The following is a 144,179-nucleotide window of genomic DNA, read 5'->3' as shown; positions in this document are numbered from 1 at the left end:
GAAGTGTCACTTTCAAACAAGTAAACAAACATCAACCCACCAAACACACAGAAAAACCTCCATCCCCAAACAACTCCCTCCCTTCCCTCTCTAAATTGCTGGTTTACTTCTGCAGTGTTCTTCAGCTCAGTGCCATGCCCTTGCTGCTCCCCACATGTGAGCAAGCTTGTGGATGGTCTCAGACCTAGGTGTGTCTGTGTTGCTGCCCTATCCTGCCACATTCTGCCCTGTCCTCAGCAGGGAACAGGGCAAACTCCCCCCCAGGTGCACCTTGCTCCCACAGGCAAGACAGAAATGGATGAGAAGACAATTTAAAGGTTTTTGGGTGCTGACCCACCTACCATACTTTAAGGCAACATGCTTGGCTTAGTGAGTTAATAAATAGCTATACACCCATCTGGGATCCTGTTCTGGTTTTGAAACAAAACAAATTTGACTATTCAGCTGGGCTTTCCCCATGCCAGACCAGGCTTCCCTGTGATCCATGTCACAGAATTCACAGATTCACAGAATCTCTAGTTTGGAAGAGACCTTAAAGATCACAGAGTCCAACCCATGCCCCACCACCTCAACTAAACCATGGCACAGAGTGCCACATCCAGTCTTTTGTTAAACACATCCAGGGATGGTGACTCCACCACCTCCCTGGGCAGACCACTCCAGAACTTTATCACTCTTTCTGTAAAAAACTTTTTCCTAATATCCAACATATATTTCCCTTGACACAGCTTGAGACTCTGTCCTCTGCTTCTGTAAGTGCTGCCTGGAGAAAGAGACCAACCCCACCTGACTACAGGCACCTCTCAGGGAGTTGTCCTACTTATCCATCACATTTAGCTTTGTGTTTAGTGTGTAACATTCCTTGCTGAAGCTATGTAGTGTCACGTGTCTCAGCATGGCAAAATAGTGGAAAATGAAATTACTGTTGTTGGATTTTTTAAAATTTAATGCTTATAGCTGAGAAATCTGAGGTAAATGTTGTGTTACCACTAGGCTACAAGTCACCCTCTTTCCAGCAAACTGCTGTTTGCAATGTGATATGGACCATTGTTCAGCTCTTGGGACAGACAGGCAGCTTAAAGATGAAGTTGTCATCCCCCTTCTGTCCCCTAATGCAATGTGTTAAAAAAATGCATGGGCAAGGTTTCTCACCATGAACAAGAGAAAGAATATTTCAATGGAATTGGAGTTCATCAAATCTGAAAAAACTGCATAGACCCCTAGAACTAAAGTGAGTGCAGCTGTATTCTCTGCATTTGACTTTATGTTGTATTTCATGGATACACATAACAATGGGTAACAAAGTTTGTTTTAGTTATACTGGTAACACTCAGTGTGTGAGAATTAATAACATGGTGATGAGTGAATCTCAAAATATCCAGAGGTTTGTTCTAGTTTGGATAGCTGTAAAAAGTGCAGATGATGATCTGAATCTATTGGATCTCTTAAAACAAACAGGGGACCCCAATACAGAAAAATTTTGGCCACTATGAGAATTAATTTGGAGCTGAATGGAGCAGTGCCCAAGGCAGCTGAAACCAAATGGTAGCAATCAGTGGCAAAGACAGTGAGAGAAAAATGCAAAAACTACACAAGGTACGTAGCCAGTTTCATTTCTGTTTAACTCTGGCAGGTTTTTTTCTTCTTGGCTCTGCAATCTCTTGGCATATAGATGAAGATATCCAAGCAGTTTAGGCAGAGATTTACTCTTCATCTCTTTGAAAATGGTTTATGCCTGCAGTTAGGGAAGTTCAGTAGAAGCCTGCATCTTCAAAGTGAATCCAATGTCAAAGTTTAGTCTGTCCCATCCATACTACTTCCACTAGAGCAGCCTGGCTCCAGACATCAAGCTCCCTTCAATGTTTGGAGGCACCAAAGGAGAGTAATCTGCTGTCCAGTGTGGAAGCCAGAAGCTGGGGTAGAGAGATGGCATCAAGAGTTTGAAACTCAGCAGAGTTACAGGATGAAACATAAGGAGCTTAACTACAGATTTCCAGATTTTTTGACATGTAAGAGATGTGTATTTTAAATAACAATATAGTCTTAATTTTAATTGTTTTACCTGAGTATTCTTGTTAAGAAATTACTTTATTTTTATTAAAATTCTACTTTGACACTGAATTGGCAAAAATGACTGAAAAGTTTGCAATTCTAGATGTAGTGAGACCTTAATTGCATCAGAAATTCACATGAGGTTGACAGCTCTCTAAGAAGGCTATCAATAACCTACAAGTTCAGTGAGGATGTTTCATGCCTTACTAGTGAGGGTTTTAATTTATTGTCAAAACCTGGACTTAAAATAAAACTAAAATATATTTCATCTGGGATACATAAACCAACCATTCATTTAAAAAAAACCCTTTTTGGTTCTGTGATAGTCAAGGATTTTAAATGGGGTTTTTAAATGTGGTAGTTTCTCTATAATGAAAATTAGGACTAAAAGTTCATTAGAAATCTGATTTGCCAGTATTTACCTTGTATATCTCTGCTAGCAAAATTCTTTGGCCTAAAAATTCTGCCATTAATCCCTGTATCAGATGTATTTTTAAGTGTCAAATAAATTGATCAACCCCTCTTTTTTTTTAATTTTTATTACAGAGCTCTGTAAAACTTGCCAGTTTTATAGATGCTGCTGATGAGAGGTGGTTTATGAGGATGCTTATCAATGGCCCAAGGTAGCATAGAAGTACAAGGTCAAGTAGGTTGTTTTTTGAATGTGCAATGTGTTTTTTTGTGTTTCACATTTATTTTAAGAGGGATAATGGCCTGTGTGAGGGCATTTTAAGTCCCCAGCTTTTTCTCCTGATAGTTTTGGGTTATTGTCTTTAAATAAAATTGGTTTGTTAGGTTGGTTTTTTTTTGGCTTTGTTTATTTTATTTTGTTTGGGATAATGAGCAATGATTGTCTGAAACTTGTCCTTTGTGTGTATGGGTACAAAACCTTTTGATCACACCCACTGCTCAATAATTACTAAACATGTGGTAACTGTCCTGCAAGTTCGTCAAAAAACTATAGAACTTGGGCTAATTTCTTAGACTTCATTCAGTATGTTTGCCTTTGGTCACTTGAATCATCTGTGGTTCTTAGGGGAAATAGAAAAAAATCAGTGACAGGTTTACAAGCTGAGATGCTGGTTAAATGATATAATTTGCTTCCATAATGAAAAGTTAACAACAATATGAAAATTTTTCATAAGGCATGGCAAAGACTGTAATTCTCACCACTTGAGTCAGGGAAGCTCTTGAACTCTGTGCCAATCATTTCACATATATCCAAATCATTAATTTTCTTTGGAAATAACACTTTGTGCCCATTGAGGGCTCATTTGCATAGGAATTTTTAATCTCTGAATTCTTTAGCTTTTGAATAGGAAAGAGAAGAGAAAAATAAGAAAGAGAGTATAACTTTGAAACAGCATCCCCACAATTTGAATCTTTCAGATTTTTCAGTGTCCTAGAGTTAAAAAATTGTTTTTCTGCTTGTTTTGTGATAAATATCATCCTCTGGGTGCAGTCTAGACAAGAGATATTTTAAATGGAAAGGCGCCTTTCCTTCCGTCTATTATGGGAATGTAACAATCCAGTGTTGGGGTTGTGGTTTAAAGGAAGCCCTTATCTTTTGACTATAGAATTATTGGCATGGCCTCCTAATAAAGGGTTGGAAGAGGGTTTTACAATTCTTACATCCAGGAATTTTTCTGGTCCCTCCACTCTAGGGGAGGAAGTGAGGTTGCTCAGGGAACTTGGTGACTGCATTGGAGGAGTGGGTGGAGAAAGCCCTCATCCAGTTGTTCTGGCACATCCATCAGCAGAAAAGGATGCAAAAGAGACATTCCAAGAATAAGTGATAAATTTGGCAGCACTCATGTGGCTAGTCTCAATGAAGGGCCGCAGACATCAGATAAGCAGAGCAATTTTATTTTGTCATTACTTAATAGTAATCTTCTAGTTCCATTAATTTAAATGTAATAAAAAAATTAATATGATGTTTCTTGTATATGTACCCTTTAGCAGTGTAAAGCCACCATCTACATTTTAGCTACTCAATCAGTTTATATATTTGAGTGATATTATATAGAAAAATTAATCTATGTTAGGTTAAAAGGGAGAAAATTGTTCCTTACCTCATCTTTTTTGGTGCAAGCTGACATAATTTAATGAGGGCAAAGGAAGTTATCCAAGGAATTCAATTTGGCTCTACACACAAAAACCAGAGAGGCAGGTCTGTAGCATGAATTTCAAAGCTGTGCTTCAGAATATCATTTATATGCACCTGCCTGTACAAGAATTTTTATTTTCAAGTGGCTGATTTTGTCTACTAACTGCACATAGTGTTTGTCACCTGTGTACTCCTCTTGGGAGGTGGCACAAAATTTCCAGTGAAGCTGTTGGTTACTTCCAGAAAATTGATCTGAAATTATGAGATGATGTCAAAGTTGGAGGAACATGCATTTTTTAGTGGAGTAAAGTAAAAGATACCATATCTTGCTTAGGAAATGGCACTGTTGGGTTTTTTCTTTCTCTTTTTATATAGTTGTGGTTTATTGATTTGCCTTTATTACAATGTGGCTGTGCTTTGCCTAGGTCCATTATATCCAAATATCATCTTAAATTAAAGCTGAATATAGTATTTTTTTTGCCTGAGCTTTGATGTTTTTCACTTCGCTCAGGATTTGAAAAGTGGGGCAAATGCTATTTTATGACAATCTATGGTCTCAGGTCGAAAACCAGAATCATCTCTAGAATGCAGACTGACAGCACATTTTTTTCTTTTTAAATTCTGTCAGCTATATAATAATTTCAAATTAAAAGTGGATTCAAATCCACGTCACTGAAAATAAGCAGCTAATATTTTACTAAAAACGGTCCTGTAGAAATTTACTGTACTTTGTTCTGACCACTTTAAACAATTTGTGGTTGCTAGAGTCAAAGGAGGAACCATATATATCTCTAAGCAAATGAGTGGCACCATTAATTAATAAATATCTTATTAGAGAGATGGAGAAAGAATGTTTATTTTACCACATTCAACTGAACTATACAGATGGATATGTGATTCCTACTGAAGTATGATCCTCATGTGAGCTGAGTTTTAGGATTGTGTGTTTATCATGTGACAGTATTCCAGAGCTCAGTTAGTTCACAGATAACTAAAGCAGTAGTAGTAGTAGTAGTAGTAGTAGTAGGTGCAGCATCCTGTCAAAGGATTGTTAGGTGTTCAAGAATAAAAATACTGAAATCATATGAGATTCAATTATTTGTATGTTCCAATGCCAGCACTGTAAAACTTCTGCTTTTGTTGCATCTTGCCTTCACTGAAACTTCACTAAAGGATGATTTAATAGAAATATATTAAAACTGCATTTTTATTATCTGAAATCACTGGGCAAAGTTCTGTTAGTTTGAGATGGTAATTTGAGACCATACAAACAGTATGAACGTGTGGACATTTATTGACAACAGGAGATAAAATTGGAGCACTTACTTGTCACATACCCTCTTTTAACATTTTTAGGAGAGAAATATGCACAGCTGTAGCTTTTGAAGATGAAGAAAAAGGCTGATACTAAAATTTGAGTTTGTCCAGTAAACCTGTCTGTGATCTGAAGGAAAGGTAGGTCTTGTAACAAGCAGCTGTCCTAACTGTATTTTAACAGGCTTTTGATAAAAATCCCATAAATCTTCATTGTATTAATTGGCAATTCTACTTTGTCTTGTATGACCCTGAGGCCTTTACGTACCTGAGATTAGGGAAATGGGATTTCTGTCCCACATTATTCTTGGACACTGCAACCTGCTGTGTACTGCTGCAAAAATATAGCCTAAAGAGGAATCCCCTAAAGTTTTGGTTAATCCATTTAATAAGTCATGTAAAAAGGAAAAAAAATAATCCCCTAAGCCAAAGGGAAGTGATGGGGAGTGTGTGGGTTCATCTGGTCAGAGTCATGTAAAGCAGTGTTTACTCTTCATTTTACATATGCTCTCTGTGTTGATATGACATCATTCCCTATAAAGTAAGGAATACAGTGCATACATAACCACAAGTTTGTATGAGATGCAGTGAATGTCCCATGAGAGAGGGAACATGACATAATTTAAAGTTGGAACCTGGAGTGATTTATGAAAGTCATTGTCTTACTGATTTAGATACTTTCCATATGTTGTTGTAAAAACTCAGTTTTGTATTGTATGTGTAAAATGTGTAGCAGATTAGTTTCAATACAACTTTCTTCCCCCAAAATGTTTTGGTTTTAAAATGTTGATGTGGTTTTTTATCTCTAGTCTGTTATATACCACTGTATTTTTATAGAAAGAACACTGTAAAGTAAAAGATTTTGAGGTGACTTTGCTAAAGTTTGGAGTGGTGGACAATAAGTGCTGCAAGAGGTTTTGATGCTAGAGCAACCTATTGCACTGGATTTATGGCTTGACTTCTGTGCCATGCTTAGCTGATATGGAGTATGCCCTGTGTCATGCTTGAAGCCCTGAAGGTACTGTCCTACTATAGAAGGAAGAGAAGAATTTTTCTCTTACCAAGTGTAGCCCATTATAATTCTATCTCATTTTATTTTGCCCATTATAATTCTATCTCATTTTATTTTGGAAATTATTTAAAGATGGATCTAGTTACATTAAAATTATGTGTTGGTAACATTACCAAAAAGACATTACTGCCTGAGGCATTAAAAGACTCAATTTAATTTACCATATTATATAAAATAATTTTATTGCAGGGAGACTTTATTGCAGTGGTTGCTTAGTAAGTGAACAGACATTTATTAATCAAATAAATCAACACCACCCATGGCAACCTGCCCCAGAAATACCTGCTGAGGAGAGATGGATGAACAAAGCATGAGGAAAAAATTATCTGGTTTGTACTGTATGTTTCTGCTTGCAATTTTCCAGAATGTATTCACTGTTCAGCATTATTCACCAAACTGTGTCTGCAGAGTAGTTTGCCTTGTAGCTTGTTCAGAAGCAATTTGTAGCGAGTATTCAACATATACTTCAAACAGAGATTAATTGTCATTAATATGGGGGTCAGGTTTATTTCTTTGTGTATCATTCCTTACCGTAAAACAGTTTGTTGACGACAAATGAGGTTCCTAAGTATTACTGTGATACAAATTAATAATAGCATTAATTATGATATCCCTTTAGCTTTGTTTTAGACCCTTCATAGTGATCTCCATAGACTTCAGTGGTATTCAGACCAAGCTCTAAAGTACTTTTTCAGCACTGACATTTGGGGCAGACACTTGAAAATACATTAGGCAAACTTTCTGTACTCCCTTTTTATCAATCTTTGTTTTGTGGCTTTGTCTGTCATTCAAGTTTTTACTAAGATATCCCTGGAAAGTGAATTGCAAAGAAAACATTAATCCACCTCAAAGAAACAACTCAAATACCATTAGAAATTGTGAACTTTCTTTGCCTGCAAATGCAAACCAGGGTATATGTTTTAAGACCTTCTCCCACCTACCTGTCTTGTAAGGCTTTTAAATGTGAAGTTGTGTGAAGTAGCATAAACCAGACTCATCCATACCGAGAGCTCACTTTGCAATTGTTTAAAATGCATTTTCAGAAACATAAAACACCATCAGTGCTGAGACCAGCAATTCAGTCCCTGGGTGGATGCATCACAAAGAAGCGTGCAGCTGGAGCACCAACTGCGTTTCTCTGCTTTGATTCTTGCCTTGCTGCCGAGCCGGGGCGGGCTCAGCCTGCCGGGGTGGCACAGTAGCAATCCCTTGGACATCCTTTATTGTCTCCTCGGCACTGCTCATGTGTCGGTCCCCCACGGCTCTCCAGACCCCCACGCTGCGTGAGCTTGCTGCTGGGAGGGCAGAACAAAGGTGGCTGTAAAGTTTAACATCTGCAATAGCCACGAGTGGTTTGCTGGATGAGCTCCCCAGCAGGTAGGACAGCCTGTTCCTCAGCTCTGGTGTCATTAACCACAGCCACCGCTGCTCGCCCCCTGAGGACTGCTAGTGGATCTTTTGGGGCTCGGAAAGAGCTAGCCAGACAAACAAGTATTCCCCTCAGATCCCGAAGAGCAGGACAAACAACTCCTGCTGAGGCAGCTGTGGAAGCTGCTGCTCCGTGCCTAGGGATACAAGGCATATGTGCTTGGCAGAACAAAATTTATCCACCCGCAGGGGACTGGAACAAGGCATGTGGGATTCCTCTACCCTCAGGAGATGATCTGAAGTGTAAACATGAAGTGAGGGGACAGAATGCTGACTCTCTGAGTAGGATGCAGTGATGCAGTGCATGTTCTCAAGCCTGTTTACCAGAAATTAAAGTGTTATGAGCATGTCAGACAAATCAAGCATGTCAGCTAAATCAAAATGAGTCTATGGTTGCTTCTTCCATCTTTATCTGGGTGCTTAAAACAGTTTATCATCAGCTGCTTTCTTCTGCCTGTAGGAGCACTGGAAATCCCATTCCAGTCTACCTCAAATTCTAATGTCAATCAGTTTCATTTTTCTCTCCATGGGGGATGTGTCTAACTAGAGAAATGGGAACTACACACGACAACCCTGGGAGACCGGCTAAGTGGAGTCCCCCCGAGGCAAGGACTGCACTTCTTGGGGTCGCTAGTTTGAATTTACCTTCTGATCGATATTTCTCTGTTTAAACGAGTTCTCTGTTGCTCCTCTCTTTTTCATTGGGGCACAAAAGCATTACTTTTTCTGACACTGTAATGAGTCTTTTCAGTGGCTTCATTCAGGTCCTCAGGTGAAATGAAGGTGGGATCCAAATGCATCCACAGCATGGAATAACTTCAGCACTTCAGCTGAGGAAATTGCTAGTTGTTTTTTTTTTTTTCTTGAACGTGTTCTATTCATTCCTGAACCCGGTGGTCATTTTTGGAATACCTTTGCTTTGACGCTTTGTCCCTGGAAGGAACAAACCAAGCTAAAGTTGTGCGGGTTATTTAATAACCTTCTCCCGGCCCCAGGGCGCGCCTAGCCCCGCGCCGCAGCAGGTGGCGCCCGAGTCCCTGGAATTCGCCCTTTTCCCAAGCGGATTTGCACCACGGGCTCTGCCCTGGCCGGGGAACGTGCCCGGGTACCGCCAGTGTCCTCACGCAGCGGGAGAGATGGGGAATAAATAGCGAGAAGGAAGGAAGTCTTGGCATCAGTGAAGTTAGATTGGGTATAGATTGGTTATTCACTTAGAATGTCTGTGATCCAGGAAAGGATGTGATTACTATTCCTAATGTCCTGCTCTTAGCAGGAAGCCCTTTCCAGTATAGGGAACTGCATACCTAAGAAATACATTCAATTATAACGAAAAAGATTACACGGAGTGATGGAAATGCACACAAGAAAATGACTAAGCTATAGATGAGCAGTAATAGTTGTAGCTTTTTACACAAAAGCCAATGGCATTACTGAATTACAGTGTGCTTTTCTGATGCTCTTTATCTTTGCTTTTTTTTTTTTTAGGAGAGGTGATCAGTTATCCTGTGCCAAGCAGAAAAGGCTTTCAGGAACATGCTTCTCACTTTTCAGTTCATTCTAGCAACAGCATGACTTCATTTTACCCTGTTTATCAGAACACAAGGAATTTGGCAGTGCTTTTGTACTGACTGCCTCATCTAGTGACTAAAACAGGGCTAGGCAGCTCAGATATTTAGGGCCCTAGTGAATGATTTGCAGCATTAATAATGCAGATCTGGTAGGCTTTGGCACTCTGTGCAGTTAATGGAGAAAGTAGATGCAATTCCACAGGCACAGGATGCTGTGCACCATGAATGCACATTTCACAAGCATCATTTTGGCAGTAGTTTTCTGTTCTTTGAATTAGCACTCACTGTCTCCTAGTGCTTGATAATCCCCTCCCATCTTTTTAATGAAGATGTTCTGAAATAACTGGTGGGAAGAAGTAAACGCTAATAGAGAAGCTGTAAGAGAATGAAATTAGACATCTCTGTGAAAAAAGGGTGAAGAGAGAAGATGATCTGTCTTTCTGGGTCTAAAAAAATAATTTGCAAGCAGGGTCAATGACAAAAGCACTGACAAGAATGTCCATCAAGTGTCCATCCTGGTGCTGTCCCAAGCAGTTACAAAGCCCCAAGGGGAAGTCATGCTTCACCTCCATGGCCTTGGAAAAGAAGGAAATTGAGCCAACTGTAAGTGCTGTAAAGATACAAAAAATGAAGTGACTCCTATGACATTAACCATAATAACAAAGAGGATTCCAGCTATAAAATAATAGTGCATTGCAGGATTATTCTTGCAAATCAAGATATTAAAAGAGTAAGAAAGAAGTATGTTTAACCATGTTTTGTGTGAGGATGAAAGGGGTTTTTTTTTTGTATGTCAAAGAGATTTCCACCTGGGGTTTACATTTCATTTCTGTCAAAAGTACTGGTTTCTAGTCCTATAATCAAGTCACCAGAAAAAAGAGAAATGTGTAATAGAAACATACAGAGCAGTAAGAGAGTTTCTACTGATGGGTGACAGAGCTGAATTCAGTCAGGAATCTGACTTCCAGACAACATCTCTGCAAGAATATTTCTTCTTTTCAATTAGTGCTGTGTAATTACTTCCTGAGAATCACTTAAGGTCATTACACAGTCATCATCATAAAGTCTGATTCTTTCCCAGAAAGATATCAGATATCTGGTGGATGATCAAATATGTTTTACAATATGATTAGTTATCAAATTGATAACTAATTAGTCTGGTACTTCTGATCTGTGTACTTTTGGACTGGAGACACACAATACTTTTTTGTATCTAACTTTGTCATACTTACTGCTGTGTCCTCTCTCATGACTTGGAATGGAGGCAGCCTGGTCTCAAGACATTGGACACTCTACCCAAAGGGACATGATCTGAACCCAAATTTTCTGGCTGCATTGTTGGCAAATATATGCTAATGACCTTGTCAGTCCATTGAAAACAAATTATAACTTATCATTTTCCTTTTAGAGGAAATGGAATTAATAACTTTTGCATTTCCTTTTCTATATTTTAGAGAATGGGCTCAATACCTTTTCCTGGCCTTCTTCATTGGTGAGTATCAGGCTTGCTCCTCCCCTGCTTTCCATTCTGTATGGATATTGCCTTTGTCCTGAGAAGCTGCTATATATTACCATGTCACAAGAGTGACACTTAAAATCTGTTTGTCAAAAAAATAAATAATGGATGACTCTAGTAACTTTGCCCAAAGCTCCTGTTCAAAAAGCACTTCACCCAGAGCTATAGTATTAATGGTGTAAAATCAATTACACAATATACAACCCTCAAAACTAAACTCGAACAAATAAATGGCATTGTACATGTTCTACTGCTAAAACGATATAGAATTAAAAAAACCACCCAGACCCCAAAATCTGTGCCTGTTTTTTGTTATCAGTGCACATTGTCAGTCAAGAAAGGCTTCAGCATACAGAATATTCTAAGTGTTAATTATTAAGTCTTTTCTAAGGAAAAAAATAGTATTCTATGGTGTACAGTTGAAACTTTGAGCCTACCACAAATCCCAGAAACTCACATTCCCAAAACAAATGCTCTCCAGCAAATACCAAACAAAAATAACTTTTCAACAGAAGATGTCTCTGGAGTGTAGAAAAATACCAGCTCTCTTAGGACAGTCATGCAGGAGAAAGTTAGTAAATAGTCATCATAAACTCCAGCTTCTTCTGTGAGCTCAGCCAATAACCATCATGCCTGGGTGGTGGCAAGAAGAACAAGATTATTTTCATTTTCTCTATGTGACAAATTCCTCTGTTCTCCAGATTAAATGAAATAAAGCCTTCCACTGCATCTGGTGTAATAAAATTATTCTACTACCCCCTTCTAGTCCAGATGAGGTAATCAGAAATGAACACTTTTCCCTTACAGCTGCTGCTGCTGCTTCTTTTGATCAAAATTGCTCTGTGTTCTCAGTGACTGTAAATCTGAAAGAGGAAGTGTTTTTAGGAGACAGAATAGACGTGCATCACCCTCTTTGGTAAGCATTCAAGGCTTTCTGTACTCTGGGGATTGCAAAAAAATCTCCCTGCATATTTCAAGGTCTCAGATGTTGTTCTTTATTAATGGGATTTTCCACATCAAAATCTCCAAGCATATCGTGGATATTATTCAGCCCAAATGAATTCATAATTAAGAGTTCAAACAATGCAAAATCCAGGAATTTTTTTTATAGATCTCACATTACTAGGCTGTTACCAGCCCAATCCAGAAAGGAATGAATAATGCTTAAACCATTAAGCCATTAGGGTTTTTGAGGAAATGGAAAGTATCCACCCTATCTAAGAAATCAATTCCACATAAATTGTTCCATTGTCAAACCCACTGGGAAAGCAAGACCATTATTTTGTTGTGGTTTTTTAAAGTTAGCAGGGTTTCATCAAGACAGCTTCTTTTTTTAACTGTGCAGTATTATGTACAATGTTTCAACATAAGCTGAAAAATAGGATGCATTCATATCAGGTGCTGTCACATGGGCTGCATTCCCAAATGAGACCATTCTTACAAACAATTGGTGACCATGAATTCTCACTACCTGCAGCAATAACACCTCAAGCTGTTTATCTGGCTCTCTGCCCTCTCAGAGTATCCAGCAAGGATACTGTGTGCATGCTGTGTGTGAATGGAGGTAGGGCCACAAGATGAAAGGAGCCTGGGAAGAGGAAGATGAGGAGACATTGCAGCCTCATGGGTTCATAGTGAGTAGATTGGACTTCATGAAATCCCAGCCTAGAAGGAATTTTTAAAATATTGTGCCTTATCTGTGGTTTATCACAGGAGGTACACTTCACTCAAATATCCCTTTTCAAGTCCAACCACTTTGTATAAAGAACTTCAGACCAAGCACGAGATTAATTCAAGGTAGAAAGAAAGCACTACTTGAGGCTTCTGTAGTGAGAGAAACCCAAGTGAGCACTATATTCCTCAGTGATCTGTGGGGCAGAAGAACTTTTCCAACAGTCTTTCACAGTCCAGTCTGGGGGGAGAATAATTTTATGACATCAAACTTAGTGGTTACCCTGATCCCCAGAATTCAATTTATATAAGTTTCCATTTAAGTCTGTAAGATCAAGTGTGCTTTACATCTTTGCCATGTGCTCATAGACTTTCTTAGCTAATGCTGGCCACTAGAAAATTCTTTTTGTGCACATGATTCTTGGGATACCAGGTCAAAAATCAGACAGTACAGATGCTGTTTGGTTAGAGCCTACTAGCTTTTGGACAGCTTAGGATGATGTGGAGGGGAGATGAACACTTGGTAATAGGTCCAAATTCACCCAGTTTCACACCTGCCATACCACTGGCTGAAGAATAAGCAGCTGGGTTTGTTATTATCCTTATTATCTTTAACTCAAACTCTGATGAAGTAATATCAAACAGAATATTTGAAAGAGACAATACCTGTGAAGACTATTTAAAAATGTAGGTTGAGGAATGTAAGAAATTCTCAAGTATTTTTTACCAACATAAAATTTGAAAAGCATCTCTTTCATTTGAAGAAATTGATGTAGGTAGTCAGAAATTCTCTCATCTCAGAAAAGAGCCCTTTCTAATGGAATTCATAGCCAATAATTTTTCTGAAAGTGATTTAGAAGCATCATGCACATTCAGTCTCCTCTCAATTCTCTCACAGCAAGGAAATCATCTCTAACTTACTCAGGAAGCAGTTTAGGAATTCCTCCCATTAAAGGCAGACCCAGTTTTTGGAGGTGTGAGTGCTTTGTCAGGGTCTACATCTTCTGTGCATGACTGGCCTGCATAACATTCTCCAGCTATGATTTTCCTTTTGCTTCTCTGAAATGTTTTCATCTAGGTGCAATGTTATAATCAGACAGCTAAATACTGAGGGCTTTGGGAAGAGCAGCACCCAGTATTTTTTTCTGAAACAGAAAGTGAGACTGGAGATGTAAGCAAGAAAATTCCCTGTTCCCCTCAGGGAATCAGATTTACCTGACCCAGTGTCTCATCTCTGGCAGTATTCCACATCTGGTGCTTTTGATGAGGATGGAAAAAAACCTCTATGCTATGGAATATTTGACCAAATACACATATTTATATCACTGTGTAGCTTAGGACAGTGAAGTTACAAACTCATTGAAGGAGGTGGGAAGAAGGCTGAGTGGTGTTCCCCAGGGATGGGAGTTTAGAGAGTCAGAAAGTGAGACAGAGGTTTCTGGAAAACTCTGGGTTTTGAGAAGCATCAGACTTGCAAGGAAGACACAGAACTTGGTCTAATGCCTCTCAGTGATTGTCCTGTCTCACCTCCTGCAATCTTTTTTACCTCAGAGACAGTACTTTTCATCTTTTAATAGAATTTTTAAGGCAGTTAGGTGAAATAATTGGTAATCTTATTCATTACTATAAGCATTTCAAGTATTATCTTCATTACAGTATTATTTGGAACCTCCAGACCTTGAACCTGCATGTTTCAGATGGGAACAGGATTTCTAATTCTAAGGTCAAAAATACCAGTAAATTTCCTTAAGATTTTCCATGTTAAAGGTTTAAGGCTTGAGATTCCAACAATTATGAAAAGACAATTTCCTTCCAAATTGCACTCCTTTTGAAGTGCATGTCAATACTTCTGAATTTTTCTATTAAAAAACACCCAGCTAACTATTTCTGATTGGATCTGTTCCATTTTCACTGTCAAAAAATACCCATATTCCATAATTTGTGTCTTGTAGTCTATAAAAACCGACCTGCCTTCCAAGCAACAAAACCTCTTAAGAATTGTTTAGCTGTGGATTTTGTTTTAATACCTCATCTATCTCATGCTGTCCATTTGAAAATCATGCTGTTGGTTTTTTACCCCTATGGTTTTACAGTCAACCTCTAGTGATTGGATCTATTTCATAATCATTCTTACGTCTAGAATACCAAGGAGTTTCCTCCCTTTTCTGTGTCAAGGAGTGATTTATACCTGTGTTTTCCAGGGAGCAGTGTGAAGGCTATACCTTCCTTTTCCCGCTGCTCCAGAAACCAGGAAATTTCAACTTGTTTCTAGTCCAACATTGTTCAGGGTTAGATACTGTTAAAAACATGTATGATGGAAGAGTTCACAAATTACAGGATAGTTTTATGGATAGTCATATCACAAAAAGGAGGTATTTAACCATACTCAGTTTTCACTGATGCTTGTTAGGATCTTCTTTAGAGCAGAAGAGAAAAACCACTGTGGAAAATGATGGTGTGATTACAAGAATGAAAAGTTGATCTGAAAACTTGTGGCAGTGTCCTGAATTCAGCTAGGGTAGAGTTGATTTCCTTTCAGTAGCTGTTCAGTACATGTTTAGGATTTGGAATGAGAATGTTGTTGATAACACTGATGTTTTGGGGTTTTGCTAAGCCATGTTTATCCTGAGTTAAGGACATTTTCCCTTGGCTCATGCTCTGCCAGTGAGGAGGTTCACAGGAGAAGCTGGGAGGGAGCAGAGCTGGGAGAGGTGACCCAAACTGAGCAGTGGATGTTCCACACCACGTCATGGGCAGCACCAGCTGGGGGAGTTACCTGGAAGGGAGGCCAGCCGGGGTCTGGGACGGGGCCTGGCATTGCCCAGTGGCTGGTGAGCAATTGCACTGTGCATCACTGGTTTTCCCATTTCATTACCAATGTTATTATCATTTACCATTATTACTGTTTTTTGCTTGATTGTCAATTATGCCACTAATCTCAACGTACAAGTTTTACTTTGATTCTTCTTCCCAATCCACTGAGGTGGGGGGAAGAGAGGGAGGTTGAGTGAGTGGCTGCATGGTGCTTCATTTCCAACTAGGCTTAAACCACAACAGGAAGATAGGCCAGGAACTAAATTTATCTTGTTCAAAGCATTTACTAGATTTTAGGATTATGGTGACTGTCAATTCTGACTTATGAATATGGTAAACTGGGTACAAATTGAGGAGTGTATATTTGCATTGCTGCATCTTATTAGAATGAGTGTTAGTATTTATGGAGATGTGTACAGATTATGGAGAAAAAGAATAATACAGATGTCATCCTGTATGAGATGTGAACTTTGGACATTGAAGGAATGAGACAAAAATGATTTAGTTGTCTATATGTTACATGGATTTGAGTATAAGATGGAGTCTCTGTATTGGAAAAAGACTGGCATGTCTAGCTGAGAAAGCTTTACATTTGCTATGTTATTTGCAGAGAGTGTTAAATAAATGGCTTGAACAATTCGGATTAAATTAAGAGGAAAAAGTCAAAATCCCCAAAGGAAGTATTTTTCATTATAATCAACACAACCAAGATTTCAGGAAAAAGTATGTACAACTGGCTTGCAACTTCAATTTATAAAAGAATAAAATATCCTGCAAAATGTCTATTATGAGACAGCACATTATGTAAATGCTACTTATTTTTATCCTCAAAATAGAAGAGGAGAGAATATAAAATGCTTCTTTGTCTGGTTCAGGCATAATGTCATTGAGAAGATGGAAAGCCCAAAGAAAGCTCAGCTCAGCTCAAATTTTATGCACTTATGTGGTGTCCTATGTTAATAATAATGATGTGTAGTTAAATAATTTTGCAGTGTTGTAAACTGTGCTAGGAGAATGCTTATTATTAATGGTCATGTCTGCACAAAAATGGTTTTAGGGAAGCCATTAAGGATGATAAATGACATTGGAAACAAAGAAGGAAGATAATGACTCCTTTCTCAGTGAGCAGTTGCATCTCTATAAGAACCTAGCTTGTCCTTACTGCTCAGTATGAGAGTACTGCTCAAACATTTGTGTGTTTGGGAAAAAAATTTGTCATTTTGCAGAAATGACACTTGAAGAAGAATGTGCCCTGTTTTACTGTTACAGTGCTTTAAACCAAAGGAATTTTCAATTTCAGTGTGATCCAGAAGGCAGACACTTTCAGTGTTTGTGGAGACTCAACAAATCTAATTTTTATGTCAGAAGATCCTTCAGGTTAAGGGGATGTTTATTGGTTGTAAATGACCATAGAAAACTGACTATGTAAGCTGGTACAGGAAACTTTAGTCTGTGGCAAAAGGGAAGAGTTTCTCCACTCTAGGTGAAGTTACAGTGGTCTAATCTGAGCATTATTACTGCACAGGGAGGAAGAATGGACCTCTTTCAAATGTCTCTAGTTTTCATTTACTCCTTTCTTTTTGCATTTATTTGTATTTCTGCAAATCTTTTTAATAATATTTTCCTTTTTTTGAGACCATCAGTTGAGTCCTGGAGATGCTTCTGCAGTCAGAGACCTCCATCAGGGATATGTTTCCCCCTCTGATTTTACTGTTAAATGTGAGGCAGCAAACGATGAGGTAGCCATTGGTTTATGTGAGGACAATGCTGCTGAAGGCAGCAGATGGAGGCAAAGTGCAATAAAAATCCTCTTATGTTGTACCTTAGTCTCCATTCTGGGGTATTCCTGACTATTTGCTGTAGGCAACTTCTGAATGCCTCATGGAATAAAGCTGCAGCTTGTCCCAGTGGCCAGAGATAAATGGAAGGCTGGAATTGAAGAATTTTTCTTGGCTAAGCCAAAAGGATACCCTCTGAATTGGCTGGAGGTGCCTGCTACCTACACATACCTCTCAGAAGTACATACAGAGAATTTGCTGAAAGCAAGAGATGGCTGGGGGAGTGCCTTCTTCCTGTGACTTGACTGTGGAAGGACAAGCTGGATGCCCCACATGTGGAAGGATTTCAGGAGCACTGGCTGTTATTGGGAACATTGCTGGAGCACACAGTACCAAACATGAAAATGAGGAAAGTATAGGCTAATCTGTGCAATATTTGTATTTAGAGGATACCATATATGACAAAACATATATATTTGAAAATGCCTTATAAATACCTTTGTTGACTTTAGATTTTGCCCAGATATTGCAGGTGAAAGAAAAGAGCATTGGAGAAATTAAAATATACTTTTTTTCCCCATTATTATTTTGGTCAGAACTCCAAAGAGCAAAGGAAACAGAGGTTTCTCAGACTAGCCAGAGGAAGAAGGGTTGTCATCATTCTCCTTTTGCCAAATAGCTCACAGGGTAAGGAATGCTTTGAAGATGCTGTCTCCTGCAAATGTGATGTAACCATCAAGCTGAAGTAGGCTGACCATTTTACAAACATCTCCAAGAAGCTGTCAGGCTTCCTGAAGTGTAGGAGTGGTGTGACACCTCCTACCAGATAATTCTAAGAGAGAACCATCCTGCACTGACCTCCTTAAACCCTCCTGCTCAATCTTCTCCCTCTCTTGGGAGCTCCTAGGATGAGTAGTCTTGGGTTAGGAGGGTGAGGGAAGGGGGGAGAATACCCAAATCTGAACACAGAAAGATTCTCTAAAATGTTCACAAGACAGCAGCCGGGTGTCCTTGCAGTCAGGCTGGATGGGGTTCAGCTGGGGAGGGGTGTTTCCCATCTTCTGTCAGGACTCCCAGGTGCAGCAGTGCTGTGCAGTGTGGGAAGTTCAGCTGTGAGGAGGAGAGGCTTCCCCCCTGTGCTGGGTGGGGTCTGTTGGCTTCCAGTGTTGCTTTTGTTTAATTCCCCTGGGATTCCTGTGGGGTGGTGGAAAGGTGGCTCTTTCTCTTTGTGCCACTGAACTGAGTTAAGCAGCTGTCCTTAAGACCTGCTCCAGCAGGACAGCACAAAGAGGGGCTGAAATCTGGCCTAAACCTGGATTTTGCTACGCATTTCTGAGGCTCAGATTTTGTCCTCTTGCATATGTGTAAGTTATTTGGGCCTTTTCAGTGTTTGGATATGACACAGAGGGGAAGTTAGCTAGACATTACACTTTATTTCCATTCTCACCTATCTTTTGACATTTTTAAAGTGATTGACTGGAAGGAGTATAAAGAGGATGCATTAATGTTTAACTATGCTGCAACAAATAATTGATGTTTTTAAAGTTTTCTTTCATTCAGACTGGTCTGGAGCTCTCTAGCCTAGTTTATTTTTTATTATAGAAATTCATTTCACTTAAATCATTCTATTATCAGCAGGATCTTCCCACATTTGGTTAGACTAAATAACTCTAGAAACCACAGTGTTTTTTCCAATTGCTTTGAATCAAAGTTGCATTAACAAAAAAAAAAAAACACTTTTGCTGAGGTTGCCCTGGATCTTATTAATGCAGAAAAGTCATGTTAAGGGGTCTTTAATGTGTATGTGTGATGCTTTGCTAATCACAGCTTTATCTTAGTTTTGAGAAAAGTCTACTGAAAATCTCTAGTTTTTCTACTTGATGTGTTGCTCATGCTCATGACTTGAAAGCTTCTACTGTTCTTTTGCCACTCTCTTGATCAGCAGCATCCTTTAGTCCCTTTGGTGCTTTACAAACTCTTATCTTCTGGCAGGTAAAGCTTACAGGTCAGAAATGAGAAAAATGTGTCTTATTTTTTCAATCAGCTGCATTTATGTTGTTGATACATCTGCTTTTACTGAATGGCTTCATACTGCTATGTAAGACATGTAACATTCATTTTATGAATCCTTCATGGATCTTGTCTGATCTGGTAATTGTATATGCCATCAAACATTGAGGGGGTCTTGAGGAGAAGGGGGAGGTTGCTGGGTTGTAAAGTTGGGGTGGTCTTCAGGTTTTTTGATGTTGTAATATTCTTTTGTGAATTACTCTAACCTTTCAGAAAGGCTGAAATCAACAAGTTGATTTTGAGGTTGTTTTCTGTACAGCTCTTCAAGACAGAATTGGTAAAATACCTTAGAGCCAGTGAGAGAAGGACCTCTGAGTGGCACTTAATGGGTTTTAAATCTGTGCATAACACTACGGTCCTGTACATGATGCCAATATGGGAAAAGGTGATAAAAACATTCTATAGATTTACAAGGCTATTTTTCAACACTGGGTCATGTTCTGAATGCCTCTGCTCCTGCCTGTGGTTGTATTTGAGTATTGTGATGGATTTACAGAACTGCATCTTCTCTCTCAAGAGCAACAACCAGATGTCATAAGTCAGAGAATCCCCATGGTTGTGTCTATTTATTTATTAGTGTATTGTCTTCTGAAGTGTTTTTTTTTTTGTTCTTGGTAAATAAGAGTATTGTCTGTGGTCTGATCTTCGCAAATTTCCCCTGTTCTCTTTGTGTATCTGGTTAGTTCTGTATGGGAATGCATTAATATATTAGTTGCTCCTAACTTGCATGCCATGTGTTTATCCTGTTGGTGGTCCTAAGTTTGGAAATGCAGAAAGTTTTTTACTGCTTTGTGGCAGATGAAGATCATATCTTGTATCTATTGAAATTACTCCTCCTCCTCTTTTTGCACAGTTGTTCCTGCTTTAATTGGTTGAAGTACTGAATTAACACACTCTAACAATTTTTAAAATTTATTCCAGGTGAGATGTAAATGACATTTAATCTCTTTGAGACTGCATCTGTAGTGTATTAATAGATTGAATTCAGGATCCTGTCATTCAAAAAATTATTTATAAAGTACTTTAAGTTATCTTTATGGATTTCTGCTTCAGCATAAATAACCCTTGACACAGTGCTGAATGTCTGAGATTGGTGCTCAGAGAGAGGGCCATATTACATGTAAAGTACCTAAAATAACTTGCTTTAAAAATATGTTGTATTGTATATTGCTAAATACAGTCCTCTTATCTATGGTTATTACTTTTAATGTAAGCTTCAGGTTGGGAAAGCAAATAAGAATCACCATACACTGTATTTCATGTTGAAATGTCATGTTCTACAGGCAGTGGCTCTGTCTTAGGCCACCAGTGCAATGTGGCCTACCATCCTGGGGTTAAACTCTGCCCACTTGCAAAACTGTCCTGTATCATGCTGGCAAATGTATTGTTGCAAAAAAAATACACGAAGTGCAGTTTTCTCTGTGGTAATCTTAACATTTTGTGATCAATTTAGATGTGGGAAGCAGAAATCCCTGTGTTAAAGGAAATGAACTGGGATATGGGAATGTTTCTTGTGCCTCCCATCATGTAAAGGATGTGTTGTAGTTTTATTGGGAACTGAGTGAAACAGCAGCTTTTCACAAGTGAACTGGATCTGAGTCTAAATGGACAGCTGTAGGAGAACTCACACAGCACCAGCAGGGCACAGCTGCACAGTTTGCTCTTTTGTCATAAAGATCAAAATGGCCAATCCTTAGTTTTAATGTGAATATTCCTGTATCTTCTTGTTGGCATAAAGTTCTTGTTAGTTTCAGAACCTCTCTCCATATTGGTGCTACATATTAGAACTATGAATCCATCTGTTTCTTGCACCCACTTTCCCATATGAAGCATCTGGAACCAGATTTGGATTTGTTACATGGCAATTTCAGGGAGGGAGAAGAAGTCAGCCTTGGAAAAAATGGAACCATAACTGGGGAAAGTGGAACTGAAAAATTCTAGCCAAAACGTTTTAGCTCTAAAAAATGTGTTTGGAAGAAATCTTGTGTGACTGAGGATATGTTGACCTGAGTTCCAACCTTGCTCTGCAACTTTATATTTAGAAAATCACCAATTAAAATAAATAATAATAACAGTTAAATTATTACCTAATTTGTAGATTTTTAAGTGTTCCAGATTGGGCTGATTGGTCCAGTTGTTCAGTGTTGCTTGCCATCGTTCTCACCCTAAATATGTACTTATATATACATATAACAACTTTGCAACCCTAATTCCTGACAGTTCACCAACTGTACATGTTCAATGGTTAAAAGTGCCTTATTTATGGCACAGTTAATTAGCTGTGTTAATTTTCAGGATATTAGCCCCAGTGCTTGAGCTAGGAACACTCCTTTAATATCTCCTTTAATGTTATTGGGAAAGATGAGCATAACTCCTGCTGTACACTATTAATAACACTCTTATGTAGTCTCTACAGAGGACTTTTGTTTTGACTCTCAGACATGGCTTTTCTGAAGAACTCTGCACCTCACATGTATTAATTATCTAGATGTTGAAGTGAGAAAATGTTCCTGCATTTTAACAAGAACCCTTTTTCCATAAAAAAAATGTTGCCTGGTTAAACATCAGTTGTATGATCTTTCTGAAGATTTGGTTCAGAAAAACAAAAGAAAAAATAGCAGCTGTCATGGCAATAATAAGATTGACTTTTATAGTAAGGAAAAAACAGTTTCTGTGTCCACATTCTGTGGGCTGTGTTTTTCTTTTTCCTCTCTCAGTTATGACTCTCATGCTACATGCTGTAAGCAGTCCAACCTCACTAACAAACCACATTTTGGGATTGATCTAGGAGTTTCTTCTTCACTGTCATTTACAATAGGAACAGGGGAATAAAGCACACTAATCTCCAGATGAATTTGGCATCTCTTCCTCAAAAATCCTTTTATTTTCCTTTGGACCCCCTTAAAAGTCAAGTTTATAAAATAATGAACTCCAGGAAGGAGCTGGAGCTCATTTACTATTTGAATAGTACAAAACCTTTCATAATAGGTTGACATTATTCAGTATACAGAGAAACAGAACTGGTATAAAACTGCCTTTTATTTTTTTTTTCATAAATACTTCAGTTGTTTGTTACCATGAGAAGAGATTAATTTACAAATTGTTCATCTTTCCTATTCACAATTCCAGCATTTTTATTCCACTTGTCTCTAGCTACTGTGTGCAATTACTGTGCAGGCTGCCAGGAAGAGAGACATAATGAAACAGAGTGTCCTTCAATTAACAGTGGCAGGTTGAATGGAAAGTATTACCAAGAAAACATTTCCCAGCCATCCTTCTGCAGGGCACAAGAGTGTGATTAGGGACTGGCACATCCATTCTGCTTCCTGCTGCAGGGCCTAGTTATTTGAAACAACCTGCTTAGGGTGAGAAATAATCCTTTTCAAAATGTAGCCCACTTATGAAACGCAAAGCATCCAGCCTGGAACTCCTGGATTTACCATGCCCTAATAACTGACACACAGCATATTCTAATAAATTCTTACCAGACTATTGTCTTCTGCAGTTTGATTAAATAACTTATCCTTTGTTTAAAAAATACATAATTTCATAAAACAAGAAGATTCCATTTGTATTTTTCAAGAAACTGTAATAATCTGCAGTACAGAAGATTTACTTTCAGTAACAAAAGTAATCTGTACATAATGTTCCCTCTTTAAGAATCCTTGCATCAAAAAACCTAAATTATTGAAGATCCACAACAACCTTAAATTATTTTTTGGTTCTTTTGGATTAACTGTTAACTGGATTAACAGTTTGTTTGAATAACGCCTCAAATGTGTGGAAATGGCAACATTCCAGTTTCTTCACAACCATTCCTCAAATGCCTTTATTGTTTTATAACAAGCAGCTTACACAAGGGAAACACCTTAGGTCTCTCTTAAGATGTTTGGTCCCTGATGAACAGCTATAGGTCCATTTCACTGTTCAACCTACCTAATTACCAGTCACTGAAAAAAATTAAAACTACTAATGATTTATCAAATTGTTTTAGCAAAATCAAGGCAATGCAACAGCTTAAGTGCAAAGGTTTTCATTGTCCTTGAAACTGTTGTTTCTACTCTATTTCCTTTTTTTCAAAGAATATGGTATCTGCAAAGATGGCAGTTCAGGAAGATTCAGGAGGCAGTGAAACCTCACTTACTAAGAAATCTCTGCTTTTCCATTAATAAATTGCATACTGTCTTCAGAAAAAAATCTGCTTGGATGTGTACACATCAGAAGATATGAGTAATGAAAAGCCGAGGACAGATGTGGTTGCTTCCCTGAGTGAAGAGAATGAGTCTAACACACTTACTGATGTTTTCTTTGTCTTTATCTCTTGAGAGCTGAACATTATTGTTCTCAAATCTGTGTTCCTCTCTTTGGTTATTGCAACAGTTATTGTTCAGCAACTGAACTGGGGATTGCTTATGTTGTGCATGGCTTTGGGGGTTTTACTTTGCTTTTGGAGACCCTTCCTGGATTTGATGCTAGTTTAAGGGAAATGCATGCAACAAATAATTTGTTAGAGATGAATCTGAAAACCAAAATCTCTTATATAATCCTAAGTGCTAGAGCTGATATTTGGCTTCTACTGTTTAAGACCACATCTGGTCAAATGCATTGGAAAAAATTCTTGTAAAACTAACTTTTATGATTTGTTCAGATTTATGTTCTGAAATAAATGGCTTAATTTTAGTCAGTTCCAGGTCTGTAACAGTAATGTTTTCTTGAAAAAGGACCTGCTTAGTGTCCAGTAATGAGGAGCAACAGGGGAAGAAATAAGTAAGAAACTTGTTGGGATTGGGGAGCAGAAACAAGTCATGGCACAAGAAGCTGAAGTCACAGGGCACCACAGACCTGATTGGATGAGCTCTAGGAAAGAGAAGAAAATGGAGACTTTACTGATTATTTAGTATTTATGGTACAGTAATAAAATGGAGCACAGAAACAAAGGGCTGGCAGTATATTTTGTAACCAAACCTGTTGTCTTGCCTGCTTATGGCTTTAGAGTAGTCCAAATTGTAGTTGAATAGCTCAGGTAAATTAGAACATGGTCTTATATCTTCTTTAGACATTCATCTGAGTGCATTATCTTCAGCTTACCTTGGGCACTTCGCACCTTTTTTTCTTACATTGATATTTTTCAGTAGATTGATTTATTAATTTGTGTTCCACTTATCTGCAGGTCCAATGACTTACCATTTCACAAGGAAAATAACACAAGTAGAATCTGGCTTTAGCAATCTACCAAAGTAATGTGCTTCTAAAAGTTTTCACTGTTCATCTAATTCTGGACTGGAATCCATAGCAGCACGTGTGGTGTTCTGAAGGGTAGCTGCTTGAGGTTTTTGTTCTACTAAGTTGATTGCATTTTTGGATCTGTAAATTCCACTAGTTGACTGAATAATTTTCTTTTACCCATCTTTCCCATAGATGTTCACAAATCTTCTGGTAGGACAGGGATATGTCAGGCACTTCACCCTTCACAGAGAGTTTAGAAAGTTCTCATGTATGATGGTTGTTTTAAATGTAAGAATTTGGAGGCACTGACTTGTCTTGATTATGGGATAGTTGCAGAAATCAGTTGCAAGCAAAGTATTTTTTTCTGGTTTTGAGAGCATGCTAAAACAGTATGCATGGTTACAAGAGTGATGCCTAAAGGCTCCATGCAGTTTTTACTCCAGCTAGAATTGGTACATCCTCTGTTAAAGCTCTGGCTCCTGGCAACGTGGATTTTGTGAAAAGTGCCATTAGCAGCTGAAATCAGATATTAAAAATCCCTGACCTTCTTCTAAGCCTTTCCTCAAACTTTTACAAAGCCAGCTGTTGCAATAATGCACACAGTTATTTCCCAGTTAAGTCCAGAACTCTCCACCTATGAATGTAGTTCATAGGAGTTGTTCTCCACCTATGAATGTATCAGGGAGGGCAAGTTAGGCTTCATTTTGCTCTTTGTACAAAACATTTATTGCATGGTGCTCCAGGACTCTGAAGGGCAGCCTTGGCAATAATTCCCTCTGTTTCATCTTTTCTGAACTCGAGAAATATGTTATACTTCCTTGTATGCCCTTCTCCAAAGATTTTTGTTGGTTAATAGCAGCTGAGGAACAAGTGGGTCTTCCCTCTTTGTAGTGGATTTCATGTCATTCACCATTTTCCATTGAATGTTTGTGTTTTCCCCATATCTTTGAACATGCAATTTCAGCTGAATATGCTTTACATAATTTATTAGCCTGATTCTTTGTTTAGCTGCCCTGTGGAAAAGGGTCAGCAAACACAATTGTAATGGCTCCTGAGGAATTTCTTTGACGATTGAATAGCTCCAGAGTGGCACAAACCATTCTTTCATCCCCTGAGTCCTCCTGCTCTGTGTGTTTCCAGTGTACAAGGAATACAGTTCCATTGCTTCTGGGATTCAGCTATTCTCTTTTCTGTATTCTGTAGCAGACTTCTGCTTTTAATTAAGCATTTGCAGCCTACACATAAGGAGGGATTAATTGACTGTCCTTCCCTCTCCATTTGCACTTCCTAATGGATGTATATTCAGCTTGACAAGCTGACACTATGTTTTTTCAATTGAATTCTATGACAGAGACCAACAGGCAAAGTGTGGTTGTACCATAGAGTGGTAAAATTCAATTTCTGAGGAGATGAAGAAAAACAAAACAAGCAAGAAATATAGGCATGAACGGATTAATTAATGCATCTGATCAAATGCTGAATATTTCCCAGAGAGTTATAACAAGGTGTAGCTGCATTCAATACATATATTAATAGCTTGTGTTATTTGGTTTAGGGACATCAAGATCTCACTGTAGGCAGTTTAGTGTGCAGCTGTGTTTTAAAATGTAAGTTATATGGTAAAATGTATAAGGGTGAAGTATCATATGGAAAATATTAAAGGCCTTTATAGAAACATATGATGCTGTATCATTTAGAATAATTCTTTGAGCTAGTTATCTTGTGGAAAAAATTACTCATGCAAGTAAAAGAAATTAAAATGGAAAGGCTAGAATTGCTTCCTTAGACGAGAGGGGAAAAGCTGCCATAAAACTGTAAAAAAAAAAAGGTTTCAGAGAGAGTAGTGCAACAAGGGCACATTCATGACAATTCAAGGAAGCAAATTCAAAACTGATGAAAAGAAATAGCAACAGAATGTGTGGTTAGACTGGAAACTCCACCATAATAAGTCAAGGAAAGCAAGAATTGAGTGAGAGTCAAAAAAGGAATGGAATGTTTTATATAGATGAAAAATTAATTTTCTGAACTGGTTTTAGTAACTGAAAAAGTTCTGTTTGTTCTGTTCCATGTTCCAGAGATTATTTGCAATTTTGTATGAAAGAGTAAATGGATGGAAAGATCCTGGGAGCATGAACCTTGACCGGGACACGGCAGAGCCATCTGTATGCCCAGTTATTGTTTTTGCTTTTTGCCTGTCAACGTTCTGGACGTGTTCTTTACTAAACTGAGGTCCAGATTGAAAGGGTGCCTAGATGGCACTTTTTTCCCCTTATTAACTCCTAATTTAAGTGTTTTGACACTTTGCTGGGTGATGGGAAGTGTAAGTTTGAATCTCCCCAGTCTAATGAGTGGATTTAAGAAAGGTTTCCCTATAGTTTTGGTAATTTCTCTAACTTCTTTTCTATTTCATAGTAGGCAGTAAGCATTCCTCTTCTCTAGAAAATATTTTAAATCTGTTAAATCCATCTTCAGCAGGAGTGGACTTCAGGTTTTGTGAATGAAAGGCCTCTCTTCTTTTGGTTCAAATATCTGAGACAAAGAAAGAAACAAGAGATAATGAATGAGAGACAAAGAAAGACATCAGAGGGTAAACATTTCCTAAGTTTAGATTCTGTCTTAGGGCATAGACAGAGGAGCAGATGCTGCAGATACCACCTGTGGGTGTCCAGAGCTGTTATCTGTTACCTGCCCATCTCCTGGGCACACACTTATCCCATACAGACTTTACTCGAGATTTTGGACCAACCTGTTCTGTGAGGTGCTGGTGACTGTAAATGTTGGGATACAGATCTACTGGATTTTGGGTCCAATCCTCCATTTCAAAGTCACCTACTAAGTATATACTGCAATAAAACTGAATGTAGCATTTTGTTCTTCATGTACTATGTCACTAAAACCACATACAAAACCAAAGTCATGAATCAATTGTTTCCTCTAAATCAAAATAAGGTGAAGTCCTTGGTATGGGATCCCATCCAACCTGCAATATACATACTGACTGGCTTTAATCTATTTCAGAGACTGTTGCACACCTAAGGATACAGTAGTAAGAGAAAAATTGCACTAACATTTTTCAAATTAAAAATAAATAAAAATCCATAGTTCAACATTTTTTTAATTTCATGGTAACTAAAGTGATTATAGAGTTGAATGATTTCAATAGATGCTTACTTGTTAGGCTTTGTGCAGCACAAACAAGGCAGCAATGAAAAGAATAGAATCTCAACTCACTGTAACTTATTGACTTTTCCAAGAACATTTATTATTTTAAAAAGCTAGCTTTAAACTATGAATATTATAGCTCCTAGATATTAAATGCCTTCAATCAAACACTTTGGTTTAAAACAGTGATGTCATTTATGTAATCACCTTCCTCCCTGAGCTAATTGTTTTCTCATGTAAGGAATATTAATTCCTTAATGGCTGGGAATTTGTACTTCAAGCACAAATAAAAATACTGGACAAAAATGAAAATACTGGAGAGAAAAAAAAGGGAACCAAACATCAAATTAATCAAAAAGCAATGTGAATAAAATAAAAGCTCCATTTGGGAGTTTGCACGTTTCTGCAGCCTCAGGGCTGCAGTATACATTTCTGTCAATACTGTTAATGTGAAAAATAGAATTGGCATAATGTAATTGGTACAGTAATGTAGCACACACTTGTGTATGATCACTTAAGATATAAAATGGAAAGTTTAAGATATTTTATTTGGACAGTCCTGGTGTGTATGATACACCATTTTTTTCATACAGACTTGGGTGTGATCACCCAAACTTACCAGGATGATGTGAGCCTCTGTCTGGGGAGGAGCACATTGCAGGTGTGTGACCAAACATTTGCAGTCAAATTTCAGGGATTCTAAATGTTCATCAGCTCAGCAGAAAACCAAGTAGGGAAAAAAAAGCCCATGCCAGAATTTTACTCTTTGGTACAGAATATGCATAAAGTAATGCTGTCTTTATGATGAGCTTATTATCCAGTTAATCTTGGATCTCTGTTTTTAAATTTAATGTTAGTGAAGAAAGTGGTGTGTTCACAGATGAGAAATGTTGAGCAAAATTTTTTTTTCAATTTTATTTTTATTTAATCATCTGACTAACAACCCTCCTTTTTTTTATATCCCCTAAAAAAACAAATGTTCTTCACTTTGCCCCCTGTATTCCTGTAGGTATTTCTTCATCTGGTTGGTTTTGGAGGTTTTCTTTGTTTGTTCTGTTTGGTTGTTGGTTTTTTGGAGGGTTGACTTTTTATTTTTCTTGTTTCCTTTTAACTAGCACTTTATATCACCATATAGAATGTGGTATAAAACTTGGCACAAAAACAATGTAGAGAAAACAATCTCTTTTCAAAAAGAGGTATGTAGCAAATTATTCTTATTGGTTTTGCATTTTTTAAGCAACTAGTTGCAACTGGCACCTAAACAGCATGACTTGGAGCTTGAAAAACTCAAAGAGTAAACTCTGCATCTCAATTGGTGCTCATCTCTCACTCTTCTCATTTATTTTTAATCCTACTTCATACTGTGGATTAGGAGGTGTAGTTTACCACTTCAATGACATGATTCCCAGTCTTTCCTTCTTCAAATAGTCTCTCAGCACCAAAAGAACTGGTGGTGAGCTGTATTGTCTTTATCATTCAAAGTGTCTTCCTTTGTCTGCCTTAGGTCCCTTATAACACATTTGTTTTGCACCTCCATCTCCACTCCTTCATTAGTCTTTATAAAAGTTGGCTCTGCCCCAAATAGATTTACTGTTCCAGGAAAGAAAAAGAAGAAACCCCCATTTTTTTTTTCCACTGGGGTTGTCTTTTTCTCCCATAAGAGTGAAAAATAATAATATCATATTTCTGAAGTTTTGTATTTTTAGGGGAGTTTTTGAAAAGTACAGAACTTTTGCTTTCAGAGTCTCTTTTTCCTCAAATTTATCCCCTGCCATTACTGAAGCACTCCAGAGATATTAAGAATACATGTATGTAGTCATACTTTTTGACAATTACATTGACAATATTGAGTACCCATGTAATTCTTAGCTGGCAAAAAGAGGCATATGTGCTACTCCATTTTTTTCATGGTATCACATCTATTCACCTCCTTAGAATTATCTACATACCGCTATTTTTGGTCCAGTTCTGTTCCACTAATTGCAATCATTACTTGGCCAGCTGTAGAGGGATTAGGGAGCCAGTTAAGAATGTTTGTCAGCTATGTTTTATTTTTGCCTATAGGAAGCACATGTGTCATTCAGCATTGTCAATACATTACTCATCTTATTTAAAAACGGCAGGCTCGTTATATTTACAATAGATTGTAAATACTGGAAATATGTTTTTAATACACAACAGTAATATATTACATTAGAAATTCATATTTCTTTCCAATGCATCCTTGAGGAGCTGAATGGACACTCCATACATCAGGATTCATCTCCATCCACATTCCAGTGTCCCAGGCAGGCATATGTGCCTGATTTGGCTGTTTCCTGTGATGCTGAAGCTGAGTGAGGTGCACATGTATCCAGCTAGATGTCACACTGGCATGAACACAGGTGTGTGCCTACAGGCATGTATCACTTTCTGCTTGGATGGATGTTGTGCACTCTACCTTAAAAACATTCTTTGTGTATTTTTCTCCATGCAGACAGTCTGGTTTTTCTTCCTTCCATAGTTTTCTTTGCTTAAAGCATATTAAAAACCACTCCCTGTTCCATAAGGAAGAAGCTGGAAAGGCATAATAGTTAACTTTATCCTAAGTCTTTCAAGAGTTTCATCAGGAGAAGGGTGGTCCATTTGTTGTAAAAAATATGCAAATGTTGCCTTTTTTTCCATTTTGCAGTCTATTTAAGTGCAAGGCATGGATTTTTATGCATTTTTTCCTTGGTTTGCAATTGCTGAGAGAACGTTTCTAGCAAAAGATTTGGGCTTATAAGTTGTTCTCAAATAATTTATTTAAATTGTCTTTCACTATTCATTATTTATGAATTCGTGTTAATTCATGTCCACATGGGTAAAGCTTTCAAAAGCGTTGGGAGGGAAATCAATGGCATTTCTCAAGGGTGTGCAACCATTTTTGGGCTGAACTTTCTCACATATGGGTATTTATGATTTTGGTAACTTTGCAGAATCTGTGTGTATCTAGTGTGTTCTGGTTGACTTCAAGGAGTTATAAGACTTTAATTTTTTAAAAATCTCTTTTGATTGTGTTTCTGATGCTGCTGACCAGGGCTTAACCACATTCGCTGCAGAATACCTTGTAGAAGTCAGTTGTTAAGATGGAAATAACTTGTGACAATGGGCTAAGAAAGCCAAGGCTTTTTTGCTTTCTATCTGCAGGCAGGAGTTTTGAAGTAGTGGAAAATTAATAAAGGCAGAACAAAGAAGCCAGATGTTGTAAGAGGGACTAGAGGAGATTCAAAAAATACTTGCAGCAGAATGAGAGAAGATTTAGGCATGCTTACAGGATGGGAGGTGGTTTTGTTGACCAAGGTCAAAGACAGTGAGCTACAGTGGGCTGAACTCTCTCATTTTGAGAACTAATTTTAAATATTTGGGGTGGTTTCACATCATTGGTGAACTTTCTCAAACATGTTGAAACATAGTGAGTTAAGAAAAATGGTGTTTTAATCTTGTGTGGAGCCAGTTGGGATATCTGTTTGGATATCTGACTGTCTGTGTGTGCTGTGCCCTCCAAAAAAGTAAGTGGGACAGAGGAGAATAACTCAGATTCTTCCTCAGGCACAGAGTTATAGAAAAGCGTTCGCTTAAATTATGAAGCTGCCTCAAGGACGTTCCTCAGGAGAGAATCTATGCCCCAGAAATATTTATCATTTCGTAAGTACCAGAGTTTGGTGAGCTGTGTGCATCATGGTGACCGACCTAACATCACAGAGGTTGTAGCATTGTCAGTTCTACATCACCTTTATCCAAAAGCATTTAAACACAGCAAGGGACCAGCACAGTATGACTGAGATCTTCCACCTCTAGCCCAAGCTGACAACAAGTTTAGAACTGTGGAAAATACTCTTTTTAAACTATTGTCTGCTTGAGCCAGACAATTTAAGCTGTTTCATCCCTGAACAGAGTATAAATTTTATATAATTCTTTAGGGAAGACAATGCAGTTTTGGAACTGTAAGCCAATAACATCTATTATAGGTGCCATGGATCTTGAAAGACCTTTTACTCTGACATATTAAACTATTACTGTCAAAGTAATCCATGTCTATTGGCTAAACCTTTTCATTAGGTGAAAAGCATTTGCTTGTATAATTAACTTGTGCCTCAGTAATTTGTTTTTCTCAAAATTATCAAAATAAGATAGCTTTGGGAATGTCTGAGATTAACCCAGTAAAGGTTTGTGAATGAACAGCAGCTGAGAGACTGATAAATGAAGATAAAAAGACCAATGCAATGGCATGACTTTACCATCTTTCAGGCATAATCTCTGGTGTATTTAGCAAGTAAATAAATCTGGACTAAATCATTCCCTGATAAAGCAGTAGTTTCTGTGGGACTCCTGTGTATTTATACAGATTGTAACATGAAAAGAATTTTTGCCAGCTGAAGTTAATGTATTGAATTGTGGGAATTAATTAATGTCTTGAAGTCTGTGAATGCTGCACTTTTTTACATGTGTTTTAAGTAAATGTATTGTTTTCTCATGCACCTTGCAGAAGATGGAAATGCTTCTTTCAGGTATTTATTTTGGCTTTGATATGAAAAGGAAGAGTTTTCAAACAACTATTCATCTTTTTATGTAATTTGCTCTATTTACCATGTGATATATTTCTTTAGTGTCAGGATGTTGTTTATTATATTCTGAACTGTTTAATACTCTAACCACTTCAAAAAACCTGTCTCTTTAAAGAAACTTGGGAAAATAACTGAGTTTGACAATAATAATTTGAAATCTCCTTTTTCCTACAAAAGTAATTTCTTGATGTAGAGAACAACTTTTCCCTTAACTTCTCCTGTTATATCACCTTTTTCTTTCCTAAAAAGCAGTGCATTTCTATTTTTTATGACCAACAGTGCTGAACGCAAGGGTGAATGCACAGTAGAAACAGGTGAATCCATTTAAACAGCTGGGAAAGCCAGATTTCTTAGAAAAACATTATTTCTTTCCTCCCTTTTAAGCAAGTCTTGAATAGTGTGGGTGTTTTTAAAACATCAGGGGACTTTGCATCCTTAAGAAGAACTTAAAATCCATATAGTTTGTCTATTTTATTGTTATTTGTTAGTAGCATCAGCTTTCCAGAGACCAAGCTCTCACTTTTTGGTCTCCTGTCCCTTCCAGGCCCCTGGTAACACACTGCCTACTGTACTTTGTATCATGGGGTCAGATGCAGAATGTTTCCACAACATGCCATAAAGTTGTGAATTGTTTAAAGTACTAACTGCTAATCTCTTATGAATGGTGTGAGGAGAAACCCAAAGGTTAGTATTTTGTGCTTTTCCAAAATTGTTACAAGCAAGAGGGCTGCAGTTCAAACAGCGCTCGGTAGACTTGGAACGTAACCTCGAGATGTTTCAAAGCCGATTCTGTTGCTTATTCAGAAAAATTGCTCTTTTAAACATACAGTTATTGTCTTGTTTTTTTTTCTCTAGGGAGCTAGACAACAAACTGAGAATAGAGACTGAGTTTGTGATACACAAGGATTTTGTGTTTAGAAATTACTGTGGAGCTAGGGAGAGGGTCCTTGAGTCTTTCTCTGCAGCATTCAGCAACCACCACATCTTCCAGCTTCCTCTGGATTGTTGAGCTGTGAGAAGCACAGAAATCATTTAGGCTCCAGCTCCTTTCAAATACTCATCTTCTGACTGTAGAGTTCCTCATGTAGCAAAGTTGAAAAAAAAACAAAAACTGTGAAACTTGGCAGTGAGGGATAGGGACACCATATTCTTAAAGCAATAAAAACAGAAATGTGAAACATTTACACAACGAACATAAACAGTAGCAATTGTATTAACAAGAATAAAATATGTAAGGAATTGTAAAGTTTTGCTTTGTGACATGGGATAAAGGCAGCAACAGCGCTGTGTGAGCTCAGGATTTACCAGTGTAGCAGTCTGAGATGTATCTCAAATTGTTGCCTGGCTTGTTGGTTGGGAATAACACTCTGCTCCTGACTCTGCAGCTGTAAGAACAGATGGCTTGTACATGGAATGGAGTCTGATCTCCAATGCAGTATGAATTTCCTCTCAGCCCATTTCATCTAGGTCTTTGGGTCCCCAGCCATGCACAAGGAAGGTAACCTTGATTCTGAGTGTCATGTCACTCTTAACCACAGCTCTGAGTGACAAGGGGGGGCTTGTTCTAGATGGAAAGGGCTGTGTACACTGAGCTCCAGCCAATCTCCTAAGCCATTCAAAAACTAATAGCATTAATGAAAGACTCCTGGAAATTATTGCTAATTTTGGGAAGCTAATAGGAGATAGAGCTGCTCACATGTGACTTTATAAAATGAACAATGTTAGAGGACTTCTTTCCTATTAACCCCATCTTGTCTGCAGTTAATTGCTTCTGGACCACTATTCCAGCAATGGAAAATCACATCTACCTTTCCTGTTGGGCTAATGACAGATATACCAGTTTATGCTTTTTAAAGAATCCATCACTATGATAGTGTTGTGTTAACAATATTATTTTAGTGTGTATTTATTAACCAGTATACAAGACATAAGCTCACAGCAGAACTGTTATTATGTTTTACTGAGGATAACAGAATCTCCTAGATAGGAGAAATTTATGGCAATGGTTTCATAATTTTTTGTTTATACTAAAACTGGTGTATGTGGAATACAGAAAATCTCTTTCTTTCTGTTCCATGAAAAATAATTAATATTATAAGAAAATCTGCTGCTTAGAGCTTGTAATAAGTACATTCATTTTCCTATCTTACTTGATAATTCTTGGATCAATGAAATTATGGTGAAATCATATTTCTCACTCTTTTCCTACTAGCCAAGAATTTGGGAAAAATGTTTCCTAAAAATACCAGCCTACTTTTAAAAACACTTTTATGTGAAGTGTTGATCTCTTGGTTTGGGGTCTGTAACTGATAGGTTCTATATTGAACTGACAACTTCAACTGATCCTTGCTAGAAAATTCTGGAAAGAAACTGACTTAAGTCAGTGCCCTCAACTCGTATAAAAATGGTATGAATTCAGATACACTCTCTGTATTTTTGTTTATATTCACCTTTAAATCATGTTTGAATATGTGATAAAAGAAAGGAAATGAGAGGAGAAGAGGGAAACAAACCATCACTTCTCTAATTCTCTGGGCTCATAAGTCTTAGGTAAAAGTGAAAAGGAAAGATATTCATAACAGAGAATCTGATTAAAAGGTCTGGTTTAGATTGCAGTGTAAGCAGGAAATGATGAATCTTGGCAGAGTCTCAACTGTGAAACAAAGCAGTGAAGAAAGCTGATGCTGATGCTTTGGATAGACAGGAGAAAAAGAGGACTCAGAAAATAGGAAATTACAGACATATTTCATTTTGGCAGAGCTAGAGAAATTGGTTATTATTACCACCATTGTATGAACAGTTACTTATTATCTGTCCTGAAGAAAAACAGGGGCACGTTAATTCTCTAACCAATAGTCTGAAAATAAAACCAGCGACTTGGGGATTGAGTGCTAGCATAAAATATAGCCAGGCTGCTTTTTCTCTTTCTGGAGAAACATAATTTTGAGAGGAAAATCATGGACTTTAATTAGCAGTAGAAAATTCAGCATGGGCATTGGGGTCACAGTAGAGAAGTTCAGCAGCTGATATGCCTAATCCTAGTCAATCCTCATCCTTAACATCAAAGTGACACTCAGTGAAATATATGCTTTAAGATTTATTAATTGTTAATTAATTTATTTTTTTCTCTCTCTGCTTTTAAGAAAAAAAAAAAGAGGTAGTGTGCTGATTAAATAGTATTCCAGTAGAGTAAGGAAATTCTAGACTTTCTCAAAAGAGAGAAAAATCAGTGACTCCCTATGTCTTCAGGCCAGCTCCACTGCTTGCTGGAATCCAAAGGAAGAACTGCAAATGGTTGGAAATGACAGTTGTAAAGAGTATTTCTGTTCTTTTGTTATCACACAGGAAGATTTGAACTGTTTATATCAAAATTACCTGATGAAAAATGTTGGGAACCTGGTTTTAAAACAGCAAACTCCTTGCCCAGTGATCTGATGCAAAATGAGGTACACTTGAAATTCACCTGAAAATATAACTATATAATATTTATTCCTCATCTTGATGTTTCCTACTGATAAGGGCTCTCTTTGTTTCTGAATGTGATCTTCTCTGAAGTTCTTTTAATATTTACTGAATGAATTTGGCTTAGTAATATTGGTCATTTACACCATTTGGGCAGCAATTTTGGTGCTCCTTGACATACATTTGAACTAAAATTGCCTTACTTTATGTAGGAGAGAGTATTTTCAGCAAAACACTTTATGTCCAGGAGCTATGATTTCCTTCCCACTTGCCAGAGATGACATTTGTTGACATCTTCACTTTGTGGAAACCACAATCTTTCATCTTTCTGTGAAATATGAGGATGAATGGTTCTACTGCATTGTGCAGCAGTGCTGGATTGGGATAAATCTCTGAAATGTATGGAACTCCCGTTTTCATTTTCCTGATGAACTGTGTTTTTGGCTTTATATTAGCAGTGTATTAAATAGCTCCTGCAGTCTTGGAAAATGCAGGTATAATAAGCAAGATTTCAAAGGAATTATAAATGTGACAGAAAGCAGTATTGTTCCTGACTGCCATGTAGGAATTTTCCTAGTAATCCATAAGCATTGTGTGTGTGTGCACTGGAAAAGAAGCTTAAAATATGTGCTGGACATTTTAAAGCAGAGAAATTGGGATTTTTGATGCATGTGGAATGATGTTGGTTAAGTCCCATGTTCATCAGTAATCTCTCAAATATTAAATACTAATCTGTTACCCTAGGTGCAAGGTGCCCTGTAGATCTGCAGAACAGGCCTGAGCTGTACTTCCTGGAGCATCTTCCGTTGTGTCAGCACCACAAACGGCCAAAATATTTTCAGCAACAGAGTTTTCAATTTTTCATTTCTCCTTGTTTATACTTGATGAAGAATTTCCTGTTGAAAACTGAGAAAATTTCTGCTTATGTATTGGCCTTTTCTTCCATCTCTGCACTGGCCAGTGGGACTCCCCTAAAGGGAAAAGTTACCTCTGTCTAGTCCAAAGAGCTCTTTGTGGCTGACCAACCACCTTTTATATCTCTCTGTCCCCACCCAATATTCATACATATCAGGGATGTTTCTTGTAGTTGCAAAATAAGTCTGGTAAGATTTAAGGGGGTACTAAACTTTTTTCTTCTTCTGAAATATTTCTGCCTGTTTCTGAGCAGATAATATACAGATAATCCATTTGCTAGAACTTGGGTAGTTTATAATCCTTGGGAAGTTTTCTGCTCTGGTTGGTTGAAATCTTTGGATTGGTGCAATCATAACAGGAGTTTTAGAGGGCCTACCCTTGAACATGGTGAAACTTGGGAGCAATTGATCACTGTATTCCCACTATTAATGATGTTGTCTTGAGCTCTGTTGCAACAGTATCTGACTGGCTCTTTAAAAAAAAGGTCTCAAATTCAAATGAAACCATGCCAGCTCTTTATGAGTCTCTCTGAGGGTTTATGGCTTTATGTAGAACCCTTAAACTATGTGTTTGAGAAGCAGCTGCATTTGCCACACTTAGAAATCATTGCTAATAATTTCCCTACTTATGCCAAGCTAAAATAAAACACCTCTGGTTCTCCCTCTGAAACTTTCCACTCCGGATAAGGCCAATGAGTATTTTTGGAAATGTTTCTTAGAAAGGTTGGTATAATTAGGCTTGCTTTCTTTTTCCCTGTCTATTTATATGGCAAAAGACACCTTTTTTTTGCACTGATCCGAAAGGGCAATATTCCATCTGGCCTCAGACTCAGCATTCACCCCTTTCCTCAGTCTAGGCATGGGAAACTGTCTCGTAATGTATGTGAAAATTTAACCTAATTAATCTCTCTGCTTATAAACAGCTACTTTTAAAGTACTGGTTTGTAGTGCATGTACTTGCATAGGCAGTTGCCTGCTTAAGAAACAGATTCATTACCAACCCTCCTTTTACAAACTCCTATTGTTTGTGATAATGTTATATATTATTGATCTAAATGGCTGATGGCAGATCTCTCTTTCCCCCAAAACTGGGTGAAAAAATAGAGAAATTGATGATCAGACATTGTTTACTCTTAGTGCTCTTGGTCTTCTGCATGCCTGGCAGTATTCTGTGCTCTGTACATTTTTGCTCAGCATTTGTAATTTGCACTGTTCTATCAAACTCCATCATTTTCTTCCACAAAGCTTTTTGATAGGAGAGACTAAATTATTGGAATAGTGAGCAATATAGTGTTACAAAAATGTTGCTGAAATGGTGGATTGGAGCTTGATAGAAGTCAGTGCATTTCTCATGTAGCTTTGATTACTCTGGACAATCAATTGTTTTCTCCATACCCAGACAAAGAAAAGGAAAGCTAATGAGAAAAGTCGAGGCAGAACAGTAGAGGAAATAATAATGAAGTAGTAAAGGACTCTGAACCAAACTTAAAAGTCGCCTAAACTCAAGGTTCTAGGCAAAAGGATATCTTGAAATGGTATTTTGGATAGTAAACAAGAAATACTTCCCATATTTCAGTTTTCCTGGAAAAATTTATGGAAAGAGGCAGCTGACCATATTTTGGATCCAAGTAACTGCTTTTCCACATATGTTTAATCCCAGCAATTTGGAATAATTGCACTTGGTAGGAGATGCAAGGGAAATCCAGACCTTTGATTTGATGCCTTCATATCAGTAGAAGTTTCTAATGTTGCACAGGTCTGAGTAGTTTGGATAAGGGGTCTAATTTGTGACATCTGAGATTGAATCCCATATTTTTGGCAGACGTTGGAAAATTCTCCAACTAAAAACCTAGGTGTATTTGATCTGCCCCAAGCAATGCAGAGCCACATCAGACTCTAATTTTTCTGTCCCTTTCTGCAACTGTAAGAATTTCTCACTGTCATTTTCTCCCCCTTTTTATCTGCTCCATTTCGTCCTCTCCTCCCTTTCCCTACCTTCTCATCAGGCTCACCAGGATGCACTGCAATGTGAGCAGGAGGTGTGAGGCTGACCAGTTCAGCAGCAGTGGAGAGTAGAAACAGCTGGCAGGACTTGATAGATCTGTTGCCTTCTCTTTGCAGAATGAAGCATTACTATAATGAATAGTGCAAGTATTTGGGTTTGTTTTACTGAAATCTCACTGCCTCTGCTGAGCAGTAGGTTCTTAAAAAGCTGAATTCCACTTCTATTATTCCAGGTCTGTCTTTACTTATCTTATATGGCAACATTTCCTTCTTACACATTACTATTACCTGGTTTATGCAGAGAGAGAATTAATAATACCGTGGCTTACCTGTATTCTTTGAAGTGGCAAAACTAAAAAGAAAATAATTAAACAACCAATGACTGATTTTTGTTAGCATTTAGGATTGAAGTCATGCTCAAGATCTGTAAATCTTACTGAGCTAAGTGTCTTTGACTTATTTACCTTTGTAGTTGTGGCTTTGTTCTCTTCTTTGGTGAGCTATTTTCCACATTGTGCACTTCCTCGTCTTGGCACATGCTTCCATTTGGAGAAGATTCTCTCTGTTATGATTACAGCAGCTGCACTGCAGATACCTGTTTGTCCTGGCCAAAGCAAAATCACCAGTCATGAGTGAGCAGCTTCAATTCTGGTTGTTTTATGGACAACATGAAAATCTTTCACATTCATTGGTCATACAAATGATTGATAGACCTCATTATTTTAAAAGAACTATTGTACTGTAATGTTTCCAGATGTTTTCCAATAGAAGCTGTGTTATTACTATAGGGAAGTATCAATCAGTAAATAACCCATGTCACTCGTTGCCCTTCTATGCAATCACAGGGTTCTGATCTTGTGGTTTGGCTTCATTTACAAAGGACTCATCAATTCAAATGGATTATTGTTCTGTGTGTTGCACTCAGAGGGACAGCCTGAGTGCAGGATATGATCAACCTACTATGAACTAAGTGCAATCAACTGTGATCAATACTCAAGTGTAAAGTCAACAAGCAAAGCTGAAATGCTGCAAAAATATTATTTTAAATGAACTGGTAGAGGAATTTGGCCATCTGTTATTCAACCTTTGCTCCACTGTTGTGCTAGAAGGCACTCTGCTCTTCTTTTCATGAAATGACTGTGATGCTTGCAACTAGAAAATGTGAATTTGTTTGCAGCAGTCTGTCTTATTTACAAACACTGCCTTCAAAACTATGACAGTAATTGTAATGTAAGAGCCAGACATTTTCTGATGTCAGTCAGGAAAAGGCATAGATGCTTTGATTCTCACTGTGAGAACTAGAGGATTGGAGGGGTTTTACTCTCTGGCCCTCCCAAATTAATACAGACTTCAAAGTTGCAATTAACTGAAATAAAATTAATAATGGAAATTTTTTTCAAGAGCATGTGAAAATCTGTAAAACTTAATCTGTAAGCACTATAATATCAAACCTAAATGAGTTTGTCCAAATTTGTTGAAAACAAGGATTAGGAACCCTTGCAATTTTGATGCTAAATTTTATGACTTTTAGTAATACTGGTTCTTAACTCTCAGTCTTTAGAGCTGTTTTTTTAAAAAAACACAAGTCAAGATATGTTGAAGGAAAGGTTCTGTCTCTGGCACAAATGAAAATTGGTATTTGCAGTTTCTAGTTATCTTGAGGTTCAGATCTGAAGAAGAAAAGAAATTAAATGGGCTATGGTAAAAAAATCAGATTCATTTTTAGCAGTCACACCATTCAGAAGGACCTGGCCCAAGAATTTGCAGCACTTGGAATGTTCTGCTCATAGAAATTGCTTGCAGGAGGGAGATCTGCAAGGCCTCACAAAAGGTTACTTATGGAGCTGTTCCCAGGTTTCCTCTGTTCTGATGGTTCTGTGCCAGTTCCAATAGTTCCCACCCTCTACAAGCAGCAGTGAGGCTGAGCAACCATTGCTGGTAATATCTGTATTTTCTGTCATGGGCTTTGCAGTCTTCATTCACCACCTGACTGTGTTGGTGATTTGCTCAAACTTCAGTTACCCTCCCTTAGAAGGAGAGAGGATAGAGGGTAAAACAAGGCTGTCCATTCAGTAGCTCTTGATTCATCATGTAAGAAGCAAATATTGATTTGTCATGAGGCAAAGTGCCTTGATGGAAACTTTGGATGTGTTCTGCATCTGGATTGTGGGTTGCAGTGCTTTAGCACCAATGCATCCCTAATGGAGAAGGACCTCCCCCCAAAAAATAGTATTTGATAACTAATAATACCTGTTGTAAAAGAGATTTTTTAACTGTATAGATTTTAATGTTGCTACTGAGGTCTCTAACCCAAGGAATCTATTGCTGCAATTGCTGACTTAGTGCTGGTACCAGTTGCAGGTTCCTGCATGTGCTAAGTCCCCATGACTGATGTTCCCTTGATTCACTCAGTGACAAAATGATTCTTCTGTCTTGTCTGTCCTTGACCAATCTTTGTCAGCCTGTCCTTGCACTTGCGTATCAAATTCAGCATTTTTTACACAATGTTTTCACAGAGGTATATGAAATTTTGTTGCATGCTGGGGATGGTGAGTTTATGTGTGAGTACGTGGTTATTTAGACTATATAAAATATTAATGTGTGAAATTTGAGATCTTCTTCATTGCTTTTTACTATTTACCTGGAAGGTGCTCAACTTGTGTGTAGGGAAATGACTGGGAGAAGAGCAATGAAGCTCACAACATACAGAACTGAAATTGATGAGGTGATCTTACCTGTAAGATGTCTGTCTGCATCATAAAAACATCTGGAATGCTTGTTTTTCTGGATGTGACTAACTTTAAGAAAATTGAAAAATGTTATGAAGGCTGAACTCCATAAGAAGAATTTTTATTAACAGTAATCCCTGAAAAAATATTTGTATATGGACACAAACTACTTGAAACTCCATATAAACATTCATTTTCATTAGACTTTTCCCTTCCATATTTCCTTTGAACTTTCTTAATAAGTTTAGAATTTTGTTTCCTCTGAGCCAACTGGGGCCAAATGCTGATTTCATTTACACTGCTTTACTAATATTACTTTCAAAAGACTGATGCCTTACGTTTCTTTTGCAAGAAGCATTTTCCTAGGGTGCTTCACTACTTCCAAAGTGGCTGAATACACACACACCAGCAGCCCAATTAACTATTCAAATATGCCAAAACCTGATGTTTTAGCTTCACAAAAAAAGTCTGGGATATTTCTCAGAAAAAATATTGATTTTCAAGGTGCTTTTATTTTACCTAAGCCGCTTTGTATTTCTGCAAGGAATCTCTTTGCTCAAGCCTTGCAGTGAGTTATCAGACTTCATTTGCCTCTTGGGAAGGCTTTTTCTGTTTTTTGAATATGCTCCATGATTCTTTTTTTGAAAAGCAAAGAATTTTAACTGTCCTGCCACTGGAACCTCTATGGTTCTGTCCCTGGTTTTCTATATTAACTTTTGTATTCCCATCTTGTAACAATCTCTTTGGTCCTTGACAGTGGCGATATCTTTTCTTTCAGGCAGGCTGACCTTTCTTGCTGCCTTTGAAGCACTTAAGATCACATCCAAGAGCTGCATTCCAGCTGTGGCGCCTTCTGAGGTACTGAATATATTAAGATAAAAAGAAATAAGCTCAGCTATATTAATAAGAAGCTGAAATGTTTATGCAGGCATGAGCTTTGAGAAATTAGATACTCAAAAATAAGACTTTAATAGGAAGGATGAAGTAACTAAACTGGAAGTATGAAGAGAGATGCTCCTTTTGCAACATGTTCTGGTCCAGTCAGTACTCATAAAGCATTTATTACTACTGTAACTATTTAATACCTAAGTGAAAAATACTTTTCTTAGAGAGCATAACATGAAAAATTTGCAAATTCTCTAGAAGTCCTTTGACTTGTTTTTAAGTTTAGTGAGGCAGTAGTAACTAGCCTCTGTTTTCATATCTCTATGTTTCATAAGAATAGATAACCCACGTGGGCATAATTTACATAATCATAAAACAAATTCAAGAGGATTTCTTTTTCCAATTTGAGCATTGCAAAGTCTGTACTCTGCTCAGAATCATATCTGACTTCAAAGCTGATAGGTGTAGGAGATCAAGAAGAAATAAAAATGAGGAATGGTTAAACAAGATGGCAAATCCAATTTTAGGGTCCCCAGTATAGGCTCAAATATGTTGTTGGTAGGCATTATAATGGATCAAACTGACCCAGAATAGTTCTACTCGTTGAAATGTGCTTGGAGAGGGTAACTTTGCCCTTGTGGGTTTAATTTCCTGGCAGCATAGGAGAGATCACAGGTTCTTTGGGCCTGTTATTGCTGACTTGTGTGTTCAAAGAGAGCTCAGGACTGAAAACTGCCTGTGGCTCCATTTTTTTCTGTGACATCCTGGATGGCTAACAGGAGGCTCACACACTTCCTCCAGACCATGGTAGCACTGAGAACCCTTTTCCTCAAGCTGCATACAAAGCAGGGATTTCTGTCTCCAGCACAGATAAACTCATTAAACAATGAGAGATGCTGCTGTGCCAGGACTGGCTGCCTTCTTTGGCCAACTCAGAAGGTACCACCCTTAAGCACATATTTCCTGCATCTTATTAAATTGAAGTCAAGGAAGGTGTTTTTCTGACTCACATCAGAGGAAACTTATATATACCTGAAATTCCAGTTTGGGAATAGTTCTGTTTTAAACCAATGCAATCAAATCCTGTCTTTAAAGTTATGCACATGTCTAAGTGCTTCAGTGCACTGAAAACTTTCAGCATTTCTAAAAACATTTAGTTGGAACAGTTTTTAAATTGCTGTGTTTAGTTTCTGTTCTTAAAATTGGAACAGTTGTATTTTCATCATGGCAGGAATGAACAGAAACCAGAAATAATGACTCCTCTGAAATTAGTTCAGGGGTGATATACAGAGCAGTGGGACTTGCCAAAGTCATATTCTGACTCTACTTTACTTGAGGGAAAGACAGTTTTCACTGTTGATACTCAGGAAAAGAAAAACACATCTGATACAGATGGCTAATTAGATTTTATTTTTCCCAAAACAATTTTTCCAGGAGGTCAAGGAGTTAGTGTTGTTAAGACTTTCTTCTAAGGAAGGATCATAAATATACAAACAGGTGAAAATCCTATTGTGTATGGGTCAGTATAGACCTGTGTGTCATGTCAGCTTCAGGTTCTGAGGATGTGAGCAATGCAAATGGCCTGACCATTATTGTGACTTTTCCCATAAATGGAACATTAGCAAACAGATGAGGAAAGCAAGTAGAGAACAGTAAACTTAATGAGAAATAGGTTTGCATATCACAAAACAAGTTTATAGGGTTATTGTCTGAGGGATGTACAAGAAACGTCTCTGCTTTTTTAAAGTTTCCTTTTGACCACAAAGGATTTGTTTGGTGTGCTATGCAAGAATGAAGACCTTAGACTTCAGATGTTGCCTTCTTTATTTCATTAATGTTAATACAGGAAATCAAAAAAGATCACAAAAACACTATGTCTCATTATCAGGATGTTTCTTTTGATTCTGAACATGCCAGCAAAGCATGCTTGATCCAGCAACATCAAAAGATGAAGCCATTTGTGCTTCGTTGGTTTGCCTCAGATATTTTTTTCTTCAAGGCAGAAGGTTTAACTTTTTTACTTAAACCCCAAGCCATGAGACTGCAAGTGTACATCTCTTATTGCATCTGTATTTTATGGGAATATCTTACTTGAAGCACAACAGATGGACTCATTTTAGCCAAGACTCAGAACCTTCAAATGTTACAGCATTGATATGTGGATACATAGGGCCATACTTTTATTACTGAGGGGCAGAGATTGTTGATTTTAGTGCTTCCATACCACAGAAAAATAGCCAACAAAAGAAAGCTTGCAGCTATACTTTTGTTTTTAATAACAAAAATGATTGCATGAAGAATTGTTGCTGAATCAATTGTTTGCTATTTTTATATGGCTACTGCATTACAAATTTTATCTAACTGACCATGCAGATCACTTAAAGTTGTTTTGGTGATTCTAGCTGTTCAGGAGTTGTCAAAAATTCCGCGCTGGGTTTCTGCCAATGCACACTCTACTCCATTACAACACAGATTAATATCATAAATAACACCTATTAAACTTAGAAACATATTCTAATTAGCACTTTTTAAATTACAGCAATGCCTGTATTTTACTTCAGACCATGAGCCAATGGCTGTGTTTCAAGTATTCAGAGAACAGTCTTGATCATATTGCAGCTGAAATAAAGCAGATTTTTGCATAGGTAGTATAAATAGAACTTCCATTGGGTAGACTTCAGTGAGCTGGTACAATTTGCTACATTTAACCATCCACACTGTACTGAAAGATGCACTGTAGGCTAAGTGGATGGCATACACACTGCTAAGATCCATGCTTTATCACAGTGTGATAAAATATATTATCTGCAACTGTAATAATATCAAAATTACTGGAATTTTTTGTTGAATGGTTTTGACCCTTGATGAAGGTTCTGACAGGATCACTGTTGCTAGCTGCAAGTCAGTAAAAATGGAGTAGGGAGACACCTGAGAGTTAGTTAAACATGATGAAGTGATGCCTTGCTTATTTTGCCAGTTTGGAAGGTATCTATTTCACCTCTTGACAATTTTTCCATAATATTCCACATTTGACGACAAATCCAAGGTGACAGTTGGAAGACTCTTTCTATTGTTTCATGCTTACCAGTATGCTTGAAGTGGATCAAGGTTGTAATGAATTCCAGAAAGCCAAGAGAGTTTCCATCATGCACAATATCAAAATGTGGATCTATACTCAACAAGAAATGCAATAATGGAACAGCCCGTGGGGCTGGGGAGCATGGGGGATTCATAAAGGGAAATGTACCCTCTTGTTCACCTTTCAAAATCCAGACCAGGTGAGCAGCAGCTAATAGATTTTCCTGTTAGCTCCTGGGTGGCCTCTGTGAGGAGAGAGGTGCACTGAGCAAAGAGGCAGGTTGAGGGATGGAGGATGCAGGAGATCCCAGGGACGCACTGGGCGCTCCTCTGTGGGGGCACCAGGAGGGACACAGGGGGTTCTGCAGGAACTGGGACTGCTCTCCTGCACCCACCTTTGCCAGAAGCTCTGTGTGAGAAGCAGCCAACCTTTTAGTCTCCCATACAGCAGCTGCAGGCTCCAGGTGCAGACAGAGCAAGCAGAGGGATGATTCCCAGCAACACCAGTGAGTCTTATTTGTCAGGACCATCCCATGGAAATCCGGTGTGTGAAGCCAAATAATGAAGGGGGCAGCTAGAAATAAGGGCATGGAGGGAGCAGCCCTTTCTTGATTTGCCATTCTCAGCTGTCCAAATTGTCTTTCTCCCAAATTCCCCCCTTGTCTTGACTGTTCCTTCTTTAGTGTTTCTCATACTGATAATTTGCACTACATCTAATTAAATACTTCACTGAAGCAAGATGCCTTTCAGGCTCTGAAATGTATCACCTGTCTCAGTTAAGTTGCCAGCTGAGAGGTGACTGGACAGACATTTAAATACAACTGTACTCTAGAGTTATATTCAAGCATTTTCATTTATTCAAATAGCTGGTAGTTTTAAAAATTTGTGCCACCATTTTTACAGGTCAGGCACATGCATTAGTTTTCCCAATTCTTTGGTGAAGTAGCTGAGTATTTTCCCTTCAGTACATGGTTCATATTCCTGAGGATGTGCATTTGCCTCCTTTCTTTTCAGGGAGGGACAAAAACACTTTTCAGGCCATTTTTCTTCCCCTGATTACAGGGGCCATTTTCTTCCCCTGTGATCTGTACACAGAAACTGTGTGAAATACTCAAATCAAAGTCTGAAATGCTAATGCTTTAACACGTGCTATAATCTGAAAACGGGTAAACTTGTCTGCACTGGAAATTTGAAGCATGAGGCTGACTCCAGGAGGACAATATAAACAAATGCTACCAACAAAATATCTTATTTAAGGACTTATTAAGGACATGGGATCTTAAACCAACATAGTATTGTTACAATACTTTGTTGATATGTTTTAGTTGTCAGTAGAAGTTCTTTTTTTTCAATGGTTGCCTTGCTCTGACTTAGATGTACTTTACTGAAGCCAACTCTGTCACAGGAAACTTGGGAAAATTTGCACAGTGTTTTTGTGGGGACACCCTGAACTAAATAAACCTCAAACATTTTAGTTTGTGGTTTTTTAAGTGATCTTGGATTACTCTTTGATTCTACATGAAATTATACTAAGTTTACATGATTAGGTGGCTGGAACATTCAACTACACAAGATCTGATGTCTTGGCATTTTGAATATATCAGGGTTAAACTGTGAATGAAAACTTTGCGGGGGGGGGAAAGGGGGGGCTGAGGAAGGTTTGCATGTGTGGGAAGTAATAAAATCACTTCTGCAAAGAAGTGACCAAAGGAAATATTTGCCTGAGTCCACAGGCTGTCTCGCATAGCTCTGATAAAAACTGAGCAGATCTCAGGATCTTTTATGGTACAAACTAACCAATTAAATTTTTCTGTTTATACATTGTACTTTTTCTACTCTGTTTTCATCTGAAATGTCTTGATAAGAAGCAGTAAATGTAAGTTGGGGTCACAAACTCGTAATATTTTGGCAGTAGATAGCAGTGTGAGAGCAAATTTGAAAGAAAGTGTTAAGCTTTAAAGGTCTGCAGTTTGACAGGCTGTTATCTTTTATCCTTCCAGCACAAATCTTTATGCTGACTTCTCTTGTATCCCTTCATTCCCAGAGGGAGCTCGAGTTCGTTCACATGTTGCTGGACAAGAGACAAAGAAGATCTGTTCTGCACATGCAGAACAGATGCTCAGGGGAGGAGGGGGAATTTTCCAGTGCAGTTTCTGCAATATCCATTGCTGCTGTCTTGCTCCCTGTGTGAGCACTGCTGGCCTCTTCAGAGCTGGTCTTGGGGATTTTCCCATCTTGGAGACAGCCCACCCAAGTCAGCTGCTCCTGAAGACAATTGCCTATCAAAAATACTCTCAAAGAGTGTCACCTGCTCCCATACTTCCTTTTCAAGAAGGAAGAATAAAATAGATGGAACCACTGAATATTTGTTTCTCAAAGGTAAGCAAGATACAGGGTGAGGAGAGAACACAGAGTGCTGCTGGTGCTCACTCACAGCAGTGGTGCTCAGCTTTGGCTTCCCTTTTTTATGTTGTGGGGTTGAACAAGCTGTGGACGTGTTCCAGCAGGAGGTGAGGAGGTGTTATGACTCCTGTGCTCATCTGAGGCACGCAGGCACATGACACAGAAGGCACACAGTGTGGGCAGATGAAGCTAGAGCTGTGGCCATTTAAGAGTACATTAACTTCTTCAGCAAGGACTTGATCCTGTGGGACAGGGAAAGGCACTGTTATTGATGGGAAAAGAGATGAAAGGCAAATGGTCTTTGCAATTTTCTAGCACCTTTTGCGAAGACCTTTAAAGGAGTTTTGTGCCAGGGTGGTCAAACCTGAATTGGTTGTGGTGACTTAAGTCCTTGGAATAACAGCACTGAAGATGCTGATAGCATAGAGAAATTGAAATTGTTAGCATAGAGGTGCTGAAGGCATAGAGAAATTACTTTTAGGTGTGAACCCTCAGTCAATTATGCTTAATTTTTTCCTGTTGTTTCCAACAGCACATGGAAACACATAAAAAATGGATGCAGAAAATAATTTGCTCTTTTAAATCAGTATCTCTAATGTTGGAGTCCAGCCCAGCCTAGCTAAAACAGCAAATACACATTCTGCTTCAGCTCACCAGAGGATCAAAAATTAATTAGAAGTAAAAACAGAGCCTACTGATATACATCACTTTTCTCCAGGCTCTGCCATTGCATCTGACCAACAGAATGAAGAGTCACACTTAAAACCAGCCCTAAACAAGGCTGCTATGGCATTGTATGACTACTGAATGGCTTTATCACAGTGCAATAAGGCTCCATTATCACTTGCACAAACCAAACATTGGGACCCCTGATTAGAACAGGGACTTAGGGACTTGAAAAATGCCTTTTCACACAGGACAAATATTTTAGGTAGGAAAAAATTTGCACAAGTTCCTAGGAAAGAGAGGTGTTTCCCCAAACATTGACAATAAATGAAAAAAGAAAAGACATCTGGCCTTGACAGAAAACAGAAATGTCCTTGTGACACATGGAAACCTGGCTAAAGTAGGGAGTGTAAAGACTTACCACCCAGCCTGGGACATGGTCCAGGCTGCTTCCTCTGTCTCTGAGGAAAGCTGTGCAGAGCTGCAAACAGATACAATAGTTCAATGAGTTTATTTTGTTCTCATGGGCTGGTGGAATGTGTTCTGGCTCCTCTAGACCATTTGGGTTCCTGAGTGCTCTGGGACAATTGAGACAGGCTAAGGCAGATGGAGCATTGCCTGGAATTGATGAGTTGCAGTATATGATTTTATTCAGATGATTGAGACTGGAAAAACCCCAACATTCAGAGAAAGTGCCTACTTTCTGGGTAGGCCCTGCCTTCCCATTTGGAGAATATCTCAGCTGGCCTGAAGGAATTGCTTGTGTTTCCTCCCTCAGTAGTCCTGGTCTTTTGCAATATTTTCCTGTGTGATGTTGACTAAGGGGAATAAATGGCATGTGTTCAATGGTTGTATTTGTTTCTCTCTGAGACATCCCAGAAGACAATGCTGGACTCCTCTTTCCTCTCTTCTTATTTTGTTACCTGGTTCTGTCTTGTTACAAGCAGGCTGACTACAGTAGGTGATGAACTGTGCAAAGTATCTGGTTATCTTTGTTGAGATATGCTGGTGCTGGAGTAATTTTTGCAGCTTCCTAACTGATGTACTTCTCAGTTCAGAATGGAAATTGGAGCAGGATGTTCTCAGATCTCAGGTTAAATTGTAGCTGTGCTATGCAGTTTTTTACTTTTTTTTTTTCTTCTGGAAATAAAGATAACACAACCAGTGAGGACACAGACATTTGGTGTTATCAACAACATCTTGAAACAAAGTTGCAAGAAATACAATATATTCTGGTGGTTTTATTTATTTCTTTTTTGTTCAAATGGCTGAGGGCTTTAAACACATGATGCTGAATGAGACTTCAGAGTATTTACTTATTTGATATGGAATCTTTTTAAATTGTTAGGCTCAGGACAGTGAGCTGTAGCTTGAGACTATGATGAAACTCATAAATGTGAGCTCCCTTTACACAAATAGGATAATCAAATAACAAACCAGAATGTGCTTTGAGTGATAAGAGTCTTTAGTGATCTTCAATTTTCATTCACTTTAGGTGGAATTATTTACTTTCTTGATTACTGAATCAGCTAGTAGTTAAATTTATGACCTTTCCTAAATAGTTTTCAAAAATTTATTGCAAATGGAGCTGATAACAATCAAAAAACCTCAACAGCCTGTATCAAGAAAAAAAAAAACCTGTAGTGTAACAATTATTACAAATAAAATAAAATGCAAAAATAAAATGGTGAGAAACTCAAATTTTACAGAACATAAAGGGATCTCTATGCCATGGAAATGTGTATAGGTTTGAGGTGTGGATTTTCTGGAACACATTTTCATAAAACCAATAACATGGTCAAGTGGTTTTACTCTTATGGTTTCCTGGGGCTACTTCTAGTTTATAGAGATTGGGTCAGGGAATATTCCAAGTTTTTTATTTTTATTATTCACACTTTACACTGTGCTTTAGATTAAACTACCCCTTGCCAGTTTTGGAAGACATTTTCTTTACTTTCTTGATGCTTCCTCATATTATTATTCTATTAGATACCGTGGTGAGTTCAATACCGTGGTGAGAATAATAACCTGCAAACACAGCATTTTCTTTTTCTTAGTCTGGCCTCCTGTTTAAATGAACATTCAGTAGCTTTTTACTCTTTTTTTTTTTTAGCATAGTTGAATCATAGTGCTTATTAATTGTGGCTTCTGATTTCAAAGTAAAAGCTCTTTAGCTACAGAGGCTACCTTTGAATCCTTGAACTGGCAAGCACAGCACTTGCCCAGTTTTAATCACAACAGCTGGATTTCAGCCAAATCTCTTTGAGCTTAGAGTTCCTGTGTTTAAGCATCTAAGTTGTGATTCCAGGATCAACTTCATATGGTCCAGAATATTCTTGCATTTAAGTACCTTCTAGTTCTGGTTGAAAGGGATCATTTGGACCTTCTGTCACTTCAGCTGGTTGTCTGAGAGTATGAGGCTCCTGGCTCTGCTAATGCAATGAAAATAGGCACGTTGCACAGCTGTGGTTCATATAGAAGGATGCTGCATTGCCAATACTTTTACAGGATGTTTTTTGAACTTCTTGTTAGTCTAAGCTTCTCTCTCTTTTCCTGTGCTCCTGCGGTTGGATATTAATATATATTAAAATTTAGGATTACTCTAAAAGTTATTTTTGAATGCAATGTGAATAAATATTGCTTAGAGGAGACTTGGTATTCTCATGCCTTTGGTATTACTACTTTATCTATCTTGACTTGAAAAAAAAAATAAGGGGGAAGGAAGAAAGGTTCCTCTGACCCTGAAATTCCAGATGCCTGAGATTAAAAGAAAGAACTGGGTTATCCCATAATCTATGCTGGCACTATAGCTGCTAAGTAATTTAATGTGAATGCTGTGGAAATGATGATGTATGCCATCAATTGCTGTGAACACAGCTGTGTTTCATCAATCTCTGTTTCCCATGAGACAAAGAACTATCAATGACTTTTACACACTTGATGTCAGCATTGGGTAGGTCTGAAGTTCAATTACTTTATGGAGTTTTGTGTTAGCTGTTCTTTGGTCCCCACACCTCTTATGATTTTTATTCAGTAGCAAGTGAGCTATAGCTAACAAAGAGAAATCTCATAAAAAGCCCAACTGCTTTCTTCATAGAAACTGAGATAGAAAGTGACAATATCCCACTTTTTTGAGCAACTGCTTTTCTGTCATTCATCAAATGACAGTCAGATCAGTTCTCTTCCTGACTGACAAGGTTTCCCAAGCCTGGGGTGTTCAGCCATTGCACCATTCTAGACTAAGTTTTGCTTGGCTATGGGCTGCCACTTGTCTAATTTTTTTCCTCTCACTGCTTCTTTCTTCTTCTTCTTCTTTCTTATCCTAAGAGGTGTTTCTTTATCTCCATCTCTTTTTATCTTGACACCATATTAAATTAATTTCCAGTAATTTTCTTTTCCCCAGAGAAAATTCTCCTAATCCTCACCTCAAACTGTGGGGAGAAGTCCCCTCATGCTGCAGCTCATTGACAGCCAATAGCCCCTGTGACAAAGTTCTGATAGTGCTGCTCTAAATGGACAGAAAAACCCTAAAGGAGGTGGTTCTGAGGTTGCTACATTTTGTGTTTGTTACAGACCCAAAAAAGGAATTTTGATTTACTGTGATTGAATTCAGTCATGAAATGGGGCAAAAAGCTTGATTCCAATTGTTGGAAGGCCCTGGATGCAATTCTACCTCCCTGCCACATTTCAGGTTTTATGCAGGAGCTGCTGCCAGGTTATGCTAACACACAATGTCCTATGGAGTGTTCCAGTGGAACCCTGGTTATCTAGATCAGGCAGGGATTTATCCTTGCTGGATGATTTAAAGCATTTAATATATTGTATATATTGCTTTATTGTGCACCAGCTCTGTTTATCAGCTTCTCATACACAAAGAAATAAAACTCTCACGCACTTCTCATAACACCTTTGCAATGCACATCAGGAATATAACATAATTTTAATTCAACTCAAACCTGGCCTTCCAGTGTTTTATTTACATCTACCTATTGGAGCCAAAGTAAGGTATGTTCATTTACACCTCATCATATTTTGGCTTCGTATTAGACTGCATAAAAAATGTGAAATCTCCACAGGTAAGAGAAAAGGAGAAAACTCTGCAGGTTAGGCGTTTTCCCCCAGTTTTAATGCTGAAGATTTTTACTTGCAGATGTTTATTCAGGAAAAAAAAAATATAATACTTTGACAATATTGAGACATTTTTAACATTAGTGCAAGTGGAAAAAAATCTCAGTTCAGCTATCTTGGTAAAAATTTCTAATATTAATACTCCTGTTTATAGCAGAATGACATTTTTTCAGCCTTGTTTTTTTGATCACTTCTGCCTTAATGTCTCTCCCCCTCTTAGTCCAGAAGTGCCTCATTTTGCCTACTGTTTAGGTGAAGAGTGCTCTTTATTTATAAGCACGCTGGATATTGGGCTGCATTGTTAGAATGTTAGAATGTTCTGGTGCAAACCTGATACACAGTACTGGTGGGATGATGCAAACTGATGGGATGATGTGTGCAAACACTGACAATCCATTACTAGATTCAAAACTGAGCTAAGTAAGTGTTGTCACGTAGGTGACTCCACAAAGCACATCTTACTTGACAGTTGCGATGCTTTGGCACATTTGGTGAAATGTGTGAGGTTAGAGGTGGATTTTTTAGTTCCCACATCACATTTTGCAGCAGGAATTAGACTTGGAAAAAGGTAGAAAAGGCAGTAAATAATATCTCGGGTTCCATTTTTAAGTATTGCTGGGCCTTGGTCCAAATACTAGGTATAACTTAACCAAGGTCTTTTTTAATATGTCCCTCAAAAATAATTTCTACTGCATGTCTTTTGCTAGAGCAGAGATACATGTCTCCCCAAGTAAGCTCAGAAAGAGACATAGAAATCTCTATAATATACTAGGATTTGACTTGCAAGGAGAAGTGAGTTATTAAAAGAAATAGAAGAAAAATGAAAGAAAACCTATGCCTTTAATGAACAGAATAAAGGAGAAAGAGAAGGTTGATTTAATCTATTGATTTGCTGTGAAGTACAAGAACAGATGTTTTCTGTTAGGTCCCTGGATAAAATTCAGTAGGCGCCACTAATACTTAGGGACTGGTGACTCCTGATAAGATTGAAAATTGATGTCTGCTCTATTGTAACCAAATGGAGATGGCAGGTTAGGCTGCTTTAGGTGACTCATTTCAGAGTACTTGAATACAAAAAAAAAAAATCTCATTTTCCTAGGCTGAGACACAGATGAGAAATGTTTTGCCAAGAGTTTCCAGCTCCAAAGATGTCAGCCATGAAGAGTTTAATCCTTACAGTAGGCAGTGGAGCACATAAAGCTCCTTTGTTGTAGGTCTGAATCCCCTTGGTTGAAAAAGCTACAAAAATGGTAGATTATCTTTATTTGCCTGATTTCTGTTTGTCAATCACCTCTTTGAATGTCTAATCCAATAATTATCTACAGAGGTGCTCAGGGAGATGTGATTACACTGTAGAGGTGTTGGAAGCAAGTCCATTTCAACATTGGCCCAGTTTATCTGACTGCCTCTCCTTCGACAGATCCAAACATTAAACAGATCACATTTAATGGAAGTTCAAAGGCTTTCCCAAAAGGTTCAGAATTCTCTGTGATCAAGGAAAGAAAAAAAAAAAAGTTTCTCGTTTGCCTTCTTGGAAACCACTCAAAGCAATGTAATTCTGGAATTTAGATTGTCCCATAGTGCCTTTTGAGAGACCTGTGCAAAGATTGCTGAGGTCAGTGTGTAGATGTTCCCAGGTGTCTGGTCAGCTTTCAGGCAAGGAGAGCAGAAAATCCATGCAGAACAGCCCGTGAACGCAAAAAAAGTGCACATGTGGTGTGTGTGTGTTACATACGTGTGTGTATATATGTCAGGCAAAGGATTTGAATTCTTGCTTTCAGTATGAAATCCACCTCAGAAACTGCAGTACTAGGCAGGATCTTTCTGCAAAGGGACTGGAATCTATTCTTCACACTTCTCTTACAAGGAAGACTACAAGGCCTTCCTCCTCAGCCTTCCTGAGATTTTTGGGCTTTTATGTATTTAAATACATTCACATGCACACCCCCTCATATTTGCTCTCATGCATTGCTGCTTTTTCTTAAAGGTATTGTAAGCTGCATAGAGAAGTATTTAAAATAACAGAAATACAGGTTTGAAGTCTGTGTTTTCCTGATGAAGTGACTTCTAAGAATGTGCTTGGACTTTTTTAGTTTTGCTGTTTAGTTGTTTTGCAGTAGCAGATGCCCTGAAATGGCAGACAATTTAGATTTTGGTATCACACACAGAAAGTGGCTGTGGCCACTGTGGGACTACCCTGCAAGATGTGGGGTGTAAAACATAGTACTTGGACTCCACCTGGGGCAGATTAGTTCCTACTTGTGGGTGAAATTTGTAGAGAAGACAGAAAACTTATAAAGAGCTCTAAGGCCCTTAATGAGAGACTTATGTAGCATAAAATGACGTACGCTTTAAAAGACTTGAAGAAAACAAGGAAGAATTTGAGAAAAAGCATGGCATAGCTTTGATGTGATGTCTTAGGTATGAGCTAGTCAATACTGTTTATAAATCTCCCCCTTTTAATGCATCAGGTCAAAAATTATATTGACCTCTAAACATTGCTAACTAGTTGAAATGAGTCTCAAATATAATCCAGCTGATGTGTAATAGGCATTACAGGCTTGGAATAAAGTCAGATGAATAGAAACATAATTTAACTTTCCAAGTTTCTTTTATTTTTAAAGTATTATAAATGTCTGATTATAATAGATCCTGTACAGAGTGGCTTACTTTCAGCTGTTAGGCAGATCCACATCTCTAAAGAGGGTTTCCTGAGAGTCATCGAGAGCTGGGCAATGTTCCCTGTTCTTCTTGAGACAGCTATAGGAGTTTTAGCTGCTGTATGATCAACTTTACTTAGAGAATGACATCTGTAACCTCCTACAATTCTAACAGTGGTCTTGTGTCAGTATAAGACATAATCCCATGCTCAAATTCAAGCCATTCAGTTCTCCTGTTGAAGTCAATAAAATTAGTAAAGAAAAAAGGAATTGTTCACATGCTCAGTACTAAAATACAAAGTATTTTTAAATTGTGAAGGACAAAAAGGTTAAAATCATCTAGTCAAGTTGTTTGCACAATTCAGCTTGCAGATCGTTAATCTGTGTTTTGTATGGTTCTTCAGGATCTGTGTGGGATCATAGAAAATGTATTTTTGAAGAATATCCAATGCTGAATTGAAGGCTTCAAGTGACAGTCAGTGATTGTGTATTGGCTGGCTAAATGGTTTACCTTCACTCAGAAAAAATACACTTCTGAGTTCTAACCTGAATTTTTACAGTTTCAGCTGCTGAATCTTGTATTTTATCTGGTTCCAATAGCCCTTATCCTCTTCTGCTCAAATAGACATGCAAGAACATCAACGTATTCCTCTCTAACCTTCCTTTTGAAGAAAGTAAGTGAGCTGAATTGTGAAACCTTGAATAATTGTTGTACTTCTTTTGTTAGCCTGTTCCAATTTTGTTCTGTTTCAAATGTGTTTGGTAACTCTTATAAATTGAGAGCAATGTGCCTTGTCTGGAGGGAGAACTTTGTGATGAGCAGCAATGCCTGAAGCAATGCTCAGAAGCGTGAGCAGCTTGGTTCAGATAAGGACATAGAACTGCAGGCTGGTAAACAAACCTCGTTCCAAATTCCTCATGCTAATTCAAATATGTGCTATCTGTCTAGACTCTGCACGAGAACAGCTCCCTGATGTTGCAGCAGAGATGCAGGAGAAGATATGGAAATGGGGAACAAAAACAGGTGGGAATGACAGCAGTTGTGCCCACAAGTCTTGTGCTTCTTCCTAACAAGGAGAGTTGGTCCTTTTGTGCAGGGCTTGAGTCCTTTTGACGCCCATGTTCAGCATCAGCGTGTGAGACCACATCACGTCTCGCAAGGCTGGGTGCTCTGCTGGCAGCGAGCTGAAACAGAAACAGAGCTCTTCTAAGCACTAGCTGGAAACTCACTGAAAAGGCACATCCTGATCTGCGAGCATTCCCGTACAGCCGAAATCTGTGTCAACAACATAGCTTTATACTGGTGATACAGAATCAGTCACACCACTTGTCTTTGGTCTAAGACTAATCTAGGACAAACTGCAGCATTATCGAGCTTCTGGCGTCCAGTTTCACATACGCAGAAGCTCTGCCCACCTGTTCTATCTTTAATGTTTGTCCCCTGGAGTTCAGGCCAACCATCCACATCAGATTTGCTCTAGGAACTTGCTGAACTGACTCAAGTTTCTCGCCGGGAATAACAGATACATTATCGCGAGCGTCTTGGAAGGATCGATTCAATGGCCAGAACCGGAGGCTTGCCCAGCTTCCCGCTGGGTATCCATTCCCGCTGCTGCCGCTCCCTCTGAAGGAATCCCGGCGTTCCCGGTGTTCCCGGTGTTCCCGGCGTTCCCGGCGCTCCCGGGGCCGTGAGGCGGCGCTGCCATTCCCGCGGCCGCCAGCAGGTGGCGCTGCTCACTGCGCGCTGTGGCGGCCCCGGGCCGGCCGAGCCTTCCCGGCCTGCGCTCCCGCCGAGACCAGCCGGGATGTGCGGGACCCACAGCCGTGACCTCCCTCTGCCCTAAAAGCAAAGCTGGAGAGCTACGTTCTTGTCAGATGGAATCAGGGCGAGCCGCCGGTGTTGTCAGGGTCCCCAGGGGTGTGGGGACAATCAGGGAAGGTGTCCATGCTGATTCCTTGGATATGGGCAATCAAGGTAATCTCGCTGGTGGCCGGCGGCAGGACCCGAGGGAATGGCCTGAAGTTGTGTCAGGGGCAGTTCATGCTGGATGTCAGGACAAGGTTCTTCTCGCAGAGATGTTTGGGCGCTGGAGCAGCTCCGCAGGGAAGGGTCCGCAGCACGGCCTGACAGGGCCCCAGCAGTTCCAGGCGATGCTCGCAGGCACGGGCGGTGACTCGGCCGTGTGCTGTGCAGGGCCAGGAGCTGAGTTCGGTGATCCTTGTGGGTCCCCTCCAGCTCACCTTGTTCTGTAATCCCGACCCAGTGAGGGACATGGAAGAGCTGCAAGGAAGCCTCGCAGTCCTGGAAGTGCCAAAGCTCAAACAAAACTCCCGTATAGTCCCATATAATCCATTCCTATTTAAAGAACTAAAACCTAACAAAATAAAATAAAACGTCATAGATTATTGGGAATTTGATTTGATGTTAGGAAAAGACTCTTCATCCAGAGGTTTGTTAGGCACTGGTATAGGCTTCCCAGGGCTGTGGTCCCAGCAGCAAGGCTGGCAGAGCTCAGGAGGTGTTTGAACAAAGCTCTCAGGCACGGGGTGTGCCTCTTGGGGTGTCCTGTGCTGGACCAGGGGTTGGGCTCGATGACCCTTGTAGTTCTCTTCCAGCACAGGTTATTCTATGATTCTATGAGTGAAGAATGAGGAAATTAGGGATTATATCCTCATAAGATTGAGGTGTTGCTTTCTTTGAGCGATGTAAAATTGTAAATAAGTGTTTATAGGGAAAAAGAAATATAAGTGTAGCAACCGTGAATTACTTTTAGCATATTCACTTGGAAGTTATGTGTGTACGTGTGGTTCTGCTGCCTCAGGTATGGCAACACAGACATAGAATTTTAATTTGTGATATAGAGTTAACAGGCAAACTTTGGACTTTTACATTTCCTTTATTTCTTGGTTGAAAAATTATTTGTATACAGTGTACAAAAAATCATAGGATTGTTTCAGCAAAATCTTTGCTCTTGCAATCTTTTTATTAATAAAATGTAATTTGTGATGACTTGTATGTCTAATCAAGAAAGAGTGACTTAGCCATGGAGATGGTTAGCTTACTATTTGTTTTATAAAAATACATTACTATATGGTTTTCTTTGGGATGTAGCAGAAACCTATTTCTATTGAGAAGAAAAATACATTTTACATTTGAATTATAGTAACCTGTGGGCACTCATTTTTCTTGAAGGTTTTAATCCATTATTTTAACTCTTGTTCCATTTCCCTGTATTTTGGGAGACATCTTCCATGCAAACTTAGATACAAAATTGTACAGCTTCTTTGCAAATAAGCCTCAGGCCTCGAAAAAGCCCCAAACCAACAAAAAACCAAAAACCCAAAACAAAACCAAAAAATTCAACAAAACAAAGAAAACCCACCCCAAACAATAACCAGTGTCTTTTTGACTAATGTTCCTGGAATATATTTTGGTAATGTTACTGGAAGTAACACAGATTAAAAAAATTGGGGTATAGTCACATTGTTGCAGCATGAAACCAACAAAGAAGGGATTTTCTTTTTCCTTATTCTCCCTGTAGGCTAATAGTATGAAATGTGCAAAGTCCCAGCTCAGGCTAGGTGCCTCTGCAACAAGTTACTCTCATCAGCTGGGGTGAAAAAGTAAAATTACAAAGCAGTGGCTGCAGCCATATGGGAGCGTTATCAAGCAGGAATTTCGCACAGGTGCTCTCTCTCTTGCTGTCCTTCAGAACAGGTGTCCACAGGGCCAAGCTTTCAAGGTCAGCTTGAAATTCCTATTCATTGATTTAGAGGTCTGGCTGAAGGGCATATTGAATATTTGTCTTACAGTCTCTTTTGAGGGCAAAATGGACAGACACAGTTTCAAAAGGCATAAATACTTTTCAAGTTACAAATCAACTGTAATTATCCAGAGACTCTTATGCAAGGAGCATCCTTAGATATGATTTGAGTTTTCTAATATGAACAAACACAATATTTTCTTTAAGATGCTTAATCCATTTAGTGAAATTTAATTAGAAAAAAGGGAGGCCCAATTATTCTGATACATTTTTTTTTTATCACTGATTGTGATGGATTAAAACTGGGAATTATTGGCTATCTCAGAAGTCATTTATTTGCATTACTGCTCTCAGTAAACAAGATGGTACATTTCCTTTGAATGTGTACTTTAAATTAGTTTCAGCTCCTACTTGGAAGAGGAATATTTTTAACTGACCTTTCTTGTTTGCTTATTTCTCTTACTGATTTGTGAGGCTTTGATTGAAGACTTCCATCTCTTGCTTTTTGCTTTAGCAATGGTTATTCACGTTTGTATGTGATGAATTCAGCGGTCACTCCACAGGAGGGTATTAAGTAAAATACTTAGTGACTTTCCCAGAGACCAGGTTCTCTGCAGGGAAAAGCACCATGAGAACAAGAATTAGAATGAATTTTGGTCCTGGTGGAGATTTGTAAAAGATGCCTTCTGCAGGCAGTCTGGCCACTGGGAAGGGGCTCTCCATGCAAGGCTGCAGGCAGCTACAGGGGTCGGTCTCTGATCCGTGCTGGCTGATGACTGCCTTCGTCATCCTGAGCTGAGGCTGCTGAGCAAAGTTTATGTTTTTATTCTCTTTGGTAGCTACTGCACAGAGCTTTGAAGTATCACAGCTTGAAACACCACAGAGCTTTTCTCTGCCAGCCCAGATTACTTATGGGAAAGGGATCAAATAAAACCGATTTAGATACTGCAGTTAGCAATGCTGACATCATCAGCAGTGCCCTTTCAATTCCTCCATCAGCTTTGACTCTCTTTTGCTTTACTATTTGGAAATGGCATTAAATGCTGATGAGGCAGTGTATATTTCAGGTTTCCAAAGTCCTTTGAGTCACTTTTAGACAATCAAATCTTTTTTGGAGTACAGGTACCTGACATTACCTGCTCATTATATGGTGCCTGATCACATCCAGGAAGCTATTTCAGTACTGCTGCATTCCTGCTCTGGTTGGACAAAATGCAGTTTATCTTTTATTTCCTGCCCATAATGGGATTGTTAAGTGAGTTTTTAGAGCTTTAGGAGACTTTGTGCATCTGAACAGAATCTTAATTGTTGGTGTGTTCTTCTTCAAAGTGAAGAGTGTCATGGCTTTAAGATTCTGAATCTAAATCTCATGGAAGCTGAGGTAATTGAGGTTCAGTGATTTGGGTCCCCTTTCAGGTTCTCACCTCTAGTTTGTTCTTAATCAAAGTTGTGTTTCTTGCACAGGAGAGAAGTGGCTGATGATTACAGAAAGTTTACAGAAAAAGACTGAGGAGGGAGACAAATATAATTCATGACTCTTTATCCATAGTTAGGGTGCAGGTGTCTGTTAGTGTGCATTGTCTGCTAAATCCATTCCATTTCCTAATCTTGTGCCACCATGCACAAGTTTGCAGTGGAGTTAGTGTGCAGCAATGCTGAGACTATCTGCTCAAAAACCATTTATCACCCTGCCTCTCACAGATGCCTCTGCTTTCACTTGAAACATATTTTGAGCTGCACAAGCCCTGGATTTTTTTAAGATCTGAGATGAAAATGGATGAAAACACATTAGCATGAAACAGATTATCTAGCCCTTTTGTCAATTTTTTTATCAAGTGTCAGCTATCAATTTAAGAAATTATGGGGCTTGAATGTAAAATTATGTCTTTGGATTATTTCTGCCTAATTTTCTGAAAGAGTAGCACTATTTCTTGGAAATTAACAGAAGGATAAATGATCATTGTATTTCTTAGATCATACCACATCTGATTGGCTGCTCTAAGCGCATCACTGGAAGACTGTAGGAGAATAAGTTTAGTCCAGATTCATTCACATTGTATCTTCTATTCAGTTTAGGACTTCAAGGTTTTGTTTAGCTTGCTCCTCCTCAGCCATACTTTTGATTGTGAAGAATATTTTTCTTTGCATCTATAAAACTGACTTTGGTTGGTGATTTCTCTAAGGACTGTTACACTACCGCCTATGGCAGTGTCTTAGTAGAAAGAGAACTTCAATTAAAATATGCTATTTAAATGCCTTTGTTAAGATAATAAGACAACTTTATTAAAAATTATTTGTCATCTGAGGATGACTATAATCAAGATGACAAACAGCATGAAAAAAGAAGAATTTTTTTGGAACTAAATGCAAATTTTATCTGCAACTAGTTTTGAATACTTTGGGAATATGTTGCTTCAGAAATCACCTCATTCTTTTGGTGGAGTGACTGTGCTTTTTAGGTATGCCTGAAAAGACCAAAAGCCATTCTGGATGTAGAGAGCGGGAGTGCAGAGATCATCACACCCATCAGCACCAGGTTCTTCTTGTTTTATGTTACAGCTATGTAATGTTTAAATAAAAATGAATTAAGTGTTAAGTAGAAAGCCTTCCTGCCCTAGTGTGAATAACAACATACTCCTGGCATGACAATATAGCAGTCGTTAGCTCTGTGCTGGAGATGATCTCATAGTTGGTTTACTCAAAAATCTAATCTATGCTGTTGAGAGGGCCATAGCTTGGGAAATTCAATCTTTTATTGTTTTGCCAAGAACTTTCCTTGGTGTCCTTTGGGTCACATTGGAAGGCTCATTTTGTTGTGCTGGGGTTTTCTGAGTGAGAAATCACACAGCGTTTTTGTTGTGGGGCCTCAGAAGGCTTTTCTCACACAGGCTGGGATGCATTAGGGAAATGAGTAAACTAGGGTCATATCATACATGCCTAGTCTATCCACTGCTGTCTGTGTGTTTTGATAGATGAGATGAAAATTGTATTTATTTGCATTGAATACTATTAGTTTTCTCTAAAGAGTTAAAAAATCCTCATTAGATTTTTTTTTAAATAATGGTAAACCACTTAGGAATCTACAAAGTCAAAAGCTTGCTTGTAAAATTTTCTAGTTCCTTAACTCGAGTGCTTGTAAGTTGCAAATGCTGTTGTTTTCAGAACAACTGCTGTTAATGAGCAGGCTTTTCCAATCAGTTTTGAATGAAATATTGAAACATGAAAGATAAACTGTAGTTACATCGGTTTTAATTTTCTGTTCCCTGAATTTTTTAAGAGGCAGATTATTTTCTGTTAGGAAAAGGCTGTTACTGCAGTCTAGAAGAAACTCCTTTTAGATGAGAAGGGAAAGATGCCTGAGGTGTTTGATGTGGGAGCCTCTGTGATACTGTGTTACCTGGAAATAAGGATGGAAAATCACTGAGATTCACCTGAGAGGCAGGAAAGGAAGAATCCTGACCACTGCCAGATGCAGTCTTGGGTGTCATAGAAAACCCCCTCATTTGAATCCAAATCCTGTTTGCATTGTGTTCAATAGCAAAATTCCAGCATAACAACAGATTTGGAAGGGGCCTTATCAGAGCCTTATTCCATAGCCTGTGATAATGAATCATCTTCCTTAAACCAGCTTTCATGCATTTCTGTATGATCTCAAACCTTCTCATATAACTACGAAACAGCAAAGAGATATTTATTGTGCAAAGGCTAATGTAAGGCAACTGTAAAAGTAATCTGCCTGAAATGTTTTATTTTGCTGGGCTGTGCAGTTCAGTTTGGTGTTTCAGGAGTCACACAGCAATCCTGCAGATTCTTGGCTTCCCTGAGGAGTGTGATGGCAAATCCTTGCACTGCTCTGCTCTCATTGCAGTGGCTGGGCCTGTGTCCAATACTTGATAAGCAAGTTATCCCACAGAGTGATACAAAACTCCTTTTGATTTAACGCAAGAGGACATTTTTCTGTCAGTCAGTAGAAGTTAAAGGTCCACAGGTTCTGGATCCAAGCAGGCACTTAGGGGTTCTTTTATCTCTGAGCATGCAGCCTGGGCAAGTCACAGACTCTCACAGCCCCATTGATATCACTGGGATTCAGCACTGGTGCATATCTCCAAGGTTTATTGGTGCTTTCAGGAGGTGTAAATTAAAACCAGCCGTTCAAACAAGATATTCTCAATTCCACTTTCATGAGCCACACCTTGTCTTTATCCCCTGTGAGTGTTTCTTCCTATGTGTTGCCTGTATCTCCTGATATGATGAACTGTAATTCACTTTGAGAGACTTGGGAGTATAATTTCTTCTCTTGGGCATACTATTTCCCCTGAATGCCATGCTAGGAATTATTAATATCTCTTTTATATGCCAGAGGAATGTGGAATATGCATCCTGGCAGTGTGTTTGGAGCCCAAGGGAGGGCAAGTGAGGAGAGAGGCTGGGCTGATGGAAACGCTGTTCCCTGCAGGAGGTAGGAATAGTGGAATTTGCTGTGCCACGCTTTCATACTGAGCCTCTTCTCTGTTTTGCCAGTGGCATCCCCACACAATGTTATATCAGCTGTTCCCAGCCCTTCACCAACACCACCCTCTTTTGTGTGACCTTGGGTCACCCCTGGGCTAAATACAAGGAACTGGGTGATGCAGTTTCTTTCTGAGCTTACAGGACATAATAACAAGTGTGAAAACAAGGAGGCAAGAAGGACTGGTTCAGATCTGGTTCATGCCTCTTTCTTTCTTTAATTTTAGCTGTCATTTATGCATTCACGTTTGTGTTGCTCTGGTATTGCTTGAAGCCCCATGGGTTGTTACAAGTTGTCACTAATTAAGGCGATGATATATTTTCCTGGCAATTTTTTTAAGCTCCTTGCCTTGTGTGTCTGACTGAGGGTAGACTTTATCAGCTGTATGCTCTTTCATGTGCTTTCTATTTCTGCTAAATAAAAAAGCACCTTTTCCACTCTTTAGTCACAACCCTGGATGGATGTTGTTTTGGTTTTTTTTTAACAGGAGTATTTCTCAACATTATCAGCATTGTTATGAAAACTAGTTGTTGTCTTCATTGTTCTTGTAGCCCTTTTCCACTCAGAGCACTTATTTTGTTGTCTTCATTGTCCTTGTAGCCCTTTTCCACTCAGAGCACTTATTTAGTTCACTTAATAAAGTTATAAATCAAGCCATTAAGCCATTAGTAAAAATACTGAAAATATCAAACTGAGGACAGGTTCCTTGGCTGCATCTACACACACATACACACACACACACACACACACACACACATAATGTTTGTGCATATTTCTAGTGAGTGATCCACCAACAAGAGCTCCTTGAATAAAGTGCTTCCTCTAGTCTGTCTCCCCTGGTGGCTTATGAAAATGTCAAGGAAGATAGTATTGAAAGACTTGCTCTGCTAAAACTCTATGGCATCTACTGCATCTCCACTGGGCATGTATCCTGTTACAGGAGAGAAGATTGGTTTATGTGACATGGATTCATGTCTGATAAATCTATATCTGTAAAATACTAGCATTTACATTTAGTAGGATTGCACCCTTCCTTTTTCAAGCTTAAGCCTTCTGCTTCAGACTTCTGTCTCATAGCAGTTCTTTTAGGTCTGAGTGCTAGCTTTTCATTCCTGTTCAAGTATTGTGATGAGGTAATATTCTACCTTTCATGTTTCTGGGTTGTGATGTTTGTTTGTTTGTTAATTTGTTTTGGTAGGAATTGAATTTATCATGTTAAATTTAAAGCTACACTTGTGATACTTAAACTTGCTGGAGAGTATCCCTGTGATTTTTTGAGTGCTTTTATCAGTAATAATCAGTAATAATTCAGAGGCTGAATCCTGTGATAACAAAGGCATAATCCCTCTGGGGTCCTTGGGAATTTTCTCTTCAAAAATGACCATGCAATTACTGCCAGGATTTCTGTCTTCAGACAGTAGCTGAATGGGCTTTTGGACAGAGTACTATTCTGGTTGCCAATCCCAAGTTTCCCTCCCCACCCAAGTCAGAGAACTGTGTGCAATTACTGCTCCATAAAGGGCTTAGCCAGCTGTGGGATCCTGAAAACTCAAAAATCCCATTAATTTGAGAGGGAATTGTTGATCTTGCCCTTTCTCTGGATGAGGCTGTATATGTTTCTAACTAGATTGCTCCAGAGACCTGGCAGTGAGTCTGGAGGGCATTTTCCTAGGCTGTTACTCAAATATCTGCTTGCAAATATTCAAAATATTCCCAAAGGACAAAATGTTGTTGGTAACATGACACACCCTCCCACCACCCCAGAGAATAATGTCTATTAAATCCTTTTTAATTACTTGTGGTATTATAGATCCTGAGCAGTGCATATTCACTAAACAGTTGTGAAGCCACTGTCCTGTCCCATTTCTCCCTAAGAGGCCTTTGTTGCTCTTGGTCCTATTCCGTGGCTCACCAGTGCTATTCAAGTCATTATTTAGGCTTTTCAAAACCTGCCCTCAGGCCCTCAGCTTCTTTGAACATGCCTCAGCTTTTCCAGCCTCTGAGTCCTTTCTTCATACTCTGTACCATGGAAGACTGTTGTGAAACACATTTTCTGCATTCTTACCCCTTCAAGGGCTTCCATATTGAAATGTTCTCCAGACCACTGTATTTGAGGATAAAGCTCCAAAGTTCTGAAAGCTCTGATTTTATAGACTTGAGGGGAAAACCGAATAGGACCTTAAAGGGGATAATCTGTAGAGTTTTTTGAACAGCAGCCTTTTGGAATGGTTTTGTAAAAAATAAGGTTTTCAGTTCAATATTTGTTTTAAGTGAAGAGTAGTCCTCTTGCAACAATTGCAATAACTCAGTGACAAATAGTCAGTTTCCATTGTCATCTTATTTTGGGCTGTTAGAAAAATACATTGAAGATATTTTTTCTGGAAAACTGACATTCTGAGCAGCTTCTGCTTACTTGATTAGCCCTAGTATTGAGGTGTTGGGAAGAGTGAGAAGAGGAGAGTGGCATTTTAGCCAAGAAAAAGGTTGGATAGCTGAAACTTTAAAAAATTTTAGTGGGAAAGGAGTTGAGGCAATGGATGGTTAGAAGGAAGAGCTTGCAATTTGACTTTTGTCAGCCACAGGAGGTTGAAATGTGTGGGGGCTATCTTCAGCTGGAATGCTTGTGAGAAAGACAAGGATTTAGCTTAATTTGAACAAAGAATTGGGGACTGAGTTAGCTCTTCAGTAGTAAAATTAAAGTACATTTCATGTTTATACGTAGTGTTTATTTTCTTCTTGACATTTCCCTCCCTTCACAAAACAAAATTAAATACACTGGATGAAAGCAGAATTTACCTTAAAATTTGATTTGATGGATTTTTCTGAATGTAAAGCATGTAGGTTGCTGCTCCCTTCCTCTATATATGTAGCAGTACAGGATGCATGAGTATAAATGTCAGGCAGCTGGGAGCTGTTTGTTTTTGGAGAACTGGAAGCTCTTTGAAAACTGCAGGAGGAGATATGTTTCTGAAGTTTTATTTCATTGTTTAGCTTTCTGTCATCCAGAAGTGCAGTGTTTACTTAAACGTTATACAAGCTCAGTGTTGTAAATTAACAAGTACTGTTGTAAATTAGGAGTCTTGGCTTTAAACTGCTGGACTCAATGTTATAATTGAAAACATCTCTACAAACACTCAGCTGTTGAGTCCAACTTTATCGAAATACCTTGATTTCAGAATATGACATTCACAAGCAGGTCTGGAATGTTACGCTGAACTAAACCTGAGGTGTACTTGAGGTGTACATTTGAATTTTTTATCAAATGACATCTGCCATTCAAATCTGAGAAACTCATGCAATCTAGGGTTTGATTCTCTCTTCCTGTGGCAGAACTCCTGTATGGCTCCTACGTATGTTATTGATAAACACAGCCCCTAGCATTAGATTTTAATTTATATGGTTTAAAGACTGTCTTTTCTTTCTGAAGGAAAGTTTGTCACATTGACATTCATGTTTCATGTAAATTTCTTCGTCATGCTGCATGTAAACACAGTCACATTGAGAGATGGAAGCTCAGAGCAAGACAGAGGAAAATGTTGGAGGTAAGGTAGCTCTAACCCTAAATAAGAGTTAACCAGTCCCAGAGAGGTGTGTTTTGCAGTAGAAATGTGATGGAACAGAAGGAGTACAAACAAGTCAGGACATTAACACTGTTTCAGAGAGGACAACTGGAGGAAGAATCAAATAGGTAAGAAAAGACAAAGCAAAGCTGGGAATGTCTTAAGTAGAAAAAACTTCAGTGTGCATTCTTCATACTGTGATCTCTGTTCTGACTTCCCTTTAAAAAAGAATGTATATATTTTATCCATATATGGTGGAACTATTTATTTAAGAGGGTAGCAGAGTGTGAACAATGGGAGTGGAAATGATTGAGCAGTGACAGGATAAACATTTACCATACAGAGATTTTACTTCCAAATAGGCTGTGTGCTTTCTGTTAAAGAAAAAAAAAAAGAGAGATTTCACACAATTGCAGAATTGTTACGAAGGGATCTCCGGGTATCATCTAGTCTAACCCCTGCCAAGGCACCTAGAGCAGGTGACACGGGAACATGACCAGGTGAGTTTTGAATGTCTCCAGAGAGAGATTCAACCTCCCTGGGCAGCCTGTTCCAGTGCTCTGGCATCCTGAATGTAAAGGAGCTTGTCTCACATTGAGGTGAAATTCCTTGCATTTTGGTTTATGGCCACTTAGCTTTGTCCTTTCACTGTGAACCACTGAAAAGAATGTGGCACTATAACACCATCCTCTTGGCTTCTGCCTTTGATGAGGCAGATTGATGAGATCCCCTTTCAGTCTTCTCTTCTGCAGATCCCAAGTCTGGGTCCCAAAAAAGCCCCAGCTCCCACAGTCTCTCCTCATAAGAGAGATGTTTCAGACCCCACATCCCTTTGTGGCTCTCTGCTGGATTCGCTCCAGGATCTCCCTGCCTCTCTTGTACCCAGGCGCCCAGAGCTGGACACAGCAGTCCAGATGTGCCTCGCCAGGGCTGAGTAAAGGGAAGGATCACTTCCCCTGACTTGCTGGCCACACTCTTCCTGATGCACCCCAGGATACCATCAGCCCTCCTGGCCACAACGGCACTGCTGGCTCATTTCAAGTGAGATATGTGAGAGGTTTCTTTAAGTGAAGCTGCTTCAGTGATGGTTTTCCTTTTCTCAGGTATTAAACATGAGGCATCACGTGAAACCTAGGATGTTTCAGAGAGTAAAAACCAGTCTTACTTGTTTCCCTCCCCATGATGGTAGAGTGTGGTGCTTTCAGGTTACTGAGTTTTGGGGAGTGATTGTAGCAAGGGAACATGTCATGTGTTGCTTTGTTTGGTTAAAATGATGGCTCAGGCATTTTACCTCAAATTCCTCAAGGGATGAGCTCCCACAGCTGCGTACATCCCTACATAAGCTCTGGGCAAAATTGCTGGTATTTCAAGTGTTGCAATTTCTCAAATCATGAGACAAATACTCACTTTTAGTTGCTTTCCTGATATTTGAAATAACAGAGGCAGCTGCTGCCCTGTTTTTCTTTTTGTGTGTTAAAACCCCTCCAGTTTACCTACATGCAGGCTGGACCATGCCATGTGGTGTCCCTGCTGGTATTGTTCCTTGCTGTGAGAAAAGATGGTTTGTTCTCCAGCTGTCTCCTGCTTCCCTCACTACAGCAGCACTCAGCTTCCATCCTATACCTTGGAGCAGGATGTGGCTGAGGCCAAAACCACCAAGGGTGATTTTGCAGCTTGGAATTTCCCCATGGCTGTTGTGTCCATCTTCTAAGTATAGCAGCAGAAAAACATTCAATTCAGCAATTGCTTTTGTTAAGAGCTGATTTTAAATGCTGAACATTGCTGCTGTAACTCAGCTTTGTGTCATTGCAATGATGTACCATGATTTGGTGGAGCACCAGGCCCGTCAGAGCTCACAAAGAATTTGGACAAGAAATGTCAAAATTTTTAGAAACATGTCGTGACTTTTGGGGCTGTGCTGTGCAGTGTTGGATTCTATGATTGTGAGTCCATCTCTGATTCTATGATAACTGCTCACTTTGTTGGCTTTTGCTGAGAGGTTTTTAGGGTTTTTGTGTCTCATGTATCTTCAGGAGACTAAAACACTCTGTGTGAGTTGCCATGCACAATTTTTTGGTTTTTCATGGCAAATAAAATGCTTGCTAGACCTTAAGTGCCTCTGTTAGGATGAAGTTACATGGGAAGTTACAAGGCATTATTTACATGACTTCCTCATGTGAATGAATGTATTGGTAACTTTATTCCAATAACAAATAAAGTCAAGACCTCTCAAGTGTTAGCCATAAACATAAAACCAGACTCTTTTATATGAGGTTGCAGAGGTGTCAGAATTAAATTCTTGCAATTCAAAAGGGAAAACATTTTAAACCATAGTAGAAGAAACCTACACCATTTTTTCAAGCCTCTGTTTAAGTATGCTTCTTACTAAAAGAGGTTATATAATTCTTGGCCTCATTAGAAGTCTAGTAAGCAATTTTAATTTAGCAGCCAAGTGAAAAAAACGAATTAGTGGGCTTTCTGTTGGCAAACTGTAGCACTCAGGTATGGTCAGTTCTGGCACACCAGTCTAACACACCTTAAGAAATGCATTTAAGCCTTTTTTTTTTTTTTTTTTGTCTGTACATCCAGCTATAGGTGGCAGCGGACATAGCAAAGCATGTACTCAGGTGGAGTCAAAATTGCTGCCAGGGTGAGGAACCATGATCTCTCAAAGCTAGAGCTACAAATTTTCATCTTGAGTTTTTCCTTAGCAGTGATAAACATCTTCACAGCACTCCCAGCTCTGCTTTCAGTGGTATTCATGGGATTTGATTTATCAATGGTAACAAGCATTAGTGTGGTTGAGAGCCTGTGATCACAGCCAGCCTTCCCTGTACCACCATTGCTTGGCCTTCTGACTGCAGCAGTTTCTTCTGCTCCCATGCTGGCCCCCAGTGCTGCTGATGCTGCTGTCATGTGGCAGAGAAAGTGACATTATTGGCCAGCCCTGGCCTAAAATAGTCCTTTTTCTGCTTTAATTTGTGTAAGATTAATTTTGTAAACATTTTTTTTTTGTGTAAAATTGTTTTCTTTTCCTGATTTTTCTCATGCTCCTGTGGAAAACTGAACCAGCTCAGCTGAAAGATGGCATGGGAAGAAGGGAGTATGAGGAAGGAGTTGCCTTAACTGGCCCTGAGCTAAAAATCAAAAATCTGGGACTGGAGCTTCAGTGTGTAGGTCTATAGCATGGTGGCTTAACTGACAAAGCCAATTTCCTTGTTCCTGCTGTGCCCCACCAGCATTCTGAGACTCACCCTATCTCACGTGCCACCTGAGCTATTTTCCTGGAGTTAGTCATTACTAACCTTGCTGCTGTGCTTGTGGACTTCAATACAGAGCATCCATGAAATTGGTCTGCATTCCTTTGAGTCTTTATGTGTGAATTCTTTGTCTTCAATGAGAATTTTCTAAATACTGGTATTGAAGGGGAGAAGTACTAGAGCTCTCTGGATGTTATGTGTCTGGTGATCATCCTTCTAGCTTTGATTGTTTTACATATCATTGATTTTATGTAAGAAACTACCAACCAAATGCATGCTTTGTGTGCACTGAAGAGAGCAGCAGACTGGGCCTCAGCCATTGCTGCATGGAGCCCTCTGGGAATTAATTTACCCTGTAATGCAAATTTGCACTCTTTTGCCTGCAGCCTGTGCCTTGCTTGTAATTCAGGACTAAATATTGACCTTCTTAATTTCCTCTCTTTGTCACACTTTGTTTATGGCTCAGAAGCAGCACATGGGGGGTGGAGAAGCATGCATTTTTGCCTGCATGTATTAGCCATTGGGTCTAGATCAAGAAATATGTGATCAACGTTTATTGAACATGATCAATTGCAGGCAAGTAAGTTCACATCACTTCCACTAACATTTTTCCATTTAAGCTCTTAATTCTCCCTCTTGTGACCTCAAAATGGGAATTTATCACAATCTGCTAGCATTTGGACATTTCTGATGTTACAGACAGAGATTTGTGGGTGTCCAGGGCCTAGAGGATCTCAAGCCAGACCGGCAGATTGCAGATCTGCTAATGTAAACTTTGGGGACTGTTTTTACAAAAAGAAACACTGATTTCAATGAAAGCTGACTCTACTTTCAGGGTTACAGGTGCTTGGACTGAGCTGTGTAACAAGCAGAGCATGTGGAAACTCCCATTGAATAAGCCAGAGTAAAGGACCAGGGAGACCTCTGCTCCAGTGCCTTGATTGTTTTTTAAGAACCTGAATCATATTATGCCTGGTGATTTGTTAAATTTGCATTCAAATTTGAGTTCAAAGCTGAAACTGTGGCCAGCCTAAAGTCACCTGAAGTTTTGCCTTTGACTTCAAAGGGCCACACTTTTTATCCAGTTCTACAGTTGCTGAGTATTTGAAGGAATTCTTTTACAGCTCCTCTGCACTGACAGGTCTATTTGATGTACAGCTCTCCACCATGGCAGCAAAATCTTTTCTCTATGAGGTTTCTGTGCTCCTCTCACTTATTCCTTCTCCTGAAGTTATAAATCTCTGTTTAGGGCAGCGAAATCCTTCTCTGCAACAGCTGGTACTGATTTCAAGGATGCTTCAGGTAAAGAAAAAACATCAGCAGAGCAATATAATTCCTGTTGGCAGGCATCTTCCCCTAGATATTAAAAAAAGAGAAATTGATCTTTTCTCTCTGTCATGCTTGTTTGTTAGAAGAAAAAGCATGCAAGAAATATCACCTGCATCCCCAAAGCAGTGACGAAAGACACTTGCCATCATCCTCCATCCTGTCCCTCTGAGAAATGTAGGACAGGTAGGAGAACTGCAGAAAATGGTGGTGTGAAGGGATGCAGGACTTCCCTAGGGAGTCATAGGGTAGGTCTCTTTTCATGTGGGTTTTAAAAGTTACCTAAAGTATCTTGGAACAATGCTGTCCCACTGCAGTTCTCATGGCTGAAATACTGAACTATGCAAATAGGCAGGATACTTAATAATTTTCCTTCTTCCTTCCTCCCCTCCCCAGAACTGTTACGGAGGCCCTGGCTGTTCTCTTAGCTCAAATAATGTTTGACAGTTCAGAAACAAGACAAAAGACAACCTTCTTTCTTTTTTTTTTTCTTTTTTTTATTTTTTTTGCTTTGTTTTTTTTTAATCCAGATAATTTAATACAATAAAGGAGCAAAGACATCAAAGCAAGGAAACTGTATACATTGTACAAAGCATTGGGAATCTGTTCTCTTTTCAAAATTTTGACATGTGCTACGTACTGCGGTTACAGCTATTAAGAAAATACAGACATCTTTCCATGCAGTCCTCTTGCCATTTAAAACAATAATGTGAAATCTGTTTTGATGCTGCCCAGAGACACACACAGAGCTTTATTGCTGGCTTTAGTGAAGGTGGGTACAATAGGTTGGCCTTGTACTTCATTAGAGCAAGAGCGTGGCAGTTCATGAGAGGAATGAGAGACATGCATGAGATTTATGACCCAGTGCAAGTTCTGTGTATGCAGACTGCTTTCTTGTTCCGTCTTCAGAGCCCTGCTTAACTTCTTTTGAAGTTTCATTATGCTTTATTGCCTGGGAGGGTGTTTTCAGAGATTTTCCTGTCCTACACCATAGGACTTAGGCGGGAATGCTGTTGGGATGTAACAAGGAAATGTACAGGATCTGCTCTTGTGATCTCTCCTATCTAGAGGGCACCATGTAAGCCTGTGCCAGCATCATCTCTAATCAGCTCAACAGTTCCTGAAACACTTGGTGGAGGCGAGAAATGTTCTAACGTTCCTCACAATTTTTCAGAAAATATCTCTTTTATGGACCAGGTGATGTCCACAAGACCGCCAAGCTTCTCTTTACCTTCAAGCAGTTAAATTATATACACACTTGAACACAGGGAGTAACATAATTTAGTCCTCTTGGGAGGAGAGGATGAGCTGTAATACATGTCTTCTTCTGAGATTCCAAATACAACTGCCTGGCTGGTTCATTTTAGAAGTTGAGACTGAGTTATCTCAGTTACCAAATTGATTATGCTTAATAGGCTCAGGTTGTTTTAATTATCATCCCCATAAGTGTTTTACAACTGTGGGGAGATGGTTCTAGAAGATAACTAAATATTGAAATAATGAGAAGGGCTGGGATACAAGGTTTCAGATGGGGAGGGATGAATGGTAGTTGTTGGGCTGTATTATTTAGCAGTTTATAAATTAATTATTTTGCCATATTATGTTGCCTGTCTGCAGGTTTAGGTGAAATTTTAAGTGTGAAAATAACATTTTCACAGAAATTTAATAGGCAGGCAGTATCAAATTCCAAAATCCTGCTTCTTGCTTAGGTAAGGAAGGTGAGACAATAAAACTCATATTAAAAATAAAAATATATTTGTGAAAATTATGTGTGAAACCACCAGGTCAGGGCTCTCTTGAGCAGATTTCCAGGTCCCTGGGTTACCTCAGGATCATGAACTTTGTAGTTTAGTAGGGATATATGGTAGATAGGAAAATTTAATAGACCATTTTTAATACAGGGGAGAAGCTTTTCTTTCCTATCAGGTGTAAGAGTAGTTGTACCTTCCCTGAATTCATTCTGATCTCTGCTTCTGGGTGAAAGCTTTGGAAATAAACACTCATCTCTTCTGAAGGCTTCTAATGTGAAGAGTAAAACTTTGTGGGTTTTTATCCCTTTGGTTATGAACCGTGGTGGGCTACAAAAAGAAAGTAGACCATATTTGGTAAGGATCAGACTTTGTTGCTAGCAAATTTTATTCCTATAAATAATGTGTCTTATTGCTATAAAGTATTGGCTCAAGAGACAGGCTAGACATTGACTAAAGAGATAGGCATCCATCAAGAACAAAACTGTGAACCAGACCAAGGGAATATAAGCAAAGGAATGGTGTTGTTTTCATCTTGAATCTTGAGATGGATTCCTGAGATTATTTAGTGCTCTTTTAGTTGCTTAAGTTCCCATTGAACTTGGATTTGTCTTGATCTAGTCCATTCCAGACATTGTTACTTAATCTTTTACATATCCCAAGATGTCACTTGGATTACTAACCAGACTTTTTTATGCTGTCAGCCATAATTTCCCTTGGAATAAGTGCCTTGCTGCATCCAGATAAACATCTTCATATGAAGAACATTTATTGTTGCCCAATATGGAGAAATTCCAGCTCCTACTCCAGTTGGGATGACAAGATTTTCAGACAGAAGTAGTAACTTCCAAGTAAACTCTTACAGAAAGGATATAGACTCTCATTAAAATCATATTTATAATCTGCAGATATTCCCTATGGAAAGGGGATTTTAGGACTGATGCATCTCTTTGGGTTGGTGAGCCCATAATGTCAGGCTGAAATACATTTGAGCCACCTGCTAAGTGCACAGCTGAACCTAACACAGCTGAAGGAGGACTTGGGGTAAATGTATGGGTCACAAGTTAACAGCTGGAAAATATACCAAAGTCTAACAACTGGAAAGGGCATTTGTTATACTGCTTTTTGGTGTGAAGCTGGTAAAATGGCAAAGGAGGGAGTGAGAGTTACTTGTGTTGTGTAACTGGATACAACAGTTCTTCATTTGTCACATGAAAAATTAAATTAACATTTCAAAAAGGCATTTTATACTTTTCAGATGAGACTGGAATTCCAAATGTCATACATAATATGTAAATCAGAAGTTCATTTTTATGATATATTATGTAATTTTTGAGCATGTCTAGATTAATTTGAAATTTCCCTCTATTTTTTTATTTGTTGCTGCTTTTGGTATAACTATACTGCATTTTTTCTTAATTATGGAGAAGGATGATCATAAAACAGGAATCCCATGTTCCATGCATCTCTAATTTGTATCATGGGAATAGGATACTTCATTATTACCATTGGCAGTTGCAACAGCAATTCTTATTCTCTTTATTTGAATCAGGCTTTATTAGCATCAGGCCAAATATTATGGATTATGACAGAGTAAGACTCTTTAAGCATGTGGGTAATTGCAGGTTCACAAATAAGCAAAAAAGAAACCGCAGGAAACTTTGGGTTACCCTGTGTTTTAATTGAATCCTGTAAAGTTCCCAGCACATGTTAAACTTTGCTCATAGGAGTGGTGCAGCTGATGGCTAAAAGCTGAATTATCTATGTAGAGCAAGAGCATGGTTTTAAGGGGGAGCTGCCAGTCTGTGGCATAGGAGGCACGTGTGACCTGTGAAATATCTCCACATATCTGAGAGCCCCCTGAAGAAGGGACCGAGTGTCCTCTGGTCAAGGGTTAGCCTGGGACAAACCTGCCTGCTGCAAGCACCATTTCCTCAGACCAGCAGGGCTCCATTTCCAAATGGCTGCTGCCTAAAAGAGGACAGATGAGCCCTCCTAGAAGGACATGATACAGAAGATCCTTTCCCAGGTCTTCATCCTGGAAGACATTCAGAGATATGCCTCCATCCAATTCACTCAGTGGTGTGTGAGGAGGGAGAGATCCTTTCCAAAATAGGGGAGAGCATGGCCAAGCCATGATGGTTCTGTGTATATTAGTACATTTCTTGCAGCCTCTGGGCATTTATTTATTAGGTTAGAAATCTTTTTTTTTCCCCCAAAGAAATCTGAAAACACTTAGGAGAATGTTCCTGGTACACTGAGCCTTTGATACTTAGCTGAAGCAACAGGGCTTTAGTAGTTTCCAAGTCTAGCTTTGCTTTAAATGCTGCTCACTGGACTAAGTATTTCTATTCCCTGATTGAGAACATTTCCTTTCCTGGACTCAAAAAAGGAACTCTCAGAAGGTGCGGAAGACTTAAGCATAAAACACGAGACAGCATAAAACATAAGCATAAAACATACTTCCTCACCTTTGTGAGGAAAACAGCACATGGTAGTGTAAAGAAGCATCTCTTAAACGAGGTGACCACTCTCCGCCTACCGAGGTGCAGTTGTTGTGTAGCTCACTAGAGGGCATGTGGCCGTGCTTTATAATCCTGAAGATAAAGAAATTCTTATTAAATGGGGTGGGACAGGGGGAGAAAAAATGTATGAACCAGATATTGCTCCATTGAAAGCAGAAAATGTTAAGAATTTCACTCATTTCAATTGCTCATTCGAGTCCATTGTTTGGAAAAGAAGTTTAGATTAGTCTTACAGTATGCATATAATGGCTTTTCTTAACCAGGGAACGGAAGCAGAGGTATGTGCTGCAATTTACTCTGAATTCATTTTATCCTATTCTTTTTCCTGGTGTTTCTCTGGGAGAAAAAAATATAGATGCCATAATGATCCCTTCCTATGGAAGCTGCCAGAATAAGCAACTCAGATATTTGCCATAAATATTTCAGAATATCTAGCATTTCTATTTGTAACCACTTAATCTTGTACACATGTTAAAGGAAATCAATTTTTAAAAACAATTATTTTAGATTTAAGTTTTCTTTAGGCAATAGAAACTAGAGGACCTGGTTATTTTTAATATGCCCCTACCTTGGAGCTTTAAAATATAGAGGCATTTGGGTCAGTTGTTTTCATTTGCTGTATAAACATCCCCTAAATCTCCTGAATTTCCTATGTATTTCCAGTTGTTTTCAGTTTTGGGGGTAAAAAAGTCAAATAAGTAGCAAAACCAGTTCCCCCCTCATTTTTCTGTTGTGTCTCCAAGAGTGCAAAGCTCTTTGTCCTTTACCAGTGTGGTGAGTTTACATTTGCTGAAGTAAGAGAACACAGGTGCTAGAGCACCTGTCGGTTAATTATGGACGCAGAATGAAATATGGATGAGGACATTTCTTTGGGACCCCTGGGCCAAATTCTGGACTGCTTCACTTAGCTTTTGTTTTAGCTGAAACTCTTACTAGTACAAACCGAACTTCATTGAGCAGTGGCCTGTGTTTTGCCAAAACATTGTTCCTCATCATCTCCCAGCTCTACGACCTGGATCTAGAAAGGAGAAAACAAGGAAAAATAAAGTATAGGAATTGTATAGGACTAGGCAGTGAAGAGCATTGCAGAAGGACTCTGTTTGCTGAGGGTTTTTTCTGCATCTCCTGTCCATTTCTAAAGAGGCAAGTGCTGAAATGTTTGTGTGGTCCATGAGTGGCCACTGGAGCCTGTCAGCTGCCCTCTGAAATGCAGTTCAGTTGAAACACAGCTGCTAATTTTTTCTCCTTGACCCATGTCACTATCATGGCACTTCTGTCTTTTTTTTTCTGTACTCTGGGTACCAGTGTCTGGTTAGCATCCAGCCCCACCTAAGCTTTTAAAACTCTTTAATTTGCCTTCCACCCCTGATGTGTGCACTGTTATTTTTCTGAGCTCACTCCTCTGCTCAGCCACTGCATCACCCCAGATCTGCCTTTGCACAGCTCACATGGCTTTTGTCTCCTGCACTGTTAGTGTAGCCTTTGTGAAGGGATAGCTCTGAATTTCATGGGGGAAAACCTTAGTGCATCTGAGCAGAGAATGTTAAAAGCAGAAGGGAGAGAAAAAGCTAAAATTTAGAATACCATACCCTCCTTTATAATTTCTCAAGGTTCTCTATTTCAGCAGTGCCTACAGAAAGCTCCTGAAAGATGCCATGGCTGAGTCAGAGGAGAGTAGCTCACACTGTGGCTTTAATTGTAGCATAAAAAGATGTAAAGCACAAACATATGAAAACCAAATATCAGTGGCTGTATACTGCTCTCATAGCCTTTATTTTGAATGGCCTCCTGTTTGTCCCACAACCTGTGGCGAGCCCTGGACTCAGGCTGGTGGATCTGAAGCAGCGAAGGGTGAGGGTCGCACAGTGCTGCTAGCAGCCGAGGTGGGGCAGCTGCTGGGGCAAACCTCAAAGCCTCTTGGCCAGCAGGGCAGGTCCCCCTGCTTTCTGCTGCTGCCAGCCTGCACACAAACAGCTCTTGTTGGTTAATGAGATATTACCTTGTGCTCTCCTTGTTGTATCTGCCACCTGGAGAAGGGATGTGAAGCTGGCGGGTGCACTGGCAACAGCAATGTCACATAAAAATCTGCTCTGGGAGATGGGACAGTGGTGGCACAGCCTCTGCATATTTGTCATGTAACAAAACTCCCTGGTTATATTCTCCATCTCCTCTGCATTAAGACAGACAACAGCGGGGGTTAAGCTGAGGCACTTCAAAATTGTACTTAAAATCAGCTAGTTACACTAATGAAGGGCTGGTACCGACCCTCTCCCGACGTAACTTTACATTCTGACTCTGAGAACACAATAAACCTGATGCTGTTCAGCCACAATTAAGAAAAAAAGAGTAAACAAAAGCAGTCTCTCTGATGAAGAAAATTAATTTGATGTATCAAAGTAGCAACAAAACTTTTTTTCCCCCCTATATTGTTTCCCTTACTAAAGAACCCATTCTGCATCTGCCATGAAGATTTGGATGGTGGGTTGAGATCACACTGAAAGTCAGGGTGGCCTACATCAGAAAAGTTGCATTTCACAGAACATTTGCTATTGATATGTTGGGAAAGTGTCAGACTTGTGGGAGGACTGGAGAGTATTTGCATGATACATTAATAAGAAACAGTTTAGTATACTAGATTACTAAAGCATGGTTAATTTTGAAGCCAAAGCCCACACATTCTTAACTTTGTTTCCCAGCTGAAGAGCCAGTGTGCTCTCATGCATTGTACAGAAACCGGAGTGTTGTTCTTTGAAAGCAAACCCAGTGTTTAGAAAATGCAAAACTGAGATAACAGCTCAGCATATAGGCATCACACAGGATGTTATTTTAAGCTGTAATGGAGAAATGTCAGTACAGTCAGTATTTGTATTTGCAGCACGTGTATTTTGAAAAAGCAGGCTACATACGTTCACGTTCTTGCTTTACAAGTCTTATGAAACCGAGATAGTTTCATTTGTCTTGCGAAGTTCAGTATCTGACAGGCTGATGGGAAGGAGGTCTGCTCAACAGCTCCTAGAGGCTTTAATGTGCCAGTTTGATGGGGAGCTGCTTTTTGAGACCACATTCCTCCTCCCAGGAGCATTTTGAAGCAAAATTTTCTGAACTTCAGAATTTAACTGACTTAACCAAGTTTGCTGTACACATCTCCAGCTACTGTACTTGTCTTCTGGAAGCAATATTCATCTTTTCCACCTTGAGAAAAGCACTGGGCCTATGGGAATGAATGTTTTCTAAAGCTATTGAAAATGTAGTCCTATTTCCTATGATCATATAAAGAATTAGAACTAGAGTACATTAAGTTTCTTCTCATTTTAATGAATGCAATCAAAAAATAATACAACCTTCGAGTCAAAACTCAGGTGGCATTGTTGCTGAAGAATGAAAAAGCTATCAAAAGGTGCTGTGATTAGCTGGTCACCTGTAAATTCAGTGTTTAGGAGCTGAGAAGTAATAATGTTAAAGTCAGAGAGACACTGCATGTGAGTAAGTTTTAATAATCTTGATTGATTTTATTGGTTTTTTTTGAGAGGGATTTTTCTCTCTTTGATAATGAATGCAGTGTAACAATGGCTTTCATTGAAGCAGCAGAATTCTACCACCCAGATGCTTCATGCTGAGCTTGTTCCTTAGTTAATGTCACTGTTGCTCTTGAGTTGTAAATGGTGTCCCCTCAAAAAGTGCCTTAGTTCTTCCTCCTTTGGTTTGTTAGATTTTTTACATTCCTGTCTGAAAAATACCTAACTCTGGGAATAACCATCTGGACTGCTTTGATGGTTTGTTGCTGACCATGTGTGTGGTTGTGTGTGGTAGCAAATGAAAAAAACCAGTGTCTTAGCCACTGATTAATAAATAGTACCATACAATTTGGAAGGCTGGTTTTTTCCACAGAGAAACTCCTGGCTCCTGCTGCAGACATACCGAGTTGGTGATCATCTGTAAACTGGTAGGAGCAGAGATAGCAAAAAACTCACATAATAAAACCATGTGAATGGTAAAAAAAAACACTAATAAAACAGGTACATCAGTTAACCCAAATTATTTTTTCTTTGATTATGCACAGAATCCCTGTGAAGAACCTTCTCTTGTTCAGTTTTAGATAAAGTGATTTTGTCATAGTAGTGTTCTTTTGATGTATAGAGGCATGGATATAAAAGATTTTTTCAGTAAACATATACACTATTTAAATATTTATGTCAGAATTGATGCTTTGCTTTAATAAGAACTATAAGTAGAAGTTAGCACTTTATTTTTTTTTTATTCATCATTCCTCTTGTTTCAATGTTGCGGGCTACTTACTGTTGTTTTGTGAAAAATTCCTAACCAAGAAAGACTAAGATTTAGCATATCTCAGTACCATATTGTTTTTCATTTGGTATGTAAAATTGGGAAGACTGCATAGCCTGGACATAGAGTATGGGCTATAAGTGGGATATTCTTTCTCACTAGCAATCAGAGCCAAGTCTGCACAGATACACAGAAGTAAAAAATTGGAGGTTTGGAAAATATAAGGTAAATGTCCAAAGTTGATCAGCCTGGTGAAGAAAACCAGAGTCAATGTATTCAGCTGCAGGTTTGAAACCTTGGGGACACCACCTGCAGAGCTGTGTCCATCTCTGGGGTCCCCACCACAGGAAGGACATTGACCTGTTGGAGCGAGTCCAAAGGAGGGGCCACAAAGTTGATTGGGAGGGATGGAGCACCTCTTGTGTGAGCAAAGGATGAGGGAATTGGGATTGCTCAGCTCAAACCAGTCTGTGATTCTGTGATTCTATTTAAACTCTTCTCACCTCCCATAAGTCATACCTAGATTATTATCTGGTTCACTTTTTATGTTAAATCTCTTAATATTTACTCTGTTTCTTAGATTTTGCTCTCTTCCTAATAATTTGAATTCCACTGTTTTAATAATTGATTTTCTCTCTACTGGTACTTCATGCAAAATTGAGATGGTCAGTGGCACCTTTTGTTACAGTCAATCTTTTCATGGGGATTCCAAAGTTATTATTATGGAACTGGGCAATATGAGTGATTTTAGTACCTTTTGTGTCAGGACACAAGTTTATATTTTAGACTATGAACTAATGCTTCAAACCTCTAGGGAAGAATAAAGGATCAAGTCGGGGCTGAAAGAATCAGAAACTTGAAATGAGAATCATTCGAAAACCTCACATTTCCACGTTTCCATTAATTTGTTATGTTATGCTCTGAAAAAAGGAAAGTCAAATTCAAAGACCAAAGTCCACATAGCATTCTACACACAAACTAGCATTTCATCTAGATTATACATGTAAATAAAGTTGCAGCTTGCTCCTAAGACATAAAAAGCAAAGGTCAGATGATGGAAATAAAGGGAAAAACATGTAAGTCTGTTTGTTCTGCATTTCTTGGCAGCTAATATAGTCAGTATTCTGGTACTTGTTATGTAGAAAAATAGAGCTGCCTATTGTGGATAACAGCAAATATGGCAAAGGACCGGTTTTGTTCCTCTTGTAACTCCATCAGTATCAGTGCACTTGAACCAGGAATTCATTTAGCAGGGGTCTCTGAGTCACCAACTGAGGTTCAAGTGCTAACTTCTTCTAACACCCAGAGAAGCTAAGCTGAGTAAGGCTGGCAAAAAGATTCAATTAACTCTTTCATCTGGAAAACTCTGGGACAGAGGAGGCTTTGGAGCACAGTGATAGATGGAGCCAAGCCTTGGGAAGGAAGCTGAGGCTGAGGTTTACATAGTCATTGTCTTTGAATTACCAAAGGCTGTGAGTGAGGCTGGTTTACCAAGCCAGATGGGAGTAAATTTAGATGCTCCCAGGATTATTTGGGCTTTGAGCAGTGAAGCAAGCTCCCTTCTCACTAGCAAACTGGGCTGCACACCAAAGAGGAGAGCCTACCTTTTCTTCTCCTCACCTTTATTTGTAATTTTCCTGCACCAAGAATAAAATGGGGAAATATCTACAGCCGGAGAGCTGAGTATAAATATACACTGGCAAGAGGAAAACTGCAGCACCTTGTTCTGACTGTAACCATCGAGCTTCACAGTTGCTCTCCCTCGCCTGTGCATTAAGCCAGGAATGAAGCCTGCACAGTTCACTAAATGGCTATCCTAATTTTACCTTCTTCAAAGATTTTAGGGAGAATAATGTACCATAATCCTGCACTTTGCTCCTACTCTATTTAGAAGATGTGTAGACAATGTCTTTAAAACACTATGGACTAAACTCCTTATTTTATTGCTGTTCACTTTCAGTGACAGATAGATCAAAGAGCTATGGTATCTTTAGTGCTGCCTTGAGGTTCTTTTTTCTCTGCTGTGCAATAAAATACAGTTGTATTAACCTGTTAGTAGGACAGATTTTGAGCCTGTTTAATGAACTAGCCATTAAGCATAAATTCTTTTATTTATGGGCAAGGAATTTTTTTCCATCATATTATCTCCAGATTCTAAAGCAATATACTTGTGGTACAAAAACTGGGGGGTGGGGGGATGTAAGTGGGCTGTAAAGAAGCTTATTTTAAAATATTTATCTCTTTATATTTTAGGTGTTTTTTGAAAAAAAAAAGACAGGCCATAATTGAACAGTCATACAGAGAAGGAAGCAACCACAGTTATTTATAAAGCAGAGGGTCTCCTCTTGCCCTGAGAGTGGGATATCTACAGCCTCTAGATACACCATCCTAACTCCAAAACCGTATATAAGGTAGGTTTGAAAGCCAAAGCATATGCACAAACGTATTTTTACTTTTGGTCTTTTATACAGTCTTCAGTTGTGACTGCTGAAGACAACATGAAATCTGTTTATCAGACAACATGAAATAAATGTAATAAACAACAATCAGTTTTTTCAGTCCTTATTATAGCTAAGGTTGCACAATGGTTTCCATTCTAACCCTTTTTAACCTCATAATTTTCTACTGCTTTCATTTTCCCTTCTTTTCAGAGAAGGGAATTTTCCTTATGGTTATTTTTCTTCAGAAAGTTTGAGTAACTTGGCTCAATATTGCTAAAAATATTGCAAAGAAAATGGGTGTATGTAGACTTGCTAATTATAGATATTTTTCTTGTTTTAACAACTCTTCAACATATGCAGCTGGGGGAGGGAGAGAGGCTGAAATTTCAGCTATTTCCATATCAAGCCAGCCGCCTGTCTGAGCTACCGCGGATTCGTGTTTTGGTTTGTGAGTTGTGATCCTCTGGAAAAGCACGTGCTGAGCGTTCCCAGTGTCGCTCACAGACATCCTCCCCACGGCTCTTGGTGCTGGGGAAAGCTCTGGTGGGGCCAGCAGCATTCCTGCTCACACACACACGGCAGGAGCACGGGGAGTGCTGCCTGGCCATTGCTCTGCACGTGTGGCTGGCACCCAGGGAGACTGTGGGGGAGACTGGGGGGTTTAGCTTGTGGTCTCCCAGGGATGGGACCTGCCCCCTCATTGTGTTTGGCTGAAAGTTTCCTTTTGGAAAGAACTTCTTTGTCTGATCAGTGCTAAAATACAGGTGGCTTTGGGAGTGCGGTCAGATGGCATTTAGTTCACTGACATGGTGAAGGTGTTTTGGACAAAAAAAATAAATAGCTTGAAATAATTTAAGATGACCTATTATTGCATTGGCTTTTGAAGCAATGTTTATCACTGGTTATTAATTTTGATGGGCTGGGAGTGCTTTGCCATCCTTCCAAGAAGTTGGTTATTCCTGCTCCAAAGGGTTAATTGTTGTCAGAGAGGCTGATTGAAACCCTGGACTGCAGAGCAACCAAGCTAGTCACAGCACTCTGTGTTGTGAATTAACTCTGACACCATCCTGGCCTGTTTTAATCAGCAAAAGGAGTTATTTATGAGGAATAACTGTAACATTCAGTACTCATCTTTTTCAAAAAATATCAGCAGGAGAAAAAAAAAATATAAATAAGAATTTCAAAACAGTTTTATTGCATCATTTGGCTTCCTGCTCACGAGGAGCATGGTGCTAGGAATTAGACCCAAAAATACAGAAATCAAAGGACGTGATATTTCTCCTCCTGTCTCCGTGCCCGGGGCTGCACGCTGTGAGCCTGCCTCTTCCAGGCTGTGGTTGTGCCTCCTGCTCGGGCTGCAGCTGGAGCCTCCCGTCGCGACCCAGCCGGGTCAGGCGGCAATTACAGCAGTGGCTGTGCCTGCTGACAGTTTTGGGGCGCGGGGAACCTTTGGAGAGGAAGAGGTGAGCCGGGGCTGCTTGATGTGGCCGGGCACGGCGTCAGCAGGGGGATGCTCCGCAGCCGGCACCGAGCTCCCGCCAGGCGTGTTGTGGTGACAGCGAGAGAGCGCTGGCATTGCCAGCGGTGGCATTGCCACTACTGGCAGTGCCCCTGCTGGCAGTGCCCCTGCTGGCAGTGCCACTGCTGGCAATGCCACTGCTGGCAAGGCCGCCGCTGGCAGTGCCCCTGCTGGCAGTGCCCCTGCTGGCAAGGCCACCCCTGGCAATGCCACCGCTGGCAGTGCCGCCGCTGCCAGCACCCCCCTGCGCCACCCTGCAGGGCACCCACAGCGTGTCCCACCGCACGGAGCCCTAAGGGATGAAGGCAGAGGAGGAGGAGTTTTACTCCTATGGCCGTCTGTCCCAGCATCTGCAGCAGGGTCTCCGTGGCACTCTTGACTCGCAGGGTTATGGCTGCGGCTTTCACATACCCTCTGTCAAGAGGGAAAGAGGAGGAGGAGCGGGGGACAATTCCTGGGGCAGGAGTCCCGCCTATGGACTTCAGTGCAGCGTGGCATAAGCTCTAATGAGGGCTGTTGATACCGAAATGCTGCCTGTGGAGAAGAGGTTTGTGGTGGCCATGGGTTGCATTACTGTGGATTTCTGGACAGCCATGTCATGGCTTGAGGCCCCAGCTTGTCCTCTGGGGGCTTTGCTGGGGCCACAGTCCCACCCATGAGACATTTGCTGGAAGTGCTGGAGTGGGGGCATCCTGTTGCCCTTGGTCCCCATTCCACCAGCAGTGCCTGCACACTCTTGCCTGTCTAGTGCAAAGCCTTTTCTCTTGAGAGGGTTTGGTTGTGACCTAAATATAGAAATGGTGAAAAAAGGAAATCAATGAACCCAAAAGTCATCCTCAAGGAGGAGATCCTTAAATGTACTTTAGAAAAAAATAATATTGTTGAGCTATAGCCTTAGCAAAATCTAATTATTGTTTGATGGTCCTGATTTAATTTTTTAGTCAAAAATATAATAAAAGACATAATAGGCCCCAAGAGCAATGCTAGGAGAGATTTGGCCATATCCAAATTGTTAGAGTTTATGTGAGGGGCAATGGAAATTCAGTGCAGCTGTAAACCTAAAAAATAATAACAAAAAACAATACACCTCTATGTAATAGAATGTCTTTTGTATGACAAGTATTCCTAAATGCTTTATATAGAATTAAAAACAGATTTAATTTGAAGAACAGGTAATTTTGTTTGTTTAAGGGAAAGGAAAACATAAGACATTAGAGTTAACTAAAGCTGGTGTAAATCAAAAAGGGTTCAACTAAAGTCACATGGCTTAAAATATAGATGCTGTAAAATATACAGGATCATAATTGTGCCCATAATATTTTACATTTACAGTGTGTAATTTTGCCCCTTTGGAGGAGGTCAGGTAAAGGATCTCTTCATTACATCCTATTTCTCTTTTGTCTTAAATTTGGTTTATTAATTTCTTGTGTTCCTTCATTTCTTGCTTGTGTCTTGACTTCTGCTAAATTCTGCTCTTTCCAAATATTTAGTCTCTTAAAACTTTCAGAGTCAAAGGAGGGGGAAGCAAGAGGACAAAAGGTTGCTTTTCTTTTCCATGTCTCTCCTGACACCCTCCCCCCACCCAAATCCTATTCTTCTCCCAAGAAAAATTAAAAAAGGCCTACAATTAACTAAATGGAACTCCCTGGCAAAGAAAAACAAAGAGACAGTAGAAAAGAAGTTAAAATATTGATATCTGTGAATGAAAATACCCCAAATTTAAATAAATTTTATGCCTTTTCTTGTCAAGAATAAGTTGTATAACTGGAAAAATTCTGTAAAATTTCTGTTTGCTTAAGGCCACTCAATTGTCCCATTAAATTTATAAACAAGTTTAATTAAAAGAACCAAAGCATTTGTGAAATAGAAGTATGTGTTTGAACCATTTAAACCTCCAGCATTTGTTCAGGGAATGAATACCGGCTTTAGAAATAAAGAGAATCTGTGTCGTGTCTCCTCTCCATGGGTGCAAGTGAGACACGTGAAAAACTCTATATTTCTTACAGAAAGCATGCTAGTTTAGCTCCAAAGAGATACAAATGCAGACTTCTGTATTGCAATAAATATGGTTTTTATAATGAAAGGAGAGCTGAACACTTGTGGCCCGCTGATGTAGTTCTCAGTATTTGCACTGGAGGTCTCACTGGCATTTAATGAGCGTGGCCCTCTTGGCTGACAGGCTTCTGTGCCTGGATTGTAACCAGCTCAGCCTCTCCTTCTGCCTACTGGAATTCTTCAGGAAGAAACAGCAGTTAATGTGGAATGTACCCAGAGTCAAGGGATAAGTCCCACCTCTTGAGCATCCCAGGAGGATTTGTGGTTATGTATGCAATGGTGAGGAGCAGACTCAGGATGGCACTTGGTGAGAGATTTCTTGTGACTTTCCCACATGTGATGTGGGATTTGCCATTCACTGTTTTTTTTTTTGTTTTTTTTTTTTTTTTTTTTTTTTTTTTGGGTAGTGCTGCTTCCATTATTCTGTATGGTTACTTGGGTTACTTGCAAAGTGTCCTTTTGGACACAAAATACTGAATTGCTCTGGGTGGAGTGACTAACCACAGACGAAGTATGTGGGCCTTAGCTTCTCCATTATAGGCATCAAACTGAGTGGAGAACTTAGAGGTAGACTGTGTTTCTCCATGATCTGTAGTGTGGCAACCTCTGCTTAGTGCGCTCCATGCACTTGGTTCTCTGGTAGAGGAGCCCCATGGCGAAACACAATGTGCCCTGTGGCATTTTATGTTTTAGAAGTTCTTGATGTTTCTCAAAACCTAAGTTGCAGTGACACAGTCATAAATCTGGAAAGCAGAGATGCTTCTTCATATTTTTGCCTCCATACTGGTTTGTTTAAGTGAATATTGTGAAATCAGTCTGTATACAGACTCTGACGTGCATTAGGGCTGCTGAAGTGAGGAGCACAGGTAATTTGCACATCAGTTTGGAAGTCTGTATTTGAAGTAGAAAAGGCATGGGTTGAATGCTAGGTAAAAATGGGGGAAAAAAAACAAAACAAAAAACTCCCCATCAAACTACCAAATAGCTAGTTTCTCTACAGGTACTTCTCTACAAGTACAAGCTTTTGTTAAGGGGAGAAAAACAAAAGCTCCTCCCTAGCACAGATTTGGTGTCCTGCCCATCTACATCTGCTTTCTGTGGTCTTGAGCATCCTGTTGGCCTGGCAGCAGCTGCCCTGCAGTGAAGTGGGTTGTTGCTTCCTCTGGAGGGAAATGTCTGTCAGGCTAATGAAGCAATACCTGTTCCCAGTCCCTCAGAGATGCTGCAGAATATCTGCCCTTCAGAGCAGTGAGTCACAAGATAGGTCTTGCCCTGTTGTAAAGTTACCCATTTCTATTCCCACTAAATTTAAATTAATGCTTGGAAACTTAGTTGAATATAACTGACTGATGAACTTCAATGAATCCAGACTGATTGACAAAATGAGTTTGGGGCACCTGTTCTGAGATAGCTGAAAAGCTTTGATCATTCCTTCCCAGTTTTCTTTAAAATTCTAAGTATTGTGGATGTACTTTGGACTTTGTAAAAAGGACTTTGTTTTTACATCTAAAGATTTGTAATGTGGCTTGAGTTTTCCATGTATTAATGTAAATAAAAATTTTAATTAGGTATTAATAGATATATATTTAATTAATTTAGAGCCTACTTACTATCTGATCCTTTATGTGCTGTGTGCCTCTTTTAATACCACCCATGTCCATTTATTTCAAGAAGAGCTGTATGATATTGGCATGAGGTCATTGTATTGTGTTTTTAATGGCATGAATTCTCTTTGCATGTCTCATCAAATTATTTTGTTTTCTTTAGAATCTTCCCTTATTCCAAGAAACTCTGGTGGATAGTACTCTACCACTGACTTAAAATTTTGTGGTTTTTCCTGGGTAAGAGAAACACAGGTGAGATAAGAATTTTCCATGACATTACCTATTAGAGCTTTTCCTGTGGGCATGGATAGCTGTTTGCTTTTGGGTTTGGGAGGGCTGAAGCGCCATGAGGCCTGGGTGTCAAAAGCCAAGTCAAAAACAATCAAAAAATACTGGCTTACATCTCTTTCCTGTGAAGTAGCAAATTCCTTTCTGATTTTTCAGAAACATTTCCTTAAAAATGTCTCCAAGCATTACCAAGGATTTAAGTCAGAAAGGTAATTTTAGTTTATTTGAAGCTGCCCAAAGATAGAAAAAAAGGAAATGCTACAAAGAAGACAAACTTGAGGGCTTTTTTTTTCATTCTTTGCTCTTTGCCAAGCTGAGTACAAAAAAAAAAATCAATTTTGATTTTGAACCTAAGTTTTTGAAATCAAGTCCAATAAAATTTATTTCAGTTTCAAATCCAGTAAACACAAACTCGTCTGAAGCCTGAGTCAGAGCAAGTGCCGTACTCTGTAGAAGAGTTTAAAACTCAGTCTTGACACTGATATGTCATTTCAGTTGTTCCTTAAAAACAAAAAAAATTAGTAATTCCCTGAAGAGATCTTTAGATAAAGAAGATAAAATATCCCAAAACTGCCCCAGGAGATGTATTTAAATTCTCTCAAACAATTCTAAGGTTTGAGCTGTGGATAAAGACGGAAATTACTCCATCCTTCACAAGGTGCTCTGTTTAATATAATACAGCCCATGAGGTTGGGACACATTGCTACCAGTCAAATGACGCTAGCTAGACAACATTTGACAGACCTTATCCGAGGTGGTGTGGTTCCTGGGGCATTCCTGCAGAGCTCCCAAGTCCCCAGGAGGGCTTCTGCTCACTGCGAGGGAGCAGCAGCACTGGAGGCCACAACGGTGCCTGGCTCCTTTCTGGTTTTTCTTGCCTTGGCAGCTGCTGTTTGCACAGCAGTTAATTTACAGTAAATGAAATTTCGAAGTGCACATTTCTTGTTCCCCCCTTTCTGCTATGTAAAGGGTTAGAGTAAGAGGAAATGATTGATTAGAGGAGGGACCCTCCAGAAGAGGGGAAAGGCATGAAAATTCTCTCCACTGTTCCCAGACAAGGTAATGTTCATACAAGAACATGTGGAACAGCAGGAATGCTGTTCCCCTTACCATCTTTTGTTCCCTCCACTCTCTTTCACATGCCCAGGGGAAGGACAAGGGCTTGTAGCTGCTCCATGGCAGTAACTGAGTGCCTCACAGTGATGTTCTCTTTGTTCTAGAGCTTTTGCAGGGAAAAGTTAAGAGTTGTACTGTTCTGCTAATTTTGTGCTCTGTGTCCCTGTATACCTTCTGTTTCTGAAACACGCTGTTTTGGTGCTGCAGCAAGGTGATGTCTTGGATGGTGTGAGTGTACTTCGTAGCACTGGGAGTTTTACAATCGGATGTGTGCTCAGGCCGAGGAAATGGAGAAGGTGAATGCGAAGAAAGTGTTTTGGGTTGATGTTGGCACTGTGGTGTGAGAAGGGGCAGGTGTGGAAGAGTGCAGCGCAGCCTTCTCGGCTGGCCGTGCCCTGAGCTTGGACATCTCTGGCTGGGGCAGCAGGTTCGGCAGGGCTCGCTTGCTGCCCCACGCCCTCCAGCTCTGCGCGTCCGAGCGTTCCGGGGTTTGCCGGGGCACCTCGACACGCTTGTCCCGGTGCGGCAGCCCGGTGTCGGGGAGGGGGCCCGGGGGGCTGAGCGCCGAGCGGGGCCGGGCACGGCAGGAGCGGGGCCGGGAGCGGAGCACGGCCGGCCCGGGCTGACCCCGCCGCAGAGAGGGGAACCCCCGGGCTGGGGGGAAGGGGTCGGAAGGCGCTGCCCGGAGTGTCCCCCCCGGGGATGGGATTGCGGGCTGCCGAGGGGCCAGCGAGAGACTCCGAGACCACCGAGTGCGAGGGGCAGCGGCGCAGGAAGCCCGGCGGGGGCTCTGCCTCCCCTGCCGGGTCCCGGCGGGCCGGCCCCGGGGCTGCCCCGCCGCCGGATGCCCAGAACCACTCGCCCCGCACCGACCGGGCTGCAGGAGGAGGAGGAGAGGAGGAGGAGGAAGAGTAGGAGGAGACCGGGCGCTTTCACTCCTGCTGACTGCTGAGGCAAAAGGCAGAAAAAGGAGGAGGGGAATAAAAAGTAAAGAGGGGGGAGAGAGAGTGAAAGAAAACTAAGCCCAGCTTTTGCCGGTGCTGCTTGGATTGGATCTGGTTTGAGTTTCCTCTCTGCTGGCTTGAGCAGCAAGAGAAGGAGGAGTGGGGGGAAGTCGCTCACTCTTCCTCTGAAGCTCTGAAGCTTTAGCAAACGTGCTGGTGCCTGTGCTGCCGGGGAGCTGCCCGGGTGCAGTTCCTTCGCAGCATATTGCTCTCGCTGCCTGGACTTCTCGAGGACCTGGAGGAAAAAGACATCACAAACCTGACAGTTGCTCACTGCCTATAGACTTGTCACTTTTTTTTTTTTTTTTTTTTTTCCTAGGAGATTCTTTTTTAAAAGTATTTTTCTCCCGTGTCTCAGAGCAGCAGTTCCTTGAGTGGCTTTGAAATCCATTGCTTCCTTATCAACTTCGGGAGATATTTAGAAAAACTTTTACCCCCTCTCTTCTGTTCTCATAGCCAAAAAAAAAAAAAAAGAAAGAAAAAAAAGATAAAAGGACAAAAAAAGATAATCCTTTTGTGGGGGAGGGGAGATGATCGTGCTGATGTGGAATAAGTGCTCCTGCTGTCTCCTCATACTAGCCGCGGTCCTGATCGTGGAGAGCTCCCAGCTAGACAGCTCCAGCTCCAAGGTGAACTCCATCAAGTCCACCCTGATGGGGGAGGCTCCAACTCAGGCAACCAACAGATCTGCAGGCATCCACCAGGGACTGATGCTTGCTAGCAGTAAGAAGGGCAAAATGCTAGAGCAGATGGGAAAACCTCCCAAGCACTATCACCGGCAAGGAGAGGTAGGACGTGGCTTCATTGCTTGAGTGTCTGTCCGTGTGCTGTATGTAAATAATTGCTGGTCTTCCCCCTCATATTATCTTCAGAGCTTTAATATCCTAAATTAATTAATTTACTTCATTGGGCTTGCCTGGGACAATATAATCTCATAGTAGATGTTAAGAACTGTGCAAGTGGGAGGTTTAAACCATTCATTTTTCTCTGTAGGGTTGATAACTGATGGAAGAAAGAGCAATCTATAAAACTATCATCTTTTCTTTTTTTCCACTCCTTCAAAAGGCTGCCAGAAGCAAAGGAAGAAATTTCTTGATAACTCTCAAGACAGTAAATGAGTTGAATTTGAATAGGTGGGGAAAATTTGAACGTGAAGTAAAAAATTCACAGCAGTGTAACAAACTTGGTTTTAGAAATCACACCTGGAAAGTTGATCTCTGGTATCTTTATCCTTGGTGAGAATAAAAAAGCATGCTATCCCTGTGGTATACTTTAAGGTACAGTCCTTTGTTTAATAAGACAGAAAACTAATTCTATGTTCCTTGTCCAGCATATGCTTCAATGATTGTGGAAGTTTTGTTTGGTTATGAGAGTTGGAATGTAAAGAAGATAGAAAAGGTTATAGAAAAGAAAAAGAAGGTTAAGGGGAAAAAACCCCAACACTCTGACTTGCTTGTGCAGTCTTCTTTCCTCCCTACCCTGTCTGGAAACTTTCAAGTCTGATAGAAAATAATCTTCCTTCAACTGTCTTTGCGCTAAACTATAAAGCAACATTTTAAATCATCAGTCATGTTCTTCCTCTCAAGTCTTGACTTGGATGGTACGAATGTTCGTGTTGTGATGTTGAAAGAGGTAGACTTCTTCAAAAAATGTAGATTTTATTGGGTATTATTAGTATCTCTAAATACAGCTGCTTTTCATAAGCAACATTGTAGCAGCAAGAGAGTGTGCCAACATTCAGCACTAAAAAGGCAAAATACTCGATGCCTGAAGGGTCTGTACTTGCTTAAACTTTCCTTATAGCAGCAGAGAAGCTGAAAATTCAAGTAATCCACTGAATTTGCTAAAGTGTTTCACATCAGCTTCCTAATAATTGAATGTTATAGTTTGGTTTTGTGTGCAAGCATAGTAACAGTAGTGGTAGTTTTGGTTTTTGTGTCTGAGAAATTTCCAAGCTTTCTTTCCGTAGCCACTCAATTACTTTATAATTTGCGCAGATTTTGGTTGCCTCTCCTTACCTCTAAGCAAAGTTTAGCAAGAGATGCTGTGATGAAGTTTCATATTACTAAAGTACTGTGCTCTTCTCTAGTTCACATTTTACTAATTACAATTGCATTGCTATCACCTTCAGGAGACAGAGGTGCCCAATGCACCTTCGTATACGTTCTCCTTGGATTTTCTTTTGTTTTCTACGTATTCACAAAATGTCCAAATACAAGTCCTGTTTTCCCCCTGAGTGTTAGCAGTCTCATGAGTTTTGTGAGTCTCTGCTGCCCAGCTTTTGCCTTTTGGAGAAGTCTTGCCACCTTCCCCCATGTACAACATCCTCAGCACTTCACTGTGTATTCAGTGCAATGTTGAGAATATTTGATTATAATTCACCCAGTTCCTGAAAAACAATTTGTGCTACCCACTGGTTGTGTTTGCAAGATTTGCCCCTAACTTGCCAGCCAGGACTGGGATTTCTGGGCGCTTCTAGTTACTGGCATGAGCTCACAAGGCACACTTCAAGGGAGAGATGGCTCTGTAAGTATCTGTAGTGGTAGAGGAGATGTCATGCCTATTAAGATTTCATGTTTGTAGCATAAGCAAAGACCCCCAGAGAATTGGTGGCTGTGACTCCCAGGGAGTGAAGCCTGACCTCCCATCAAGGGCTGTCAGCACTGAATTTACCCTCTCTCTCTGAGATTCTGTCCCCAGATCTGGCATGGCCTCACACAGATGCATGTGAAAATGACACAGATTTGCTCCCTATAATTCTAGATGCTACTTTTGGCCATCTGCCTGAAGCAACACAGTTAATGCAGAATTGCAATGGAAAGAAGAAAAAAAGGAAAAGACAAGGAAAAGAAAATGAAAAAGAGGAAAGAAAAAAAGGAAAAGAAAACAATAAAGAAAAGAAAAATAAAAAAGAGAAGAAAAGAGAAAAAGAGTATGTTTTCTGAAAAGGTTTTCTCTTTGGTGATACTTCCAGCTGTAGGGCTGGTAAGCCTCTGCATTTTTAACAGCGGGGTCATGCATATCAACCAATTAAAACATGATATTTTCATAATCTTTTTTGAAGTACTCTCATATTAGGTTAGTATTTAATTTGTTTAGATTATGGGACTTTGCACTGAAGTTTACCATGCCACTTGCAAAAGGGCAGGCCTATGCATTTCTTTCTAAAACAATCTGTTGAATTAGTGGAATTTGTAATGTCTCAAAAGTAAGAGTATCTTTTATATCTTGGCAACATTAGATGGTGAATTGAGTGTCTTGTTTACAACTAGGAAATAGTTTTAATAAGGACCAAGGATATGCATGTTAAAGATAAATTAATAGAATTTTGCTGTTGTAAAATATCTGAGCTGTGCTTTCAGCTCTGGATTTACATGTGGTGGAAATCACCAAAACTGATGAAAGTCCCATCAGCCTACAACCTATTTGCTTTTCAATTATGTTAATTCTGAGGACTACGAGCAACTTGGGAGTGTTTAATCAGCGATAAATCAACTGATACAATAGTTGATGGCTTATCTGGAGTGTTGATGTTTTTCAGCTGGTAGTTACAGTGCTTCTGCCCAGAAAGGGAAGATCCAGTGCTCTTTTGTCAGGCAAAGTTCCAGTTTAAATTAATGAAAATACTCATATGAGCAAAGCAAGTTGATCCAGCTTGCAGAGAGACTGGCGGGGCAAATGTGGATTTTAGTAGACTTAACATTTTTATGTCTTTCTGAGGAATATTATTTATTTTCTGGTCTTATTCCCTTTACTGCCTTGGATCAGCAGGGAATGAGAAGCACTGATGTGCTAAATCGGTGAGATTTCTTTCTCTTCACTGTTCTTTACTGTCACTGCTGCTTTTCCTCTTCTACAAACTGTTAATGTTTCCCCAATTTCACAGAGAATCAGAAAGTGTCTACAGCATTTGCGCAAGGGAAATTTTTGCTCAAAGCCAGTATTTTACAGTGCATGCTAATCTAGGTTACTTTGAGGAGGTCAGTATTATATCCTATCAGCTATTTATTTCCTTTCAAAACTTGATTTAGAGAAATGCTTCTAGGGATATCCAACACCTCAGTTCCATGACCTGTCTGTGAAAGTGTTCTGGACATATCCCCTCCCTAGGAAAATATGATACAGTGAACAGGGTCATAATTGACAGTGAAGATAGATTAATTTTTCTGTGTGTTAGCTATAGCTTCCACTGTGTTTGGGCAAGATCTCCCATGTGAGTGCTCTAGCTCAGCTATAGAGATGCAGCCTGAAAGGAAAGATAGAACATACTGTACAATGCTTGAATGGCCATGCTACAGATTCCTGGTTGATGACTTTGTAGCCTCTTTAATTCACTTCACCATCTTTTAGACTTCATGCCTCTGGGTTTGAGTCCCCTCTCTCCTCTGAGACGTGTCCCCTCTGTCAATGCCGGGGTTTGCGCACCTTCACACTCAATTGCCTTTAATGATCTGGCAGGTTGTGACCTACCAAGCTTTATTTCAAGTTATTTTCTCTCCTTAATCTATGGGTGCTATTATCTTCTTCTCTTCCCACCTCCTGGCCACAAGCTGTCGTTTCAGTTCATCCCCCAGCAAGATGTGTCTCTCATTCCCTTTGTCCCTTTGCTGCTGCATATCTGTTTGGGTTTGTGCTTCCCCTTGGGACTTTCCTTTCCCCATGAACATGTTGGGAGCAGTAGCAATGAAGGGAAGAACTGGGACATCCAGTAGAGGGAACTGACACATCTGTGGGGCTAAGGGATAATGAGGTCTGGAAAAGGGAGACAGGAGTGAAAAGCTGGGACAAGTTTTAGTGCTGCAGAGGCACAACAGACAGCTATCAGATAAGCCTTAGTATTCCAAATGCACTCGATTTAATGCTAAGATGTGTTTATTTTTTTTAAATTCTATTGCAGCTTGAGCTAAGATGTTTGAGACCACAGAAGCCAAACTAAAGAGGCATTTATTCAAATTACTAATTTGATACTGATCTCATACCTATTAACGCATGGACATACATGTGTTTCTTGGACAGGACATAGTTACCCACAAGGACTTGCTAGAAAATGTTTGGATGATGCTTTGTAGCGAGTAAAACAGCATGAGATGTAGTAATTGAATGCAGTGCCCTGACAATGTTACAATAAAATGTACCAAAGACACCAAAAATGTAACCACAATATCTTAAATAGCTAGCAACCAAGACAGTAAAAATTATTTCTTCGTGGGATTAAAAATAAATTAATTAAAATAGCTAGGAATTACATCCAGCAATAGCTGCCTTTAATTTTTTATTTAATAAAAAAAAAATACAGAATTGCTAAATCTGCAGAGGCCACCAGAGGATTAATTCCTTGCTCTTGCTGTTTGGTGTTAGAAATCTGGGTGACATACTGGTTTACTGGCAGCAGTCTTGCTAAATAACCTACTGGCTTCCCTCTTAACTGCAAAAAATGGGGTGCAGAGTATTATCTCCTTCCTGGGTCATGCTTGGTGTCTCCTTCAAATTGCTATTATTAACTAATGTCATAATATAGAGCAAAAGCTCCTATAAAGTAGCTTTACTACCAGTATTTCCTATTAGCTTTGCAACAATGCCTAGAAAATTTCTAGAACTCTGATGTGCTGCTGGGTGTGCAAGTACTTAGGAAGAGTCAGTTTCTGTATGGAAAGTCTGTCAGTGCTTAATGACAACACAGAAGATGATGAAGCATGATTACATTTTCCCCTCAGAAAAGTGAGTCTGATTAACTCATTATGTTTGATTAACTGATGCTTTGCAGATGCAAATATAGCACAAGTTTAATTTTGATCTTAATTATCTCAACACCGGATGTATCTTGCAAGCACTTCGTATCTCATGGCTTGTCAGTAGAGCCTTTGGTCCTTTTACACTTGTTCTTACAAATGCCTCACCCTGGAAATGTTGTTCAGGAGGAATTTAGCTCTGCAAAGGAGGAGCCCCATGAAGCTTCTGCTTCTGTTTGGTTTTCCAGCATGGCTTTCCTCTCCAGGTTTTGTATATCTGCTTATTTTTTTTAAGTATATCCAAACAAGTTTTAGATATATGTAAAAATATTAATTTGGAGAGCACTTTCAAAACAGAGAGCTTCCCCTCCTGCATGTACTTGCCAAGGTCCCTACCAAGTTCATGCTACCACCTGCATGCACACACGAGCTGTGGCTGGCAGGAATCAGGGTGTGGTGGGACACACCTGGAGCCAGCAGCCCCTGCTTGGCCCATCATTGCCATGGGGCTTGTCACCATGTCCTGTCGAGCTTTGTGTTGGTTTTGGCACCGCAGTCATGAAATGTGTAAGATGGATTTAAGGAGCTGGAGTTTGTGTGACACCATAGACATGGTGGAGACAGCTAGAAGCCATCATCATTTTGCTCTTCCTGCACTGGTAAAATTCCAAGTGTATTAAGAATTTTATATTTATTTTTTTCTTTTAGTGAACTGAAGATAGTCCTTTTGAAATCTTTATCTTTTACTGCTGTGTTCTAGGTGGTGTTTCTGGTACTTTTAGGTTGAAACCTATAGGAAGCTTCTATGAGCTTCATATCCATGGATGTGAAAGGCCAATAGAAAAGCCAAGAAGATCAGAAGATTTGCTTTGCTCCTCTTTTAAAATGATTCTTGCCTGAAAAAGTTTTTATTTTCATTAGAGACCATGAACTTCATCTCATCTTTTTTTCACCAAGTGTAGGATGTGCATTGGCAGTGTGTGTCCCCAAAACATCACTTTTCTTCAGTGTAACTTTTCCCCTTTTTGGTTGAAGGTCAAATTTATTCTAATGGAAATTGTAATGAACATTAAGCAATTTTCAAATTGTAATGAAATGTGGAAATAGATGATTTATGGTATTTCCCAGCTAATTGCAGAATCCTTTGCTCCAGAATGGGCTACAGAATGTAGTGCTAGAGAGCGAGCGAGATGGCTTAAAAGGATACATATGTTCATACTAAAGGACAGCATAATACTAAATCACAGCAATCTTCAAATAAAATAATGAGTTTTGTTCATCTTGGTTACAGTTTTTGGGGGATAGGCCTTAAATGCATCTATGATTTATACATTTTTTTTCACACAAACAGAACCTGAGTTATGAAAATAAATGGAATACAAACACGCAGTGGGAACATGGATTTCACTCATTCAGCAGCTATTTTGTTCTTACTAACGGAAAGAGCAGAGCAATGCTACAAAAAAGAAAGAAAAAAAAACTTAAAAGTTGTTGAGTTTCCCCCCCCTCAAAGCACATAAGCACACGGTTCAGCCCCTTGGGACTTTCTTAAAGCTAAGCTTTGATATGATTGAATTTTCATATGCATAGTAATGAATCTTTGAGACATGCATGTTGCACATGTGTAGTGCAAATGGCACTGGTTTAGCATTTTTAGCAGTAAGCAAAGGCAGACTGCTCTGCACATGCTTGAGAATGAGGTGTTGCTTCACTCTGCAAGCCCTCTGCCTCATTCTCTGTGCATCATGTAAGTGTGAACCAGGCTGTGCATGCTTTTAAAAGCATATTTATCGGTCCAGTGAATGAGAGGACAGGGTTCAGTTCTACGTGTTTTGGCAGCTTGCCTTGAGTAAAGCAGTGACTTGCTGTCAGCATGATCTCCTCTCTGCAATCTGAAATGACTACAGTGGAGATCTCTTAAAGGAACTGCGAACACAATGCGTTGATGTTGCAGCAGGAAACTTTTATTCTTGGAATCTCATTCTTAACTGGAACAGCATCAGGGAAAGTAGTGCATCTGGTAGGGGAAGATCTCCTTTACTTTTCCTTTTGCACAGAGCAAGGTAGCTTCCCAAACTGGGTTAGTTTTTGAGATTTTTTTTGCTATATGTCCCTACAGAAAATGGTGCACCTCTTCTTGGCAGTCTGAAAAGAAACTAAACTGGACATTCTGCTGTGGCCTGACCAGTCAGGATCAGTACATATTGCAGTGTACTTGCCATATTTCTTTGTTTCTTTTCTTCTGGCTTGAAAATGAGAGCAGAGACCCCTCCCACCCAGTTTGTTGTGGACTAAGGATACTGTTTTCTACCTCAAAAATTAAAAGTTTGTGTTTCTTTCTGTCTTCTGGGGTTTTTGGTTGCCCACACAGAGAATGAGCTATGAGTCTTTTACTCTCCCTCTGGTAGGAGTACTAGGTGCGTACTTCCTTTCTTTTTTAAGCATCATCTCCCTCTCATTCTTCAGGAGGGAGGGAAGACAGGACATAGCAAATGGTCATGTTTTACCAGACCTGCCATTCTTAAATTTCAGTTTATCATCCACTGAGGTAGCAATAATGACACCATCTGGCTCACATAACCAACCACTCTGTGTGAACTGAATGCTATGGGGTTGCCCAGTGAGACTGAAAGTTGTTCTTTCAGACCTGTACAGTTGCTGTTACTCCCAACAAAGCTAAATTTCCATTTGTTTATTATTCAAAACCAATTCCTTTGGTAGGGTGAGAGAGTGCTGGTGTAGGTCAGAATTAAGGAATGGAAATTTTGGGAACCAAGGAAGAACCATGAAAATAGGAGTTTGCCATCTTCTCTCCACACTTTCTCCATATGCAGCCAAATGTTGATGTTGCCTCATGTCATCTTACAGGTAAAGAGAAAAACTGCCTAGGCTTGCAAGTCTACTTTATAGTTTGGTGGTTAGTACTAAACTGCTTAGCTGCATAAAATGTTTTTGTAATTGTTTAAATAAATACTTAGTTCTTAAATTGCTCTTTAGGAATGCTTGTAAACTTCTGTGCTTGGATTTGTCCCCATTGCTATCTTCCAGACATCCCGCTCCTCGCCAGGAAAATGGCTTTTTAACAAGAAGAATACTCTGGAAATTACTTTCTGAGAGGGTCCTGGCCACAGCAGCTGCAACAAATTGCCACTGAACTTCAGTCCCAATTGATTTTTATTGCTAAAAGGATAAGTGACCAAGTGTATACTTGTATTATAGCTTCACGACAGTTTATTAAGTATCAAACTGTAGTGTGTGATCTTGTCTAACCAGAAGATTAAGGTTTTCCCTGCGAAGAAAAATTTCCCTCAGACTTTGTACTGATGCTTAAGCTGCAAGCAGGTGTGAAAGTCCTGCCAGTCCCAAACTGTTCTGTGGTTAGGCTGGCTTAGGGTTAGGCTGTTCTGTGGTTAGGCTGGCTCTTCCTCTGCTGGGGCTGGCCGGTGATGTCAGCACAAGCGGAGCTATAACAGCATGCGGCAGCTGAGAAGTCAAAGCACCGCAATCCATTGCGTGTTGGTCCACCTCCTGCTGAGGAAACAAGTCCATGGGGGGCATTTCCTGAGCATGAGGGTTTTGAGTGGCAGCACAGCTTCAGCATAGCTCAGATTGTGCTAATTGTGAAGCATTTTTGGCATGATTTTCCAAATAAGCAATACAGAGCCCAGGAAGGTAAATAAAGGATGAAGCAAAATCTTGAGATGGTACAGGAGGCATGCTTGTGTCCTTGAGCAGGATTTGCCACCTGGAAAGGAGGTGCAGGTGTGCTTGCCCTTGTCTCAGCCTCTCTGCTTTAGCTTTGAGGATCCCTCCTTCCCCAGACACGCTGGCCTCGCTGTCACTGCTGTAGCTTTGGGGCTTGGGTTTGGTTTTGTCCAATGAATTTAAAAGGCTGATGCCTTTTCTTAAGCACTATCCTCTCAAGTTATCAGTGAAGAATAGATAAGAGAATCTTTATTTCAGGCATACATGTGCACTCCAGGTGCAAAGGGAACTCTTAAACTGTTTATGAGCGCACAAAGCCCCATGAACAAAGAGGGCAGAAAAGAACGTTGTCATTTTAAGGAAAAATATGTTTTAAGGCCCTGTTAAAAAATAAAGCCAAAACAGAGCTGCAAATGGGCTTCAGATTGTCTGTGTAAGAGAGATTAACACCCTAAAAATCTCTTATAGGCTTGTGCCACAGATAGTCCCAGTTAGCCAAGATGCCATTTGAGTGGTTATCCACTGTCAGGCTCTTGTCTTGGAGAAGTACCCACAAATGCCTTTTCCAATAGGCATACACAGGTAAGCAGGATATCACTGCCTTGACTCTGTTTTAAAGGTTTTAGATGACTAGAAGTCAATGGAGACATTGTATGAAAGGTGTGATAGTGGGGTGTGAGTTCCAGATCTGGGTGCCCTTGTCACTTTTAAGTTTGGTGAGGTTGAAGTCTATTTTACTGTTAAAGGGTCAGAAGGGTCAGGGACAGTTAAAAATGAGAGAAAACACATTACTTTAACAGTCATGTGAGGATATCTTAATTTGTTTCTAACAGCTTTGAGGTACACTGAGGGTAGCGTCCATAGCGATGGTGACAATTCACTACCCAAACAAAAGTGATGAACTTGCTCCCCTCTTGCACACTGTTTTCCAGCAGATGCACCAGAAAATTTGGCTATAGACACAATTTCATGCTGCCAGAAATACTACACTTCTGTTCTTTGCTCTGCAAAATATGCTGCTTTATTGCCCTTCTTATCCAAGAAATGCCACACACTTCTGCACAGAAAGCCATCTCTAAGGTTTGGCCCTGTTTACTGATAGGATGAGTCTGAAATGTATTTATGTACCCACCTCCCTGAATGTTTTCAGTGGGAATTAGGTTCTTCATGCATTTAGGGAGTGTAGTCATGGTCTTTTCCATGCACAAGAGTAATTCAGAGGAAGTTGTGTGTCTGAGACTTGGTGCAAGGCATGCTCAGGGACAAGGACCTCTCTTCTCCTTCATCACCTATGTAAGGTAATCCAAGTTTGGTCATCAGAATAATTTGTTATAATTATTATTACAGAAAGTTTAATCAGAATAATTTATCCTGTTCCCTCAATGATGAAATAATTATGTAAAAAATCAGTTATAGGTCATATCTAATGTAGCAGACACGGTTACACCAGCCCTTCTCTCTGGGTTACAATCTTCATCCAGAGTAACTTATGTCTTAAACCAGCATATCTTTTTAAATTTTTTTTTCCTGTAAAACTGGACATGGATGCAGAGATGTTGCAAGGAGAGCTGTAGTGCTTGTCTTTAATGAGCCTCTTCCTGACCCACCCTGTGTAAAGCAGTTGACACATCATGTGTTGTGCAGCTGGGACGGCTACCCTGGCACATATCTCTGATATGTGAACTTTTTGACTTTGGCCTTTTGGAAGCACTGGTCCCATGCTGTTCTCTAGAGTCATGTTTAAGTCATTTTCCAGATACTGTGGATATAGGGCCGGTAGGAGCAAAAGCTGCAGTGGAGTTCACGAGTACAGATTTAGCTGATTCTGTGAAAACAGATTGCACAACATAGACTGACAGTTTCTGGATTTGATTTTCTCTCTTTCCTTGGTTTGACCTCCAGTGCTCCTTCTGTCAGCTGGTCAGTATTTGGTTCTGTAGTTGTTGAGCTTGTGCGTTGTGTGTGTATGTGTGAATAGGTTTTTTTTTGTTTTTTCTTTTTTTTTGTGGAGTTGTTGTTTTAATTTTGCAATGTAGCCCTTTCAATTTGAATTTTACTCCTTGATCAAAAGGCAGGCCAGTTTCTGTGAGGCAGCAACTGGAGGGCTTAAAGGGTGCTGAGGTGGCACAGGGGTGAATTTCAGGCAGGATGATCCACACCGCTGAGCAGTCTGAGGAGACAAGAACAGCCATGGACAAAGTTCATGTCCTGTCAGTGGAACAATGAATATCTCTGTCCCTGTGGTACAGGAAGCTCAGCTGCTCCTGATGCTTTTGACTCTACTGGAAGTGTTGGTTCTTGTTTGCTTTGACCATTTGTTGGTAAAATGGCCACTGCTTTTACTTTTGATCCCCTTCTGCCCTAAATGACCCTATTGTCAGGAAATCAATTTAAAGAGTAGCTACTAGAGAACATTATGTGAACATTTGATCAAAATCAAATTGCTCCATCTTTGGTCTTCAGATACTTATGCCAATGGAGCTATAGCTCAAGTACAAAAACTTTAAAGAAACAGAATTGCCAAGATATAACCCATTTCATAACTGATTAGAATAACAGAAAATTGATCAAAAATAAGCAGGATTAAACAGCCATATTTTACTATACAGGGAGGTTATGAGCAAAGCTTCACATAAACATTTCAGCACTGATGCTGTTCAACTTACTGGCAAATTTTCTGGAAAATGGGCACAGAAATTTTGAAAAAATTTATTGTGTGTCTTTTTGCTTTTCTTTCTAATTTCCTCAAGAATTTTGCTAATGAATAAATCCTTCCCTTGCAAATTATCATTATACACAGGGCTGAGTATCTTTAAAGTTTTGAAAAGTCCAATGTTTCCAGAGTTGTTGCAGTTTTGATGGAAACTACTCTGATGCCAGGGAAGTACAGGGTTGGTTGGCTCTGTCTACAAATAGATAAAAAAAACTGAGGACAAAGAGCAACTCAGAATTACAGTCAAACTCTAATAACCACCTCTTTTATCTTTGAAGTAAATTTGACCAGAGATTTTAGGAGCCTAAGCAGAATTCACATGTTGTAAGTCCTGGTATATGTATGTTTGTGCGCATGTCTTTGCCTGCTTTCACCAGATCCTTCTCTGCATCAGGCAAAAGTTGGAGTTCACAAAATATTGTGTTCCCTCTGTTGTTTTCCCCTTGCAGCAGTCTCTGGTCACCATCTCTGACTTAACGAGCATTGATAGTATTAAAATATAAGTTTTAAACCCTCCTTTGATCTTCTCTTCCACCTGCAAACTCCAAAAGAGTTAAAAGCCATGGTTAACACACATGTTTAAATACTTTGGCATTCAAATTTGGATTCCAACCATGCAGGTTCAGTAAGAAACTTGGCAGGACTGCTGCCTCTTCACTGTGCTTGACAGCAAGGTGTGACATCTTGTGACCAGTTGATTGATGTGAAGATACTTGGTGCATTTATGGTTAATGCAGCACATGAATTTTGGTAGATGAGACCAAGTCCAGTCTGCTCCTTTCTCTAAAGCACATGTGGAAAGGAACTTGCTATCCTGAACTTGTCTGCTTGCTAAAATCTCTGACACCTTTTTTGCTGGTAAAAAAAAATCCCAGCTAATTGTGTGTTATTTGTTAGTTCTGCTGGTTTTGTGCATATGGTGTATTAGCTATCTGAGCAGAGCATTTTCAATGGCTCTGTAAAATATATTTACAAGGGCCACAAATGCTTTGTTGGTTGGACTTCAAGCATAATACTTGGTTGGCTCAGTCATCAGTTATGCTAAATTTATATGGCATTGATTCAAAAGAACCTGTCAGTGTATGCCATCTGAATTTCTCCATCAGAAAAATCCTCCTCTTTGAAAGAGCTATATGATATTTTAAGGAACTAAAAGCACTTGGAAGATGATAACATAGATAACCAATCCAAACATTTACACAATAGGGAGTATTTTTAGAGAAGAGAAACACAGAAGAAATTAAATGTCATAAAGTTTAATAGGAAGTGCACAGGTTGAATATGGCCCTGCTTAAATCAATATGCTTTTAAACAGTAGTTTTTCTAAACATGCCTTGGAATATTTTTATTTTTAAAAATGCATATCTAACAAAAAAAATCTTGGAATAAAAAGAATCTGTTTTTTTTTTGTTTAGTTGTTCAATGTAAAAAAAAGGTGCTGTTTTCACAATTGGTACAGATTCTAAGCAGAAAAATATCATAATTTATTGCTGAAAGGAAGAATATTTGTTTTGAGAACCTGCATTTGCTCTTGAATCAGCAGGTTATGCTGCATTCATTTCATATCCTTCTCAGCTTTCATGCTCTCTCATCCATCTCTTTCTGATATTATATTAAACTCTTGAGTGTATAGAAATTTAGGTTCCCAGGATTCTGAGTTAGACTGGAACTCAATTCATCTGACAGACTTTGGAAACTGGGACTGTAATTCCCAGTTCATTTAGATGCTTAATGATCATTCAGTCTTCTGTCTGTGTTCCTACTTGCTCACTCACTTTTTACACAGTAGGAGTCAGTCAGTCTTCAGATCAGAAGCATATGGTACCCCTCCAGCAGACAAACATTTTCCACCAACATTTTGAAGAGAATGAAAATCTAAATAAATAACCCCCAAGGCTGAAAGCAGCCTATTCACCAAACAGCAATTCCACAGGAAAAATAAATGTTCAGCAAAGTGATCTTTCATTTGAAAATTGGATCCAGACTCTACAAACCGAGAAGGGTGAGCAACTGTGTCATATGTGGTGCAATGCAGTTTGTCTGCAAAGTGTGCTGCCACAAGGTACTGATGTTCTGCTTATGGGGAAAAGCAAATTGGGAAAAAGTTAAACAGTTTGTTTGCCAGCAAACTGTTGAAATCATGATACCATGAATATTATCCCTCATGAATTATAAATGGTTAATGCGTACGGACCATCCACCAGCTAGTCCAGAATGATGCAATTCAGAACAGATTCATCTTTCAACACTTTGTTTTGAAAAGTGTAGATTTTTGTTCTTTGAAGAAAGATGGTAAAATCTGAAAGGCAAACAAAACTTAGTCTTTTGGAAGGTCAGACACATAGTTCCATGTTTATCTTTTGCTCTAATATTGTAGTTTCTCGGTAAATTAATCATTGTTGCCTTGTTTTTTTTTGCAAGGAATTCACTTCTTCCATGGAGCTAACTTCAGTAGTAGTAGTAGTATCTTATTGAGAATGGAGGAAGGAAAAGTACTGTAAGGACAGTTATCCTGTCAAAATGCAGTGTTATAACTCAGCTGCCTTTTCAAGTAGCCATGTGAATTTGAAATCAAAGGGATCTTTTCTGAAAAGAAAAATCACTGTAAGTATTATAACTTAGAAAATACCATTTTTCCTCAGTTGCACTGATTTTTTTTCCACCTGTGCAAGTCATCTGAATTGAAAGGAAATTTCAGCAATATATAAAAACTAAATCCCATATCTTTGGGCTTCAGGCTAAGGTGAATTTGTGCTTAAATTGATTTAGCAAGTAATCAGTCAGAAAAAGATTTTATGAAGGTAACTAAAGCATTTCTACCTTTAAAATACTTAGAAAATTTTGGCCAAGGACATAATTTTAGGAGTGGTATAGTAAAGACAATATCTATAATTTTCCTTCTGTAATAGTATATGCTAGTATGATATTTTTTATATTATATATGGCTTACATATCTGTACATATGTGCCTATATACTAAGACCATTTATCATATGTGGATTAAGCGTGAAGTTTAAAATTTACTCTCTGGGGGTTTTTGCTGATACTGTGTTGTTATTAGAACTGCTTTTGCAATCTCTAGTAACAAGAAAAGGGAAAACACCATAAAAGAAGTTCAAGAGGTATTGATAGAAACACAAAACCTTCAGTTCTTGTTAGTGGGAAAAAAACCCTTAAAGAAATTTGGTCTTTTGAAAACAAAATTATTCATGATTTTAAAATTAATTATTCAGTCTTACTAAATGCTAAAAGCATAGCAAATTTCCTTTCCTAAATAGTTTTGAAGATAAGGTTGGAGTCTGGAAATAAAGTAAAATTATTATAAAACAGATTGCTTTAAAAATGGCATAATGTGCTTTCATGTGTATTGCTTTCTAAAATTTAAATTTAGTCAGTTCACAAACAGGATGAGAATTTTCAATCTCTTGGAGATTAAACCTTTCCTGAGATCAGGCTGTGCACTTTTTCTGGTTCACTCATTAACAATAGTCATAATTTTGTGATTGCTTTTTGGTCAAGAACATTGCTGTTCATGCACATACTAGAGAATATTACTGTCTGAATTCGGGTTAATAAGTGTGATAAATGAGGGGAAATATTTACTGTGTTAAGGAAATTCAGAAAACAACTGATTTTAGATGGATCTGATGGCACAATTTAGCATTATCCCTTACTTCAGCAACCTGATTTCAGATGGAAAGACTAATCAGGACATTTGTAGCACAAAGCTAGTGTTTCTTTGGCTAAAGAAGCTTTGTTGAAGCATAAAATAATTTCTGCTTGAAGGGACTGCTTTGACTAGAGTCTCCCCCCCAAAAATAACCACAGTAATAGTAAGGGTAAGATTGGTCTCATATAGATGTGCAGAAATGTGAATTGTTAACTTCAATCTGATTCCTTGTTACTACTTGTCATATTCCTGTGGAAATTAGTGGGAGATTACAAATTTCTACCAACAGCAAGTCTGGCTCTGCAAATAATTTTATATTCTTTTAATTCCTATCATTTTAAATCACAATGGCACCAAAAAAGCCTGCATTAATTCTTTCCTCTTATAACTGTGCATCTTGGCATATCTGACATCCAGCAGTAGTTAGGAATGCCAGCCAGCCTTCCATGTCTGTTTTTATGAAGTTGTATGCCAGTTGAAACTGCCCTACAAATATGTGTTGGCTTTGTCCTACCCCTCAGCTTCAGAGCCACATTTCAAAACATGGCTATAATGCTTTTTTGCTTGTATAGATAGATCTGTTAGCTGGTGTTTCTGTGTTGTGTTTATCATGAAAACTCGTTGGAAAACTCAGTTATAACCAATTATTTCTAAACTACTTCCTACTTGGTAAGGTAAGGATTGGATTGATAAAACAAAGAAGTGTTCATTTGATGTGTGGTTTTGTGACTCACTGGGTAAAACTATTTATGCTGTGTGACTCCAGTAGGTTTTCAAACAACATCAAGGAGATATTTATTGGCACTGCTGGTTTTGTGGCATTGAGTAAAGAATAAATAAGTGTAAAGGAACAGCTGTTTGAAGTTCTTCTAGGAGAATTTAAATCCCATATTTTCCAACAATGTGAATGAGTCTGCATTTGAATGCTAAACCAGAAAAGTTTATGGTGCATATGGTACCTATTTGAATTTTTTAAATGTCTAATTTCTGCCATGGAAATGGAGGCCAGCTTGAGTTATTTATTGTGGGATGCAGAAGGAAATCACGACCCTTTGCAGGGACACGTTAGAATCCCTGCACCATTCAGCCAGTTTTCTCCTGTCACACCTACTTAAATTTTCAAAAAGAAGCTTTAATGTATTGAGTGTGCTCTGGATCTTACTAGTTCCGAGCACTTATGACAGCTTTCAGAGATTGCTGGTGGCTCCCAGTAGATTGTAATTCTAGAAACAGGAGCCTGATGCTAAGCATCACCACCTGTTCCCCATTATTTTCCTTCAGAAGAAAACAATGCAAGTATAAGATTACATACTAATGGAACTCATTTTCACTAAATAGGTACATTTGGTCACATGTTATTTGGTGGCCCATAAAAGAAAAAGAGGAAAATAGTATGCTGTTTTCAAAAGGGAGAGGCAAATAAAACTTAAATTCAGTTTCCTAACTAGGATAGCTAAACCAAATTCTTCCATGACAGGTATACCAATATGCACTATATAAGTACATACAGATAGCTTGTTGGAATAGCTGTGTTTTCAATTTGATTTGTTGTCCTATCCTAAAAGGCTTTGGACTTCATTAATCTCTTTGTAAATTCCCTTTAGAGCTAGATTTGAACCTTTTTGGCATTTGCCCTGAATTCCTATTTCTGCTTTGCTTAAAACAATGCAGGTCTCATCTCTAACCAAGGTTTCTCTACTGCCCCTCAGTAAAAAAAAATATAAGAAGCTATAGCACGGTTATAATGACACTTGCAAGTTAAGTAGCTCTCTGTTATAGTCTGTTGTTATTTGCCATACACCAGCGTGGTCCCATGTTGTATCTCTGCTATAAAGTCATGTGACATATATCTAGGTAATGAAGGAATGTTTAAAATGAACTCATCACTGCTTTTCTTATCAGGTGAGAAAAGTGTTTAGTATGGTGTATGCACATGTAGGCAGTACATTTTTCAAGCATAGGAGCATGTGTATGTCTCCCTCCCTGGAATCCTGAACACATCAGCATTCATGTAGAAGCTGTGATAGCCTGGCCTGCTCAGGGTACTCACCAGTCCTGCTTTTGGGTGCAGACCAGCCTCTAAAGTTGTATCTATATATCTGCTTCTTGGCAATTCTTGTTGCTGTTTTCCCTTTTGCTAATATCTTATTCCCAAGACCATTCTGAAAAAAACCAGCTTGTTTTTTTTTTTTGTTTTTTTTTTTTTTTTTTTTTAAGAAGTTTTTCCCTGCTTGTGTTGCTTGGTGATTCTTCTCTGAGAATCCATATAAAACTGTTGGTAGCCTTTCTTCTTAGTCTTGTTGTTAGCCTCCTTTCTAGCCTTAGTCTTGCTTCTTGCAAACTCTTCAGTAAAAAGTGGTGGGTTTTTTGAGATAGCATACTTTTTGAAGTGTGCTACTTCCAGATTTTTACAAGCAAGGTTCAGCAGTTCATTGAATGGCAGCAAGTTAAGGGTGACTTTATCCAATTCTTGCACCTTTGGGGAGATGAGGTGTTATTAGCAGTGTTTCTTCACTGTTCGTGCTTGGGAGACAAACCCTTCAGTCAGTAATCCCATCAAAATTAATGGGGTCATGTGTGTGGGATTCTTTGTAGCTACTTAAATCAATTTTCTGGAGTAGGTTTGGTGGCTGTATGAGGCAGCCGAAATGGAAGTACTGTCTCAGCCATAATTACCAATGGAAAAGACTTAGGATCAGGCCTTTGATCTGGTTTATTCTCTCAGATGTGTTTGTTCTGTAGTATTGGACTGGATTCTTAACTCTGAAGCTGGGGTTTTGCACAGAGGAAGCAGAAATAGATTTATGGAGTGCTCTATAGCTGCTTTTTCTGAATGAATTACTGCTCTAATGACATTTATTCAGGGACTACGTTTGTCTGCAAATCAGGTTATTTAAGTTTTTAAGAGTTTCATTTCAGATGTACCAAATGGATTTTGGTGGACATTGTCAGACCATGACATTACTCAGTACATAGATAAATGGATGTGGTGTTTCTGAAAAATGGACAGACACCGTCTTAGCTTTTCTGTGATCAGAACAAAGCATTTCTATGCCTCTTTTCAAAAGTGTGTCCAAGTTGCTTTAAAATAACTGAAAGTGAATGCTTCCAAACAGCAGAAAATTTACATTTAATAATTTTTCTTCTGCCATGTATTGATGACCAGCTCTTCAAATCTTTAATCATGAGGTAAGTCTGCAATGAGTAAATCTATTTTGAAGCTCAGTGAAACCATGGGATCACTGTGAGGACTATTCACATTAGGGAGAGATTATAAGATCATGGCTTTTTAGCCATTTGATTTATCAAATAACTTTAAAACTTTGTTCTGATTTTGGCTGGGAAAGCCCCTTTGTTGGCCAAACACAAAATTTCCTTTTGTTTACATCAGGTTTTTTTCTCACAGAGCAGATAGCAGCAGTGCTGGATTCAACATCTAAAAGCTCTCTGGCAGGATGGGTGCTTGCACCCAGCCTGCTAAGCACTGTAGCTTTACTGTTATTCGTGTAGCTTGCTAATAAAAATAGTGATCTGGGAGAGTCATGAGCAGAGTTCTGCCTAATGGAGTCTCATTTAGACTTGTGGCTTGCTGCTTTTCGTTTGAACTTCTCAAAAGTCTTTCTTGAGTTACACTTGATAGGAATGATAAGGGTACTGCTGCACGTTCCTCAGCAAATCTGTAACACACAGGGTGTTTTTCCACTTAGATGTGTGTGTATTTACATGAAGTTGGGCCTAAGACACAGTCTTGTTTTGAGACCAGATGTGCTTTGACTTGAAGGCTCTAAGATCATTAATTTTGATTTTTGGTGCATTGTAAATGACTGTGGCTTAGGCATTGGTAAAGAGCAGCGGACACTGAAAAGAAACGAGGAAAGAAAGTCAGCAAATGTTTGTATGAATAGCTGAAAGAGGTGCTGGGGAGGATCCAGGCATTTGTATTTTGCTCTTAGCCTGCACTCTCTACTGACCATCACTCTACAAATGGCTGGGTCTTAGTGGTGTGGCAAATTGTTTCACTGCTGCTAATGCTGATATTTGTCAGTGCCTCCCATCTTGCTTCATTGAGTTTTATAATGAAGACTTAAAACTACAGCAGAGGAATAGGTCAGTGATTGCAAGGGGGTGTGTGTAGACCAACTTAAAGAAAGATGGACTAACTGCACTAGGATGTACTTCTTCCTGTTTTTGCTTTTTTTCCAGGTCTCATGATCAAGCATGGTAAGTCTTGTAAATACGAGCTAAGGAAAAAAAAAGAAAATATTTGGAAAGGGATGTTTTGGAGCAGAATGATTATGTTCTCTCAGAATGTGTTAGAAAAACATCAAAATATCAATGTAGTTGTATTTTATGTTCAAGAAATATTCTGAAGCATGCACAGGCCTAACTGATAGACTCTACACTTATGACATGTTTTACTGAGGGACTACTCAGTATCCATGCTCATACTCTTTCACTCAGTCTACATGTGGGCTTCAGCCTGATTGCATTGGTTTAACTGAGGAAAAAAAAATCTCTTTTATTGAATAAACCTGGGAAAATACACTTACATTAGATTAAGTCTTTGAAAATACCCTATGTGCTATCTAAGGCTTGAGCTAAGTATTGAGTAATTAATATATCCTGTTGTTGCAGGTGAAGATAGCCTGACACTCTCAAACCAAGAACTTTGACCAATAGTTTATTTATACTGACAAAGTTTACCTCTCTAAAATATATTATCTCTTGGCTGTTAACCCTTTAAGATAAGTACTGACTTGCCTTTGGGCCAGGACCTGAAGTGACATGCCTAATTGAGGAGCTTTTGATTAAAATGAGAGTAGTGCACCAAAATGACCAATTATGGGTTTTCAGGCAGAACGTAGCACAAGGCTGTGCCCCAGTGCCTCAGCTTAGAGAGATCCTCTGAGTAGGCAAAGTGCTGAATGCTCCTATCTCATATGAACCTTTGAGTTGGTTTCAAGGAAAATCCACCAAATTTAAGAAAAAACTCTAATTTTAAACAGTTGTACTTAGTTACTTTATGGGCTGATTTTCCTACTTGGGAGAAACTTCTTAGGACAATAGGAATTGTGCCTGTTTTGAGAATGAGTGGTTTGTGGAAAAGGGGTCATTTTCTGTTTTGGTTTGGGTTTTTTTTTTTCCCCTGTGATTTTTCACAAAATATGCGAACTCTCAGGTGAATTTAGTCACTTGGCTATGCCAAGAATTGCCTAGTGGGTTTTGCAGCTCTTCCAACAAGAGCAGGTGTGTAACCAACACTATGCAAGAGTTACTTTAGTGCAGGTGGAGGGAGATCCTCAGGGCCAATTGCTCATCAGAGCTAAAGACATGGCCCAAAGGGAATTGTGCTGTCTTCTTGTTTTAGTTCTAACGTATTCTGAGCAATCCTGTCTCCTGGAGATTTAGAAGAGCAGGAAACTGAAAGGGAATTACTTGACTTGGGAAATATCCTTCTCATGACTAAGGAAAACCACCTAGTGTTCATTACTTTTCTGTGATGAAGTACTTTTAATTCATGTCAGCCTGGTCTGTTTTTCTGCCTGCTTGTCACGTAGGAAAATAATCTGTTGCCCAATAGGTGAATCACACTTTGTGTACAGTAAACTATTACAAATGTAAGTATATTGTCAGAAATATAAATATGCAAATAACATCAAGGATCCGAATAACGTCACTACTGCTGGTTGAATTACCCAAGACTTAGTTATAAATAGTTTTATCTGTCTATTATTTTTTTTTCCCTGGAGTGTCATATGAAGTATAGGGAAACAGCAAGTCATATCCTTATATCTACTACTACTGTTTGTCTTCCAGCAAACACTGTAGCAAAAAGTAAGGAAGGAAATCTTCTCTTGTCACGATTACATAGCCATGGTCAATGTTTGATTTCAGCATGAAATTTAAGGAGAACTCTGCTCATAGCCATGTTCTGAAAGATTTTGCCAGTTCTGAGTTTGTCTGTAAAATATGTTTTTAAAAATCAAGTTATTTCTCTAAACTATGCTTCCATGGGTATCACTCAAAAGTAGGATACATTTTTTCCCACTTGGCTGGGAAATATGGCCATCTTGATTTGTGTTTGTGTCTCTCTGTAAAGGAGATAATTATTGCAGTTATTATCACTTATATTTAGCACATCTGAAAAGACGGGTACAAATTCAGAAAAAAAAAAAAAAAAGAAATAATTATACAGTTAAATGAATTATTTCTGTTCTGTGTACTTATGTGGCCTTGGCACAGCAAGCCATTTATACCCCACTACCTTGGGTCCATCTGCTTAAAGGAAATAAGAAAGAAAAAAATAAAGGCAGACAAAACCAATGAAGTAAAACACTTGAAATCTTTTCTGCCCTTGTTGGTTTCGCTGTGTAGACTGTCTAGCAGGTAAAGAACTGATCATGTACAATTTTAAGAAAGCACAGCACCTAGACAGCACAGCACCCAGAGGCTGCCTCTGGGCAAGGTTACAATGCCAGCAAGAGGAGGCCGGATACAGGATGACTCTATGTTTGCAATCCAGGGCATATAAATGTGAAAAATGCCTGCTAATGAAGCGTGCAGTACCCTGGGGAATGCAGCTCATGCAGAATAGAAGTTGTCAAGAAGGTGGTGCAATATTACCATGGTTCCTGCTTCTTTGCCTTTCCTAACAAGAATCAGATATACACGGAAGTTTTCACTACAATAAAGTTGCGAGAACTAAAAAGTAGTATCAGGTTGCTGCATCTGGCTTAGCTTTAGAAGTGGAAATATAGTAATGGGATAAATGAAAGGGCCACCCACTATAAAGTGTGGGTGACCAGTATAAGGAAAAAGCACCCCCGTTTTAATGCTTATTTATTCCAAAGGCTGTTACAAAGAAATTGCTCTCAGTCTGATGTAGTGCCAAACACAGGGGATTAAACTTTTTAATGACTTTTTGTTGACCAACATCCAAGATATCGAGGAACAAAAGAATGTTCTGTAACTCCACATAAAGAATATTATTTTCAGACAAGAAGAGAGTACTTGAAAACATAAGTTCAGAAGATAGGATAAAAGGTAGCAGGGAAGAGGATAAATGCATGTCTCAGCAGCAGAACAGTTTACTTTGAGGGTGGAGAAGAGATTTAGAGCTAATTCCATGTTAAATGTCAGAATTCAATGTAATTGCTTGCTAACGATGACTAGAATAGGACAGTGTCCATTTTGGCTGCGTTCAGAAATTGTATAGGATTGTTTTTCTTTCTTTCTTTCCACTCTCTTTTTTCTTTCATTTCCTCAGATTAGGTGGAGTTTTTTTCCCTACAAATCAGATATTTTCTGAAATCCTACTGTTCTGTCCCTTTTGTGTTATGGTCCCTAGCATTAAAGGAAGCCTTGCTTGAAAATGGAAAGGGGCCCATAAGATTGAGAAGAGGGTGTAGTCGGAGTACAGTGTCTGGAATGAAAGATGGTCCCCCAGTGACTATTGCAGACTGAAACTAAGAGCAGTCTCTACTAACTCAGGGGCTGCAGACATAAATGTAGTCTGAAGCCACCCTGTTCTTGCCTCCTGGACTGCATGTGCTCGCTCTCTCTTCTGAGAATTGGGGTCTGGGTTTGTTTGAATTAATAGTGAAGTCATTACACTATGTAAATATGTTAGTCTTCATCTGGTTTTACTCACAAGCTATTCTTGCCTTGCTGTGCTGTTCCTGTTTTCTTGTTTATGCAAAATTAACCAGGAGCATTTTAAAAGAAAAGGGGGTAAAAGGGTGAATAGTGTTGAAACCTTGATTGCTACGTTATTTACCACAGGCTGAAGTTTGGTAGGCAGTTCTAACTTAATCATATAATAAGAGTACAATGGCATTTTTAATGGAGCTTTTAGGAATCCTTTCCCTTTGTCATCTTTGGCCTTCATTGAGTAAACTGTGATAATTTGCCTTAATAGCCTAGAATTACAATTTTTCATTTTACTCTTACTGAAGAGTCAGCTGAGCAGCAGTATGAGTCTAAGCACTTCACAGAGGTTGCCTGTGCCCTCAGGGGGCTGTGACCAGGTGTTTTCCCAGGACAACTGGTTTTCTGCAGGTTCTCCCACTGCATAGGCACTGCTGACTCCTCATCCAAGCAAAACTGCTCCTAGAATGAGTCAGGATGAGAAGGTATACTCTCATACTGTAATCCTTCTTGGTGCTATGAAAAGGAAAGCCCCCAGCTGCATTATTGACTTGTCCTGTTTGTCAGTCTCACTCGTGCAGACCAATTGTAAAAACTGAAGAAATAATAACTTTTTTTGTTTCTTTCTTTTTCCTTAAAACTCATGGACTTCTGTGGCAATGCCTCTGAATCATCTGTGGTACAAGAGATTGGAAAGTGGGATCTGTTGCAGGTACCTCAGAGTTGGTTGGTTGTTCTGACATTAAAGCTGATGGAATTTTGCCATCTGATTTCCATTCTCTGTAGGTGCTTTGGCATTCTCAGCTCCCCCTGCAATGGAGCAGTCACAGCCATCATGTTGCAGAGGGACTCACGTAGAAGAGGAAAAGAGGGAAGGTGTTTGGAATATCAGATGTCAATGGTGGTTTCTGACGCAAAGAGAAAGAACTGGGGGTTGGAAGAGCCATATGAGTCAGGTGTTCCCACACAGGTGACCATCAGGGAAGGAGACAATAATGCTGGCATTCAATGGTGATGTTAGATTGTGGTCAGCAGTCTGCTGAGGTGGAGACTGCAGTTCATCCTTTTCAGACATAAGGCATCTGGCTGTCTCTCCATCTGCCACAAACTCATGCTTTCAGGGCTCTCCTTTTAAATATGAGAAGCAGAGAAAGCGCATTTTGAAAAATGGTGTCTTAAATGCTTTGAATTCTGCAATGCAATGTGTATTCTGTAAGGAATAGCAAAGAGTCATTTCCAGGGTGAGGACTGCAGATGCTGCACAAATGTTTATAACCTGAAAGCATTCTCTCTCCAGGCAGTGTAGCAGACAAAGAAGAGTTTTTGCACTGACTTCAGTACGACAGGTTTTCCCCCTCATTTTTCTAGAACTTGTGAATGTTTGAAAGCAAAGGCAGTTTACATGCTTAGTAGGAATACTACAGAAGGTAAAGCTGTCATCTCATTTTTCTTGCTCTGTATACATGCTTGCAGAGAAGGCTCCCAGTTAGAGCTCCACCTTGACAGTGTGCCATGATTTGTAGATGTTCAAACCCAGGTGTTAAGCAGTAACTCGCTGCCAGTTTCCAAGAGTGTTATTCTACACCCAACCACATCATCTATTTCCCTCTGTTTTAATGCCTGGTACTTAAGGAGCCATAGGGTCTGCTAGCTGTTTTCATCTGAAAATGAGTGGGGAAAAGGCAGAGATAAAAGGGCAAGAACAGTCTGCTGAAAAGACTGGACATAGAACAAAGTATGTGTTAACAAACCTTCATTCTTTGAGCAGCCTTTGGTGATGCATTCGAAAATGACATAAAATCAAGACTTGGAGGCTTCCTGTCGTATTGATTTAGAGCTACACTGTTGACTTCAAAGATTACCCAACATTGTTTTCATGCTCTGTTGTGCTGCTGCTGCTGCTAGTTCACCAAACAACATGAATCAGACACATTGAGACAGAGCCTGTAAGATTTGAGGTCAAACTGAATGTTCCCCAAATTTTTGTTCCACCTTCTTTAATCACCTCTTCTGTAAGGTCCCAGTTCTACAGAGCAGGAAGCCACTTTCAAAATCAAGCAGAGTAGGTGGCTCGTGATCTCTCCAAATGTTGAGGAGGAAACACTGCTATGAAATATCATGGTCACAATACCAGGTAGACAGGGAAAAGCTGAGCACCTCTGTATGTACACTGTGCATGGGGCAGGAAACATAGTTTGCTTCCTTTGAGAAAAGAGGATTCAGCAGAGTGATGCCAATATGGACCTAAGGGTGATAATTTGTGTTAAAGATGGGATAGAATTGGAAAACTCATAGCTGTGCTCCCTCAGGGACAACAATGTACATGCTGTATTCTGGAGCAAGTTTGATGCTGTTCTGTGATAAGCAATGTACATCTGTGGATATTTTGGGCATACTGTGCTGCCCCTTAAGTTACCTGTAAATGTAACTCATTTCTGGTTTTACCTGGTTTTACTGAGGTCAGCTTTCACCTCCTTCAAAGTCATTATTTTAAAATTTAGGGATGTATGGTGAGGAATTGAAGGTGAATTAAGTTCAATAAAATTTTAAGGTGGATTATTCTAAATGTGTTAAACATTTGTGTTTATACTTTCGTGCCACATGTAAAATGCACTGAATTAAGGCAAGTTAAACTGAGATAATAGTATCCTCCAGGAAATTTTGCTGATCCACTTGCATTCTTTCAGATTACCTTCCTCCATATGTCTTTCTGAAACCAAGGCCAGCTTTAAACAGACACTACCTTCTTCCAGTAGGACACAAAATGTAGGTAGTTCTGTAAGAGAAGATGTAGATTTAAAGGCTGTAGAATAGGTTGGAGTGATCTAGATAGTCTAGACCTAAAATGCTTGTTGAAATTAGTTATATGGGCTGAGAGACCCATAGGGTCACATTGAGTGAGATATCATTCAGGAAAATCTTTGGAGGTTTTTTCCTGTCTGCACTGGGAGAGTCGCTGCTAACACTGACTAGGGCTGTGTGAAATTGGGCAGCACAGCTCCCCTGTTTATTTGGAGGTGTCTGAACTCTCTTTCCACCCGATGCAGCTACACACTCCCCCTGAGCACAGCTCCCTCCAAAACTGCCTAGTGCTTGCAGAACAGGATGTTGTTTTCCATGGCATTATTGTTTGGACAAGGAAAACTTGCGAGAGGACCCCTGTGAGTCTTGCCTCAGTTGGTTCAGAGGGACCTCAGTGAGGTTTGTTTTCTGGTTGTTAAGATCTGAGTTTTCTTTGGCTCTAGCAAATCATGAGAGCTGGACTACTGCAGGTCATAGAAATGTTCTTTCCCTGGTGGTCTAGCAGTGGATTGAGAATTCCTTTGAAAAATGAATATTTATTGTTTAATAATGCAGGCTTCTGGGACCATTATCCACACAGTTTGAAGGAATGATCTTTGGAAGCTGCAATATATGTATCCATGATGTAGCACTCTGTGAATCAGACCTCATGTAACAGCAGTGTTGTGTTAAATTGAAGAGTTAAAAATAAATTATCTCTAGAAGAAAGTGCTTGTACTGAATCTAGAGGCTGAATATGACACTTTTCTCTTTAGGTCTGAGAGAGAAATGGGTCAGAGTCATATTAACAAAAACAAGGTTTGGTGAGAAAAATTGAATCATTAAGCTTGCTACGGCAACTGAAAGAAGTAAAACTGTTTCATTGCAACTACTGTTAAGTTTTTCTTTTAGGAAGGATCTGTGCCACAGCAGTCACTGAGAGTTGAGAGTTTCTGGTTTCTCAGTCTGAGACAGGATCCATGTCTGGAGCTGTCTGAGAGCACAGCATGATTTCCTCTGTGGGATAAATTAACCATGGCTTTGTGCTTGCACACAGTGAGATCCCTCGCTATCATCTATGCCTCTGCTGAGCTAAGAATAGAAAAAAGCAACATCAGCAGTGCTGTGGGAAAAATACATCACTCCAGATGGCTGCTGATAAATGCTTTTCTTGTTTGGGATTAATAATAAAATAGTAAATAATGGTAATTTCTCTTCCACATCTTAACCTATATGTCTGCTTAGCAGCTAGGAGAAAGTTAGGCTGGAGTCTGTCAAAGGTGGATTTTTCTGGATACACCTGAGAAGCTCTCAGTAAGTAGTTTAGTTGCCTTGCAGGGAAAAAGACAACCCACAAAGAGCTGGGAGTTTGCTTTGTTTGTTGGTTATTAAAAGGCTTTGAATTCCCCTCTTACCCCCTCCATTCTGCTTTATCACATTCATGTGGTGCTGGATAAAGAGCTGTTATTTCCATTGTTACTAAGGTTTGTATCCTGTGAGATCATGTTAGGATTTCTCTCAGACTTCTGAGAGAATCTTCACTCTGTCTCCAAAGAGGCAAGTAGGACAAATCCCACATGTGATGTATTCATTTAGCTCTACAGGCCACATGTTGCATACAACTGTCCCACCAATGCTGATCTGTTAAAAGCCAAAACAAATTTGAGACCCAACTCAGAATCAGGCCCAACTGGGGAGCCAAACAATGACTTGCATTCTTTGTAGTTAGTCTTGACAGCAGGCTACTTGGTTAAAGCATATGTTTGCATTTCCTAATTTATTGGCATGCTTTTAATTTGGATTACTAATTCTTCAGAGAAAGAGAAAAGAAAAAGAAAACATGGCACCCCTGTGGCTATTTCATATGTTTGCTCCATGGGGATCAAGTCCTTGCTCTGAAAGATAGTTCTGTCCTGTCCAAAGCAGGATGGGAAGGAGAGACTCTCACCATGACTGAGCCAGTTGGTTGCTTCATTGTGCCTGATGGCTTTGGAATATTAAGCAATATGCCCAAGACTAAAGGCAAACAAGCTCTTTTGTTCATCTCTCAAGTGGAGGTTGGAAACTCTGTCCTCTTGCCTATAGTTCAGGACAGTTTTGATCATGTAGCCAGCATACTGGCTACAGAGAGTTCAGCTTCCATCTCCTTCACAGTCATTATTTTAAAATGTACAGAAGAGTGATTAATTGAAATGGAGAAAATAACTTTTTTTCCTTAAGTAACAAGTGAATAATAAACTGAGTTGCAGTACCAATTCATTTGTGGCAACCAGTCTCACAGACATTGTATGAATATAAAAGGTTGTGTAGATGTGATATAGAAGAGATTTTGACAGCAGATGTCTCTAGTATGTGGTAGCACAGCCTAGTGGCACAGGTATTTGCACAGGATATTAGTAAATAGGGATAATATGCGCACAACTGAATAAAAGCTTAAATTAGTTTTCTGACATATGGGAACCAGGGAGGCAAGGCCATTCCTGGGTTAATATATATGTCCATTTCCTTTAGTCCCTTGTCTCACCTTTGCAATATAGCTACTGCCTCATTGCCAAGTGAGAGAGGATGATGAAGGACAGAGTGGTAGCTCTGGAGAGCTCTCACTTCCTGGCTATACAACTGGTTGTAGCTTTTCTCCTCTTCCACTCAGTCCCCACTATAATCAGGAAATTATTGTATGGACCAAATCTGGCAGGGTATGCAGAATAATACATGCAGTGGTACTGTCATTTCTGTGGTACATGAAATTCATCTGTCTCACTGAGTGCTGCTTGGCATCTGCAGTGAAAGGCTAATGGACAATCTCCATGCTGTTTCTTCTGCTGGGAGGGATAGTAGCCATGATTTTCTGCCAGGACTGTCTCTGCACTTGGATTTTATGATGTGTTTTTTAAAAAAAGTTAATTGCTTCTGGGGGAATCACTACTGATATCTTTTCCATCAAAACACCTATTTGGGCACAGCTCCTGTCAGCATTGAAGGCAGGTCTGAAGCCAGCAGTGTCTCAACTGCTTGTGCTGGGTAAGTGATGACACAGTCTAGGTAAAAATGCCAGTGACTCTTCCTGCCTTTCACTGACTTGTGATTACCTAGTACGGTGTGGGGTAGTTCAGCATAAAAACAAATGAAACATCCTAATACGAGCAGATGAGAGCCTGGTGATTAAGACACTGGCTGGGAATATGCTCTTCAAATATTTGCTGGAGGCCATGCTGAAATTCGAGACCTTATCTCCCAAAGCTCAATAAAGTATGTTTGCCATCAGTCTTCTCACCCTTCAGCACATTACAGCGTCTGTCTTACTCTTCCCCCTGGAGTGCTTCTCCATTACGTTTTAAAGTGCCAGACAGAGAGACTCAAACTGTTTGACTTCTTAGCACAACAGTCTCACCACTTAATATTGCTACAGCTTGCAGTGAAACTCTGTGGTACCTATAAAATATATGTGATAGCAAATGACTCCAGCAAAAATATCAAGAAAGTGTCATTGCACTGAGAAAAGGGGCTAAGAGCTCCTCTGCCAGAAGGAGAAAGACAAAGGTAAGCATAAACCTCACTGCTGCATGATTCTCAGATCGTGGGAATGACATTACCCACTTAACCATAAAATGTAGACAATCAGTTCCTTACACCGCCTTCTTGGGAAGTTAATATAAAAAGGAAGATCTTAGTGCTTGGAAGGACTTGTTCAACTATAAAAATACCCAACTTTTGTCCTCTATCCTCTGCATAAATTTCCTTGAGTATTTCTATCATGCATTCATGAAATTTTGAATATAAATTCAGAAGGGAAGGAATATTGTCTCTCCCCAAGAGAAAAGTTTAACATCTCAGTATTGTTGTGACCTGACTGGTAAGGGTTAGTCTTGGTGGACTGATGCAGGTGACATTTTGGCGCAGCACAAGCAACACCCATTTCAACATCTAGCCTGAATCCTCCAACATTGCAAAAATCCCTTTGCTGTACAGTTTTGGACAAGTAATCAACAGTATCTTTTATACAGGGACACAAAGCTAATTGGAATGGCTTAGGAAAAACCATGTCAGTAAACAATGCTCTTAATCAGACAACACATTCTGAAAATGTGACTCATTATCACAGAGGACATCTAGTTCATGTCATGCTACGGGTGACTTGATTGCCTGCAAGCAGGATAAAAAAATAAGATTGTTTAAATGCAACTTCAGAGAGTGCTACGTATTTTATCTCAGTTTCATCTGGTTTCCCATGCTATCAAAGCTGTGTTTAGTGGATGGAGATTTACAACCAGAAAATGATATGTGTAGCTGAAGAATGTGAAGGGATGATGTGCCTTATAGAATTAGTTATCATTGCTGGGGAAGTAGAACTGGTTTACAGCTTGCTTCTTCCCTCTCCATCTGGGACTGATCTGTGTCTTTGTGTTGTATATAGGAAATGTTCTCTTCAATTCTCTGAACGTAAAGACTCTGTTTCAGGCACTGTGGTGCAGGAGATTTTGGAAACCTTGACTTTTACATAGATAATAGTTAACATGCAGGTTTTTACAAGTATGTTTTCTTTACCCTGTATTTTAAAGAAGTATACCTAGATTGACTCAACTGACAATAAAGGAATAATTATGGATGCATTTCCCTCCTGCTAGCCAAGGCTAAGTACGCAATATGTTATTTTATTTTTCTGTTTCTATAATGAATGCTACACAGCAATAGGAATTACTCTGCTGAGAGCAGGAGTTATTTCTATTCTAATGAATGTCTAGTGACTAGGAAACAGATACAAGGCTATAGAGGTATTTTTGTTTCAAGGTCCTGTGATTGATAGCCAGGCTATAAATGAATAGTGATTTTGGCAGACCAAAATAGTTGGTGGCAGCAGGCATTTGCAAGAGGGTTTCTTGTATGGCTGGCTGGTAGCTGGTCTTTTGAGTGGACCTATTAGTTATTATCTAAGCTACATGTAACAGACATTTTTTGATGTGCTGCAGTCATTTGCCTTAGGTAGGTCAGTTTTGGCTTATTGTAATTCAGAAGTATAATTTTTATTTAGGAATGGGCTCTAGATTGGGAAGAAAGGCTGGGTTCTGTTGATTTTCCTAGCAATTTTTGAAGTTGTCTTTTGTTACTTTCACCATTCTCAAGGACAGAGCGTAGAACTGACAATTAGATGCATATCTTAAAATATCTTTTTCATGTCACTCAGCTTAAAAGCCAAAAGTAAAACAATCACTAGATATGGTATGTGAGAGCATTCATTAGCACCATTCAGGATCAGGGAAGTCTTTTTTTTTAAGAAGCAATTTGAGGAACCAAAATAAAACTGCAAGTAGGCTTCTTGCTGACAAGTTGCAGGTGTATGCCACATGCCCATATTGGAAAAAAGATGCGGTTGTGAAGGTCTTGATGACAGACAAGGGTCTAAAATGCCTTCATCTCCAGATTTTAGCCAGTCCATCTGTTTTTGATTTGCGTTTCCTCCAGCTAGCAGAGTTAGTATTTTCCAAACTCAGTCTAACCATGCACAAATCTATATAAAATCACTTTATTTTTGCATTGTAAGATCCATAAGTTAGTAAGGTACAATTTACATAAGGAAAGTCTTACTTTTATGGTAACTATCTAATAAATTTTAAGTCAGTTTTATTTATTAGTTTTGGAAAAATGAGGGACAGGAGTGATGAGATTGAGGAAAGAACACTTTAGCTCCACTTAGAATAAGTAGAATCTGCTTATGCCTTAAGAGTACCAAAAAGGTATTTCTATTTGTCTTTTATTGGTACTTCTAGCTTAAATGATCTGGCCTTCTTTGATTTCATATTCTTGAGGAAATGTCCATTCTTAAGGCTAAAATCCTTCCACATAGTTCAGATTACTCCAAACAGCTGCACCCTGGAAAAATTCTCAAAGGCACATATTCAGAGGACAGAAGTAATGATGCAACAGCACTTGGGAAATACCCAGCCAGCACTTTTGGTACTGTAAACTAAATTTTGACAAACAACTAATGAAGTCACATGAGAAATGGCATAGTTTCCCCTCCCACTACTGACATGAGAGAAATTAGGTTTTCTTTGGACACCTCTTGTTTCTTATGTGATTCTCAACAGAATCACATGAAAATAGGTAAACAAGAGTTTCTTCACCTAAAGAAACAACTTTCAAAATGTATTCTTAAAGACCTTGAAGTTTTTCTTTTCTGAGAGAAATATATGTTTTGATTTCAAAAATGATTACAGAAAAGTAATCATGCTACACTGGAAATTAGTCAGTTGAGCTTTTTTTAGGGGGGGGGTGAACAATTAATTGAAAAATCATTTTGAAAAACAATAGTTTTATTTACTTGAAATACTGGAGAAAATTAGTTGCGGAAATGTAAACGTAATTTTTCAGGAAGTGCACAAAATTTATTGTCATTTTTTTATTTAAACAAATGCTTCAAGAATAATTTTGAGGAATGGGAAAAAAATCTGTAATTAATTTTACAGGCAGTAAAATTAGATTGAAACAGATAGCATAGTTGTAGCTGTGTGGGAGTCAGCAGAAAGCATCCTGGAATGTGGCAGTGTGTATCATTGTGTCTCTTTCATGAATCTTCTCTTTTCCTTTTTTAGGAACAAAGTTTTCTTTATCTTTATGGGAGAATGCAGTGCTTTTGCTTTTGCTTTTTCCTTTTTAAAGTCTGTTTTCCTGTGAGGTAATGCTGGTTTTGATGAATAGAGAAGAATTGTATACCCATGTATCTGCTTGTAGGGAATTAAACATGCAAGATATTTTGTGCTCTGTAATACATTCCATGGTGCATACCATAGGGTGTTGTTTAGCAGGTGGCAAGTATAAGGAGTATAGTGAGACTAGAAGGGAATGAAAGGTTATCAAAGTGAAATGCTGGCCAGTGACATTTGGTCACTTCCAAGGAGTCCCACTGGTGTGGGCCAGGGATGAGTGGTGCAGTTACAGACATTTGAATAAGTGTGATGCAGATACTCATGGTGACAACACTGAGCTTATTGATAATAAAAACCAGTGTGTTTGACATCTGCCAAAGGAAGAATACCTCCTCAGAGTTTAAAATTAAATGCTACCTTTTGGAGGATGTGTTTCAGTACTGTTACTGGCTTTCATGGCTGTATTGATTGTTCATTGTGGAGTTTTAAGCTCTTGCCTATGAATCATATCCCTGAATCCACAAAAATATGAATTCTCTTGTGCCCATATACATTTGAAGTAAGGAAAGATGAAACCATGAGCAAGCTTCTCTTATTCTTTATGGAATGACCAGCAGTTGTGTGGGCTTAAAGATTGCTGTGTGGCTGCAGTGGAGCACCCCTAGTTGCATCTCCTAGCCCCGTGAATTGTTACCTCAGCTACTGTTTTATTTTGGAGGTTTCAGCGGCAGTTTGTTTTCTTGTTTTTTGTTTGTTTGCTCATTTTGTTTTTTGTTTTTCTAACAGGCTGCATCCATTCCTTGTGCAAAGGCGTGCCTCACTGTAGACCTTTCTGTTCCCCTCCAGGCCTATCCCTGCAGTAACGACAAGGAGTGCGAGGTGGGGCGGTACTGCCACAGCCCTCACCAAGCCACGTCCGCGTGCATGGTGTGCCGCAGGAAGAAGAAGCGCTGCCACCGGGACGGGATGTGCTGCCCCGGGAACCGCTGCAACAACGGTACGGCTGCCAGCCCTGGGCTTTCCTGCACAAAATCAGCCTTCTTGACACCATCTGTTGCTATGAGTGCTCCCAGCAACAGTATCTTTTCCTGGGTGGTAGATTTTCTTTTTCTAAGCCAAGAAAACTTAATTGTCTGCTTTGTTCCACTCTGCCTAATTTTTTTAATAGTACAGGGCTCAGGTACTACCAGTCTTTTCTTATATTTTGTGATGGAGAAACACAAAATGCTGCCTAAAATCACAGCTCTACATTCAGTGTGCTTTGATTCCCTGGAAGACTGCACAGAAGTCATATTGTAAGGAAGCAAAGGAGACTTAATGAATCCTGAATCTACTCTCCCTGGGGAGAGTTATAACTGTGCTGATTGCATTTCCATGGAGACTGGAGAGAGATGTCTGTAAGAAGCTCTCCAGGGGCTCAGACCATCAAGCCAGAGTGACAGAGAGACTTTCGGACAGTGAGCGAAGCAGATCTGTGGTGAGCCTAAGTGCCAGGAACCAGAGATGAACATGTGATTACAGCTGAGCTTCACTGAGGCCAAACCCCGGTGCTTTCATCATCCTGACCTGGTCGGGGCATGTCTCTCAGCTGCTTTTCCTCTTATTCAAATCTTTGAGTGGCTGTCTTTTCCTTGCAGGTATTTGCATACCAGTGACTGAAAGCATCCTTACTCCTCACATCCCTGCTCTAGAAGGGCCACGCAACAAGAAGAACGGTCATTATGCAAGCAAGGATTTGGGATGGCACAACCTGGGGAGGTCCCGATCCAAGCTGTCACACATAAAGGGTAAGATCACATTTGGACTGGACTGCTCTGTTCGTCAGGCCATGAATCATGTTATTGGTGTTAAGATACAGCAGTGGAAACCAGAGATAGGCAGTAATTTCACAGGGAGTGAATGTCTATTGTGAGAGATCACAGCATGACTCAGAAAGTGATGTAATGTCAACCGACAGTTCCTGTGATTGAAACAGCATCTGCTTTCTTCTCTGTATCAGATGTGGACTGACAATCATGTTATCAGTTGTGCAAGACTGCAGACATCCTCCTCTTGTAGCAGCCATATAATTGAACACTTGTAATTCTGCTTACAATCCTGCAGCTGAATTTCTCCTTACTAAGTCATATGGCAGGTCTCATGAATTACACCCTTGAATCTTCCTAATTAATATTTTCTTTTGTGTTTGCATCCTTCCAATAGCCACAGGTGGAAATATCACCTATCCTTTTTCTCAGTTCCATTTGCATAAGTCTGCACTGAATCTGTAGTTTCACATTTTTCCATGAGATAAAGTAATTTGGTTTCTCTTTTTAGGACATGAAGGCGATCCCTGCCTACGGTCATCAGACTGCATTGAGGGACACTGCTGTGCTCGCCACTTCTGGACCAAAATTTGCAAGCCTGTGTTGCATCAGGGAGAGGTGTGCACCAAACAGCGCAAAAAAGGCTCCCATGGACTGGAGATTTTCCAACGATGTGACTGTGCCAAGGGTTTGTCTTGTAAAGTATGGAAAGATGCGACCTCCTCTTCTAAATCAAGACTTCATGTGTGCCAGAAGATCTGAATGAGGATTGGGAAGATAGTATTGAGTGACTGTGGCTTTATGTGTTTATGCATTATGGCATGGTGGTAAAAGGGGACTGCAAATGAAAGTGGAGTGGCTAAATTAACAGTTAGAGTATGAGTAGAAGTCACACCAAATGCATTTCTTTTTGAGCTGGTGGCAAACACAAGTGTAGCTGGAGTTCACCTACCGCGCGGTTCTCCTGTAAATAATTCTCCAGTTTGTGGGAAATGCTACTATGCAAACAAGTAGAGTGGAAATGAATGTCACTTACCTCACTGTGTTGTCCCACGATGTTTCAGGGGTTCAGTGGGTCTACAGTGGGTCTACAGCGTGGTAAGGATTTTCTACAGAAATTGTATACCTTGTACACCTATAGGAAGCAGTGCATGCCAGGGAGACTTATCTGTCAACACATTATTGGCCACATTGCAGGTGTGAGAAATGGAAATAAAGTTACTGTGAATGTCCACATGCCCTCGTTATTCAGGGCTGACATTCAGCAAGGAAGCACTCCTGCAGGACAAGAGTGCTATGTTTTCCAGGCCCTTATGAAGAAGGTGAAAACTGGCCATCTCAAAATTTCAAGAGAGCAGCAGTTTACCTAAGAGGAGGCATTTAAACAGGGTTTTGTTTCCTATACATGGGTAAATTGAAATGCTTTATGTAGTTCAATGTCATAGTAAGGCACTTAATTACTTGTATTTTTCTCAGTTTACTGCTAACATGCGTTGGGTTGAACAGATGAAGCAAATATGTGTGCATGCTGAATCCAGAATTATATACAGGCAGTTCCTCATTAGTCCTAATTATACTTTCCTTGCCTAAGCATTCTTGCATTATAGACATTTCCAAAAGAAATAGCAGTGTTGAAGTGCTTAACATGAAGAACTTTGAAATTTTTTCTCTGTTGCTGTTATAACATGTTCAACTAACATTTGTGGAGGTGTTTTGAGCATAGTGCTACAAACTCAATTTTTGTATCTTATGGCACTTTGCAGCAGTATAATGGATTTGTTCTCGAGACAACAGAGGAAAAGGAGTTGGGTCCTGTGAGCATCTCCTCTCCTGCAGAAGAGGATGTAAGAAGATGGCATGACCACAAATGACTTGTTAAACATTATGTGATGTCACAGCATACCAGCCTCCAGCATGTATTCAGCCTGAAACTGATGTGCTCTCACTCTGGAGTGTTCTGCCAGGAATGACAGAAATATGTAGACTGTGGAAACAGCTGCCAACCCTACGTTGTTTGTGTACTGGTTAAAAAAGAACAGCCTCTCTCCTGTGACTTGTCTCCTAGGTCTTTTCAAACTTTTAAAATTTTACTTATTTTCAAATATTACTTCGTATAAACTTTGGTAAAGAGACTGATATTACTTTAAAGAAGTCTGATTCTATAATTGACCTACTGTTAAGTTGTAATTACCCATTTTTAATTACCCATTTCATGTTCTATGGTACAAAGATAAAAAGATACTTTTCTGTTTATTCAGTTCTGCACTACATGGGTAGGCCAGTCTGTAGTTTAACTTTGAAGATCACATTACCATTATCTGACACATTTTTCCACCAGTGGGATGCCTTAAAGCTTTAGCTTAGCTACACCACTTGACTCAGCCTTCCTAATTAGGACACAGACCTCAGCTTCACTGCCCTTATCTTTCGTAAGAGTCTAAAGCACAAGAGTATTTCACACTCCTCCTCCCTACTGGAAACAACTCTTCTTACTCCAGCATTTTCCAACATCACTGAAACAGGAATAAGGCTCAGAAATTGCAAAATACTAAAAAAGTCCAGGAACCAATTTTACAAGTTTTATTTACACTGACACAGCACATACTCAGAAGAGGAACTCAAGCACTCTCATTGCTCAAGTGCTCACTACACATAAGAAAAAATGAGCAGGGGAGTTGCAGAAATGGGGTCCCAGCATTTTTAGCTCTTCTTATTGGCCTACCCCCCCATTTTGCTCTTGCAAAACACAGTTATTTGGGATAATTTATTTACAGGAAATGTTTAATGAGATGTATTTTCTTATAGAGATATTTCTTACACAAAGCTTTTTAGCAAATATATTTGCAGCCTGTTGAATTTAATGTAGAAAAATGTATAATAAGATTAAATATATTAAATTTCTTTTCACATTACTCCCCAAGTATCTTACCCATATTTTTTTCCTCACCTGCTGCTTAAGAAGAATAGTTCTTTACAGAAAGACATGCAAATCATTTGAAAAAAACCAATCGTGTCTCTTAGCTATGCAAGTAAAAACATCTGATTGTACTTGTGTCTGTGTGTAGGCTGAGTTCTGGTAAAGAACATGAAAGTCATCTTGAAATCCCCATACATCATTTCCACAAAACTGGTTTAAGTGACAGCTACCTGTATGCTTCTCTTGGGTTGGTTTAACCCTAAACACTCAAGAATGCATCTTGAAAATAATGCACCTGGTTGTGTCATGTAAAATCAAGCAGGTTAAGTGGGAAAGGTATCCAGACACATTTCCTGGATAGCGATACATACCAGAGGGACTCATGCTGGATAAAGGTGGTATTCAAATTACACAGCATTTGTTAGAGGCTACAGCATGCAAATGCACTCCTGCAAAATCTATAACTTGCAATTCTGAAATAGCAACTCACAGCATTCAGCTCTAATAACATGAAACAATCCATGTGACACAACTGCGAATACCGTTAATAAAACCAGCCAAGTTTTGATCCCAGGAAAACTCCTGCAGAGCACAATAAATATTGCAAAATAATGCCTGTGCTTATTGAGCAATGGTCTTGATATCCTTGTTACATGTTTCTGGTAACCCTTTTCTGCTACAGATGTACATTTGAGGATGGAATGGTCTCCAAATCACACAAGTGATCGTATAAAATGAAAAAGTTTACCTACTGTCATTTGCAGTATTTGGTTGGTAGGCCTTTGAAAATTCCAAAACTTTTGACATCAACTTAATGAAGTTGTGAGCATTTTCAGAGCCCAGTGACTTCAGGAAAGACTGCCAAAGCCTTCAGAGTTTTAATCTGGGAACAAAAACAATAGGCACAGGCAGTTCCTTGCGCACCACAAATGCTGCGCCACATAGCTGAATAGAGTAGCGTGCAAGCAGTTTCTAAAGACTGAACTTTGGTTGTTTAGAAGACAGTCAGTCAATGTTTTGTGGAAATATACATCAGTTTGAGAATAAAAGAACAGCTACATTTTGGGATAATTGCTCTCACTCACTGTGTCACTCATCATGGGAATTAAGAATGAGTTTGGTTTAGTAACGTTTCAGAAATCTGCTGTCATGACACAAGTACACAAGATGTTATTGCTGAACAATTCAAATAATTTTCCTATTAGCCTAGAATAGCCACAGCAATGCAACATCTCTTTGGAAATGCTTACCAACTTTCCTAAAAATAATGGATTTCTACTTTGTAACTACATATATTTGATTTACAGTATAAATATGGGTGTGTATCTATTACTGTACTATTTGCTTTGTCTCATTTTTTTTGCAACCTATATTATTTATGATTTTAAACATTTTTAATGAAAACAATTAAAATGATTTATCTGCTTCTATAACAACACTTTCAACTGGTTACATCCAGCATCTGCCACCTAAACCAGAATTCACTGAAATTTAAGCCATCTTCTTCATATTCTGACTTTCCAGCTCATTGTCTCAGCAACAGCAAAAAAAGCCCTCACCAAACACCCTAAAAGATCTTGGGCAGAGGCTGAGAAGAGACATTCCTAAACTATTGCTTTCCTCTCTGCTTTTACTTTGAAGCTCTGCATCATCACCTCCACTAGCAAAAGTAAGTGCTATCAAAGAAAATTTGTATTTTTCATCCTTTCCAGTTTGCTTTCGTTCTAGGAAAGAGGAGATCCTGAAGGTCAAAACCAGCAGAAACTCATAACAGAGACTCTAAGCTCAGGATTTTAAGAGTTTTGAGACCTATCCTCTAACTTTCAAAAATTTAATTGTTAGAGAATTATGTAATATCAAGACCGCATTTATAAAAAATAAAGAAACCTTGTTCTTTGGGTTGTCAGTCACATGTTCTGAAAATAACTGCCCAAAGTGGTGGAGTAAAAACAAACACTTCCTCCTCACCCAGGCAACCTTACCTGTAGTCCCTGACAAAGGGAGAACGGTTGTTTTGGATTTCTTTTGCTCTGGGCACAGTGTACACAAAGGAATCATTAATTTTGTTTTATAATAAAATTATGGTTTCTTACCTTGCTTACCGGTCTGAGGTATGATATCTTACTTTTGCTGCATGAGACAGGAGTGAAGAAAGAGTCAGTTTCAAGTTCTGTGCTCCCTCATTTAAATCCCAGTGTTTCACTGAGATGAACAAAGACTTTCAGCTCAAGTGCCTTGTCAGCTAATACAGTTTTTCACATGCTCACCACTACTAAAGAAGGCTTACAGTACAACACACATCCTGTATCCATTCTTGCCATTTGTTCAACTTTGCCTGGCTGCTCTGAGTTACTGAGAAGCCCCAGATGTCTGCTGCATGCCCCTCTCACTGCTCTGCCAGCTTTGCACAGCCCTGCTTGTGGCAGAAATGTGGGAGGTGAGGGGAAAGCACCGAAAAAGCTGGAGGTGTCAAGGGTGGGAGCCAGCCCAAAGCTTGAAACGGTGGGGACAGGGGGCAAGCTGCCTCAAAAAGGGGTTAGATGCTATTGCAAACACTGTGAACATTAATGGTATCCCACACAATAATTAAGAGCAAGGCAAAGGCAAGTGCCCTCTCCTTGTTCCTGAGCCACAACCCCACAGTACTGACCCAAAGGGGGGAAGCATGTTTTAGTGACTCGGGTCCTTCAAAAGCTGAAGTGTTGACCCTATTTCCCCTGGGAGTAGTGTGCCTCTCACCTTAGTCCTCTGTGTGTCCAAATTGCAGTAATTCCAGAGGCTTTGGTTTCAGGCACATTGTTTGGATAACATTGCTATAGCTCAGAGCCTGCCCCTGCAGAGGGATCCCACTGAAAGTCTTTGCAGAAGGAATGAAGAGGCAAAAGCAGGAGACAACTGCTCTTTACAGAGCTCCAGCTGGTCCTGGAGCTGTTATTTTGGCCACCACTGATGGGACTGACCCAGATGGATGTATAGCATTGGATAGAGCTCGTTGCAAATTTGTTTGTTCTGGCAGCTCCCTGAGTTTTTTTTGGAATTTCTTATTGTTATAGCATGAGTGTCAATTACTTATTTACAGATGTCTGGTACCAATAAACTCTGCTTTTTGCAGTACCAGCTTGCAGCTTGATTTAAGAAGTGGTTTGCTGCCTGCCAGCTTCCTGAAGCAGAGGAAATAATCTTTTAGAGGAAACTAAGATTTGAATAAGCACAGGGGTGGGTTTTGTTAAAATTTTTTTCTTTGTTTTTTTTCCTTGTTAGGAAAAAAAAATAGAAATAAAGAATAAAACACCATTAACACACAAAGATTTCTTGACACAAGTAGTAGTTTTAGAGTCTTTGGCAAAGCTTGTACTGTAATTCTCCACTGCTGTTATCAAAGTTGGCTGAAGAGCAGTTAACAAATCAGAAATGTATACCAGTGTGGTTGCTATGGGATGGTTGTTCCAGTTTTCTATTCCTCATAAGCTAGTTATTTCTGAGAATACCTTATTCAGCAATATTCACTCAAACTTACAAACTTTTTTTTTAAATCAAGTATTAAACATTCAATTATTCAGTACAATTTTAATTGCAGGTCTCACAAGTATTGTTTTCTTCCTTAGTGAAGGTAATTTTTAATGGAGCCATCAAAGTATATAGATACATTGAAAGTACTGAATGACACAGTGATTTCTGGAAGAAATTTGCCAGGAATTTTGGAATGCAGCACTCTAATGAATCCAATGACCACCCAAATCTTTAGAAAAATCCACCTCAAAGTTATTTGGGCAATGTCTTTTTCTCAATATCTGAGCAGTTTCAGATATTGCAACAATGCTTAAAGGAAAATCTTAATGTATGTGCTCTCAAAGGACAGTTAACTCTTCTGTTTCAAGAAACATTTATTTTTTCTGTGAAGTTCAGAGGAGGGTGATAACTGTGCTTGCCAGTGCAGCACACAGATAGCTGGTAATACTGTACATTTTGAGAATTATTGGATTAAGTTATAAAGATGTTTTAATTACTTGAAAGCCAGTGCTCTTTATACTGGACCTTCCTTCCAACCTGTGTGGAGATCAATGGTTATGGAGGGAGCATTCTGCAGGTCATAGATGAATTTCATTAGATGAATAGGAATAGAAATTTCATTAGAAATTCATCAGGATGGCTATAAATAACTCTGGAGCAAGAGGCCTTCCCTCTGCTACTGCAGCTTCCAGTGAGAGCTCAAAATGTATCAAAACCTATTCATTCATCAGATTAATTTTGATTTCTCTGCATCTCTGGATTTTGCCTTTTGACAGAGTCAGATGTGAAAATGGCAAAATACAATTCTCATACTTTCTCCAGCATTTAAAGTCTCACAAAATGACAGCATTTAGAATCTCACAATAATAAGTGCCATTGCAGAACTTGTTTCCATGAGATTTGCAGCTCAAAATATTGATCCAAAATGTTCAGAAACTTTGAAGCAAAATACAGAATTCCTTATGTTTATTCAATTACCAAGTCTGAAATATGTGGAGATTCCCATGTTAAAAGCTCTTGTAGAAATGTATCCTTATGTGATTGTAATTGAATACCATATTGTGCAATGCACACCATATTGTGCAATGCACAAAGTACATACTCAAAAAGCAGAAAAGATCAAATTAAGGAATTTTCTTTCCACATCTGATGCTGAAAACTAAAAGTCACCTATGACAGAGTGTGAATATTCAGCACTCGTATTGTACAGGAACTATATTGATGATTCAAACCAAAAATACAGAATTATGTTAGCACAACTCACTTGAATGCTGGAGAGAAACCAAGACTGCAATATTATATTCAATATAATAAATAAATAAATAAATAAACAAATAAATAAATATTAATATAAAAATATATATGCAATAACTAATTTCATGCCCTCCTCACTAATTTTTAATTAATGCAATTGTTAACTAATCATTGCACTGCTGTATACCTGTCAGCATTTACAGCAACAGGACTTAACCCATATGAAAATTACTTGTTGAAAATATTTGGTTGTAAAAAGGTAATTCCCATAATGGCACCATAAACCTGTCCATGCAATCTGTGCGTTGACAGTCATTACTATAATTAGTAACAATCTCTTTAATTAGGCAATCAGGAAGACACTCATATGAAGGAATGTTGCTTTGCATGCATTCATTTTAACAAAAGCTGAAATCACTTACCTATAATAAGAGTCAACTTCCCTGGTGTTGCCTTTCCCATCTGGACAAAGAGATTCATTTTTATATGACCAAACATATTTAATGAGCTTCTCAGCTGTGTTATCAGAGCAATTGTCCTAAAAACAACACAGGAAATTAGTTTTCATTTATGAGCTCAAATCTAGTTCTATTTTTGATTATACGTTCACATATTTGCATTTTTCTAAAAAGATAAACTGTTTCAGGTTTATTCCACCTCTAACCCAGTTTCAGAATTTAAATCAAAGTAATTTCATGGAATGTAGAAGTAAACAGAATTGAATGTTCATTTCTAGTTTCTACTGAGCACTAAAAAAATCTAGTAGACAAAGTGTCAGGGAAATGTGAGATTAAGCCTTCAACAGCTTGAAATAAATGCTAGAATTCCTGTTTATTTCAGTACATTCTGAGTGCTTCATTAAATACATCTCTGTTATACAAATACTTCGAGTATATAGAGACTGACCTGGTTACGATCCCCTCACTTCAGTGATCAGGAGTAACAACATTACAGGAACAGAAAATATCTGCAGGAGAAGATTCATGGAGGGGAATAAGGAGATTTGGTTTAAGGTTGAGGATTTATTGACTTTTAGAAAGAAAATTACTGTGAAGATGATTATGAAGTGCTATAAAGTTATGAGAGATTGAAAGAAGGTAACCTGATGCAATAATTAAAAATTCTTCATGTTAGAAAGAAGCAGTAGGTCATCATAATGCTCATGTGCATAATGAGATACTTTATTTTACCTTCTTAACCCATTCAAACAGTGAAGAATACTGTCCTAAAGCACAGCTCACACGTGATACCAAATAATATTTCCCCTGAAGTCATTTCACTTTGAAGTCACTAAGCTAGAAGGTGGCTGGTTTCATGTTTAAATGCATCTGTTTTATCCCTATTTGGTTTAAATTGGATTTTTTTTCTGTCTGGATGAAGAAGACACATCTAGCCACTCACATTTCCATTCATCTAGGGGAATTGGTGAGACATGTGCATGTTTGAACATGCACTGAAACTGCTAAAGTGATCAACAGCTCAAATCAGCTTCATTGATACTTGAATTAGTAACAGTGGAGACACTCAAATACTGTCGTTTAAAGTTCATCAGAACTAGAACTTGTGGCAAAATCTATGGAAATTTTTGTCTTTACTCTTTTACTGCTTCTATTTGCGGCTAGAAAGTGGCATTTTTATCAGTCATTTTTATTTTTGGATAGCTCCAGATAAAAATTCCTTTTGAGTACTCCTTCCAGCTCTGGGGCCTCAACATAAGACACACATGGACCTGCTGGAGTGAGTCCAGTGGAGGCCATGGAGATGCTCAGAGGGCTGGAGCACCTCTGCTCCACAGACAGGTTGAGAGAGCTGGAATTGTTTAGCCTGGAAAAGAGAAGGTTCTGGGGAGACCTTACAGCACCTTCCAGTGCCTAACGGGGACCTACAGGAAAGCTGGAGAGGGACTTCTTACATGGGCAAGTAGTGACAGGATAAGGGAGAATGGCTTTAAACTGACAGAGGGCAGGTTCAGTTTAGATGCTAGGAAGAAATGCCTTCTTATGAGGCTGGTGGAGCACAGGGATGGGTTGCCCAGGGAAGTTGTGCATGCCCCATCCCTGGAGGTGCTCAATACCAAGTTGGATGGGGCTCTGAGCAACCAGAATTCATGGAAGTGTCTTTGCCTGTGGCATGGGAGTTGGAACTAAATGATCTTTAAAGTCCCTTCCAAGCCAAACAAATTTTTCATTTTATCCTTAACCAAGTGTTAAATATTTGTGTTGCATATTTTTTTTTACCACAAACAAACAACCCACTACAACACTGACATTTAGGAAATTTCCTTACATGATAGCATGAAATGTAGACTCCATGCCTCCCTAAGTCACAGGAATGGTTTCCAGTTCTTAACAGGGAAATATTAGCAATGAGAAATTAATTTTAACTTGCTTCCTGTTTGATATAAGGATTGAAAATATATTTTCTTTAGAAAAAGTAGTTTGGATTATTCCTGGGAACTTTAGTGAAAAAGTTTTGTGGAAGACTTTTTGTATTAACAATAAAAATAACAACAACAACAACAACAACATGATAGCAGTAATAACAATATTTTTCTAGTTTGCTAGAAGATTTTACTACATTTTTAAATATGTTATTTTTAAGGCTTAAAAATGTACAGGACTTAATAAAGGATTTAGCCAAAGAGGAGACCTGGCACAGGATTCCTTTCAGCAAATTTTAACCGTCTGAAGGTCAAACATCATGACAGGATTATCCAGACAAGAGCCACTGAAAAAATCATTCACCTGCCCCACATCAGAGCCTGCTTCTGTACAAGACAGCCTGGTGCTTGGTGCTTGCCTTTTTTTCTCCTGTATTTGTACAGCACTTAGCACAAGAGCATACAAATTCACAGACAAAAGTCTATTAGCATCCCTAATTTTACTACTCTATATTTATATTTACAACAAATTACAGATGGGATCATTCTGTTAACAATTCCTAGAGCCAAATGAATACAGAGCATTGTCCTGCCTCACACTACAACAGCTTTCAAGTTGTTTCATGACCCTCCCATGTTCAGAGACCTTAAACTAGGAAGTATGCCTGTTGTCAGTAAGCTGGAAAATAATTAGGAGTTTTCAAACCAAAAAAGGCAATAAAAGTATTGAAGAAGGAAGGAAGGAAGGAAGGAAGGAAGGAAGGAAGGAAGGAAGGAAGGAAGGAAGGAAGGAAGGAAGGAAGGAAGGAAGGAAGGAAGGAAGGAAGGAAGGAAGGAAGGAAGGAAGGAAGGAAGGAAGGAAGGAAGGAAGGAAGGAAGGAAGGAAGGAAGGAAGGAAGGAAGGAAGGAAGGAAGGAAGGAAGGAAGGAAGGAAGGAAGGAAGGAAGGAAGGAAGGAAGGAAGGAAGGAAGGAAGGAAGGAAGGAAGGAAGGCCTCATACTCTTCATAAAGGTGATCCTAATACAGGCTCTGGGAAGCTGTTCTGCCTTTTCAATGAGAATGTGGATCAAGCTGTGGGTATCCTGGAAGACAAGCTGCAAACACAAGCAAGCTGATGGCAGCTTGGCTCAGTGTCTTCTCACAGGGAGGTAGAATTGCTGGTTCTGCATCTGAACATTTCCATCTACAGCCAAAACACTTTAAAGTGTCTTGCCATCACACTTGATATCATGCTAACTGCAGAAACTCTTACTATCTGCTGTTCCCATCCCATGAAAAACATGACTTCACTATAGTGGGATTACAAACTGCTCCTCAAGCAACGTGGTAATTTAAATTCCATTTCCCATATGGACAAGGCAAACAAGCTATAGATGGACCTTCCAGCTATTCTTTCCTTTTAATAACTGATGCATGATGGTCATATGCTAAACTCATTCGTCAATCTTATTTTTTTATCTATTGCCTGGAAAATGTAGCAACTTAACCCTGGACGGATGGAAGGGAGACTTCAGGGCTGTGAATTAAAACCAGCCTGCTTGGAGAAGTGAGGACAGGTGCTGGCTTTGGCCAGCAGAGCAGGTGGAGGAGCTGATTGTGAGCAGGAAGGGTGCAGACAGACACACTAATTAGGAGAGTGATAAGAGCAGGGCACTTTGTGTAGCCAGTTTCAAACCCTGCAACCTTTCGCCTGAAGCACCCTGGCTGAGCCCAGCCATGCCCAAGGAGCTCCACCTGCCCTGATGATGTGCTGGTGAAGGCTCTGCACACCCGGTGGTCGCTGCTCCTGGACCCGTTCCCAGAGACATCGAGTTCCCAGCTTCGGTCCAACTGGCAGCCTCAGTTTGCTCTAACGAGACCCAAGGTGGAAATTAGCTGGAGAGGTGCATTCCTGCTCTCCTCCTGACCAGTGCCTCTCCAGGGAGCTGCTTGCATGCTGCTGTGGCCGTGTGAGCTGAGCCATCAGCACACGCCACCCTGGGACGAGAAAAGTGACACAACCCAGCCATCACAGAGCACATGGGGAGGGGTCAGGTGTGATGGCTGGGTTGCGTCACTTTTCTCGTCCCAGCAAGGAAGAAGTCATGTGCACCTTTGGCTTTATTAGGGAAAAAAAAAAAAAGCCTTAAAGACTACATTTCTATATAATTAAAAAAAAAAAAATTCCACCTCTTTTAAGTGTTTTCAAGCACTGACATCATGTTTCTAACAAAAAATAGTGCAGTTCTACTTGTATTAGTTTTGTCCCTCAGAGACTTTTTCATTGTATTTCAAACACATCCGAACTAGGAAAAGCAAGGACAAATTTAAAAAATTTGTATTTGGAGACACAAATTGGGAAACTATTTTGGAAATGGATTTGATTGGTGAAAGGAAGGACAGTCACTTTAACACAATACATAAAAATGGTTTTGGAATATATTAGACAATAAACAGGGTGAAGAAAGATATTTACACTACTTAGCTGCTCTAAAGAAAGGCATGCTCTTAGACAGAGTTGAAAAACACAGATCCAACAATCTAATTTACATATTTTGAGCTTAATAAAAAAGGCTTAAGCTTTTAAATTACTTCAATCTTATAGAAAAAATTTCAAGGGCTAGATTTCTACTGTGTTTTTTCCTGTATATGCAGTAAGCTAAATGAATCTTGTCTTTGAATGAGTTCACATTTAAAACAGTAATAATGATTTAATTGAATTTACGATTCTAGTGAAACAAACAAACTTTCCAGTTCTTGTTTCTACAAGGCAAGTGTTTTGCAGAGACAAAACACTTAATAAGTTCTAAGATACCAGTCCTGAGATGGGGGGTATTTTTAATGTGTCTAAGATATCTGAAGATGTTGAATTGAGACTTTCAGAAATATTTACCTTTTAGTAATTCTCCTGGCTTTTAAGTTGAATTCTTCAATAATTTACATTAAATATTTGTTTCTTATGACTGCTCCTGCAACCTGCACCTGTCATTAGCAGACATACCTTCAGAATTGCAACTTGAATTTATATCCTTTTGATAAACTTCTAATATCTGGGTATAAAAAGAGTCCATTTACTCTTGTAACACTTATAAACGCTGCATATCATGCCACATTTCTTACTCAAGTGCAAGACACTCTCTGCATGCTTGAAAGCCTGGCTCAGGTTGGGAGAGCAGCTTCTCAGGGCTCGGTCTGGAGGAAGGAGAGGAGAGGAGAGGAGAGGAATCCTGGTGCCCCAACCCATTTTCCCCCTGCAGCACGCCGTGCCAGGGGCTGGGACACCTCTGTCAAGGGCAGGGTGTCCCCTCAGACAGGAATTCCTCTGACCCAAGCCACGGAAACTTTGCAAAAGGAATTTTGTGGAGTCAACAACCGGGCACTGGCACCAGCAGAAAAGATGTAGAAAAAGCAAAAGCAGGAACTGAAAATATTCCCTCTCTTCACACTGGGCTTAAGCCATTCTTGATGCTTGATCCAAGCTTGTTCCAATGTCATCTCAGTCCCTCCACCTCTGCAGTGCTCCACAGCCCTTATCTTCTCTTTCCCTATTCTTTACTACAAATTTCCCCAATTCCTTGTCTTTCTAATCCCTAAACAATATTCTTCTGCCAAAAAGGGAGAATTGACATGCCATTTATCATCACAACATTAATGGCTATGTATTACCATTCTCCCCCTTTTGTCTATTCCTATGCTACTCTCCAAGGCAGGAAGATTACCTCTTACCCTACGCTTTGTATCGTGCCCAGCAAAATGTGCCTGGTTTTGGTCGGTCCCTCGTAAATAACACAATCGGTAAAACCTCTGCAAGAAGAAAAGCCAGGAAACTTCCTCACCAGGATTTTTGATGGTGATGAGATATTTTCTCAAGCTGTACTCTGACAGACAATACCATGTTCTCACTAAGTAGAAAATTCTATTTTAGTCATTTGACTTAAATGGGTGAGTTGTTTATACTCACAGCACAGGCTATAATTATTTGCTCATGGCCTGATAAAATGCTTCAATTTCAGAAGTTTACCACCTTTTCTTTTTGAATTTCTCTTCACTACTCAGATAGTACAGCTACAATACTTTGTTTCTTGAAAACCCAAAAACCAAAGCAACCCAGACGTCCATTTGTCCCAAGCTCCTGCATGTCATTTTTCTAGGACATTTTTAAACAGAATAATTACACCAAGACCCAAATAATCTATGTAACATCATGAGAAATCAGACAGTATGAGAAGCATTCTGGAAACCTGTGAAACTTGTTCCAATGAAGCTATAAAAGCAAACGGCCAGCAGTGCTTGCCAGGTTTCCTAATGTTCTTACCCATTGTCTTTCCCAGCAGGCACTTGAGGCTCTTCAGAGCTTTCATTTGCCCAGCCCTGGTTCCTGTGCGCGGTCAGTCCTGCCCCGTGGGCACGTCTCGCTGCAGATCCATCGCTGTGCCTTCCCCGAGCCATGGTGAAACGTGCAGCGCGCACCATCTGGCTCCTCAGCCTTCTGCCTTCCTGGCTTGCCCTTCCCTGAGCCGCCTCCTTACCCTCCTACGGACACTGTCCCTTTGTTATTACCTGCAAGAGCCACAAGCCCTGTGGGTTTTATGCTCCTGGCCAGGCTTCAGGTTCCAGCGCTTCCCTTGCTTCTCACCCTCGGCACACTAATCAGGGTTTCCCTGGTGGGGTCTGGGATGTAGATGCCTGTTTAACTTCTGTCCTCAGCATTTCAAAACCATTAGTCAGGGCCTGGACTGTGGCCATCAGAATACGAGAACTGTAAGGTAAACAGTAACTCCCATATTTTCCTCACCCCCTGCATCTGGAAGACAAATAATGAGTCCCACAGTGTATTGTTTATTCTCATCCCATATTAATTTTAGTTATAATGGTCAGCTAATAGCCTTTTCCTGGACATTAGGTGGAGCATGGCAAGGTACCACAAAGCATGGAGATGGGTACCCTGAGATGGAGGATGGCCAACTTGTGCCTTCACACACTTCACCATATTCTGAACTTTATCTCCAACTAGCAATCCTGGTCATTGTCACTCTAAGTTACCTGTGACAGTCTGTACTACCTGCAAAATAAATGCTTGATCCAGACCAACCTGTGGTCAGAGCAAGCTTCTGAGTTAAACCCCATGAAATCCCCAGGTGGCCATGCCTCTACCTGCCCTGCTATAAATAACATCCAGCCCCACTGTTAAACTCATCTGCAAGCACTGAGCCTTCAGCTCATTGCTGTTAATTCATTCAGGCTCCCCTCTTCTTCATTTTAGGTAATGTCAGGCTGCTTCTCCCTTGGGTGAGATAATATGTTCTCACTAATTCCCAGCTTGTGGGAAGGACAGAAGACAATGGGAGCTTGTAGAAGACAGAGACAGTCAGAGAAACCTGGAAGACAATCTGCAGCTCCCCTGTCAGTCTCAGGCTTGAGACTATTGGGATCTATTGATTTGCTTAAATTTTCTTTTGGCAGCAGCCCTTTCCTAAAATGGCCCTCATTTCTCTGATCATTTACCAAATCATGCCACTTCTATATCTGCAAGTTGCAATGCTCTTCTTCATTTTAACTTGTCCCTTTCTTACCAGCATCAACTGTTACTGAAGATCAGCTTCTAAAACGTGCTTACATTTATATTGCATAACTTGCATAAAATATACTATAGTTTAGCAAACTATGTTAAAATACAGACTTGTCAAATTACATAAATCCTAATAAATATCCAGACCAAAGCTGGGTCTCTTGTACTCACATCTGTTCACCTAACAGACCCAGCCCCTGTCTTTATCATAATAATAAATCCTGGTCCTTAACAAGTGCCAGTGAGATGTGCATGCAAATTGATTTGTTTTCATCAATGCAATACCTAATCAAATTCTGGTACACATTAATAGTGATCTTCATCATAAAAAAACCCAAAAACAAAACAGCGAACATGTGAAAATGGAAACAGATGTTTTCCTAACTACCATAATCAAGAAGACCAATTTACAGAGTAGAAAGTTATTTGCATGGTCAACAATGATGTAACAGATCATGTATCTTCTGCTACACGTTATAACAAATACCTCATTTTTTTGCCTTAGGATGAAGTATAAGGCTCTTACCCAAATAGACTGAGGAAAGACCAGTGAAGGAATTGTACAAAAGCATTTTTTTTTCAGTTTTATGGTTATGTTGTTTTCAATATTGCAATCTTCATCATTTACTGGTAAATCAAAAAACAAAAAGAAAAATGTTATAAAGGATGAAAGGGTATTTTTGACACAATCTATTGCTATTAAAATGGTTATGAATCACAAAAGCACTGGATCTTGATTTGTGCCCATACTACATGCAAAAAATTGGCCTTGAATGCAATGGAAATCAATCCCTTCTTGGAATAATATTTTTATAGACTATGTGTTCATTTGAATCATGATTTGATACTTGAGGGCATCAAATTTTTATGAAAAATCAAAGAAAAAATAATTAAAAGGAGCAGAGAAGTGTAACTGTATCTAATATTTAAACAGGAGGAAAGATAAAGACTTATGCCTCAAGACTCCAAGGTCTAAACTACCATCACATCTCACTCATTAGATAAAACATGAAATCTCTCCCTGTTCCCAAAGAAGTAGGAACATAAGACCACAGACAAAAGTAGTTTTACTAGGAGAGGTCTGCACAGAGAAAAGTTGTTCCAAAGAGAGGCTTGAATGACACAAAGGGAGATCCTTGGTGCTTGACAGATGGAGAGTGGGACGGCGTCATAAAGATGTTAAGCTATGACAGAGAAAAAATTTTAAAATCAGAAAGAAGTTACTGGTGGTCAGCAGGGAAGAGTGTGTAAGTGCTCTCTGGGGATGTGCACCCCAAGCCCCTAGAAGTTAACAAGAGATTAAATTCATCTTTGTGTAACTGGAATATAGACTGGAGCCAAATAATTTTGCCCTTAGCTTCAGCACTGTCAGGACTTCCACTTATTTCAATGCATCATCAGCATAAGAATACATTTAGCCTTGGTGCTAAACTGCAGTCCACACGAGGAAATGTCATCCAAAATCAAACTTGATACTGAGCTACGCTGATTTATGACATGTGTAGATCCAAAATTTTCAGAAAGAAACCTTCAGCTCAGAAATAATAGAGGAACGTGTAATTCCTGTAACACATCTAAATCAAGTGCTTACAGGAGGAAGCTGGGGTCCTGACAGCCCTGGGGGGAGGCTAAGTCCTTAATTCAGGTGGTCTGAATCATCACCTGGCAGGTCTCCTGCACTCCGCAGGAAGCACCAGCGCTGGGGCTGGGCAGCCCCTCTGCCATATCCTCGGAATGCCTTTGTCCAGATAGAGAGGAAGCAGAGCATTGCACACATCCTCAGGCTTTTTTCCTCTGAAGATTACTTGCTGACTCTCCCACAATAAAGTTTAAAAATGTTAATGAAGAAACCTACATAAGTTAGCATGAACAGAACTGCAGTCACCTCTCAGTTACGCACTTGGCGTGTTGCATAGTTTGTGCACGGAGCACAGAACAGCTCTGGCACAAGCATTTCACTGGATTTGCTTCCCTAAGGAGCAGATTCACTCTCTCTCTCTACTCCCCACAAACGGATGTAGTAATGAAGTAAGCTGTCCCAGGCCAGAAAATGCAGATGTGCTGCTCTGCGTGCTATTGACACCCAACGCCGCGTCCAGCGAGAGTGAAGCCAGAAACATCCACCACACCCAAAGCGTCTCTGAAGAATCAGACACGTATGCCCTTCCTCCATCAGATAAAAAAACCTGAGAATTATAGGTTTTATTAAGTGCTTTCTCCATTTCTTTCCTTCTTGCCTGTCAGCCCATTAATCTGAATGAAGGCCCCTCTGAACACTGTTTCTAACAAAAAATGTCTTCTCAGAGATATTTTACATTTTTCCCAAGAATCGCACTTCGGCTACTGCATGGTCCACCTTCTTTTTCACACACTGCTCATCTTAGAATACAGCAAAAAGCAATGATGATTACGGGGAAAGGAATGCTAGAAGAATGATAGGAGAAGGAGTGATTTTCAAAAAGTAAAATAAACAATTTCTCTAAGTCTCCTGCCACTCCTCTTTGCTCCCTCTCCCTCCCTACCTGCTTCTATCTCGTGCACAAACACTGTACTTTGGATAAGTTACAAAGTTTTGCACAGAATGAAGAGCAGTTATTCTTGCTGACAGTACTATATGAAGCCAGTAACTAGGAGTAACTGGGGCCAGGTCCTTTGGGAAAAAGGTCAGCAGAATTCCAAGGTATTTTTTCTGTCAGCACTAAGCAATCCACAGGGAGTCAAAATTTATCATTATACCGGACTCATGCTTGAGCCTATCAACTTTTTCTTCCAGGAACTTTGGTCCATATATAAATATAGACTAAATATATTCTTACATGCTGAAATGCTTGGCTTTTGTTTTTGCCACAGGCATTCAAATATAGTTATAAAACAATGAACACAAGGAAGGATATATGGATGAATCAGAAAGAGTGCTTAAGACATAAATCTATGGTCTAAGGAAAAAAGTTTTTCTTAAACAATGTGTAACAGATTATGAACCTGATTTTACTATGAACTTATATTTACTCATTTGACATTTGCATTCAGCATTCTAAAATTAATCTAAGTTTCTTTATAAAATAAATATAATTTTTCAATCATATCTGTTTTCTGTGAAAACAGATTTTATGGAAACACATGGAACAGGAAAAAAATCAAAACTCTGTGTAGAACTGCACATGGTCAAAAACCTACCAAATGCATATGCAGCTTCATTGCTAATAAAATTGTGCGACAATTATTATGAAGCCTGTTCTTCCCTTCCCTCAGAAGAGCAGAAGAAAAGGCAAACCTGAACTTTTGCAGAAACACCCAGAAAATCACCTCAATAATCCTGTGCTGGGTTAGTTAACTTTCTTCCCAGTGGCTGGTATGGGGCTGTGTTTTGGATTTGTGCTGAGCATGGACTTGATAACATAAAGATGTTTTTGTCATTGCTGAGCAGACCAAAGAGCCAAGGCCTTTTTGTACGGCCATGCTGGCAAGGGGACTGGGGGTGCGTGGGACTGGGAGGAGACAGAGTCAGCACAGGTGACTCAAACTGACCAGAGGGATATTCCAGACCACATGACATCATGCTCAGTGTATAGTGTGGGAG

The 144,179-nt window shown here is 39.4% G+C and overlaps 1 protein-coding gene and 1 long non-coding RNA gene across 3 annotated transcripts; one reads left to right on the top strand and one right to left on the bottom strand.

Annotated features, from left to right (window-relative positions):
• Window positions 1-55,271: 55,271 nt before the first annotated feature.
• Window positions 55,272-56,926, bottom strand: LOC131083835 (uncharacterized). Its single transcript, XR_009114486.1, has 2 exons — window positions 56,710-56,926; window positions 55,272-56,478 (listed from the first exon to the last, which is right to left on the bottom strand). It is a non-coding gene; the product is annotated as an uncharacterized LOC131083835 (long non-coding RNA).
• Window positions 56,927-57,063: 137 nt separating this feature from the next.
• On the top strand, window positions 57,064-129,951 carry DKK2 (dickkopf WNT signaling pathway inhibitor 2). 2 transcript variants are annotated; one of them, XM_058025252.1, is made up of 7 exons: window positions 57,064-57,268; window positions 82,524-82,681; window positions 88,053-88,141; window positions 90,877-91,085; window positions 124,032-124,182; window positions 124,823-124,972; window positions 125,502-129,951. In XM_058025252.1, the coding sequence occupies exons 4-7, from the start codon at window positions 90,951-90,953 to the stop codon at window positions 125,750-125,752; spliced, it is 687 nt and encodes a 228-aa protein (XP_057881235.1). In that variant the 5' UTR covers window positions 57,064-57,268; window positions 82,524-82,681; window positions 88,053-88,141; window positions 90,877-90,950; the 3' UTR covers window positions 125,753-129,951. The 2 variants fall into 2 exon arrangements, with proteins under 2 accessions (XP_057881235.1, XP_057881234.1); XM_058025251.1 differs by lacking the exons at window positions 57,064-57,268; window positions 82,524-82,681; window positions 88,053-88,141 and having other exon boundaries at window positions 90,828-91,085.
• The last annotated feature ends 14,228 nt before the right edge of the window (window positions 129,952-144,179 follow it).

The sequence above is a fragment of the Melospiza georgiana genome, chromosome 5 (assembly GCF_028018845.1).
Source record: "Melospiza georgiana isolate bMelGeo1 chromosome 5, bMelGeo1.pri, whole genome shotgun sequence".
NCBI classification, from domain to species: Eukaryota; Metazoa; Chordata; class Aves; order Passeriformes; family Passerellidae; genus Melospiza; species Melospiza georgiana.
Note: the sequence above shows the minus strand (reverse complement) of the source record. Positions and strands in the feature narration are given on the sequence as shown.

Excerpts from the sequence above, each read along its gene's own strand:
- DKK2 (XM_058025251.1), top strand. The coding sequence starts at position 90,828 with ATGATCGTGCTGATGTGGAATAAGTGCTCCTGCTGTCTCCTCATACTA. Across the intron at positions 91,086-124,031 it reads ACTATCACCGGCAAGGAGAG|GCCTATCCCTGCAGTAACGA; the intron begins GTAGGACGTGGC and ends GTTCCCCTCCAG. Across the intron at positions 124,973-125,501 it reads CAAGCTGTCACACATAAAGG|GACATGAAGGCGATCCCTGC; the intron begins GTAAGATCACAT and ends TTCTCTTTTTAG.